General features: G+C 38.2%; 11 protein-coding genes across 12 annotated transcripts in view; 3 read left to right on the forward strand and 8 right to left on the reverse strand.

The window, feature by feature from the left end:
* Positions 1-24,887: 24,887 nt before the first annotated feature.
* On the forward strand, positions 24,888-27,612 carry cfl1l (cofilin 1 (non-muscle), like). The gene is made up of 4 exons (XM_067421169.1): positions 24,888-25,102; positions 26,330-26,628; positions 27,025-27,101; positions 27,216-27,612. Exons 1-4 carry the CDS (start codon positions 25,100-25,102, stop codon positions 27,326-27,328), a joined length of 492 nt encoding a protein of 163 aa, XP_067277270.1. The 5' UTR covers positions 24,888-25,099; the 3' UTR covers positions 27,329-27,612.
* A 165-nt stretch (positions 27,613-27,777) lies between these two features.
* rrbp1a (ribosome binding protein 1a) lies at positions 27,778-50,044 on the reverse strand. 2 transcript variants are annotated; one of them, XM_067421140.1, is made up of 29 exons: positions 49,836-50,044; positions 46,346-48,133; positions 43,547-43,701; positions 43,315-43,437; positions 42,524-42,676; positions 42,041-42,159; positions 41,387-41,540; positions 39,763-39,901; positions 39,347-39,498; positions 38,775-38,809; positions 38,416-38,491; positions 38,258-38,295; positions 38,078-38,159; positions 37,958-37,995; positions 37,783-37,858; positions 36,888-36,928; positions 36,683-36,770; positions 35,300-35,392; positions 34,486-34,578; positions 34,286-34,375; positions 34,115-34,207; positions 33,862-33,933; positions 32,866-32,961; positions 32,539-32,622; positions 32,322-32,402; positions 30,850-30,933; positions 30,678-30,773; positions 30,395-30,538; positions 27,778-28,272 (listed from the first exon to the last, which is right to left on the reverse strand). In XM_067421140.1, exons 2-29 carry the CDS (start codon positions 48,114-48,116, stop codon positions 28,234-28,236), a joined length of 4,305 nt encoding a protein of 1,434 aa, XP_067277241.1. In that variant the 5' UTR covers positions 48,117-48,133; positions 49,836-50,044; the 3' UTR covers positions 27,778-28,233. The 2 variants fall into 2 exon arrangements, with proteins under 2 accessions (XP_067277241.1, XP_067277242.1); XM_067421141.1 differs by lacking the exon at positions 32,322-32,402.
* A 5,142-nt stretch (positions 50,045-55,186) lies between these two features.
* snx5 (sorting nexin 5) lies at positions 55,187-66,591 on the reverse strand. Its single transcript, XM_067421685.1, has 13 exons — positions 66,422-66,591; positions 65,565-65,669; positions 65,241-65,351; positions 64,928-65,049; positions 64,705-64,828; positions 64,165-64,260; positions 63,946-64,051; positions 63,761-63,836; positions 63,328-63,367; positions 63,140-63,226; positions 61,088-61,247; positions 59,070-59,155; positions 55,187-56,465 (listed from the first exon to the last, which is right to left on the reverse strand). Exons 1-13 carry the CDS (start codon positions 66,455-66,457, stop codon positions 56,415-56,417), a joined length of 1,200 nt encoding a protein of 399 aa, XP_067277786.1. The 5' UTR covers positions 66,458-66,591; the 3' UTR covers positions 55,187-56,414.
* Positions 66,592-66,877: 286 nt separating this feature from the next.
* Positions 66,878-69,516, forward strand: mgme1 (mitochondrial genome maintenance exonuclease 1). Its single transcript, XM_067421025.1, has 4 exons — positions 66,878-67,562; positions 67,636-67,858; positions 68,079-68,211; positions 69,219-69,516. Exons 1-4 carry the CDS (start codon positions 67,040-67,042, stop codon positions 69,348-69,350), a joined length of 1,011 nt encoding a protein of 336 aa, XP_067277126.1. The 5' UTR covers positions 66,878-67,039; the 3' UTR covers positions 69,351-69,516.
* A 422-nt stretch (positions 69,517-69,938) lies between these two features.
* Positions 69,939-73,073, reverse strand: si:dkey-76k16.6 (uncharacterized protein LOC566817 homolog). Its single transcript, XM_067421026.1, has 5 exons — positions 72,941-73,073; positions 71,600-71,716; positions 71,404-71,512; positions 71,177-71,303; positions 69,939-70,781 (listed from the first exon to the last, which is right to left on the reverse strand). Exons 1-5 carry the CDS (start codon positions 73,013-73,015, stop codon positions 70,385-70,387), a joined length of 825 nt encoding a protein of 274 aa, XP_067277127.1. The 5' UTR covers positions 73,016-73,073; the 3' UTR covers positions 69,939-70,384.
* A 1,578-nt stretch (positions 73,074-74,651) lies between these two features.
* On the reverse strand, positions 74,652-76,506 carry si:dkey-76k16.5 (uncharacterized protein LOC566887 homolog). The gene is made up of 5 exons (XM_067421395.1): positions 76,157-76,506; positions 75,944-76,051; positions 75,730-75,850; positions 75,529-75,658; positions 74,652-75,389 (listed from the first exon to the last, which is right to left on the reverse strand). The coding sequence occupies exons 1-5, from the start codon at positions 76,229-76,231 to the stop codon at positions 74,990-74,992; spliced, it is 834 nt and encodes a 277-aa protein (XP_067277496.1). The 5' UTR covers positions 76,232-76,506; the 3' UTR covers positions 74,652-74,989.
* A 15,079-nt stretch (positions 76,507-91,585) lies between these two features.
* Positions 91,586-93,218, reverse strand: LOC137045222 (cystatin-like). Its single transcript, XM_067421775.1, has 3 exons — positions 93,009-93,218; positions 91,957-92,058; positions 91,586-91,873 (listed from the first exon to the last, which is right to left on the reverse strand). Exons 1-3 carry the CDS (start codon positions 93,216-93,218, stop codon positions 91,796-91,798), a joined length of 390 nt encoding a protein of 129 aa, XP_067277876.1. The 3' UTR covers positions 91,586-91,795.
* A 13,013-nt stretch (positions 93,219-106,231) lies between these two features.
* Positions 106,232-107,609, reverse strand: LOC137045236 (cystatin-like). The gene is made up of 3 exons (XM_067421790.1): positions 107,299-107,609; positions 106,393-106,494; positions 106,232-106,309 (listed from the first exon to the last, which is right to left on the reverse strand). Exons 1-3 carry the CDS (start codon positions 107,506-107,508, stop codon positions 106,232-106,234), a joined length of 390 nt encoding a protein of 129 aa, XP_067277891.1. The 5' UTR covers positions 107,509-107,609.
* A 10,694-nt stretch (positions 107,610-118,303) lies between these two features.
* Positions 118,304-120,215, reverse strand: LOC137045080 (cystatin-like). The gene is made up of 3 exons (XM_067421548.1): positions 119,895-120,215; positions 118,705-118,806; positions 118,304-118,621 (listed from the first exon to the last, which is right to left on the reverse strand). Exons 1-3 carry the CDS (start codon positions 120,102-120,104, stop codon positions 118,544-118,546), a joined length of 390 nt encoding a protein of 129 aa, XP_067277649.1. The 5' UTR covers positions 120,105-120,215; the 3' UTR covers positions 118,304-118,543.
* Positions 120,216-137,626: 17,411 nt separating this feature from the next.
* On the reverse strand, positions 137,627-139,581 carry LOC137044711 (cystatin-like). Its single transcript, XM_067420961.1, has 3 exons — positions 139,286-139,581; positions 138,032-138,133; positions 137,627-137,938 (listed from the first exon to the last, which is right to left on the reverse strand). Exons 1-3 carry the CDS (start codon positions 139,481-139,483, stop codon positions 137,861-137,863), a joined length of 378 nt encoding a protein of 125 aa, XP_067277062.1. The 5' UTR covers positions 139,484-139,581; the 3' UTR covers positions 137,627-137,860.
* Positions 139,582-142,225: 2,644 nt separating this feature from the next.
* Positions 142,226-143,887, forward strand: part of ephx5 (epoxide hydrolase 5) — a 4,913-nt gene continuing 3,251 nt past the window's right edge. Inside the window, exons 1-3 of the mRNA XM_067421818.1 lie at positions 142,226-142,370; positions 143,496-143,706; positions 143,879-143,887. The exon at positions 143,879-143,887 is cut by the window's right edge and continues 172 nt beyond it. Coding sequence (XP_067277919.1) covers positions 142,327-142,370; positions 143,496-143,706; positions 143,879-143,887 — 264 coding nt within the window. The 5' untranslated portion in view covers positions 142,226-142,326. The remainder of the gene's footprint in view (positions 142,371-143,495; positions 143,707-143,878) is intronic.

Here is a 143,887-nt window from a genome sequence, read left to right on the forward strand (position 1 = left end):
AATTAGACCCCTGACACTTTAAGAGAGACAGACATCCTATACACCTGTTGTGTGGTCCCAGGGAGAAGTTGGCTTGGTTTATTTATTTTCCTCATGGACAGTAGAATGAGTGTTGCACATGTGTGTCTGTGTCCATACAGAAGTGATCTCTGTTTCTAACTGATTTCCGTGCCACACAGCTGTCTAAAGAGGGCTCTGAAATCTCAAGAATTTATTAGCAACTTCTAATGCTGATGCACATTGGGGACCTGCAGGGGATAATGTTTATCTGCTGTATTTTGTCACTTTTGTATTTGCTGCTGTCCAGGAAATTCAGTTCTTGACTGAATGTTCTTGAGTGTGTAAGGAGTTTTTTTCCCTTCTGTTCTTTTTAAATGTGCTGAGAGATAAAATATTAAAAGTGACTCCATGGAAAAATTGTCAGCAATAAGATATGATAACATATTTAGACCTTAATATAACATGGTGAACAGGTTTTGTTTGGTGTTAAACTACTCTTCTGAAGGTTTCATGTTCCTCAACATCATTGTTCACTCAGAACTCACAAGGAGTCTTTTGTCTCCAATAAAAGCTGAATGGTTTAGTCTGGCCTATATAGCAAAACCATAAGAGACAGTAGAACACAGAACTCTGTTTGTCGCAAAGTAACTGGGTGTGGATGCAAAATTCAGTCCAACATACCGGAGGAACAAAACCTCAGAGGTGGGACTGTGTCGCTTACAATAATGACCATTCTCCCAACAATGCATTAGTCCATGAGACTGCCACACTCTGTAATGATCACCTGTTATCAAGATAAGAGTATCATTTTAACATGCACTATTTTAGTGTTTTGTTTGCACTGCCAGTGAGCGATGGTGTTTGATATACGATTTACAGTATTTTTCACATGCATTAATACATTATTGGATGCACAGAAAATATAATTCTCGCAAAATCTCATTTTAAAATACAATATTTTCCAATTTGAATACATTATACACATACATCTAATACAAACCCGATTTCAAAAAAAGTTGGGACACTTTACAAATTGTGAATAAAAACAGAATGCAATGATTAGGATGTTTCAAATTTCAATATGTTATTTAGAATACAACATAGATGACATATTAACTGTTTAAACTGAGAAAAATTATAATTTTAAGGGAAAAATAACTTCCCTTAAGACATCTCAAAAAATGGACAAGGCCATGTTTGACCACTGTGTGGCATCCCCTCTTCTTTTTTTTATAACAGTCTGTAGTTGTCTGGGGACCGAGGAGAAGTTGCTCATGTTTAGGAATAGGAATGGTGTCCCATTCTTGTCTAATATAGGCTTCTAGTTGCTCAACTATCTTTGGTCTTCTTTGTCGCATCTTCTTCTTTATGATGCGCCACATGTTTTCTATGGGTGAAAGATCTGGACTGCAGGCTGGCCATTGCAGTACCCGGATCTTTCTTCTACACAGCCATGATGTTGTAATTGACGCAGTATTACAGGTGATTACGGGTTACCCAAAGATTACAGGTGTTACATGTGCATGTAGTTGAACTGGTTATTTCTGTCCTAATGCTTTGTCTGCCCTCTAGTTGGTGGAAATGTTATTTCTGGTGCTCTGTTTCTCCCCGATTATGGTTCTGATTCTGTGCCTTCTTTGTCCCCCACTTTGTAGATTACGTGTTCAAAAATAAAACCACTATTGCAAGCCTTTTGTGTTGTCCCTCTTTTATGTTGCGGTGGTGGCCGTAACAACGGTCATCCAGTATGGTTTTCCGGCCTTGACCCTTACGCACAGAGATTGTTCCAGATTCTCTGAATCGTTGGATGATATTATGCACTGTATGATGATATGTTTAAACTCTTTGCAATTTTTCTCTGAGAAACTCCTTTCTGATATTGCTCCACTATTTTTGTCACAGCATTGAGGGAATTGATAATTCTCTGTCCATCTTGACTTCTGAGAGACACTACCACTCTGAGAGGCTCTTTTTATGCCCAATCATGTTGCCAATTGACCTAATAAGTTGCAAATTGGTCCTCCAGCTGTTCCTTTATATGTACATTTAACTTTTCCGGCCTCTTATTGCTACCTGTCCCAACTTTTTTGGAATGTGTAGCTCTCATAAAATCCAAAATGAGCCAGTATTTGGCATGACATTTTATATGTTATCTATATTGTGAATAAAATATAAGTTTATGAGATTTGTAAATTATTGCATTCCTTTTTATTTACAATTTGTACACTGTCCCAAATTTTTTGGATTTGGGTTTGTACACCAAATACAATGTTTTCTTTTCTTTTTGTCTGTTTTTGCTTTGCATTTTCAATATGTTTTACGATTTTGTGCAAATCATTTTATTCATTTATAAAACTTTACAAATAGCCCTCAAAAACCCATACCATACCAAACTATGGTATGCCTATGGCACATCTGCGTGATGTAATGATGCCTTGCTGTGTTGATTTCCCTATGCATTCAACTGGAGAAAAACATTTTTTAAAAGACCATCAGATGCCGGAAGGTAAGTTATATTATTATGCCATCCCTGGAAGATTGACAGAACCGGAACCGGAGGAAAGAGATACAGAAATGACAGAAATGTGGTCATAAAAAAGTGTCAGGTTCTTTTATTAAGATCTATGACACACAGCTCAGCACTCAGATCTCTGAAGCTGTACAGGATGCATGTAAAGATCCCAGTGCTTTGCCCTCATCCTTTCTGTGTGCATCAATGTGTGTGTTTATATCCTGGGGGCTTGTTACCACATCAAGGTTCAGGAACAATGGACCTAGAGCGGATATCCTCCATATGGACAGGTGTGGTGAGAAAAACCACATACCCTCTTTTTCTCTCTTCCTCTTTCAGTCTTACTCTCCATCTTTTCCTTTTGTATCTCTTTATTTCTCAGAACATCATATCTCGCCTACAATCCTTTATCACTCATCTCCAACCAACAGTTCTGTACTTCCTTTAGCTAAAGCGGCCACTATCTATAATTAGGCTCAATGCATTTCATTATTCTATTTGTTCAATAATCTACTTGTATAAGACTAAGGGAGGGGTAAGATAGAGCCGATGGACAAATGAGGTTTTGATTGTGAATTCAGACAGGTGGGATGTAAACTGATATTTCTGTGCCCTCAACTGCTCTTAGCAGTTTCTTATCAGTTGCTGTTTTGTGGGGGAGAGAAGTGTGTGTGAGCACATTTGCATGAAATAAAGGAGAATGTGTTTGGCTTACTCAGTAGTCTTAGGGCAATAAAAAGTTAAATCTGATGCAACTATCTTTTGGGAATATTCAGGGACAATTTCAATCTGAAAAATAAATATATATTTCAGGGTAAGTTTTAATACAATAGTTCCAGTCATTAGGTTTTGTTAGGTTGCATAATTAGACCAGTATGGGCAACAAGTGACCGTCTTAATAGGTCAGTGACGTCATTAATTTAACTGATTCGTTCAAAAACATTGATCCATTCTGGTGCTAAATAAGACTGTCATCATGAGTGATTCATTTAATCTATTCCGATTGGTTCAACCATATTGATTCATTCTGGAAAGAAACATTATTTAAATCTGCATCACAATGATTTGATTTAAAGCTTTGTGAACTGCTTTCATTGGCAAGGAAGTTTAAAACTCAAAAAAAAAAAGCTGACTGGTGAACTCCAATGGTATTATACTCATGGAGTTTCTTTCCCCGTCGCAAAAGCTTTTTTTTCAAGAGCATCGACAAGAAAGTATGTTTGAAGAGAAACAAGAAAAGAACAAGAGAACAGTGGAATTACTTGGGGTTCATTGGTGGCACCAGCGTCCCTTCATGTTGTTTTCCATGACACTTTTAATCAGCTCTCTACTCTCGTTTTATGAAGTCATAAATCATTATCTGACTGCAGTGAAATCATTTTGCTGCCTCTCTGCTTTGTAACCATAGCAGCTGGTCAATAAACTGCAACTCAAACACACAGTGTGTGTGTGTGTGTGTGTGTATTCTTCATGGTAATTTGAGATTCACTCATTCACAGCTTTAAAAGTGAGACTGTTTTGTTTTTTCCTTTGTACAACCTAAAATCAATTGCAAGCAGCATTAATAATTGGATTTAGTGGCATAAAAGTTACTCACGCACACATTTTTGTGTAATCTTCATCTTCAAAACTGACATTGTTTAACAACAACAGTGCCATTTCATTTAGGGATTTTCAGCCACAAGACTGACTTCATATAACCACAACACCCAAAGAATTTGTATGCACTGCCATTTTCAGAATAATACCCTAACATAATACGGTTAGTGTAACACTGTAGAGGGGAGATGTTTCCAAAGCCATCTGAAGCAGAAATGTTCATGGCACATGGGGCTGGATATTTGTCATCATCTTTAATTGTTGCACATGTTGGAAATGAGCTAGGAGGGGCAAAAACAGTTGTGTTGAAATAACCTTTAACCTCTTCTCCCCTGCACTAGCTCGGGTTATGGAGTTCATGGTAGCAGGTCTGTCCATAGACTTACACACACACACATACACACACACACACACACACCCGCGAGCACACACGAATGCACAGAGCTGAGGTGGATTTTGCTGGCAGATTAACTCACACATAGGAACTTCTTGATTGGGAAAATGTGTTGGTCACATACAGTAGGACCCAATGGAGCCTGTTGTGTAAGCTCACAAGAGACCCCTGAACTAACAGGGTTCAAAGAAAACATCTCTTTCTGTACCAGATGAGTAACCGCCCCCTTCTCAGCAGCCAATCAGACTTCGACTATCTCTTTTATACTAACGATCCAAACGCTTCTACACAGAGCCTTTTGAGCAATCGCCACGCTTGCTTCATCAGCACGCTGTGTGTAATTCCATTTTAACAGTCACTTCGGCACAGACCTAAAGAGCAACGGTTCCGTAACATAAAGACATTTTAAATTAGCATTGCAAAACTGCATAACCACACACTTACATAAGTGCACAACTAGAGAACAATTACAGAGCTGAAACTTTGGCATGATGCAGAGCAAAGTATTGCTCGATGCAAGAACAGTTTACAACAGGTTTCTCTGAAATACGTTTTTTTGTCCTTTTACACAAATCATTTTCTGATTAAAAGTAGGACACAATGAGGTGCTTATGAATGTGATTTCACAAAGTAGAACATGTAGAACATCCTTGTTGATCCCGGTTACAATCCAAGTTCTCCAAGTTTTACAGTTAATTTCAATTTTAGCCTTTCAACAAGGGTTAGGGGCTTCTACACCATTCTTATTCACATGAAAATCATATGATTTTACGGATAAGTTTGGAAGGTTTTAGATTTAGGAGAAAGGGGTTTGAGTTAGGTCTATGTTTTTTTTAACAGGAATGTCATTCCAGCATCCACAAAAGATGTTGAGCAAGGAGCATATGTTACTGCTAACACCAGTCTTACTTACATTCACTTCTTCTGATGTTTGAAGAAAAATGCTCTCCTCTTTATTCTAGAAATGAATTTCTTTAATAGATTGAGGGATTCTGAAAGGGGGTTATGTGACATACCCAGGTATGTTTAAAGGGTGCATAACATACATGGCATTATCCATCATGGCATTATCCCTGGATAACTTTTGATCCACTATAGGTTCTTGTTGTTTACATTATATGCACTTACATTTTTGCCAACAAAACACAGACTTTTCATGCAGTTTCGTACAGGGACGGGAATGACATTGCCATGTATATACTTTCCATTTTAAATGTCTGTGGAGGAGCTATGATGTCATATGTGGCACCATTGGAAAGCTTAGTCTCTACTTTCTGGAGATATAACTTTGGCATTTGTTTTACACAAAGTAATGTATTTACACTAAATTACTCTGGTGCCATTTCCGCCTGGATTTGACCCACCCAAATTGAAAAGCCTCCCATACACACATACAGTGGTCTAGGTTCAAAATGTTGGTGTCATTTTACAGAAAACCCTTTAAAGTTACTGCTAAAAGTGATAAACATGTAAGTATATGTTGTGTAAGCTTTTATAACCCCCCCCAAAAAAATTAGGCACTTTTTTTTTTTTTTAATATAAATTAATTTTTGAAAGTGTGTAACTCAGGCCCTGTGTGCTCTAGGACCCTGCAGACAGTTTAGGCTGCTTCCAGCATGTATAATTAATTCAATAACACTGGGATATTGCATTTATATCACTGTATATGGTGGTGGTGGTGGTGGGGGGGGGGTGTTAGCAGGGGAGGGGAGAGGGGGGGACAACCATTTGAATAAATCTTGCATTCAAAATGACACAGACAAACTTCTTTTTTTCCACTATTTTCTGTAATTTAGTGGAAACAGCCCAAACTGTCTGCAGGTTCAGCACACAGGACCTGAGTTACAGACTTTCAAAAAATCAAAAAGCGCCTACTTTTTTGAGGGTTATTACAGCTTAGACAACATATACTTACATGTTTATCACTTTTAGCTGTTTATGTAACTTCAAAGGGTTTCCTGTAAAATGACACCAAAATTTGAACCTAGACCACTGTATGTGTGTATTGGAAGCTTTTCAATTTGGGTGGGCCAAATCCAGGCGGAAATCCCAAAAAATGGCCCTGGGTTAAAGGGTACACATAAGTAGGTAACAACAACTTCAGGTTACAAAAAAATTAATAAAAAATAAAAAAAAAAATTTATTTCATCCTTCTTTATAGTAAAGTATACTTCCCTTTTTCATATTTTGTTATGTTATATCCTTATTCCAAAATAGATTAAATTCACTTTGGCCTAAATTGCCAGCGTCATGTCTGGAGGAAACCAGACACCACTCGTCACCTGGCCAATACCATCCCTACAGTGAAGCATGGTGGTGGCAGCAATGTTTTTCTGTTTTTCAGTGGCAGGAACTGGGAGAATAGTCAGGATCGAGGGAAAGGTGAATGCAGCAATGTCCAGAGACATCCTTGATGAAAACCTGCTCCAGAGTGCTCTGGACCTCAGACTGTAGAGAAAGTTCCTCTTCCAACAGGACAATAAACCTAGGCTGTGAATACTTATGTACATGTTTTTTATTTATTTTTTATTTTTACCCCTTTTCTTTTATAAATTTGCAAAGATTTTCAAACAAACTTCTTTCACATTGTCATTATGTGGTATTGATTTTATCATTGAGCAAAAAAAATAAATAAATAATGAATTGAATCCATTTTGGAATAAGGATGTAACATAACAAAATTTGGAAAAAGTGAAGCGCTGTGAATACTTTACGGATGTACTGTAGAGGGTATATTTAAAGGTGCCCTAGAATGATTTGAAACAATATGTTAAATTGTTCTCTGATATCTACATATGTATGTGGGTATGTGGCTTATTTAAGGGCAAAAATTGTCCAGATACAGTTTTACAGATTCATTTACAACCCTTTAAATTGTCCTAAGGATGTAATGCTCTGTTTTTGCCTTATTTGGAAGAGTCATGAATATTAATGTGATTGGCTTATTTCAAGCGCTTACAGCTCACTGCAGTTTAGTTGTTCAGCTGTTCAGCCCGTGAGTCCTGACCGTCCTGACAGAACACAGACCGACTGAATGACACTTTAAGCAAAACATCTCAAATGGAGATTGATAAAATGCAGCCTACTTGTTTATTGGTGTTTTCAGATCATCCGTGCGAGAGATCGTGCTTGCGGTTTCAGTCATTTAAATCCCCCAAACTACTATCCGGTGTTTTACCTAAACAAGTCCATTCTGGCAACCATATGCACACACGCTCACTCTCTCTTGCGCGCGGATGATCTGAAAACACCAATAAACAAGTAAGTTGTATTTTATCAATCTCCATTTGAGATGTTCTGCTTAAAGTGTCATCCAGTCTACATTTTAGACTTGTCTTTTCTCCAGGCTATTCACACAAAAATGCGTATAAATAGTACGAGTGTGCAATGTCGTGGAATGTATACGCCAAAACTCATATTGGCGTGTCTATGGCACGCTGTTTTTCGCGTGCATATGACACGCATTTTATGGCGTATTATACATACGAACCCCCCACCCCACCACCCTAAACCTACCCAAGCGCGTGTCATATACGCCATAAAGTGCGTATCATATGCACACGAAAAACAGCATATCATATGCACGCCAAAATGAGTTTTGGTGTATACATTCCACGACATTGCACACTCGTACTATTTATATGCATTTATGTGTGATCGGGTTGCTTTTTTCGTCAATGATATTGCATGTTTTATATAACATTAGTCACATGTAGGCTACGCAGTGACTGTGATGTACTCTGAAAGCATGCAAAAACATCATAGGCCTACTTCAGTTCTCAAAAATATAAATCTATAACTTTTTTTACAAAATGAATAGCCTTGTCAAATGACTATCATTTTAACTTATTGGAAAAGGTGACGTTTGCTAGAAGGATCGAGTGAACGATCTAAGCAAAGTATCTACGGTTGTATTTTGTAATACAAAATAATATTACCCTTTGTCATTATACACACTATTTAGTTTTTTATGGTATTTGGTGTTTCCTATGGTTACTGCACTAGCATTTTGCGTTATGTGGTCTCTCTAAGAAACTTTCAATTTGGTCAGAAATTGTTTAAACAGTCAATAAGTGGATAAATCGCTACTTTGCTTGCAGGAATATAGTTGCCCCTTTCTTCCGTTTAAGACGCTAAGCAAAGCTTGCTTGAAATGGGCTGAACAAACAAACAGTTTTGAAATTAATTGTTGTGGTATCTGATTATAACAAACCTCAACCATGACTGTTGACATATAAAAAGTCCTCACGTCCCCTGCAAAGCTTAAACATGACATATGTGTCATGAGAGTGACGCTGCAGTCCTGATGATTCCGCCTGACAATGCACATGTTTGGACAGATGCAAATGTTGGGGGCGTGCATATAAATGATCCCCAACGCTTGCGTCATGGTTGGGTTTATGTTGAAAAGCACTTATTTTTCCTTGGTGTTTTTGAGTCACAAGATTTACGTAAGAAGTAGGAAGCAATGGTGTTTGAGACTCACAGTATGTGAGTTCAATGTACTGAACTCTTATTGTTTCACTATGGCAAGGTTAATTCAGTTTTTCATTCTAGGGCACCTTTAATTCTCATCTCACACATCATTGATCTGCATTTGTGTGGGTTTTTTTCAACAGGATGTTTTGCTACAATGTATTTCTATAGCAATGTCGAAGCAATCATTAAACATAAAAAGTAAACTTTTGCAGCCATGTTATCTTTCCAAGCACAGATTGTTTAGTTTAATCAGTTTTTATTTTAGCACTAAAGAAACAATATGGTTTTTATCCACTGTGACTAAAGACTATAAAAAGAAAATAATGAAAAATAATTGCATAACCAACAAATAGGTGGTGATATCCACTAAGTATGCAAATAGCCATTAAACAAAAGAAGAAAGAAGAAGAAGTATGGTGTTCTTTTACTTAGCATCTGTTTCCTTGGTGACTCGTCGATTTGTCGCTCTGTTGAGAATGTCTTGCGTATTAACCATGAACATACTCTGGGTTGGCCAAACTTACTCCCGGAGTAATTTTTTGGAAACAGCATTCCTCAAGTAAGTAAGGTTTGGGTTAATTAACCAAGAGTTCAGGTTATGTCTGATGCAACACGATCACATGGCACTGATCCCAGATCAGTCATTAATGAACACTGTTACTCATTGTTTGTGGTGGTACTGTTGAATCCATATGGTAAAGCCAGTGCTGCTGACATCATGACTGATAAACTGAATCCATTCTCTACTAATTCTTTGGGCAGGCAGTGCAGAGGAAGGGGAGGAAACCTTTCCTGGTATGACGTCATAACAGAAAGATCAGCTCGTCTGAGCTCACATTTTCTTGCAAAAATGACAGACAGACAGCTAGAACTCGGTTTACACCGATCAACATTTCTAGCCACTTGGGGACAATATTCAGGCTAGGGGAACTCATATTAATGTTGAAAAACCTCATAAAATAAAAAAATAATTTGTGTATCAATAGTACGAGTGTGCAATCTCGTGGAATGTAGCCTACATGGCAAAATGAGGTTTGCCACGCATTTGCTACACAGTTTTTCGCGTACATATGATACGCACTTTATGGCCTGCATATGACATGCTCTTGGGTAGGTTGGGGGTGGTGGGGTGGGTGGTTCGTATAATACACCATAAAGTGCGTATCATATGCATGTGAAAAACCATGTACCATATGCACGTGGCCAAAACTCATTTCGGCGTATTCATTCCACAAGATTGCAGACTCTTACTATTTATACGCATTTTCGTGAGATCGGACTCGTCTGATGATAATCTTGTTTTCTGGAAAACCATGCTGGAATCCTCTGTACAACAGTGATGCACAAATAGCACGGTTTATCACACTTGTCTCTTATTTCTATCTTTCCACCTCTTTTTTATTTAATTTTGCATTTATTTTTTCATTCAGTGGCGGACCTAATACCAGTTTTATTGGTCTCTTGGGACTTTACACTGCTTCAATCATTCACTCTTTCACAAAATAGAAAATAGTTAATAATGTAGGGGCGGGACGCTTCAGATTCTAGAAATTGGACAGAAAATCTGATGAGAAGCTGTGTGAAGTGTGAAATGATGTAATCAAAATTGTTTATCCGTATTAGCAGGGAGAAACTGTTCATTTTGTGTGTGTGTGAATATTTAAATATTTTAAATGCAAATTTTGTCATTGTTTTGGAGCACACCAGCTTATACAAAAGATAACATTGAGGCTTACACATTCAAACTAAAAGCCAAAAAACTAAAGGCTATTTAGATATGCTACACTGCCCTCTTCTGACTATGTGTCATAATTTTCCTTTACCTTAGAGTTGGGTCTCCAACTGACCGTTACACGTTTTATACAGTTTAATTATGCTGACTCAAATATAGTTTTAATTTGACTTTAGCTTTGTGCTTTGTTAAATGTTTATTTTTTTTATTTTTTTTATGTTTGTTGGTCTTATTTGAAAACAACGGAACATTCCATTTCAGCAACTGAGACAATACAATAAAATAAATGTATATATCTGTTTGGAGTATTGATTATTGTTAATTATATTATATATATATATATATAATATATATATATATATATAATATATATATATATATATAATATATATATATAATATATATATATAATATATATATATAATATATATATATATATATATATATATAATATATATATAATATATATATATATATTAGTTTTCCCCACAATCCAAAGATATGGAGCATAGATAGGTGACTTGGCCACACCAAATTGTTTTTGTGTAATGAATAGTCTAGTTGTTGAGGTAAACCACTTTATTAATGAAGTTTTTATGGCTGTGAAGTAGCCCCATCTAGTGAAAAAATGTTATTATTGATTATTGTTATTTTTTGTGACTCTTTTCATCGCTGTCTGTATCCCCTGAAAAGTTTCCCAAAGAAAATGTTGGTATCAGATCTCAATAGAAACATGGAACATATCAGAAACAGCTGTCATAGTCATTTATATTTTCAAGTAGTGAAAGTCTCAGTGAAGTAATCATATCAGCAATGCTGTTTCTCTCATCAAATAAGATAAATGGCGCTATACTGTTACTAAATGTAACAGTTAATTTGCACCTTTACAGTAAGAGTGTAGAAGATATGTCTATCAGGACTGCACATGCACACACATTCCTCCATCAGCAGAGAACCTGTCCCATCATGCTCAACTGGACCTACGGAGTTTCAGACTTAAAAACAATGCAGAGAATTATAGGTGTGCCGTCAATACCTAGAAACTTACAGAGCAAACATGTTTACAAATTAAATACAGGCAATAATTAATGAGTGACAAAATTAATGAATGTACACTTTGCCAATATGCAACAACAGATAAATAAGGCAAGAAAAAGGACGTTTTTCTTGCCTTATTTAAGAAAAAAAAAGTGTTATATACTTTTGTTGATCAAGTGGCTCCTGAGTGTGCATTGAGATTGAGTGCTCCTCCAGGACCAAACCGGATGTTGATGTTGACATGTGTTTTGGCCTGAAGCTCCACCCTCCACCGCAGGCGACTCCGCTCTACAGTCATTTGAAAGTGATTGCAGTACCAGTTTCTGCCACAATCTTACATAAGCTACCTTTAAAGCTGGTGGCAGCCTAAGTGCAAGTCCACAAGATAGCTCCACAGTGTCTGTTAGTGGCAACAGGGTATATTACAATATCATAGTTCTAGTAATAGGGGCTCACTGTAACGTAGTTACACAGACCCCACATGCGCGACTGTCTTATCAGATTTGTCTTATTTTAAATAAACACAAAAAACTGATGAAAAATAAAATTAAGTAAAAAAAACTTATTTAAAAAAAAGTAATATCTTCCAAATAATTTGTTTTATTTTTTCTTTAAAGTGTTGATTTGGCAACTAGTAAATAATAGATTAATAATAATAGATTTAATTTATAATGCACTTTTCAATCCAAAGAATCTCAAAGTGCAATAATGGAAAAGGGAAAAAATAAAAAAAATGAATAAAAAGTAACAATATAGAATAAAACAAACAATCAACACATAAAAGCCTTTAAGAAACAGAAAAGTTTTCAGTTCTGCTTTAAACTGGTCCAGGCTCTGTACTGCTCTCAGCTCACTGGGAAGGCGGTTCCAAAGCCGATGTGCAGCCGAGCAGAAAGCTTGATCTTCCATGGTACGAAGCCTGGTGGTGGGGACTTGGAAGAAGCAGGTGGCCTGATGATCTGAGGGTGCAGGTGAAGGATTTCAGACTAATGAGTTCCTGTAGATGTGGTGGTGCGTGTCCAGGGATGCATTTATGTGTGAGCAGGGGGATTTTGTAGTCAGTTCGAGATGAAACAGGGAGACAGTGCAATGAGCGTAGGATGGGAGTTATGTGATCATATTTACAGACTCTCATAAGGACTCTGGCAGGGCTGTTCTGGATGTATTGAAGCATCTGGATATTTCCACCAGAAATCCCACTGAGTCTGTTGTAGTAGTCCAGCCTGGTGGAGACAAAGGAATGGACAAGTATCTCTGCATCTGGAAAGGTTAGAAGGGGATGGTGTTTGGAGATGTTTCGAAGGTGGTGGAAGGAGGTTTTGCAGATGTGTTTAATGTGGTCTTTGAAGGTCAGCTGAGGGTCAAACTGAACCCCAAGATAGTGACTGAGGAGGAAAAAGTGATGACCTGGCCACCACAGATGAGCTGAGATAAGGGAGAGGATTGGATCTGATGAGGGGTGCCAACCAGCAGTGCCTCAGTTTTACTGGAGTTCAGCTGGAGGAAGTTAGTTCCCATCCATGCCTTAATCTCCTCAAAACATGTGGTGAGACGTGACATAGCTGTGGAGGGGCTCGGGGCAGTTTTAATATAAAGTTGCGTGTCATCAACATAACAATAAAAAGATAGTCCATGTCTGCTGATGACAGGACTGAGGGGAAGCATGTAGAGGATGAATAAGATAAGGGCCAAGAACTGACCCCTGCAAACACCACATGTAACAGGGAGCAGCCTGGACTCACTTTCACCCAATATAACACGCTCAGGAATCGGGACCACCGGAACACGATCCGCCAGTACTGGGACCACCGGCATACGATCCGCCGGCACTGGGACCACCGGCACAGTGACCACTGGAACTGGGACCACAAGAACAGGCACGGAGGGAGCCTTCCTTTTCCTCCTCCTCTTAGAGACCACCGGAGCTTGGGCCACTGGAACTGGGACCCCCGGAATACAATCCACCGGACCACGGTCCACCGGAACAGGAACCACCGGAGCTATCCAGCCCCTGGTCCTGAAGGATTTGACAAGAAAAACACCTCTGCCTTCTCGGTCTCATTGAGGTACAGGTGATGCACCGCAATAAGGAATTGGCAGGCGAACTCTCTTACACCCGCCCCCTGTTGGCGGATGTATTTAGAGTTCACCTGCCGCATCACCTGTACTTGCCTGGTTAGCTCCATAGTCCAAAGAGCAAACAACCAACAAAAAACAAACAAAACAATCCTCTTGCTGAATCCTCTATGGTTGGATCCTTCTGTCACGTCACAGACAAGGGAAAATGGTGCGAGGACTCATGTGCAGGAGAATGATAATTTATTTACAAAAACAAAACAAACTCAAAACAACAACCCACGCGGGGGAAAAACACATAATAGAATAATAGAATAATAAAAATACAAACTAAAACAAACCTACAGAATCACGGTTAGGATGGCAGACATACACAAGGATCCAACACAGACTGACAAACACAAGGAGCTTATAAAGGGAAGAAATCAAGAGGGAACAGGTGGGAGAAATCAAACACTAATCAGATAACAAGGGGGGAGGGATCAGACAATTACATGAGCACATGCTCAGAATGACAAAACCCACATGTGCACACAAGACAGGACAGGCATGTGACAGTCATGTTGTCACATTTCACTTCCATTCTTTTGGGGTAAATCAAGAAAAAAGTATACACTGTATTAATGAAACAAAACCACATAATTGTATTAGACGTGTGCAATTAATGAAGGAAAAAAATAAATACTCTAAACCCCAAGTGGATTTACACAAACTGAGACAGTCAAAAACCGTTAGGTGTTGCCCCGTTCTCCCCTAGTATAAGTGTAGGTATACGTGGACAATAGTTGGGGAATAAAGGAGGAACTATCAGGGAAATTAACTAATTATTTATACTGTAAGTATTTTTAACTAGGGGTAAATCCAAGTTGTTACATTAACTGAATCTGCAGGCTGTAAATTTAAGTGGTGCTTGTTTCCCTCTTGTTTTATGTAGCCGTAACAGGGTAAATCTGGAAAATTGAGACTACTGCAAATATATGAGTTTCTCTGGGTTTACTATTTATAGGTATGTGTTTGGGTAAAATTAACATTTTTGTTTTATTCTATAAACTACTGTCAACATTGTTTCCAAATTCCAAATAAAAATATAGTCATTTAGAGCATTTATTTGCTGAAAGAAACAACTGGTCAAAATAACAAAAAATATGCAATGTTGTCAGACCTCGAATAATGGAAAGAAAATAAGTTCATATTCATTTTTAACAACACAATACTAATGTTTTAACTTAGGACAAGTTCAGAAATCAATATTTGGTGGAATAAACCTGATTTTGAATCACAGCTTTTTATGCATCTTGGCATGCTCTCCACTAGTCTTTCACATTGATGTTGGGTGACTTTATGCCACATGGTGCAAAAATTCACACAGCTCAGATTTGTTTGATGGCTTTTGACCATCCATCTTCCTCTTGATCACATTCCAGAGGTTTTCAATGAGGTTCAGGTTTGGAGATTGGGCTTGTCATGACAGAGTCTTGATCTGGTGGTCCTCCATCCAGACCTTGATTGACCTGGCTGTGTGGCATGGAGCATTGTCCTGCTGGGGAAAAAAACAGTTCTCTGAGTTGGGGAACATTGTCAGAGCAGAAGGAAGCAAGTTTTCTTCCAGGACAACCTTGTACGTGGTTTGATTCATGCACCCTTCACAAAAACAAATCTGTCCAATTCCAGCCTTGCTGAAGCACCCCCAGATCATCACCGATCCTCCACCAAATTTCTTAGTGGGTTGGAGACACTGTGGCTTGTATCTCTCTCCAGGTCTCCGTCTAACCATTAGACGACCAGGTGTTGGACAAAGCTGAAAATTGGACTCATCAGAGAAGATTACCTTACTCCTTATGGTCTCTTGCAAACCTCAGCCTGGCTCTTCTTTGCTTCTCATTGATGAAGGGCTTTTTTCAAGCTTTGCATGACTCCATTCCTGCCCCTAGGAGCCTGTTTGGAACCGTCCTCGCCGTGCACTTCACCCCAGCTGCCTTTTGCCATTCTTTTTGTAGGGCACTTGATGTCATCTTACGGTTGTTGAGTGACATTCGAATGAGTTGGCGTTCATTCCTGGTCAGTGGAGAGTCGTTTTCGCCCTCTGCTGGTCTGTAGCTTTGTTGTCCCCAATGTTTGCTCCTTGACCTTGTTCTTGTGAACCGTCGTCTTTAAAATTTTAAGGGTGAAGCAACACAATGCTCACTGTACACTCTCAGAAATATATGTACAGTGCTGTCACTGGGGCGGTACCACAAGGTAAAAAAGTGAAAAGGTACATCTTTGTACCTTACTAACCTCTAAATGGTACATACTAGTACCTTAAAATGTATCAATACTTAAAGAGTGCGTATTAGTACCTTAAAAGTACATTGTAGTGCCTTTAGAGGTACATATTAGTACCTTTTCGGTTTTGTACCTTAGGGTCCCGCCCCAGTGACAGAAATTTACCTTTTTTTTGACAGTGTATCCCTAAATCCAGAATTGAACCGTTCCTTTAATCACTCTAAACTTTTTTGGCATGATCAATAGTTACGGGCTGTACATTAAAGTGTCTATAGCTATTATTAAAAGAAAATATAGTACACCAAGAAATGTCCTCACCATTTACTCGTCTTTTACCCTCATAACATCCAAAATGTATACAACATTCTTTCTTCAGATGAACACAGAAAAATAATCTCTGCTAATGAATACTCATTTAGGTTCCTAAAAGATGAAGTATCAAACAGCACATACAGCAATAACTACAGTAATCCATTCAACCGTAATGGATGAATACCTTTCTTATGAAGTGAAACAATACATTTTTGTAAGAAAAATACCTATATATATATATATATATATATATATATATATATATATATATATATATATATATATATATATATATATATATATATATATATATAATTTTTTTTTGTAACTGTAACATTTTCTAAATGTAACTGTAGGCTACTATATCGCTTACAATCACCAGTCATCTGCATGTGCATGTGAGGGTTAAATTCACACTTGACATAACTTGAAGCGTAACGTGAGTCTGCCGAGAAACTCTGGTCATGTGGACGTCAGATGCTGTCGGTTTTTATTTAATTTAATTTTTAAAATAAATGTTCACAACAGCATACAAACAATAACATAATGTATGATAATAGAAATGGAAAACAAACAAGACAGGAAGACAGAGGCATCAGATCTCATGTGAGTTGCAGATGAAACTTAGTATTAAGTATTTGAAATGAAAATGTATTTTTAGAAAAGTTCTTTTTCAAAAAAAATGTTTCTGAGTGATACCAGATTGTGTACGTTTTTTTATTGTATTTACCCTGTTACTATGTAAATGATGAGGGGGTAACAAACATCGCTTTAATTTAAAGCCTGTAGATTTTACCCTTTAACTACATGGAATTAGCCTGACAAGCCAGACCCACATCAAGATGTTTGGTCTGGAAACTCACCATAGACAGGGCTCAATCCGAGGGGCGGGATAAACGGTTGTCTTTAAAACTCCCTCTGCATGCGATAGGATAGCGCTACACCAACCAGAGCAACGAAGGTGGAGCAGAGCTCGCTGTCTGATTAAACATTCGCCGTATCCGGTCGGCTAAACTACGAAAACATTTATTTTACAATATAAATAATTTGTTAATTTCCCTGAACATTACCCCTTACATGGGTACATGTTGTTCCCTTATACCTACACATATATATTATAACACTATACTTACCAAACATTACACTGTGAATTTGTTTTACCGCAGTACATCCCGGGCTGTAATCTAAAGTGATACCATTGAATTTGTTCGGAAATCGGGCCTGATCACGTGATTTCAGACTCGATCCCAATCGGACGTTACCTTCCGATTAGGGCTCGGATATATATGTATATTCTCATTATTTTTTTAACACATCAATAGTTATGTGGTGGCACAGAGTTAGACCCTTTTAACTCCACACAGAAACAGCAACGCGTTCGGCATATTGTTGTTTATATTAAGCCTGCAGCACCAGCAGCACCCCTCTCAGAAACTGAAGCCTCCGTGCCTCGATTGCCCCCCAGGTGGCCGATCCCAGTATATCCCCTCTGTGTTTTCCCCTCTGTGTTTTCTAATTCAAATATAATTTCAAATATTTTCCCCCCAAAGTTAGTTTATGTCATTGTAGGCAGTTATCATTACGATGATTTCAAGTGTTTGTTTTTAAAATAAGTTTAGTTTTAGTTAGTTATCTTAAGGGGGTCGCACACCGGACGCGGAGCTCGGCGGCGTGCCGTGCAGCGTCTCAGGTATCGCACACCGGACGCGCACATTTTAAAAGGCTACGTTTATTATACATTTCCCCAAAATATGTTTAGACTTTATTCAAGCTGTTGAACTCAGACAAATGTGTCTGAGTTCAACAGAAACAAATGTGTCTTGTAGCAAAGGTTGAAATCAGTATACCTTAACGATAATATACTTTTAATATAAAGCCTTGAAATGGCGCTCTGTGGCGCGGCAGGATTTAGAACAACTTCCTGAGTTGCCGCGGACAGGCGCCGAATGCCGCCACCGGTGTGCGTACACTCATTGAAAACAATGTGTTCGAATTTTAAAGACGTGGCACGCCGCCAAGCTCCGTGTCCGGTGTGCGACCCCCTTGATGCTATAAAAACGGGGGGTGTGACGTCATGATTGACAGCTGAGATTGACGTATTCTCTGAGTGAAGTTGTAACTGAGGCACTAACGGACTTTTATCGAGATTTTTGGGAGCAGATTCTTTAATTTAATTTAATTTAATTTAATTTAATTTAATTTAATTTAATTTAATTTAATTTAATTTAATTTAATTTAATTTCCATAACTGTTTGTTTCACACTAACATAATTAATTGTTCTGCATCTGTGAGAGTATGGGCGGGCTTTTGATATCGCAGATGTACTTCCTGCTCTCTACTGACCAACTCCAGTCCCTGACTTTTTTATATTTACTGTTGCACTAAAATCCAAAAGTGAAGAATTTATGTTATTTATTACTTGATTGTTCAAGCTACCTCACAGAAGTGCTCTATTTGTTAACAGAGTTGTTGAATGTGAATTAAATAAAAATCTCAAAATCAAATGACTCAGACTCGAAGGCAAAAAAACCTGATTGGGACATCCCTACTTCCTGCACCCCCAATGGCTTCCTTAACTGCCAGGTCCACCCATGCTCCACGGCCCAGGTCTGTCCATGCTCCCAGGCCTGTCTCTGCCTTGGCATGGTCCATGTCTTGTCCCCCTACACGGACCTGGCCCGTCATACCTTCCCCAAGACTGCCCTCCAAGACTTTTGTTTGTTTTGTGATGTTTTGTTGGGTGTCAGGAGCCGCACTTAGAGTGGGGGATCTGTAATGTCTAGTGTTTTGGTTGTTTCATGTTCATGTCTCATGTTCTTATTTTGTTATGTTCAATGTCATGTTTCCTGTTGTAATCTGATTCCATGGTGCCCTCATATGATCATGTCATGTTCTTCCCTAGTCTCTTCCCTAGTTTCATGTTGCCATTGGTTGATTTAGTCAGGTGGGTTCTAGTTCAGTTCTGTCATTGGTTCATTGTTTGATTGTTCAGGTGTTCCTTGTTAGTCATCAGTCTCTGTGTATTTAGTGTGTCAAACAAAGTGTCTTTAGCCCCATTCGCACAGGACTAGTATTATCTAGGGACCTCTGGTGATTTGTAGTAATTGCAGAGAATGTCGGGGATCTTAATCCCGTGCGAATCGGCCATGTCTGTACATTTGTAAAGTAAAAATTCCCCTGCAAATTACCTACCATATTTCGCTGAACACCGAGGTCCTGTGAAAATAGTAGTTGCGTGCAAATCGTCCTTTCTGTGATTTGGCCAGGATTAGGCGGATCGTCTATAATTTTTGCAAGCTTTTTTTCTTCCTGTGAGTAGTGATGGCCAAATGAGGCTTCCTGAACCACTGAGGCTTTCCAGCCCATTGGTTCACCAAAAGGTTCATTTACCTGAAGCCTCATGAAACAGTGTGCTCCCTAGTGACACCTGCTGTCCAAAGCAATGCATCGCACACAAATCTATTCATCCTGAACAACCAAACTGTCATAGTGTGGGCACACCCTTTTTCTATTGCCTGTGTATTAATAAAGTATTTTACTCTGCTTGTATTAACCTATGTACACACAACTCACACAAACACACAACTTTGTGTTCAACTATTCAGTAGATCTTTAGGCTAGTGATGATAGTGAATGCCCAGAATGATTGTAAATAAATTATTGTGAGTGTTGCGCTGATTGGGAGTGCAATAGTGCAAAGCTAATGGGACTGGAATTCTGGAACAGCAAATGGGAAAAGCTTTCCCTAATACAGTCTAGTCTTATATTAATATTATTATTAATAATAATAGCAATAATATATATAATAATAACACTACTACTAATATAGGCTATATATATATATATATATATATATATATATATATATATATATATATATATATATATATATATAAAATTACGTAGTATAGGTATTACACCTAGATATAGGCTAATTTACTCTATTAATCTACTGAACTATTTATAATTTACTCTAATAATCTACTAAACTAAGTTGTAATATAATATATAATACAAGCTATGATATATAATGATATCGCTACTACATACAACCAACACCTCAACACCAATGCAAATGCCTACTGCAAACCCCACAAGAGGCGCGAGGTTTCGAACCACTTTTATCCGAAAGCGATACTCCGAATGAAGCAATGACGTATTCAAAAGAAAACGAGGCCTCGTTTGTCATCGTCACGTGATTTTCACGGAAACGACACAAGCCTCGAATCGGGGCTTCATCTGGAACGCCCCTTTTTGCTCGACACAAGCTCCGGAGTCTCGCTTCAGATGTCCCATCACTACCTGTGAGCATATCTTTATGTTTCACGAAAAATAAAGTCTGCATTCATAATGCGCACCGTTATGAATTCCCGTGCAGCCGCGCCCACACGGATTATGCTTTCACTTTAGAATGAGTATTAATTTGGGAGTAATCTGATATTAACATCAATACTGTTCTTAATGAAAAACAGAACAGAACAGTACAGTACAATGACAAGCTTGTTTAAATAGGCGCTTTTACATTTAGTTTTGAAACTGAATCTTCCGCTGTATATTGTCAGCTTCTCACTCGTGATAAATGAAATCTGACTCCTGCCGCTGGTCTGAGCTCAGTTCATGGCGTCTGTTCGCTAACTGAACAAAATTATGTTTATTTATTAGACTACTCTAAAATAATAAAAACAATATCGATGCCTGTTTATGATTTCATAGAGCTATATAACGAAGTCTTGACATTATATCCGGGAGAAGTCAGTAAATTTGAGTAAAATCACAGGCTTGCTTATCCCGTGCGAATGCGCCACGCAAAACTCAGATGTGGGGGAGTCATTTCTAAATCACAGAGGTCCCTAGATAATACTAATCCCGTGCGAATAGTGCTTTTGTCTGTTATGAACGTGTTTATGTTAGTTTCAAGTTTCAAGTCAAGTCAGATCTTTTGTTTACTTTGTATATTTTCACGTTTAGATGAAATTAAACTGCACATGGGTTTTTAAAGCTTGCCTCCAGTGGATCAATGTTACACATGGATTATAATAAAACATAAAATCCAAACCAAAGCCAAACATTAGAAAACAGCGGAGTGCTATTTTCTTACAAGGCAATATTATTTCACCATTGTTCTCAGTAAATATATTTCTACAAATGTTATTGACATGGACTTTTTCACCAGATTTTGGTAACAACTCAAGGAATCCATACATGCAAGTAAATCAAACCATAGATGTTACAAAATTATGGTATGTGTAATAATGTTTAATGATACATGTAAAAAGTATTGAACACATTTACTGAAATGTATTTAATACTTTATACAAAGGCCTTTGTTGGTAAAGACAGCTTCAGAATGCCTGCTCTATGGAAAAATGAGTTTGTGTGTTGTGGAGGTGTGATTTTGGACTATTGTTCCAAACAATAATCTTGAATTTTCCGTGGGCCTCTTCTGTGAACTCTGATCTTTAGTTCATTCCATACATTTTCAATTGGATTCGTGTGATTGGCTGGGCCATTCTATATAACAGCTTTATTTTCTTTCTCTGAAACCAATTGAGAGTTTCCTTTGTTGTGTGGTTGTGGATCATTGTCTTGCTGAAAGGTCCACCCTTATTTCATCATCTCGATTTTTATCAAGAATGTCAGTACCGTATGCTGAAAAACAGCCTCACACCATGAGGTTTCCACCTCCAAACTTCACTGTTGGTACAGTGTTTATGGAGTGATGTACAGTGGCATTTCTCATCCAGGAATGTATTATGGCATACAAAGAATTCAATTTTGGTCTCATCTGACCAGACTATATTCTCCCAGTTGTAACAGTGGTGGTGGCTGCCCTTAAATTAAATAAATTATTTTTTTCAAATTCGGGCATCAGACAGTTTTTTTAAACTGACCCCAGATAGCAAAAACAAACAAAACAAAAAAGCAAAACAAAAAACACTGATTACAAAACAAGCTTTGATTTCAATGGAATTTATTTCTGCGTCCATAAACATAATCAAAAGGGGTACTTATTGATAAAAAAAAATATATATATATATATATATATATATATATATATATATATATATATATATATATATATATATATATAAATAAAAGTGTATATAGATCTTAACGTAACAGTTAAAAAAAAAAAATCAGTTCACATCATTAACACTAAAGACGCAATTCCTGCTGCCAAGTCATACTCAACTGAGCGTCTTACACTGGCAGATTTGTGTCCACATACACACCAAAACAAAAAAGAGGAAGAGAAAAAAAAAACATTGAATACACATTTCTTGGGTGAAATACAAAACATGCAATCTTTGAGATGAAAAAATTCACAGGCTTGTCCAAATGCAGTGCAGAAAACTTTGAACGAGCTTCAACATGCATTTTGTTCAGCAATGGAGTCTTGCGTGGCGAGTGAGCATACAGGCCATGGCAGTTGAGTGAATTACGTATTGTTTTCTTTGATACAAACCTGCTAATTCCTGGTCCTTCTGAAGCCGTCCACAGGTGATCCTTGGCTCTTGGACAACTCTTCTGATTTTTACTCCTCTGTTAGAAATCTTGCGAGGGGCAACTGGTCATGGCCAATTTATGGTGAAATTACGTTCTTTCCACTTAGACTATGGTGCCAACAATGCTCACTGGAAAATTCAGAAGTTTTGAAATCCTTCTGTAACCATGTGCCATCAGTAGGTTTTGCAACAATACAGTTGCGAAGGTCCTGAAAGCGCTCTCATCATGAGATGTTTCTTGTGTGACTTCTTGGTAATGAGACACCTTTTTAAAGGCCATCAGATGGGACTGAACCAGCTGATATTAATTTGCATTGACAAAGGGCAGGATTGCATTCTAATTACTGACTGCCTTGGCTTTCCATGCCTTTTTACACCTTTCTTCATGTGTTTAATACCCTGTGTCATTTAACATTATTAAACATAATTTATGGACATATGGTTTGTCTCACTCAGCATCCCCTCCTACCTTCTTTGCATGAATGGGTTGTTACCAACATGAAAATTGCATTTCAAAAACACCTTTAGAAATATATTTACTGAGAAAAATGGTGACGTATTAAATACATACTGTACCCGCTCTATATAACTTTAACTTTTTTAAGGAATAGCTACCAATTTTCTCAGCAAGAAAAATATAAATTTAAAAATAGGCTAAAGGTACACTCTAAAAAATTCTGAGTAAAAAACAACCCAATGTTGGGTCAAATATGGACTAACCCAGCAGTTGGGTTGTTTTAACCCAGCAATTGGGTTGTTTTAAGCAAAGATTTAACCCAACTGTGGGATTAAAACAACCAAATTGCTGGGTTAAAACCACCCAATTGCTGGGTTAGTCCATATTTGACTCAACATTGGGTTAAAACAACCCAGCATTTTCCAGATGCCATTTCAGAGAGGCTAGCAATAGCAAGCTAGCTTTGAAAGCATTAGATCCCACCCTGCCTTCAGTGTGTCTTCAAAGCCCAAAACACATGAATGCACACAGCAGAGTCTGCAAAGCATCACAAGACGAGAGACGGCTTAAATTAGCCTACCCCATATCTCTAAAGCACATATTATAAAAATAACGAACGTAAACAACTTACAGAGCTCTTTCTTTTACCACCTGACTGCTGCAGATTCATTTCGGCATTGATATTGTTGACATAGAAACGCATAAATCCGTGTCTAACGTGATCAGCTCTGGGTAGGACATCACAGGTTACTTTTTTAGTGGTTGTGTATTAATTACCTATTCAAAATTTTAATATTTCGCTGAAAAAAAGGAAACAATTTTCAAAAAGGGTTTCAAAACTTTGTGTCAGGCAGAAAATGTTGTTTTTGGTCTTTTGACTATTGATGGTCAAATCGGTTTGCTATGTTTTAAAATGAACACTAGATGTGTTTACTATCAGCAAATTGATCAGAAGTGTCATAACTAACGTTCATACTACATGCCCTTTTAAAGCATTTCATTCATTTTTAAAACCTTTTAAAATAAATTAAATTTGTTGACTGTATTTGACCTAATTTGTCTATAACAAAATTGAATTTTTTGCCAGCAAATTAATTTTCAGAATGCATATTTTAAATCTTACAGGTCATTAAATGTTCAATTTAAAGTGTTCTTTGAGGTAAAAAAAAAAAAGAAAAGAAAAAAAAGAATACTCCATATTGTTAAAAAACATCACTTCATTAAAAAAACATCATTATAAACATAAAATAATTGCTGGTCTAATATCATCATGATTGTTTATCCTATAGGTGTCATACATTTTACACCTGGATCCTCCCATCCATCCATGCAAATACAAATGTAATATGTGTGCCCCTCTCACCAAATAAGGATTTTTGTCAGGCTTTCTGTTAAGATTCTGTCTTCCTTATAAGGGCGTTTTCTTCAGTCTCCACCTCCAAACTGCGTCTGAATCACCTGAAACTCTTTCATGTGCCCTACACACTTATCTCTTTTCTCTGACTTTCTTATCACGAGTACGAAATATAAATAATTGGGCGACAACACGACACAATCATCCCGTATTTAAAGGTGTTTGCATTTGCGGACAACAGGTGGAAAGTCGGGTCATTCGGGACTGTTCAGTTCTGAAGTGGGCGTGTTCACATCCGCGCGCTTCTGAGTCGCTTCTGTACTGTTCAGAGCAACTACGCACTTCTCTCTTCCGTCTCAGAACAAGCGGCAGGCATGGTAAGTCTTCAGACTTGGGCAGTTTTCTTTCAGTGTGCGTTTTGCATGCCGTCAAACCAGTTGGTAAAAACTTGCTCTTGTTAATGCAATGCAATTATTTGCATTAAAACCGTAGGCTGCGTGTGCTACAGTGTGATATAGCCTGCTAAACTCAATCCATAACTATTTGAAACTGCATTATGCTAATTCCTGCTTGTGATGTTTTTAATGGTCTTTTATTGATTAAAGAACGACATGGAATATTTATTTATTAAAAAACTTCTAAATCTGATTGAACTGTGAATGAATAGGGTGGTTTATGCACTTTTAGTTATTAATAGCAATAATAATAATAAATAAATAAATACATTGGCAGGTTGGTGAAACTGGGTGGAAAAGTACTTTTTAGTGACTATATTGTGAATTTTTCACTTATTTATTGTAATGTTTAAAAATTTTGGGCCACACCTTACATCAAAGTTTCCGTATGTCGTAAGGTCTGATTAATGGTTATGAATTACTTGCAAGACCTTCTGAATGCAGTATTATTTTGTGATTACCATTTCAGATGTTATTACTAGTGTTTTCAACAAGGTGTCCTTGGATGTCCACCAAGTTACCCCAGGGGGCATGTGGACAAAATATAGCATATAACTTAAGGTTCCATGACATTTAAAACTATATCCTGACTTTCTAACTAATCATGTGATTAGTATGTAATGTAGTAGCCTAACGGTAGTAAAATAACGTAAATTAATATATTTTTTTATAGTTATACTAGTGGTTCCTGGGTGAACTGAAAGTCTGACTGGTTCTACTATGGTGAAAAACTCATACTATTGTTGCATGTAAAATTATAAACATAGTCACTGTAATGGAAAGCAAAATATAATTCAGATACATTCCTGAGTTTACTTAACTCGCAGCATCTTGAGGTGTAACCCGGCCTCTTGTTTCAACTTGTTTGTAAAGGAATGGAATGTGAAGACGCAAACTGGTTCAGATTTCCATCTCGTACCTTAAACTAAAGCATATATAACGATTGGCAATACCTATCAAATGTAGAAAAAAATGTGGTAGCCTTGTGCCTAATCTGATATAGATAATTGTATGAGGTTTATACAATGGTCTGCTTTGTTTCACTTGTGACTTCCTCAAAGTCATCTGGAAGAAAATGCAATCCTACTTAGTCACAATTGTAGTTATCACTTATGCATGTTTTATCATTCTTTCCCTTATGTCATCCAGGCCTCAGGTGTAGCCATCAGTGATGAGGTGATACACTACTATGATTCAATCAGGGTGCGCCTCCAGGGTACCTCAGAGCAAGAGAGGTTAAAATTTGTGCTCATGCGTGTTAGTGCAGATCAAAAGAGCATTATAGTGGACCAAGAAAACTGCCTGAGGGTCAAAGATGTGGAGAACACAGGGGACATCTTCAAGACGATCATCAGCAAGCTTCCTTCCAATGAGTGCCGCTACGCCCTGTACGACTGCAGCTATATGAACAGGGAGAGTGTGAAGGAGGACCTGGTCTTCATCATTTCGTACGAGGCCCTTTTAACTCACCAATCTACTTTTGCAGGCTTGTGTTCTGTGTGGCTGTGCTAAGAATATTAGTGATATTAGTAAGAATAGTGAATAATGCCTTTTCGATGAGCTACTCTTACAAAGAGTGGACATATTTGGGCTGTAGCTTTGATATCCTAATTAAAATGGCAGGGTTTCAAAAATATATATAAATATATAAAATGTGGGGCCCATGCAGGACATGGTGCAACAGTCAATGATTTCCATATTGCACACATTTTTATAGAAAAAATATTTAAAAAGCAACTTAGTGGAACACAATGCATTTTGTGTGAAGCAGCCATTAAGACAGCACTTTTTCCTAACACTTTTTTTTTTCCTCTCTTGAAATGTCACCATCTGTTTATCTTTAGTGCCCCTGAGGACGCCCCCATGAGGAATAAAATGCTCTATGCAAGTTCAAAGAGTGCTCTCAAAGCCAAAATGCCAGGTTGGTTATCGTCCTTTTAATGTTATAATGAAGATTTCAATTTTTTTAAAGTGTTTTTCACAATACACATGGTTCCAAATCATATTCATTTTTGATACTTTTTTCCCCCCACAGGTTTGAAGTTTGAGTGGCAAATTAATGACCACACAGACAGAGATATATCAAGCCTTGTGGAGAAACTTGGTGGGCGGAGTGTAGTAAAATCTCTGGAGGGAAAAAGTGTGTAAAATTACACCAATAAGACTACTGACCAAACTTGGAGGTGTTTTTAAGTAATAATTAACCACTAAACTCTGTATTTCATTGGAACCAGTATTCATATGTAATTTGACCAAATGATAAAACCCCATTATTATATCCATAAACATTAATGATCATTATTCAGCAAATACCAACATGACAAACCATCAAATACAGTAGTGACAGCCAAAATCTCATGCAAAAAACTACAGTTGGGCTGTTACCTAAAGCAACATGTACTTGAAAAATAAAATCATGTAATTTTGAAAAACATCGTCTCTCATTTTTCCAAAAAAATGTGTCAACTAATTATTTTACAAAAGATACCAAATACTTTAACGCAGTTACTGCCATTGGGGATTATAATTTTTTTTCCCAAAGTATATTTTTAATTCAAAAGCCAGGCCAGATGCACCCATGCAAAAATAAATAGCCATTTTTTGAAACACTGAAAGCCATGTTGCTGTTTATTATTTATTATCAAACTTACACAGTGGTGCTGAAGCCAGCTACAGAGAGGGCATTCCAAATGCTGTACCCATGTACCATACAATTATGCATTCTTATTCACTTACAAGTAATTAATTGCACTAGTTGATGTACGAATAACGTACATACAGTTTCCCTTTTAACACTGACATCAGGAGGAGAGATGCGAGAACACTAATAATAAGGCAGTTGAGGAATAATTTCTGACATAGTCAGAAGGTTTAAGATGGAATGTAAAGTGAAAGTTCAAGCACACCTCCAAAATAAAGTTTAGATTTCTCTAAAAGTCTCCATACAATTTACTCCCAAGACTTGAAATTACAAAAAAGGGAAGAAAATCAAAAATTTGGAATGCTTCATTTTGGTCGTCTTAAGGCAATTTTTGGCACAACATTTTTCCACCTCAAACGGAAGTGCCTTGCTTCAGCTCTCCATCACCCTCCTGGAAATCAAAGCACATAAACAACATTAATATGCATCTGTGCCAGTGGCGGCTACTGGTCTGTCAGAGAGGGGAAGCTCATTTTCGGCCAATTGTCTTATTTATTTAAAAGTAAATTCTGCCCTACGTTCCTTTTCAAGAAAATGGTCTTTTACCCTGTGAATGAATGAACGATCTAAAAAAATATTAAACTCTGTAAAACTGAAACGAGGAATGTGGTGTATAATTGTGTGAAATGTATGATGAAAATCAAGCAATTTCGCCAAGCAAATATCAAAGAAATAGGTTGCAGCAGTTTTTATTTCGACTGAACTTGAGAAATCCGCAATGGGACTGAGAGCGAATAGCTTCAGTGATTCCTTATAGTACAGAATCGCTGTCAGTCAAAAGGAGATGCAGACCCTCCAATCATCACGCAGAAGCTCAGAGTCCGGGCCAGCCCACTCCCCATTCACTCCCAGAGACGCTGAGCGTCCGTGGGCGGGACATAATCGCAGCGTTTATCCAATGACCGTCTAGTTTCGAAGCGCTGAAAAAAAACGTTCAAAGCAGCCCCATAGACAGTAAAAGAAAGTCAATGGACGCTGGGCTTCAATAGGGAAATGCACTGTGACGCTGCGGGAATGTATGAGAAGGAAATCGAGTCAGCCGACCTGCTATATGTAACTGATTCTGAACAAACTCGTCTTTGAGATGAACGTTTTGATGAATGTTAATATAATAGTACATATTTGACCATTAATTTTGTGACATTATAAGGGAAGCCGAGCTTCCCTTGCAGTCTTAAAGAAATCGCCACTGATCTGTGCTACTGTACAACAGGGACGTGCAGAGTTCTTCAGGGGCTCAAATTTAAAAAAGGGGCAATAAGTAAATAAAATATATATATATCTCTGTGTGTGTATAAAGTTTGGTTACCATTTTGTTTTCGCAAGAAGTCTCTTTTGCTCTTATGCTCATCAAGCCTGCATTTATTTAATCAAAAATATAGAAAAAAGTTGTAGCCTGATATTGTGAAATATTACTATATGATTTTCTTTTTAACTTTTTATTAATTAAAAAATCTCGAAAAGAGTATCACAGCAGGAGGTTATAAAAAAATAAGCAGCACAACTGTTTCCAACATTGACATTAAATCAATTTCAGAATGTATATATATAGAATATTATATATATATATATATATATATATATATATATATATATATATATATATATATATATATATATATATATATAGGGAGTTTTGGGCTTCTTACCCAGATTTTGTGCTGCATGTAACCGCATTAACCTGCTTTCTGTAGGCTTATTGAAGTGTGCATGTGATGGGTCACAAAAACAAACGCAAAAAACAGAGAGCGAGCTAGCGTTTTGCATGAAATAAGGACATATATCACAAACTCAGACTCTTTTAACACCCAGAAAATTGTAAATATGTGTTCTCATCTCATACAGCAAAAGTACAAGAGGTTCAGTCAAAACGCTGCATCTGGAACTGCATGTGAGAATAATATGAGCCTAAAAATTTCCCACTGACACGTCGTAAGCCACAGCATATTGATATGCATCGGTACTCTTGAAAGCTTTCAAGTGATCCTCACTGTATGGGAAGGGGTTATGCACAAGATATATTATATTTAATAACGGACAAAATAAAACTGGGGGTAACATAAGGATCGGAGCCTAAAATAGACATTTTCTCCAGGTATTTCTGTCTCTCTCTTTCAAATGGGCAGTATGGGTGGCCACTGGGTGAGATCGGTTGTAAATATGGCAGCGTTCTTTTTGGTAGTGACGTAGGTGGCATCTATGAATATGGGCCGATCGAGAGCCGTTTCCGAACAGACTGTGGAAAATCAGCCAGTAAAACGCACGCAATCCATAGCAACACCAACTGACATGAAAAAAATAAACATTTCCTGACTTTTGAGCTGTTCTGTACACATTGTCATGTAATTACAAGTCAACTTTATTTTGTTTTATTCACCACAAATAAATTATCATTGATATTTGTCTGAGAGGGGCACTTTTGATTTTTTTGAAAAAGGATAGGGGCTTGAGCACCCAAAGCTCCCCCACTGCACGTGCCTGCTGTACAATCTTATTATGTGTGATGTTTTTACCTTGTCTTGGAATTGATCCTGCAAGGTTCTGACTTTCTCTCTCTCTTTGGCAAGTTGGTCCTGACTGTTTCTCAGCAACTGCTGAAGTTTGGTGGCTGCCTGGCCCAAATCTTTGGTCATCTTTCGCTCCTTCTCTAGACACTCCTGAAACACCAAGTCACAAGGATTATTTTCATGTCAGCATTAAAGGCCACATTCAAAATGTAAAGTTTCATCCTTTGAGAGTGATTTCACACACAACGTCAAAAGGAACAAAAACATAATACTTGTTATCATTTAGTACCTTCAGCTGAACAACATCACCCATGGCTGCAGTGTCTTCAGCTTCCTTCATCTGTTCTAGATGGCTCTGAAGCTGTCTTTTAATGGCCTCGTGAGCCTAAAAAGGATTAAATAAGGAGTTGAATGAAAAACAGGCTTTTAAAAATCAAGAAAAAACAAGGTCACTGCTGTACCTGCTCCACTTCTGCAGAGAGCTGCTGGTTAAGAGCGTGTTCACCCTGCAGTTTTTCCAATGTCTGTTCCAGCTGAGCCTGGACCTGACCAAGCCAACAAAACAGTACCACGTCAGCTAACCAATGAGAGCTACTGCAAAACCTTTCCATGCCATCCAACACAAGAGCTGCGTTAGTGCATACTGCATTAAAACATTTGATTGAAAACAAGCATAAAATACTCAGAAAGATGTGAGTTTCAAATACAAAAGACAAATATTAGTAGTTAAAAGGGTGAGAGTGAGAGAAAACCCAAGGGAGGAGACATTCAGAGGTGAAAACAGACGCCTTGGTTAACAGAAGCTGCTGAAACAAAATGCTGAAATATGAACGGTTAGAATTATGAGTAAAACGCCTCCTCATTGGCAGCGCTGGATAGGACAAAGGTGTTTATGGGACATAATTATAGCCTCTAGTATAGGGGAAAATTATACTCAAAAACCAAAAATAATATATGGTAAAGTAATTGAAACATATGTCTGAAAAATGTGGTCATATTTAACACTGACTTTTTGTAAATAAAAATAATAACATGTGGCCATTGATACAAACTGTCTCAAAACGTAGTCAGCGTCAATTTTTTGGAAGACATTTTGAGACCGCCATAGTAGAGCTGCACGATTCTGGATAAATTGAGATTGCGATTCTCCCAACAAAAACAAAATAAGAGGTTCTGACAATGTTCATTGCCTCAGTACGTTTAAAAAGTACATTAATTTAAACTAAAGCGTGAACTAATTTATTTGAATGAAGGAGACATCTCATTTATAAAGGATTGTTCCATTCTTAGATTAATCAGCATTTGTGAATACCTAAAACTCTTTAGTCTTGAATGAATGATTTGATGACACACTTTGTTAAATAGTCTCGTTGCCACCTCCTGGCATAATAAGCAATGACTTGTGATGTATTAATACATTTGTGCGTTAACGCCAAACACTTTCAAAAAGGTGATTTGCGCTTTGATTTCTAGATATCAATGTCCATACCAAATCTATAAACTTATCCCAGTACACAGTTGTCCCCTGCCATTCAAATGTTTGTAACGAATAAATAACGAAATGTGTGCTTAAGATTGTGAAGCTGAATTTTGAAGTGCGTACTTTAAAAGGGTAACAAAAGTCTTTGGTCTAAAGCCTGTTTCAAGGCATATTTTTTTTGCTGCCCATATCTAGGAATGAGAGCGTTCACAACGGAAGCATGGCGGACGGCTGGCTCATTCATTAACATGGGCAGCGAAAAAATACGCTCTGCTCACGGTCTGCTGACAAGTGCGAAATGAAACAGCCATGGTAAAAGACATAGCGGATATAGTGGGTGTTTGAATAGAGATCTTTTAACGATAAATCGTGCAGCTTTAAGCCATAGTACTGAACAGTCCATCTAATGCTGCCAAGTGAGGTGCAGGGTGCCTTTCTGCGTCGCACCCTAACCTGAAACTCCTCCGCCTCAGGCTGCCCATTCTCCGCCACTCCCTGAGCTCGCTTTGTCACGTCACTCAGTTGCTGCCTGACCTGGAAAAGGAAGCTGTCACTCAACAAACCAACAGCTTTTTTCTTTGCAAAGCCTCGTTTTTTTTGGCACAGGATTGAGAGTAAACAAAGAATAATGGGTGTAAGCCATTAGCAAATGTTTGGATTACAAACCAACCTGTGAAAGTTCCTCCCTCTGTGTCTGTGCCTCAATCTTGGCCACACTCAACTGTCTTTCAGATTCTGCTAAAACCTGCTTCAACTGAAAACAAACAACCTGTTTAATGGCAGAGCAGAACCAGCCACAAGGAGGTCATATACGTTACGCATCAGAAACTCAAGACCTATTCACAATGTCGATCAACTCATTCACACAGACAAATTCTTATTTTTAACAAACTGTATAATGGAATGAATGACTAAGACTTTTGTATGTCATATGACTAAGCTTTTGTATCTCATATTGTGTTTTAGTGAATAGGCATTGGCAGGAGTGTGCACTCACATGCGTCATCTCTTCAGATTGACTCTGGTTGTCAGTTGAAGCTGACTGCAGCTGTTTCTCCAACTGGGCTTCGAGCAATGCAACTTTCTCCTCCAGCTGCACTCAGAGAAACAACATGGAAAGATAAGGATACAGATTCAATTAGAAATTGAGCACTGTTATAAATGTAATTCTTTATATCCAATTGGTTCAAACTACTGAAGTAATCTTGTTTCTTGCAGGGTTTTAAAATCAAATGTATCTGTACAAATAAAATGCTGTAGGTCCATACAGAACAAACCAATACATCTCAAAATAAATGCAGTATCTCTCTAACATGTAATCCTATAAGGAAATACTGCTTTTCAAAATAGGGTAACTGCAATTTTAAAATCCTCACAATTCGTTTTTTTTTTGTATCGATATTGGTTTGTGTGCAACTATATTAATACATACAAATTAGTGATTAAAATTTGCTCATACAATAATGAGTTTAATGAAAGACAAACTAAATTTGTGCTAAATTTATGTTCCATGTGTTAAATTATGTTGAATTAAATGACAGATTTAGTTTGTGTGCAACCAAACGTATTTTTAAATGTTTATTCAGTTTACAGCTCATTCAAACAGATAAGTGATATAAAAGATACACTCACAACCATCCAAAACGTATTACAATAAAAACACCAGAATGTAAACATTGTCAATTCATGAACAGTAATTGCTTTGTATAAATGTGTGGTATTCACCAACTGTGAACTGAAGCCACAAGCCTGTAGAATACTTGAAGATTATAATCAAGTTTCAAATTTAATAGGCTGTATCGTGCCTGTATTTCCATCCCCAAATGGAAGATCTCTTAAAATGATTACGATTGCTGTTCACCATTTAAGATAATAAAGACTTTATATGACCTCATATTTTAACAATACGTGTCAGTTAGTGGAATCCTAATATTTAATACAACAATACTTTACAGGGATGCACTGACATGAACATTTTGGACTGTATCTATACCTGTTGGGTGCTCTGGTTTACCGCTCTCAAGCTCTCTGTTGTCTCTTCTAATTCCTGCACCTTTTTGAGTGCCTATGAAAACACAACATGACCGATTTAAACTTGGTGGTAGAATGATGCTATAAATTCCCCTGAGAAGTTATCCATAAACACAGCTTGTCCATGAAAAACAAGACATTTTATATAAATCAAAGAAAACTCTTTCTCTTGGTTTGCAGAATTGTGCGCATGTTAATAGTGTATATAGACCCACCATCTTCAGTTTGTCCTCGGACTCCATTATCTGGGTCCTCCACACACTCTCCTCCTCCTCTACACTCTTCTGAAGTGTTTTCAGCATCCCCTCCTATAGAATAAGATGAAACAAATACGGCTCAATGTCATTCCCATTCAGCTGAAACAAATTTTTACTTTATAATCTCACCGTCTCAGCCAGTACACTCCGGTACTGTTCACACTCAGACTGTAGTGTGCATTGACTCTCCTGTGCTGCCTGTAGTTTACCCATTAACCCCTATAAAAGAATAAAAACAGCATTGTAATAACTACACATTTGTTACATGTCCACTAGGGGGTGACAAAGAGCCACTTATAGTTCAAGGCCAAAAACAGCAGCATGCTCACCTCCAATTCTGTGCTTTGCTGGGATTCTTGGCTCTGTTGCTCCTGATTTAGCCCCGCTTGTGCTTTTACAGCAAAGTCCTGCAGCCATTTGGTCTGAAGGAAAAGAGAGACTCGGGATTAGATATAATTTAAAGGTGTGACTAGAGGAAGATATGTACATCCATTTATTAATAAAGTGACTCCGCTTAAATGTTTTTTTACATGATCAAGAACACAACCATTTGGGGTAACTAAGATTTTTTGTTAGAAAGAAATGAATTCTTTAAATCAGCAGCAATTTATTAAATTGATTAAATTTAATTGACAGTAAAGACATTTACAACATTACAAAAGACTTCTAATAACAATAAATGCTGTTCTTTTCGACTTTCTATTCATCAAATAATCCTGAAACAAAAATGTATCATGGTTTATATATTAACCAGCAAAGCTGTTTTTAACATTGACAACAAATGTTTCTTGAGCTGCAAATCAGCATATTAGAATGATTTCTGAAGGATCATGTGACACTGAAGACTGGAGTAATGATTCTGTCATCACAGGAATAAACTATATTTTAAACTACATTAAAATAGAAAACAAAATTTCAAATCATAATAAATATTTAACATATGATAACATAAGTGCAGCCTTGGTAAGCATGAAACTTCTTTCAAAAACATTAAAACTGATTTTCAACCCCAAACTTTTTTTGTGTACATAGAGTGGGACTTATGTTTCATATATTTGCATTTCAGAAACAACTCAACATTACTAGTTGATCCAAAAACAAAACTGAGAAATGAAACCACAAGAAAACAGAAATTCTAGACACCTGTGCTGAATCTATGTTGAGGTGTGGGAAAAGAGATTGAAGAACTTCTTTGGTCTCAGCCTGGAAAGATTTCAGCATACCCTCCAAACTCTCCTGTAATGACATTATATGCTCAGTGACAACTGAACGCAATATTTACATCAATCTCTTAAACTTGACATATCTTCTGTCTTAAGCTCGGTTCACACTGTATGATTTTGGCCATGATTTGGTCGTAAGAGACCAATTTTAAAAAGATTTCTCTGATCCTAGGCTAAAATTCATGCTCACCAACAGAAAATTAAAGTCCCACTGAAATCAAAATTGAAGTTTTTTAGATTTTAGTATGACTATGTTAGCCATAAAGTTAATAATAAGCTGGTGAGATCCAAAACAATGACACAATTTGCATTTAGGAGAAATAACCATTCAAAACTTACCGTCTCACTTCCATTAAAACAAATTACAGATTTTGATGACATCATCGCAGACTTCACCTTCTCATTAAATCTGTCCAATCAAAATGCTCTCTAGAATCTAATGCCCACCCCCTACACTGCTGAAGCTGCAGCTGAAATCGGTCAGTTCACACATTTACTAATTTCTGCTTGGTGAAAGGCACATAGCAAACTATATATGCGATATGAAACGATTCAGTGTAAATAAATATGCTTTCAGTTGAGGTGAATTAAGTCTGTTTTCACATTCTCACGCACCACAGCAACATCTAAATTAAAACTACAGACACGAGCGCAGTGCGGATCATGTGCGCGAATTTTGCACTGAATGCTGCATTTCAAAGCGATATGGAGGAGATTATGATGATAAACAGTTAGAGGAAACTGGCTTTACCAAGCAGAAAGGCTCTAGTCAAACTGTATATTAACAAAACACTATTGGCGGTTTCAAAAAAGGGGAGGAGCTGCTAACAGCTGGAGACATTTCAGGGGAAATTACGTCAACACATTGAATAATGTGGCGCGTTCCAAAGCACTTCAGTGGGCCTTTAATGACCATTACCGATCAAATTAGATCTCATGGGTCCTGCACACTGCAATTTTTTTAAATACACAACTAAAAACTGACTAAACCAAAATTAACAAAAATAGTGAGAGAACATGAAAAAGTATTTGAGGTTTCTTTGAAACTAAAAAATAATAACACTTCCTTGATTTTCAATACCAGTAGTATGGGTCACATTAACCCACAGAAAGACCTATATATCTATGTTACTTTTTGTCAACACTCCTAAAATGGAAATGCAAGAGCACTGCAACAATCTGCTTTATACAGCAAGGCCATATACCCAGCTGACATGATGAGATGTGTGCCTACGCATATTTTTATGAATCACTGTGTACATGCAAGATAATGACACGTCCACACAAAGCCTCGGCTACTTACGTAACTCTCGCCTTGTGACTGATTTAGTTCCTTAAGCTGCTGCACTTCCTGTTGTAGTGATGTCACTAGGCTCTCTTTTTCAGATACACTGAAAAGCATTAGCATAAAATAAAATAAAAACACTCAATATGTGGAGAAAGACACTTATCAAAGAATCATCTTAATGTGGGTGGCAGACAGGAACCTTCAGTAGTTCTGAATGTACCTTTGATGTAGTGACTCCAGTTTGGCTGTGCTGTCTGCCAGCTGTAAATGAAGAGCGTGTTTATAGAAATGTTCCAAAACACTTTTTTAAAGGGGACCTAGTATGCCCTTTTCAAACTCTTAATATAGCGTTGGGGTTTACTAGAATAGATTTTTATGCTAGAATGTTCAAAAAACACCTTATTTGTTTTAATATTGTACATTGTTGCGTCACCTCACTTCCTAGTCTGTCTGTAACGCTCTGGCTGCCTCCAAAAACACATTTTCTTGAGTAAGTTCTTACTTAAAGAATGTCATAGATAGTATGAATGTAATCTGTGGACACACTACATTCACTATGTGGACTATCTACTAGCATCAGTTGCATCCCTTCACCACCATTCACAAATCCTTCTCCCATGGCCTCATGGGACGGTGAAGTCTTTCATATGCACACTTCAGAATCTGGCCCAAAGTAGCAGTTCATCTGGGTACTTAGACTACTCTTTTGAGTACTGTAAATTCAGATATGCTTCTTTTGTCACATACTGTTTTTTGTCATCTATATAGTAGGGAAGTACACAATTTGGGATGTAGCCTCCATTTAGTTCAAGTCTCTATGAAGCTCCTCCTTCCGAAAACACAATGTGCTCTGATTAGTCCAGTATGTTGTAATTGGTCAACGGCTTCGAGAATGTTTCGGACATGTTTCATGGAGTTCAGAAACAGTGCTTACCGATATAACGAATAACTCTGACTTAACAGACATTTTTCTTGTTTAAACAAACATTACACGCTAAAGAAAGTATAATAGGAATAGGAAGTATAATAGTAAAAAAACATAATAGGACCCCTTTAAACTAACAAATTATACACTTTAGCTTTAAAAGTCAAACAAACAAACTGCAGGGTCTCACTTTAGTGTTGTACTGTTCTTTGCACTGCCTCATCTCTTCTTCAAACGAAATCACCTGAGACTCCTTTTCTTTCAAACTATAGGGACAGAAAAGAGAACACATGGCATGAAATCTTAACAGAATGTGAAAGAAAAACATGAATTTGAAGCTGTAACCTGGCTGTTTAAACAAATACCTGTTTTGTAGCCTTTCCAGCATTTCTGTGTTTTCAAGCTATAAATAATTAAAAGAAAATGGCATAAATGGCTAAGTCTAATAAGTTGAATTGTTTGAAGTTTGCATTTGATAAACTTACCGTGTTGAGGTCTGAAGTTCTCTCTTTAACCTGCTGGAGTTCCCCCTGAAGAGTTGCTATTTGCTCATCCTTTTCTTTTATGCTTAAATTCAAATGAGATAAAATAAATAGATTCAAATCAACTAAGCACTACTGAACTGTAGTAGTGAGTACTAGCAGCAGAAAACATCCCCAATGTACCTGTGCTGCAATTGCTGCATTTCTGTTGTGTTATCCACCTGAAGATGTACATGCAATAGGTTCAAATAGGATAGTACAATAAATAAAATAAAAATTATATAGGTTACACATTACAAGTCAAATTACTATTTACTAATAAATTACTAATGAAACGGCACCTGATTGGTGATGGTGTTTTTCAGTTGGGTCAGCTCTTCTTCAAGAGTTAAAACTGTACTTTCTTTCTCCTTCAAGCTAGAGATAAATAGTTCATGTGAATTCATGGTCAACAAGGTGCAACGTTGATTCAAATTTATTAATGTACTAAAATTGTGAAGTTTGATAATTACAAGAAAATGTCAATGAAAAAGAACTAAATCTATTGTCATCTGAAAACACGTTTTATTTTTTTGTATTTCAAGTAAATTTTCCAATCTCAAGTTACACCAAGTAACCCTGTTAAAGGATATTAAATATTTGTATTGTAACAAGACAAAACATTGATAAAAAAAGCACACACAGAGATGGTAAATCGTACCTGCTCTTTGCTTGCTCCAGTTCAGCCATCAAAGCCTGTAATGATGGTAAATGCAAATTCTTATGAAACTACTGCTCCTCAATATATATTATCATATATATGCATCTCACTTGATTTAGATAACAGGTTTCCAAACTAGGTCCTGGAGGGCAACTTTCCTGCAGATTTTAGCTCCAATGTGCCTTGGTTTCTAGTATGACTAGTAAGGCCTTGATTAGCTGTTCATATGCGGTTGACTGGGGTTGAAGCTAAACTTTGCAGAACGGTGGCCCTCCAGAGGAAGGATTGAACAACATTGCTTCAGATAAAAGCCTCTGCTAAATGAATAAATGTAAATTAAAATGTATAGACTGATATTTGACTGGTTAATAGGGATGCCAAAACTAGCGAGTTAACATGCAAACAACAACAGTTAACAAATTAACCCATTTATTCAATTTGACATCTACAAATCATTTGATGAAATTTTTATATAAGGTGAATTTAAATGATTGATACACACATAACCTAATACATCACTATTATACAGTGACACAGATAAATGTATTGGGACATGAAAAGTGGAGCGTCACCTCTGAATTGTGGTTTTGTTCTTTATCCTGGCTCGCCTCCAGTTGCTGCTCTCTCTCTGCCTGTATCTGTTTCAGCTGGCTTTGCAGACTCTCCAACTGTCTGGTCCGCTCTTTTAATTCCGCCTCCACACTGGCCACATGAGCTTGAGTCTCTGAAACAGTGCAGTTAGGAAGAGAACACATTTCTTATTAAATCATCATATAGCTGATGTTTTTGTCCAAAGCAACCTGAGGTTAAGTGTTTTCTTTAAGGCTGCATTGGTCATACTGCAATTATCACACCTTGCAGGATTTGAAGCCCACATAGAACCATTATCTTGCTTTTCCAGTTATACAGAAACATATTTTAAGCAATCTGGATCCATCTTGTGGTTCTACAATGTGCTTCCTTGCTTATGAACGAAGTGGTTGCTGACCTGCTCGAGCAGTGGTGTCTTTCTGAGCTTGCTCAAATTGTGTCTGAAGGCTGTTTCTGCTGCTCTGGGTCTGTCTGAGCTCCTCACTCACTTCCTCCAGACGCTTCTGCAGGGCCTGTTCGCTGCTTACCCAGTTTGCCTGCAGGAAACAAACAACGAGAAAACAGAAAACAAGTCAAGTTTGATCGCATAATTCTGCTGAGTCTTAATGAACGAAGCATTCTGTAATGCACAAGTAGTTTGATCATGCTTATGCATTACAGAATTAAGTTTAACCAACTATATTTGTTTAAATCACACTTGCTGGATCCACTAACATTTTATTACAATTAAATTACATTTTGTAACACACACAAAAAAAACTATCAAAACCAAGTGACATCTGGGTCATTCGTTGTCAACTAAAAAAAACGAGGTCCGCAGGTAAAAAACATTTTCTCCTAATGAAAGATAAACACACATGAAGAAAGTCAAAATATTGAATGTCATGGTCAATATCTCTGGGATTGAACAATATCAGGTTTTAAATTAAGATACCAAAGAAAAGTTTGTTAAGAAACAGAATCTAAAAGAATATTCGACCTTCAATACTTCTAGTTACAGGCATGAAAAACTTTTACTATCACTTTTGGCAAAGATTGCTACAAACAACAGATTGTGCTATTAGACATATCAATCTCTATGTAAAAAATACAAAGATTATGCTACCATCTATCTAAAGTCATTTTTACCCCCCTGTAGTTTGGCTCTAAAATCTCAAGTGAAAATTGTAATTTGACTTCCCTCTATAAAACAGTATTAATATAGTAACGTGTGGATTGGGGCCAATTACTTTTTGTACATTAAATTAATTTTAGGTCCTGATGTTTACTTAAAATAATTTCTAACAAGGGACTATGCAAACGTAACATAAGCACAATGACTCACTCACTCTCCAGACGTTAACCATGTCTCTCCCATGCCAGTAAACTGTCTAGATGCTCAAAATGAGTTCAGGAAAAACTTCAACAAAAGGCTGCTTTTAATCCAGGAGCCTTTGATTTGTAGCAGTGGATTAGCAAAGAAATGCTGTTTGTTCTCAAACCCAAAGCCATTTTATCTGTGCTTCCAGTATGAATAATCAGATACTTCTGTCTGAAACGGTACTGCTTAGGCAGGCTCACATTCCAGATCGCTCAAAGAAGTGCTTCCCTGTAGCTTGGGCCATGTTCCAACCCACGAAGCACTGCTGAGCAATCAAACTGGCAATCAAATGTTCTGCCAGCATGTGAACAATCCCATTAGTAGAGGCACCAGCACTGGGGGGGGGTCAAAGTCTGAGCTGAGCTTTACCAGCAAGCCTAATCATGCTTCTTTAATACACGCACACAGATTGCAAGAAACTAAGCATGCCTACCTGCGGATGTGCAAGGCTGAACAGCAAGTGGTAGCAGAATGCTCTAATGAGGCTAGGGATCATGCTGGGAGAGGTTTTATAAGAATTAGAGTGCCATTTTGAACTCCTTCATAAGTGGCACTGCTTGGGCACTTGTTTTCAGCTTATTGTTTAAAACGAACTACAATTCAGCAAACTAAACAGGAATGATTGGTGCACAGAATGGTTTAAGAAAGATGGGCTTCTGACCTGCAGCTGGGTCAACTGTTTCTCAGCAGTGGCAGCTTTAGATTCCAGATTTTTTCTGAGCTGTTCTTCAGTCTGCAAGACTTCATTCTTCTCCACCAGTTCCTTATTCAGCCGAATGCAGTCCTGATGCAGTTTGGCTAATTCAGCATTTTGTCTGTTGGGCCCCAAAACATTTTGAAGGGGAGAGGGAGAGGGGGAGAAATCACCATTCTGAAGTGTAGTATTAAAGTCCAAATGACTTGAAAAAAACATTTAAAAAAAAGAAACAATAATAATACTAACAAGACTATTTTTTTTTTAATATTCATCAGTTTGAAATTCTGTTAAAACCATTAAAAAAAAAAGTTTGCCCAATACAGCATTTTGTCTAGACCAATAAAGAAAAAATTAAATTTAAATAGATGCAGAATGTCAATATATTTGATAAATTATGAAGAATAGTGCACACAAAGATCAGGTGAGCACAAGTTTAAAATAAAAAGAACTCAGTAGGCAACCACGGCTGCCCTGTCTTTTGCATTGTCAGTGTCATTGGTCAAAAGTTTTAAACAACAAGGTGTGGTCTCTGACATTGAGCAATGTTTTGTCACTATTGTGAAAATGATAAATTAAGCAAGACATTTTGGGGTTTGGCAGGAGCTGAAAGGTTCATACTTGCTCTCCGTCTGACTGGTGGCTTGGTTAAGTGCATCTCTGAGGATGGAGTTCTCTTGCTGTAGACGGGCCAGCTGAGCATTAGGGCCTTTCTCCAACTGGTCCTGGAGAGCCAAGATCTGAGAATCAACAGAAAAGGCTTAGGAAGGTCACGTAAATATTAGGGCTGCCAAAGCTCACTAATGTGATTAATTAAAAGCATCTAATCCTGTTAAAGTTAATACATTTACCTAATTTGACATTACAACTAATACTAATGAAAAAAACCACCATCGCTGGTACAGTCTACTGCAAATAATTAAATATATACATTTCATTAGTCAAGTATGCTAGTTTCATTAGCATACTTAAGCCAGGTCATTGAGGTTATTTACCCAAATTACCATTCAATTTCTTTTTATTTTCTGCCCTACTAAATGTATTTATTTGTGCCTTTTTGCTGCCATGCAGGTGTACAGTAGAGAACCTGTGCTGAATTCTCACTTTGGCATTAAGCTGCTGAATCTCAGCGAGGTGATCTTGATAACTGGCCTGCATGCGTGCTTGCAGGGCAATAATGTCCTGCTCTCGCTTGCTCAGCTGAGAGCTCAGCCTGGTCTCTACAGATGCCACCTTTGACTTCTCCACAGACAGCTCCTAGTCACAAACACAAACCAAACACTAGTCATGATCTGCCATGAAAATAGGCCATCAGTTCTTGTTCAAGTGCTTTGTAGTGATTAAACATTTTATCTGCTAAACAAATTGTTTTTTCAAAATTTGGGATTGTCATGATATTGATACATACATAAATGTCTCTCATCAAGTACGTTTACATTTATCAAAAGAAATAATTTCATAATATTACAAAAGTAAATTTCACAATTTCCTGAAAAGGATCCTAAAAAGACATCATGTTTTCCATAAATATATTAAGTATTACAATTGTTTCCAATATAAATTGAAACTTTCATGAGCACCAAATCAGCATATTAGAAGAATTGTGTGACACTAAAGGCTGCAGTAACTCTGCTCAAATGCTGCATTAGCATCACTGAAATAAGTTACATTTTAAAATAGATAATAGAAAATTGTTGTAAATATTTCACAATATTTTTCACAAATATATTTCACCGTTTTTACTGTATTTTTGATCACATAAATTCAGCCTTAGTGAGCAAAAGAAACTAAAAAAACATTACAACATCTTACCGACCTGCATTTCAGTACTTATAATACTTGATGTGTATGGTATGCAGTTTTTTTTTTTAACAATAATTTGTCTCAGGCCTCACTTTAGTCAAATCCCTCAGTCGGCTTTTAGCAGCTGCTGAATCCCCCTGCTCAGCTGCCAGCTGCTTGTCTCGTTCCTCCAGCTGTTTCTTCAGCACAACTACCGGATCACCCTTCTGTGTGGCCTATAAACATGCACAAAACACCATTTAAACAAACTTCCTGCTTAAGTTTTAATAAAGAGATGTGTATAAGGATACTCATTAAAATATAATCTCTAGGAAATTGGCTTACTTTATGCCATGTATCTTGAATAATCCCTGTCTTATCAGATAGAATCTCAATGAGTTTCTGGGCCTCTTCTTCACTGAACACCATACTCTTCACCGTGGAAAGCAGAGCCTTATAGGGCAGGTAAAGCGGACTGTCTGCGGGGTCTGCAGCCACCGCTAGAGAGAAAGATAAAAACAGATCGATCATTAAGGTTATGTGCAAGTTACAGTGGATGGAGAGAAATTCTATCCACTGAGAAAATACATTTGCCCCCTTCTGGAGTGCCAGTATGGGGTTCTGACACCAAATCAGAAAGCTAAGAAGAGCTTTGCAGCACAGTGTCTACTAAAGTCTGTGTTTATGAGTGAATTCTCCAATCCATTTATTACACTCCTAAACACCCACAGTAGGAGCAGCAGCCAATTCAGTTTAGCACAGTAATAAAAACAAAACCGAAAACCCCAAACAAGTGCAGCTTAAAGGGAATGACGTGTACAAAACAGTATACTGGACTCGTACAGTGGTGTGTGCATGTGCTAACATGTTCTTTATTGACTCGCTGTGTTATTTAGACAGTGGCAGCATGGCAGTGTGGCACCAGGGTGAGATGGCACCCAGGACTTGCGATAAACTCCTATTGTCCAGTCACTAAAGGCCTTTGTGTGCTCCCCTAATGGAGGAGCTGAGGCAAAAGTATTGTTTTAACAAGGGCCAAGAGGGCTGAGCTTCGTAGAGAGGAGTGGAATTCTGGGTGCATTTGGAAACCTACCTGTGCGCTGCTGCAAAATGCTCTACATTTTCCCATGGTCAAAGCAGTACAATACCTCATCAAGTGATTGAAAATATTTCAAGGATTAAAAGGATATTTTAAGGATTGTATGTGTGAAGGTAGGTGGTCAAAAGAGTTTCAGACAGAATGTTTGACAGAAACATTTTAGTTTCAATAATATAATCTTACAGTATTTAATTTTTTTTTTAATGTTTTTATTTTATAGTTCTTTTTTATTTTATTGTAGTTATTTTGTTCATGTTTATTATTTTTTTCCTATTTGTTCATTTAGTTTATTTTTTTTTAATTATATATTTTAGTAGTTTAACCAGGTAAAACAAGTTTGAAATGTTTTGCAATTCAGTAAAATACGTTTACGTATTTTATAAATATTTAAATTATTTTACTTTTATTTCAATTCAACAAAAAGCCAAACTTATGCAAACAGCATGAGAATCAAGGACATGTCCAGAATATGAAACAGGACATATTCAAATTAAACTCAAGACATCATGAACCTAAAAGCCTGTGAAATAGCACACACGTGCATGAAATCCAGCATATGAGCAGAAGAATGCAGCTCACTTCCTCCATTCCCCTGCGAGTAGCAATTCAGACATAAACCCACTCTGAGCTTTCTGTAACCAATCAGAGCCAACATCAGCAAATAAGGACTAACGCTATTCCAACACCCCACCCACAAAGGAAATAGAGCACATCAGTGCTATTTGTCAGAAGAGACAATCCAGACGGTACTCTGACTTAAATGAATGACATCAGGAAGTAACACGCATATAAACTTCTGGGTCAGCCACTTCACATACACCATATATTCAGGTTTTCCAGGTTCAACTCAGATGTAGATATCATCTGTGTGGTCTAGCCAAAAGAGTTTTATCTCTGTGTTTAAGGGTCTGGCAAACCAATCAGAAGTATCCTGTTATTGCATACAGAAGCCAAACTTCCTTTAAGACATACCTGGGTCCTACACAATCATTTGGACTGGGTTTTTTTTTTCATTTTCCGGGTCTAAAATTAACATCCACTACACTTCACAAAAATGACACTACATCATTAACTGATAAAGAGAATGAGGATCCTGATGCAAACATAAAATTAAAATAGATATTTATTAAATAAAGATATTAAAAACAATAAAAATTATAATTTAAAAAGAATGTTAACCTATATGGTCCATATTCAAGTGGCTTCAGTCATGTACACACTCACGCTCTAAGGATCTCCTATTCTTGGCTCATTTTGTGTCAGACTTGTGAATTCAGAAAATTGTTAAGTGCTGCAATCAGACCAGTCCAAGTGATGAATGAATTTTTCAGTGCGGATCGATTTAACAGGTTATATGAAAAGAACCAGCTTGTTTACGAATTGGACACTGCTCTCTCATCTCAGTGACAATTTCTTCAATACAAAATAACAAGGACAATGTTTTTATCCAATGCAGTGGGATATTAGGCTTTGGAATGTAGTGAAGTAAAAAAGTTATACTATTAAATATGTTGTTCTACTATTAAAAAGTGTTACTTTCTTTCCAAATGTGCATAGAATATTGTGTATATTACAGAAAATTTGGAGTAAGCGAAAAAGTGTACATTTACTTCATCTGTTTAGTTACATTTCGCTTAAATTTTATCATAGATGGAGATATTTTCCTACATTTATAAATGATCTTCACTTTAATAAAAGTATTAATTGATAAAAAAATATCTTTCTCTAGGATACCCCATAATGCTATTTTCCTTGAGTGTCTGATGCACACTCTTTGCTTATGAGCCAGTACCTCAAAAATACACAATCTAATTATGACCTTGTGTAATTGACCATCAATATGTTTTTACCAATTAAAAAGACTAAAAATTGATCATTCATTAGCATCCCTAATGCTAATTAAGTGAAATGTCTTTAAAAAAATGAGTTTCAACAAGAACCAGGAGGGGGCAGGCTCCTCTACTTCCATCAGGTCTGCCTAGTAATTATATGACCACTTAACATGTTTTTTTGTTTGTTTGTTTTTAATGGAGATAACAGCATACCTGGCTCTGCCTTCTTCTTGGATCCTGCTTTCTTCTTCGGTGGAGCATCCTTTTTGTCCTCTTCTGCACTGGCTGGCAAACCAGTCACTGGGGCAGCTTTTGGAGTGCCCACTGGAGGCACTGCCATAACAGGAACCTTTTTGGTAATCACCTCCAATGGAGCCACTGATTTGGGCTGAACCTCAGCAGAAGCAGACTCAGCTTTGACTTTCTTCTTCCTCTTATCTTTAGGAGATGGGGCAGGTGGGGCATCTACAGGAGTAGGATAGGATACAGCTAGTGTAGCAGGACTGGGTCTTTGCTCGGGTTGAATGGATTTCTGGGCTAGGGCAGATGTAGCGGTATTCTGGGCAGGTAGAGAGGATTTCTGGGCCAGAGCATTTGGAACAGCCTTTTGGGCTTGGGTAGATTTTTGTGTGGGGACAGCTTTCTGGGCTGGAGCATTTGAAACAGACTTCTGTACAGGAGCAGCTGGAACTGACATTTGGGCAGGGGCAGGTGAAACAGATTTTTGGGTAGGTGGTGAAGAGGATTTCTTGGCAGGAGCTTGGGAGGGTTTCTGGGCAGGAGGAGCTTGGGATGGTTTCTGGGCAGGAGGAGCTTGGGATGGTTTCTGGGCAGGAGGAGCTTGGGGGGGTTTCTGGGCAGGAGGAGCTGCTTGGGAGGGTTTCTGGGCAGGAGGAGCTGCTTGGGAGGGTTTCTGGGCAGGAGGAGCTGCTTGGGAGGGTTTCTGGGCAGGAGGAGCTGCTTGGGAGGGTTTCTGGGCAGGAGGAGCTGCTTGGGAGGATTTCTGGGCAGGAGGAGCAGCTTGGGAGGATTTCTGGGCAGGAGGAGCAGCTTGGGAGGATTTCTGGGCAGGAGGAGCAGCTTGGGAGGATTTCTGGGCAGGAGGAGCAGCTTGGGAGGATTTCTGGGCAGGAGGAGCAGCTTGGGAGGATTTCTGGGCAGGAGGAGCAGCTTGGGAGGATTTCTGGGCAGGAGATGCAGCTTGGGAGGATTTCTGGGCAGGAGGAGCAGCTTGGGAGGATTTCTGGGCAGGAGGAGCTGCTTGGGAGGATTTCTGGGCAGGAGGAGCTGCTTGGGAGGATTTCTGGGCAGGAGGAGCTGCTTGGGAGGATTTCTGGGCAGGAGGAGCTGCTTGGGAGGATTTCTGGGCAGGAGGAGCTGCTTGGGAGGATTTCTGGGCAGGAGGAGCTGCTTGGGAGGATTTCTGGGCAGAAGGAGCTGCTTGGGAGGATTTCTGGGCAGAAGGAGCTGCTTGGGAGGATTTCTGGGCAGGAGGAGCTGCTTGGGAGGATTTCTGGGCAGGAGGAGCTGGAGCAGACTTCTGGGTAGGTGAAGCAGATTTCTGGCCCAAGGCAGGTGGAGCTGACTTCTGGGCCGGTGCAGGTGGAGTGGACTTTTGAGAATGGGACGTTTGGCGAGCTTGAGCTAGGGAATCTTGTTCCAGGGTTGGAGGAATTAGAGGACTGGTCTCAGCTGGTACTTCTGTAACTTCAGGGGTGGCCTCTGACTCCAGGAGCTTCCCATTGGGCTTATCATCCTTTTTCTTACCACGAATTTTCTTCTCAGCGGTCTTGTCCTTTTTCTTCTTGTCTGATCGTTGACTGGATTGGGTCCTCCCTTGCTCCCGCCGCTGCTTGGCTATAGCTTCTTCATACGAGGTCTCCTTCATGGAAAGCGTTGAGACAAGAGCAATCCCAATAGCTGAGAAAACCATGAAGCCACCAAACACCACTATTCCAAGGGTCTGAGGATCATAGATGTCCATGGCTGCTAGTGTACTTTCTAAAATAAAATAAAAACACAGGGGGAAGGGGGGTGAGTTTTGTGGCATTTTTATATAAATTACATTGTTTCAATTAAAGTCCCACTTAAAGGCTTTAACACAGGAGTGGCACCTTAAGTGTTAATGTTCGAGTAAGGTGATGCCATCTTACCCCAGGATTTCCTTTATCCTTAAAATAGGATTTATTCCAGGATTATTATCTTTATCAAACATTTTTCACTTAACTATTTAAGCATTTGTTCTAGAGACATAAAAGCTGGCTTTTGAATGTTGGCCTAAAGAGAAGAAAGAATGTTTTAAACTTTACATGACATTATAGACATTGCCAGTTCCAGAAGCATCCAGATTATTAATTTGGAAAGGAGGTCCATTCAACCAAAAAACACATTTCTAGAAGATTCAAGCATGTTACCCTTAACTTCCATTATAAAATTTGACGAAAAAAAGCATAATCTATACCAGTGGTTCTCAAACCTGTCCTGGAGGACCACCAGCCCTGCACATTTTGTATGTCTCCCTCATCCAACACACCTGATTCAACTCTTGAGCTCATTAGTGGAGACTGCAAGACCTGAAATGGGTGTCAGATATAGGGAGACATACAGATATAGTGAGATGGTACTCCAGGACAGGTTTAAGAACCACAGACCTATACCAATGGGTCTCAAACCGGTCCTTGAGTAGGCCAGCCCTGCACATTTTGTATGCCTCCCTATATTTCACACACCCCTTTCAGGTCTTGCAGTCTCTACTAATGAGCTCATGAGGTGAATCAGGTGTGATAGATGCGGAAGACATACAAAATGTGCACGGCTATTTGTACTCCAGGATGTTTGAGAACCACTGATCTATACAATATGCAAACACTGCGCTTGGTAGAAGACTGAGTTATGCAACAGAGTTTTCCATTCCAACATGTACTGCTTTCTGCCAAAGCAAATTTCTATACTCTGCTGCTTCCATGGGATTCTTGCCATACCAACCTCACACTTCAAAAGTGCACCAAAGCACAAATGCATAGCTTAAAAAAAAAAAAAAAAAAAAAAAAAAAAAACATATTTCAGAAGAAAGAACAATATTTCAAGCCTTCAGGGGAAAATACATACAATAAAGAGGTTTAGTGGCCATCTGTAACTGAATGATACATTCCTAGGGAAATTGGCACACAAACTGCTCTATTTCGCAAGTTATATGCTAATAAATATTAGTTGAAACATTTTTTGTTTGTACTCCATTCGCTTGGAGGTATCTGTTGAATGAATATACGCTACAATAAGAAATCAAGGGTGAGAGTTTCTAAACTCAAAAGGTTGTACTTTACTCCCTCAAAACGTGAACGAGCATCCAAAATTATGTTTAAACAACTATCGGATCCTTACTACAGACATTAAAGCAGTTATAGGAGCTGAACTGTGTTGTTTAATGGACCGCTTTCTATTCTAGCTCACAAAGGAAAAGCTGATATTAACTGTCTGCGTCTGCCTACAACGGAGCATCACCCAAATCAAAATGTGAAGCCACTTATTATAGTCATGCCATTCGCTTCGTAACTGCAATACGATATATTTAACCCATCTGAGTTATAAGCTAGTTAAATAGGAGAGTAGATAAATGGGAGAGATCAAAGTTTACGTCTAATTGCTACTGAAAATCTTTTAAGCTTTTAATGAATAACGCCATAACAAAAGCTTTAAATCTCACCTTCTCTCGCGGCAGATTTCCGTTGGATGAATAACTTCAGGAAGAGTTTAAACAGAAGTGATAATCTCGAATGTAACTGCCTTACCGGGCAGGCAAAAAAACAAACAAAACAAAAAACAAAAAAATCTTATTCCCAGTTTGAAGAGTCAGTCGATGTCTGTGTGGAGTCGTGGCACTTTCTCGCGCTGGCATTACGCCGGTCAATGGCCCACATTCCGTCCATCTAGGAGACAGCTGATTGGCTAGAGTAGAGTCAGTCAAACAGTCGCTAACCAATAGAATTTTGTTACCATTAAAGAAGGCTGATCTTTTTCACTTGAATGGGAGTTGTAGTTTTTTTGACTCATTTTTTAACAAGGCTTTCAAAAATTACCGTCAGACTTCATGCGACTACCAATTACCAATTAAATTTGGAAACCTTTTACATTATCAGTCTGGTTTCTTGTCTGTATGCATTTTAACCATTCCGTTTATTCGTTTATGAATTAATGAATTAATTAGTTTATTTATAGCCTAGATAGGCTAGATATTTTACATACAAACATAGGCATACAATAATTCATTATTTGCAGATAAAATATTTAATATTAATGTATTTTCTTCAAAATACAGCTTTTGTTTCTCCCATGAAAATAACATTTAAAGGATTAACATTAAAAGTAAACTTTTCTTAAAGAAAATAAGAAATAATAGGCCTACATTGCTGAATATTGATATATAAGGACTTTTTTTTGGGTATGTGGGCACTTTTTGACTAATGAGTTACTTGCAGGATCTTGTTATAGGCTAGGCTATATAAGATGGGCAAATGTTGTAAAATTAGGTGTGAATTATTGCTAAAAGTTAATGTCCTTACAGATCAATATGATCAGTCTTTATTTGCCTTAAGCTTATCATGATAGTCAGTTATGGAGCTGTTTATTGAACGGAGACTATAAAAAATCGTAATTTACTTTTGAAAGGTTATTCTTTGGTGCGTGTTTGTGTCGTGTTTGTGGTGTCACATTCATTTGTTAAGCAGCAGGTGTGGTTTGGTTTCCATCTGCAAAAATATGGCATATTAAATTAGTACAAATCTTTAAATATATTATTGTATATGAAACATGATATTATTTAATTAAAATTAAGAAATTCTGTACAATTCACAGCAGAATAAAAATAACAGAATCATGCATCTAACTAAAGTTTAAGGAGTGGGTGCGTGGAAGCACACATTCCACATTAATTTCTTTATTGTGTGGTGGAATGGTGTAACACTACTCAACATCAAAGTAGGGCGTTGAAAAAACAAAATGTACCATAGAGCGGATATACCAAGTCCAAACCTTTGTGCCTATCCTAAAAAAATACCTCTCAAGTAATTTCCGACATGTAAATGAAATGTCTTGTTTTTCTTTGCAGCATACTACAACAGTCAATAGGTGACAATAGCATTCCATTATTCAAACTTGATTTCCTTCTTTATAGTTGCATAATCCTCTGAGACTGTTGCCCCTACATAATTACAGATCATACACACCTGCAAAATTTATACTGCGAGATATAAAAGGTAAAATATCCTTGATAATAGCATCAACTTGTTCATAATTACCCTAATATTTAATATAAATGCTTCATAACCGTCTTGAGTTTTACAACAGGCCTCATATGTAGCCTATGTAAATGTGAGAAATATCTGGCATGAAACTTTGACACATATTTATCGGTCAGCCATTCAAGGTCAAGTCAACGTGGTCTGTTTGCTTAGTGAGTGAGAGAGTAGCTGCAGTAGCACATGGTCTAGAGAAGTATATGTCAAAGGAGTATTTTTAGTTATTACTTGTTTGATATTGCCTAACCCTAACCTGTGAATACCAAAGAATATAGTAACATTAAATGTTACCATTGTTTTATATTCAGAAAAAAATTAAGAAATGTTTGCACAAACAGTTTGCGATTTTAAAGTCTTGTGCCTTGTTCTCTAAAGCACAGATGGAGCCCAGAACATTATATAACATATAAATGACTGCATGGCAGTGTCTCAGCTGTTACTGCAGTGTTTGATGTCTGTTCAGAGTAAACAAAACTGCTTCTCTATAATTTTATCAAGAGAAGCGGGCAAACTGGTCTGCTTATTGAAGGTATATAGAAAAGTCATATACAACAATAAATCAAGAAAAGTTGGAACCTTTTGTAAAATTCAACAGAATTATCTGTAATTTGTTAACTCTTTCACATTTTTTTACTGAACAACTTAATTGTATTTTGTGAATATAAACAGATTTTGATGGCTGCACCACTCCAGAAAAATTTGAGACAGGGGCATGTTTACCAATGTCACATCACCTTTCCTTTGTATGCCAATTAACTTGGGAATTGAAGATACTAATTGTTGCAGTTTTGGTGGATTTTTTACCTAATCTCGCTTGATACAAGACAGCTGCTAAACAGTCCATGGGCGTCATTGTCTGATTATCCATGATTGGCAACATTGCAGGCAGACCAGTCAAGCATGCACTCTTGTGTTGAGCAGGGGTTCTCAACCCTGGTCATAGAGGGCCACTGTCCTGCAGAGTTTAGCTCCAACCTTGAGCTAAGCCTGTAGCGTTCTAGTAATGCTGAAGAGCTTAATTAGCTGGTTCATGTGTGTTTCATTAGGGTTGAAGAGCTAAACACTGCAGGACGTGGCCCTCAAGGTTCAGGGTTGAGAACCCCTGGTGTACAGTGTCTACAAAACCACTCTGTTGTAGCGCATGCTGGCATTTTCTTGCTTCTCAGGGAAGATATCGATGCCATTAAATGTCTCTGTGCAATCCCGATGTGCACCTCCATGTCAATGCACCCTAAATATACAGCTCCATGCCTCCACACACAATTCACCCATGCTATTTGCTGATGCAACCTCATATCATGACAGACGCACCTGTCGCTGATGAAAGTCTTTGAGACTGAGAACTCAATGTCCATTATTCCTTAAAACAATCTGACCGCAACATACATTTCCACTGTGTTATGGATCATCTGAGATGTGCAGGCCCAGAGGACTCAGCACCAGCTTTATAGCTTTCTCATTGCTTAACAGAGATTCAAGTTGCATTTCTTGATGCAGCGGCAGACTGTGTTAAGTGACAATGGCTTTCCAAAGTCATCCCGAGCCCATCCATGTGGTTGGCTGAGTAGCGTAATGGTTTTTCAAGCAGTCCCATCTGAGGGCTCAAAGGTCACACACATTCAACAGAGGTTTCCTGCTTTGATCATACTGAGATTTCTCTGGTCTTTTCACTATATTATGTATGGTTGATGGTGAAATACCTAAATTCTTTGCAATCTTGCATTGAGAAATGAGAATTTTTTAACCCATGTCAACACCTTAAAAGTAGTCAAATTCCACCAGAATTTTTTTTTGTGGGAAAAATTCAGTCTCTCTCTCTCTCTCTCTCTCTCTCTCTCTCTCTCTCTCTCTCTCTCTCTCTCTCTCTCTCTCTCTCTCTCTCTCTCTCTCTCTCTCTCTCTCTCTCCTCTCCCTCTCCTCTGAGGTAGGGGAACCTATTTTTCTCTTTCTGTCTCCTATTTTGTACAGGACCAGTCATTTTGACATAGGCCGAGACACTCTGACCTAGAATTCTGAGGTGATTAGATAATATAAGGACAATATTGAAATTATGTAGAAAAGTAGGTCTTTAAGATGATTTTTAGATTGTGGTTAAGAGGAAACTAGGACAGAAGTAGCCTATATAAAGATTTAATGGCATCGTAAGTGCACAATGAAAGTCTAGTATGACTGGAAAGTGGGTGGAATTGTATTGGATGACCCACTTAACGTCTTATATTTCTGTTTCAGCTGCTCAGCTTTGCATTGTATATGTAAGGGAGAATGTAAATTCAGTCTGTGCACTTCCCTTCAGGGTCCTGATCATCCTGTGGGGGTTTGCTTTGTTATTATGTTTGACAGACTGACATTATTCCACTTTTTATATAATCAAATGAATAATTAAATGGACATTTAATTTCTGAAATTGTTTTATTATATATTGAATGCTGAATGACACGCAATAGCACATCAGTTTAGGGAGATAATATTTATATATGCATATTATTTTAAGAGTCAAACATAACATATATAAAATGTCAGATTTAATAATAGGAGTAGGGGGAAGTACGCAAAGTTTGGTCTTTAATTTTTCCACAAAAAAAGACCATTAAAAACTGCATTGAGTGCTACTAGGTTGTTCCTCATTGAATTTCACATCTGATCTAATAGTCACTGGATAGCCTCCAGATACACAGCAGATGAGGAACTCTACACTTATGTAGGCTACAACAATTCAAAGGCAAAACCACAAAATTTCCACCTCAACTGCTGACATCAACCATATCTATTGTGTGGTTTGGAGGAGCTGGCCCACATCCTGACTGAAATGACAACATTGTCCAACTTATTTGAGAATCAATGATCTTCCCCCATCACTGATTTAACAAATTAAGTTTACTTTTTGGCAGAGCATGGCATGGTGGTCTGCAACGAAATTCTTGCACCAGAACATGGACGGTTGGCCAGTCATGATGAGTCACAGCACAGGCTGTACATTACGTCACTATACCACCATGATCAGCATAATGGAAAAATAGATCCTGCAAAGGCTGCTACTACAAACTGAAGAAGTCAAAATGTGGAATGTCCCTCCCCTATAATTATTTAATATTAATGAGCTGCACCATCAACATTTAGCAAAGTCACAGCATGTAGCTGAAAATACTTTCATCATGAGACAAATATTAAAAAAAAAACATATGGAGAAGTAACCACTTCCTCTTCTTATCGACAGAAAAATATGAATCAGTGGATAATGTTGAGCCCACAGTCCAAAACTGGACAACAACTCCAGCCTTAAATACAAGAAACAAGGGAGACACTGGGGAAAAACTTAAATCAGTGTGCTTTTGGCGAAAGGGAATGCAGAAGTCAATGCGGTAAATGTGTCTGGTAACCCCATTCATTGATCTGCAGATGTGGGTGGAATGTATATATATAATAAAGCTTCCTCCAAAGCCATCGGTAAGGAGCTATTGCTTCTTTTTAGCTGCAAGAGTGTGTCCTAACTTTTCTATCTCGGCTATGATGTCTGATATTTTTAGCATTCATTGAAATACATTAGCAAAACAATGCTAAATTAAAGCAATAATAACTGATGTTTAGAAGGGCCAAATGTCATTCAGTGAACAATGAGAATAAAATATGAGAATATGTAAGGTTTGTAACCATATAGCATTAAGGTAAATCTTAATATTGAATTTTAGACCACTCAAAATCTCAGGCTATATAAAATCTCACATTTACATAATCATAAAAAAGGATGAATGGAAAGACAAAATGGGAAAGCAGGGCATATTTATTTTCATTATTGCAAGCTTTCATACAAATGATGATACTTCATATGAAAGCGTTTTTTTCATCTACACAATCATTTATAAAATGTGTCTTCTTTTACAAAAATCTCCAAAATTAGAACAGCACAGTTACATATTTTTGTGGCTTTTACATAAAACCAAACTTTACACATATATTGGTCCACTGAATTGAAATGTAGCAAATCTTAAACTGTTAGTAACAACAAGAGAAAACGTTTAGTCAAGTAAAAAAATACATTTGAATAAGGAATGCTGATTTATATTTCACAGAGAAATAGTGTGGATACAAACTAAATTAACACATTTAAACTTAAATCAGAGGCATTTTTTCACATATGACTATAGGATCTGACTTCCGTCATCAGAAAAAGATGAGCTCAGGGAAAACAGGCAGATTAAGGAAAACGTATATGGAAGCACAATCTTATTCATGGCTGCATAACCTTTACCATAAAAACTCTGGAATCCATAAACTATTAGTAGTAACAAAAAAATTCAGGTTGTGAGATTCACCCACACACACACACCAAATGGGGACATCGAGTCAGTTTGCAATTTTACAGCCGGCCCTTTACATTTAATATAAAACTACCTACATGCAAAAAAAGTGCAATTTGACAAAATTGGAATGTAAATGAAAGTCATCATTACATTGGTGCATTGTATATTAATCTATGGCAAATTGGGTTGTGTCTTTAGATGAATCTCAATTGAATAGAAAATGTTGTAAAGATATCCAAAGAATTTCATGTCATATAACACTTCTGAGGTTTATACTGCTGTGTTTGTCATCACACGTCAAGTTATGTAATAGTTTATGATTAGTATGCATGATCTTTACAGTGTGACAGCAAAAAATCTGATTAATCACATTTAAAGGTACAAAATTGCAGTCAAAAACAAAACAAGAAAATCACGTCATGCACTTTTGTTTCTTTTGTCAGTTTGGTGGTTTGTAGCTGTCTGCATAATCTGAGCTGAGCAAGATTCGGGCAGTAAAAATGGGCATGAGAGAAAAGAAATAGATGAAGTGTAAACATGGTAGAGACATTGCTGGTGGTGGCTCTTTTTTACATTTTAGAGTGGTACTGAACCACATTAAGGACATTTGAAGTAGGTGCATCCAGGTTCCCCTCTAGTGGGTTGGTAATGCAAGGAGCTCAAGACGGTCCAGTGACCTCATTGAGTGGGTCAGTTGCTTTTGAGCATCTCAATGCTGCCTTGCAGAAGGGACACACTATTCTGTAGTAAGTGTGTACAAAAAAAAAGAACACGTCAGAGAAAAAGAGGGAGAGAAAACAGATGGAAGAAAGTCATGTTGGGCCACGCTAAACCATGCTAAAAATCAAGGTTCTCTTATTGGTTAACAGATCCCCATGACTTTCCTAGATGACCATGATTACTATATTTTAAGGATAATATTTTTTTAAATTATAAACATTTCCTAGTTGTTGAAATATTTTATAGCTGATCATATCTAGATAGATGTACACTACCATTGAAATGTTTGGGGTCAGTAAGGTTTTAACTTTTTGGAGAAGAAGTCTCATGCTCAACAAGGCTGCATTTATTTGATCAAAAATAAAATAAAAAGTCCAGTAAAATATATTACTACAATTTGAAATAACTTATATCTTAATATATTTTAAAATATAATTTATCTCTGTGAAAGCAAAGCTGATTTTTTGTCACATGATCCTTTAGAAATCATTCTAATTAAGCTGATTTGTTGTACATAAAACATTTCTTATTATTAATAATATTAATTTATGTTGAAAACATCTATTCTGTTTAATATCTTTATGAAAACCGTGATACTTTTTGTTTTAACTACAATACCTGCAAACTGACAAATGGTGAAAAAGGTCACATTTCCAAATTAAATAATTTTAGCAATATTGTCACCCAGTAGGAAATGTTTGTGTTTTTAGCATGTAAACTAAACATTTTGGTGTACTCTGACAAGAAAATAAAGGTAGGCCTAAAAATTTACATTTGCTTCAAGTAAAAAAACATTTACCCAATAGCACTAGGCATCGTCACAAATTTCACAATTTGATTTGATATTGATTAACTTCAGGACTATCAGGTAGAGTACATAGCACATTGTATGTACTGTACAATGTAGCAATGGGGGGATTTTTGGTGGTATAAATATATTGATTCTGAAGCAATATTCTCAGTGTTCTACCAGCTTTTACATAGGCCTACTTAAATTTGCATATTTGTAATTTATTTTTTTAAAGGCCATATTTTTTAAATCTTATTAAATGTATGCATCAACTTTCATGTTAAATTCTTACATTTAATTAATAAATTCAGTTATAAGACACATATAGTGGTGTTACAATTACAATCAAATTCAATTATTTAAACTGCAAAAATACAACTGCAATAGTGTTATGAGATTTATGTTTGAAATGTTTGAATATACAAATAAAACAATGCAATGATACTTTTAAACAAACCGCCAATAGGTGGCAGCAAGTGATTGTCTCAATGAGAGAGTCATTGAGTCGTTCATTCAAAACGCTAAATTATTCAGTACAAAACACCGCGCTGAGTGTTGCTTTCCTTTGGAAGTATTTTTGTCGTTGAAATCATTGGTGAAATAGGACAAAAAAAGTAGTTTGAATCTAAAATGTAAGTAACTTAATATTAATTAGGCTACACAATTCATTGTACACAATTCCTGATTGCAATGTATTTGCAATTGTGATCATGTTCAGCAAAAAAGCTCCCTTAGTCAACTTGCGTTATCATAAATTATAAATTAAATAAACAAAAAAACTCAGTTTTAACCCGGTATGTTTCTTCTGTGAGTTTATATTGCTGGTCATTTGTTTTGATTTCTCCACGTATGTCTCACAAAGAGCTTCAACGTGACTTTCTCTGAATACAATCAGAGATGTACTCAATTATCAGTCGCTGTTTACATTGAAAGTAATACAATTTTTTTACAAAATCTGATTCATTCTCGCGTTTCTGGTTATTTTAATTTTTTATTTGTCCGGTCGGGAAAGTAAATCCCTCTATCATTTGTCCCAGACAAAATGTCGAGCCCTTATAGACAGCCCTGTGCTCATTCATGATTTCTCTCGTGCTGTAAAGCGGAGGTGATTGGTTCATGTCGTGCGTGCTGCGCTGCCGTTTGCTTGAACTGAGGGCTACAGTGATCTGTGAATGTCACGTCCATAGACTGTTAAAAATAGGGCACGCCACATTAGAGCACAAAAAAAGATTGTGGCAGCTCGAGAGATGTAAATACAGTCTATAGGAAAATAGCACATTTTCAATTATTATTGTGAAGTTAACAATGCGTTCAACTTTACCCCCATGGAAGGAAACTCATCGGATCTACACAATTCACATAAATATTAGACGAAAAGCGACTAGTTTGCAGGTATTAAGTATTTAATTAATAGAAAGATCACAAAGAACAGCATTTATTTGAAATAGAACATGTTTGTAACATTATACATTAGTGTTATTTGGGTCAGTAAAACTTTTGAAAGGTAGTGTATAATTAATATAAAAATGTAAATGTAGAAATATAGACATTACCAGACCTGGTAATCATAACTTTAAAATGATCTTATTTACGAAATGGTCTCTCATGACCAATTCATACGCATTTGTACGAGGTGACTAATTCGTATTACCTCACTCATATAAATTCGAACAATTTGTCTAAACTGCTGAGGTTAAGTCAGCTCGTACAAAATTGTACGAATTAGCCAGCATGTAAAATATGTATGAATTGCTGTGACTGGGTTGGATTTACCAGGTTTTCCATGATGGTAGTAACACCTACCACCTGGACACAAGTCACTTTATCATCCTCACCTTGGCATGTTTTATTTCCAGCTCAGTCATCTCGATCAAGTTCTTACGAAAGGCTACTACACGCCTTGCCTTGAAGCTGGTGAGCTCTACAAACACATGAAATCAATGTTAGTAAGTAATAAGTCAGGAAGTTCACCTAAAATTGAACCTCTTTTATGATACACTCCTGAACAAAATCTTAAGACCAGGGGATTCATTGCAAAGTTTACACATTTCGCATTTGTGTATCATAACCGGGTAGTAAGTGCTGATTCAAAACGCCAAAAAAAAAGAAACAGGAGCAAGAGACAAAAAATAGAGAGTAGGAAATTTATTGAAAACTGCATTTAAACTCAAACAGGCCGTTCAACAGCTGATCAAAAGTTTAAGACCATAGCCATAAAAAGGTCAAATCTGCACAAAAATATGGCTTTCATGTCATTGCCATCAGGAGATCTTGACAGTATGACTGCTTGAAGGTCAAAGACAAAAAGGCTCTCTCTTTGAACGTGGCAGGATTGTTGAGCTGCACAAGCAAGGCCTTTCGTAACACACCATCGCTGCTGAGGTTGGACGCAGTAAGACAGTCATTTTACATTTCTTAAAAAATCCTGAGAGTTATGGGACAAAAAAGTCAAGTGGTAGACCCAAAAAAATTTCACCTGCACTGAGCCGCAGGATCCGACGGGTTGTCCGTGAAGACACAGGTCGATCCTCAACCCAAATTAAGGCCCTTACTGATGCTGACAGCAGCCCAATAACCGTCATAAAATAAACCGTCAATAACCGTCATAAATAAGACGTCATCTGCTAGAGAAGGGCTTCAAGAACAAAAAACGTCTTCAAAGGCCACGTCTCCTCCCACGACACAAACCTGCCAGTTTAGAATTTGCAAGGGAGCACCAAACATGGGACATTGAAAAGTGGAAGAAAGTTTTATTCTCTGACGAGAAAAAATTTAACCTGGACGGTCCTGATGGCTTCCAACGTTACTGGCATGACAAGGAGATCCCACCTGAGATGTTTTCTATGCGGCACAGTGGAGGAGGCTCCATCATGATCTGGGGTGCTTTTTCCTTCAATGGGATTGCTTCAGGTTGGAGCAAATGGAGCTTCAGGTTGTGCAGGGGCGTCAAACGGCGACTGGCTATGTGGATCTGTTGCAGCGGGCATCCCTCTTGACCGAGGGCCCCTGTCTGTGCGGTAATGACTGGGTCTTTCAACAGGACAACGCTGCAATTCACAAAGCCCGCCTGACGAAGGACTTCATCCAGGAGAATAACGTTGCTCTTTTGGACCATCCTGCGTGTTCCCCTGATCTAAATCCCATTGAGAACATTTGGGGATGGATGGCAAGGGAAGTTTACAAAAATGGACGTCAGTTCCAGACCGTGAATGCCCTTCGTGAAGCCATCTTCACCACATGGAGCAACGTTCCCACCGGCCTCCTGGAAACAGTCGCATCAAGCATGCCGAAACAAGTTTTTGAATTGATCAACAAGAACGGTGGGGCTACTCACTACTGAGTCCTTTTTTGACACGTTTAGTACTGTTGTGCGTTTATTTTTGGGCTATGGTCTTAAACTTTTGATCAGCTGATGAACGGCCTGTTTGAGTTTAAATGCAGTTGTCAATAAATTGCCTACTCTCTATTTTTTTGTCTCTTGCTCCTGTTTCTTCTTTTGGCATTTTGAAGCAGCACTTACAACGTGGTTATGATCCACTAGTGCGAAATGTGTAAAACTTGCAATGAATCCCCTGGTCTTAAGATTTTGTTCAGGAGTGTATTTTTAGATAATTTCTAATTTATCAACAATATTCTTTCGAATTTCTCTGCAAATAACCGGCTTACCAGGCACAATGGCAATAGAACATAGACTTCCTTTCTTGGAGAAATCAAACCTACATTCTATTGGCTACCAGCCCAGATCTATAAACACTAATATAACTCTTTATATATTATAAACTCAGACCATCAGAGTAATTCATTAAGCTTATAAAACAGGTAAATAAAAATATGTTTTGATTGAACAACACACCTTTCCTGCCAGACTCGGAGAGCTTCTCAAACTTTTGCAGACACTGCTTCTGGTTCTCCTCAGCTTGTGCGATGTCCTTACCCTTCATACGAGCCTTGTCAAGAGCTTTATTGGTATTCTCGTAATCGGCAAGAGCCCGTGCACGTCTATACAAAAGGTCCTAAAGAAAGAAATGTAATTAATTGTAAAATATATATATATAATCAGGATAAATGTATTTAGTTAGTGAACAATGACCCACGGTGGTCAGCCAAATGCGAGTACTCTTTACTAGGGGTGTGATAAGACATTTGGGCTGCATTTACACTGGCACAAAAAAAAATGTTTTTACATTTTTCATGTCACATCTGTCACAGATCAGAATTTATTTCCAGGTGTAAACATAAAAATGTAAAAAATCTGCATGAAATACGTTTTTTTCGCAACAGATCACTGAGTGCGTTTACATGTACGTTCTTAAGCTGATTATGCCTAATAAGCCAACAATGAACATGGTCATGTAAACGCAGTAACCCGTTTTCTTTTATCAGAGTAAGGTCATAAACGATGTAAGCACAAACCGGTCAGGACAGGTCGTTTTTTGCCTCTTACCACGATTTCACGCTGCATGTAAACGCACTAACCTGCTTTCTGTCGGCTTATTGAAATGCACGTGCAATAGGTGACAAAAATGCAAACTTAGAGCAAATTTAAACGCATCCAGACAGAGCGAGCGAGCTTTTTGCATGAAATAAGGACATATATCACAAACGCAGACTCTTTTAAGACCCAGAAAATTGTAAAGATGTGTTCTCATCTCATGCAGCAGTAGAAGAGGTTCAGTCAAAACGTTGCATCTGTGACTGCATTAGGATAAAATGAGCCGTAAATCTCCCACTGACATGGTGCACGCTTTATTTAACATCAAAACTGACATAACATTTGGAATATTCCCAGTCAGATACGGACATTATTATTTTTTACATGACTACAAGGAAATAACCCAGTTTATTAATAAAGTCATGTAAACACACTTTACTTGCGTTGTAAGTTTAATGGTTTGCATGTAAACGCGGAAAACTGGTGATTTCAATAAGCTGATATTTGTGAGTTATTAGTTTACTGGTGTGCATGTAAACGTGCTCACTTACAAATGTGGTTTTAAATCAGATACATATCCAATATCTGGACATCCGACATACATCTAAACATGAATATCCGATTCCCGTTCCAAAGCACCACAAGGTGAGGGTGACACGTTTGCCCATGAAGATAGCTTTTTAATGTTGCATTATGAAGCAGACATGCATGTATGCACTCGCTCACAGGTTTTTTGAGGTGTACACTTTATAAGGAAAGAAACTGTGTGCGCACACAAACATTCAGGAGCTGGTTTTCAACCTCTGCCCTGTGAGTTTTTAAATAAAAAAGCTTCCCTAATAAAAGCTACATTATATTTCTTAAGTAATGATGTGATAACTTTGCTGTAATTGAACCAACAAGCATCACTATTAGGCTACTCAGCCAAGTGTGCTCTCTCTCTCTCTCTCTCTCGGTAATTCGTTCAAAAAATGTATTATTAAAGATTTTTTTTTCAGTAACATATCCAAAATCCACTAGGCCAGTATTATGTATTTTGTTCAGTTGAGGTCTTACAATATCCCAAATGTTTCCAACTATTTGTAAAATCTGAAAAAATAGCTTTTTTAAACAAAGAACTGGGACGTCTGAGGGAGTCACCTGTCAATTCCGTCATATCTGCATTACCCTCAGTTTCCCGGTTTTATTCTGCAGAAGCGCTTTACTCAAAAGGATTTGTCTGTGCATGTTTTTTTTACTCTCATGTTATCATTCATGTGCATTATACGACTGACAGACTGCAACGGTTGGTTAAAAATCTTCATTTGTATTCTAGTGAAGAAACAAAATCAGCTATATCTTGGATGCCCTGGGGGTAAGCAGATAAACATCGCATTTTCATTTTTGGGTGAACTATCCCTTTAATACTTGATTTAATTATACAATCTATATAATATTCAGCTGATGTAACAGAAAACAGAGGGAAGGTTTCACCTTAGCAGCCTGGATGTCCCTTGTGTAGTATCTCAACAATTCTGTCAGCTTGAGCTCTTGATCTGATGCCACTCGGTCCTCAACTTTCTGCAAAACACAAACATGCCATAGCATGTAACTTATGATCTTATGAACATGGCAACAGTCGACTGGTAAGTTGGTAAAATAAACCCAACAGAGATACTCACTCGAAGCTTTTCAAACACATCAGCACATTTTTCTAAGTGTCTGGAAGCAGAACAAATACTTAGTAAAAATTTAAAATCTTCAAGCATCAACACATGTTTTGTGGAATGTAGCTGCTGTTGTAAATTCTGCCGATTTAAATGTTTAAATGTAAATAATGTTAAAATAACATGTTTTCATTTTCTGCTATGGGGCTAGTAAAAATGTTGGCCTATATATATATATATATATATATATATATATATATATATATATATATATATATATATATATATATATATATATATATATATATATATAGAAAGCAACTACCAGCTTTATTAGTTTCACTTGCATATCAATTAATTATGCTATGCGGCTTAATGTAACAGACATGTATTACTGTTCTTTGATAATGCTGTTTTTACAGAAATCAAGATGAAATACATTTCTAACTTTTTAAAGGCAGAGTTGTTGTCTGCAGCAGTGCTGTTTAGAGCCCCAGAAATGTGGTTATAATCATCAGCAACATCTAAAAAAAGAACAAGACAGACAGTTTTGTGAATATGAATATCTCAAAGCATAAACAAATAACCAAAATGTTTTCAGCCTGATGATTCATTTGGATGAAATAGTCTTACTTTTGTGTGAACGGGTCATTTTCTCAGCCTTAGCAGTGGCATCTTTGATTTTAACGGAATAATCCAACAGAAAAGTCTTTTCCTGTTCAAAAAACTCATCAACCTCCTGCAAAAAGAAAAGAATAAACAAACTGGCATATAATGACAAGAGGAAGAGTACTTCTGCCTGTTGTGCTAATAATAAAAACACACCCACAGGGAGTTGATTGGCACACTGACCTTGACCCCTGAGATGAGAACCTCATCAGCAGTCTTTACCATGTTCTTAAAGAACCCACCAAACATTTCCTTGGCATTTTTCCTCCTTACGGTGAGCTAAACAACAAATGAACAGAGGATCATAAAGTCAAGCACAATATGAACCAATCAGAAGGTAGAACCATAGTGCACACTCTTTATCGCCACTGGCTGAGATCCAAGATCACGTGTCTGTTATCAGTATAACCGACACTTATCAGTGCAATACAAGACTTGCAGGTTATGACTGAGACTTTTTCTATATATGAATAAGCAAAAACAATTGTCCAGTCAGAAAGTTGTGCTGAACTAAGCAGGAAGTGTCCCTCCTCCCCCCCTCCCCCTCCCCCTCCCCCTCCCCTTTATCTTCTGCACTCATCCTTCAACCTCTCTCCATTTGTGTGTAAACTGCCAACATTGCAGCTTCGCAGGAAATGAGCAATGGCAACAGTCCCGCTCACTGTCCCTCTGTTTCCTGGTCTGGGAAGAACAGGACTGGCCAAGAGAAAGCAGAAGACTTACATCCTGGTCGTATTCCAAGAATATCTGGAAGTTTCTGTCCTTGCTGAAGGCTGGGTGGGAGGAGAGTCGCTGAAGAAAAACTTCATGAACCTGCACGGTCTTCTTAAAAACAGCGAGATATTCCCTGAAACGATACACTGATTTAATATACACATTTAAATCTCAGTAATTACACAACATATAAGCAAAAGGGGGGGGAAATGTAATGCTTATTTTGACTTACGCCTCAAGTTCCTGCTTCATTTTGGCATATTCTTCCTTTGACATACTCGATTCTCCCTCTCCCAATTTATGCATCTTCTCCCGGGGACCCTCGAAGTCAGGTTTTGGTGGGGCGGGCGGGATCTAATGAATATCAAGAAGGGAGGAAGGAGGAAAGTACACTGTAAAAGCAAGCCAATTCAATTGGCAATTCCAACCATGTACAATGCAAACTGATTGTCAGTAGAGAAACGCTGTGGTTTGCGTGTTGCATTCTGTTGCTGGTGATGAGCTCTCAAAAATATAGACAATATGAATATGGGGTTTAAACTTACAATGAGGCCAGCATAATCCTCAGTCTCCACAATTGTGTCATGGAGCCAGATGAAATCTTCATGCTGTCGTGGCACAGAAAATTCTGGCTTCTGAAAGGAACTAAGTGTGGTCTGAGAGGAAGTGAAGAGCAAACTGACAGTATGAGTCAATGAGAAACTGCAGAAACTACATCAAATGTATTTGACAAAACAATAAGTGACAGACAGTCAAAGAACTCATATAGACTATGGTAAGTTAAACTAAATAATATATAACGTGTGCAAAGCTACTCGACTCAAGCACTGATTTATTCGAATGTCTGTAAGTCTGATCTGTTGGCTCACCTTGGTGTGGACGGTAAATTTGACTTTGTCACGTTCACAGAGGGCATCAGGGATATCAATGAGGAGAGATGCATCGTGGTTCAAGTCAACTGATACAGAACGCAACTATATAAAACAAGATTTATTAAAAAAATTATCTTATGAGAAATCCAGAAGAGAGCTTCAAATAAAGACTGATAGAACTGTAGCTATGTCTTGTCTCCTGGAGCATGGATTATGGGGGAAAATTGCATATATATATATATATATATATATATAAATATATATTTTACTCTACTGTCTATGCTAATGAAACCATGCTAGTAAAGAACATACTTTATTCAGTCACCCATCCAAAAAAAATAATAAAAAAAACAAAAAAACATACTGTCGTTTACTACATAAACAGTAGTAAACCTCCATAGAGTTCGTCAAATGCAGTCAGAGAAACTTCCTCAAATTATTTCTACAGAAAAGAGACTATAGATATAGAATTACAATATACATCATTCAACCATTTGTTTTTTCCTATTGACCTATATATATATATATATATATATATATATATATATATATATATATATATATATATATATATATGCAAATATACGCAATATTAGCTACGCTTTAGCTAATATCTCTACATTTAATTTACACTGTCAGCTAAAATAATCATTAGTGATTGATAGATAGTGACACGAAGACGGTTTTAAACCCTTTTTACTGTTATTACTGGGGAATACAGCTAATAAGCTTGCTAACTCACTATAAAGTACAAAGTAGAGCTGGGCGGCTATTATTAAGCAACCGACCAAGACGAGTGCTTAAAACAATCTGCAAACTTTGACTCTATAATAGAGAGATATGGCAACACTTACCTTCTCCTTATCACTGTCCTCTGATACAGATGTCATGTTCAGAAGATATTTCACTTATTTTATCGTGTCTAAGTTGCACATTAAACTGTACTTTTAACTTTCCAACTGCAGCTCGCGCTCCTCACTTTCCTCTCTCGCCTGTCACTGTGGACATCCGGCTCGAATTTTTTCTAGCAACAAGTCAAAATAAAAGTCTTTAAAATATTGACATATCACGAAAAGAGAGAGAGAGAAAAAAACATATTACATACTCAATTTACAGAATAATAAACAAATTTAATAACTTGTGAGAAACAGCTGTAGAGGATGTGTTATGCGTTTGTTGTCAATTAAATACAAAAACCTATTTCTAGTCCTAAAAGTTGCATAGTGGGAAATGCTGTTTTATGGGAACGTGTGCAATGTACTTTCGATGAAGTTCAAACTACAATACCCATAATTCCCCAATAGATCCAGTTCAAACTGCGCTCCATTTGAAAAACGAATGTAGCAACCGTAGCAACATCGTGATCTCTAACTTTTTAGTTAGTTTATTAATTTTAGTCTATCTATCCATTTTCCAAAGCAGGCGAAAGTAGACACACACATTCCAATAGAAACAGGATAAGAACATTGCGTATGGCGCTTACAATGCAGGCATTGACGCTATTGATACAATGCAAGTGTGCGAGATCAATGGGCTTTTCCTCTGGTCAGTTCTCGCGTGTGAACAACCTTTCAACCAGCTGTCAATGGCGAGCACGCAAAAAGGTCAGTCAGTACAGCACAGTGGACACAGAGCGCTACTCATCTCTGGTGCGCGCAGTATTGTCCTCAAAAAACAGCTCCCAGACTCCTGCGAGCATCGAGGATGAGGACTGTCAGCTGTACGGACCTGTAATAAGATCCAGACCGCCTTCACAACAGCCCAAAGCACCTAAAAACCTGCATCCACTGTTAAATAAAGCCAAAGGTCAGTCGGAGTATGTGCCGGGACCTTTGGCTCGTATAACATTACAGAGGGACTCTAATACATCTCTGCCCAGTGTGACCCGAATCCTTCAGAAGACCATGCCACCTGACCAAGCCTTTTACCTGGAGAGGTGGAAGAGAAGGATGATTGCAGAACTCGGAGAAGAAGGGTTTAAGGAATACAGCTTGAGTAATAATATGTATTTATTTTCTTTAATTGAATATTAAAATAACTACACCTCTTAACAGATATTGTGTTTTAGACATTTTCAGACAAGGGCAGCTTTTCCATGCTGCCATTGAGGACAAGTTCACCCAGGAAACCCCTTCTGTAGAGGACCCTGAGCAACCATTGGAGGTGTCCGGATATATAGAGAGTGCATCTCGTGTGCTGAATGATATTACAGGAGTTAGAGCCATTGAGAGTGCTGTGCATCATTCTTCATTACAGTACCTGGGCATTGTAGATTGCGTTGCCCAATACAGGTGAGAGTTATTCATGTGAATCAAAAAGTCATTTATAAATTCATAATCAGATTCAACTTGTACTTTTTAATGTATATGAATTCTGTATTATTTTAGAATCCTACATAGAATCTTAGTGCTTTCTTGAACATTGACATTGTTATTCATTCCTTTTTTTATACTTTGGTCATGGTCATGTTGAATCATCGCCTAAAACTAAAGCTCATCTGCTCTCATACAGAGGTTCATTGTGTGTCATTGACTGGAAGACTTCAGAAAAGCCTAAGCCCTTGCTTCGCCATACTTATGACAATCCATTGCAAGTAGCTGCATACATTGGAGCCTTGAACAGTGATAACAACTACAGCTACCAGGTAAACATTACTATTACCCCATTTACACCTATACCATGAAGCCAGTTTAGGTGGTTAAATGGGTATGCTTCAGTTTAGTTTGCACCAACTCAGGGTTTTAGGCACCATGATAGTGGCTGGGCTTTAAGCAGAGTTCATAGCCACAGTAACTTACCCCACAGCTAATCTACTCTGAGGTAGATTTCAAACCCAAATTGAACTGATCAGCTGTGAGCAAAAATGACACGTCTGATGCTCATGCAATAAAGTCGCTCCCCCTGTTTCTACTCCAAATTAAAGATCACTACCATAGTCTGTAAAAAGATGGACGTAGTGTCCGTGATGTCACCCATAGGATTCTGAAGAGCAGTTCTAAATTTTAGTCTGAAGTATAGTCGAGCTGGCTGTTGACATCTTGGCAGCTCATCACTCCCGGATATCAGAAAATGGGCAAAGAGGCGGGACGTGGGCGGAGCTGAGGTGAAGTGATGACTAACAGACAGCAGACAAACGGCTATCCACCTGTCACTCAAAGTGGCATGCCCACTTTCAAACTATAAGAAGAGTATTAGAGACTGACTACGTTAACCATCAGTCCAAAAAGTCGATAGATTGGTCGCTAGTCATTAAAAACAAACAAAAAAGTCACTAAAGAGGTCTGACAAGTCGGTAAATGGAATAGACAACAGTTATTTTGAATTGTAATATTTCACAAAATCAAATAAATAAAGATGTGATGAGCATAATAGACTTTTTGCAGCATTTTGTTTTTTAAAACTTACCCTAAACCTTTGAACTGTAGTGTATGTAATAGTCATAAACTTGTTCCCCTTAACAATTATTAAAAAGTGGTCACATGTAAACCCTGTGTCTTGTCTGGCCACTTGTGACCAGATCATCTGAAATTGATATTATTGCCAGGTTTGAGGATTTGAGGAGATTAAACAGGGACTAAAGGCATTTACTCTTTAAATGGCTTGTTTTAAGTTTTCCATTGAAGTGATCCATCATGTTCTGTTTGTACACAGGTAGAAAACGGGTTAATTGTGGTGGCCTACAAAGACGGATCACCCGCACATGCCCACCTCCTGAACTTGCAGCAGATTATGCCCTTCTGGGAGAAATGGCTACTTCGACTAGAAGAGTATGCAGAAAAATAAAAGGGTTTTAACAAATTAAGCTGATGCTACACCATGTGTAGTCTTACTGAAAATGTTCGTTTTACATTTGATACAAAGAATAAATAGTTGTTGTTTTTGTACACATTGTACACATTTTATTAATAGAATGGTTTCCTTATTTAAATAGAAATAAAATTTAAAACAATTGGTTGTTGATGTGACCTTGTGGTATTTTTTAAAGCTGTATGTATGCACATTAAAGCCCAAAATGAAACTGATGTCATTAATGACACCCTAATGTTGTTCCACACCGGTAAGACCTCCGTTCATCTTCAGAACACAGTTTAAGATATTTTATATTTAGTCTGAGAGTGTATGCAAGTGTATACACACTACTGTCCATGTCCAGAAAGGGAATAAAAACATCAAAGTAGTCCATATGTGACATCAGTTAGTTAATTAGAATCTCCTGAAGCATCGAAAAATATGAAAAAATGACTTTATTCAGCATTGTCTTCTGTTCCGCGATTGTTTTCAAACCTCAAATAAAGATTCAAACGGTCATGAATCAGCGTATTGATTCATGATTAGGATCACCAATGTCACGTGATTTCAGCAGTTTGGCAGTTTGACATGCGATCCAAATCATGAATCCATAAGCTGATTCATGACCTTTTTAATCTTTATTTGAAGTTTGAAAACAAACGCAGAACAGAAGACAATGCTGAATAAAGTTGTAGTTTTTGCTATTTTTGGACCAAAAAGTATTTTCAATGCTTGAAGAGATTCTAATTAACTAACTGATACTTTGATGATGTTTTATTCCCTTTCTGGACATGGACAGTATACACTTGGATACGCTCTTGGACTAAATATAAAATATCTTAAACAGTGTTCAGAAGATGAACAGAGGTCTTACAGGTGTGGAACAACATTAGGGTGAGTCATTAATGACATCAATTTCACTTTTGGGTGAACTAACCCTTTTAAATCAATCAGAAAACTTTTACATAATACATATCATCTCAGACACAACCTAAACAATTCTGATTGGTTGTTCTCTTGTGGCCCAATTAAAAATCATTAAATACAAACCAGGCTGCCCTGTAATCCGTTTCCTCTTTGAAACCCATGCTTGTGAAGAGCCTGTAGGATAACTGGTTCCCCTCCTCTATAAAACAGTACACTGGATAGCCTTGAGAGTGCAGTCTCTTTGACATAACGGTGACCAATGCTTTTGCATAGCCTTTTCCTCTGTGTTCTGGAACCGTGTACAACATTCCCAGAGCACAGGAGGGATAAGTTAATATCCATGCTACTGGTTGATCATCTGCATCCAGGACACAACATGAAGGAAAGTTTAAAATCATATTCTTAATCATTCGTTTGCTGTGTTCACAGCCAAACTTCCAGCTACTGTTGACAAGTGCAAGATGGGACTCATTAAGAGAAGACAGCTTCAGTGATAAACTGCAGGAAAAAGAAAACATTTTAGTTTAACCTGATATCCTTCACTTAGGAGTCACAATTGCAATCCTTAAGAAAATAAGTAACGTTTTTACAAAATGATTGTAGTATATTTTCTGTAATATGTTCATGGTACTAGATAACATAACATCTAAATTACACACAATTCATTTATATTTAAAATAATATAAATATTAGGAAAAAGCTTGAAGTTTCAAGTAGTTTTTGAGATACAATGACGCTGACAACAACCAAAGATCCATTAAAAGGTTACACGATTCAGTTACAATTCTTGTACTCAGTGACATATTACTGCAACATAGCTTGACTTAAACTATGAACTGCCATAAAATTGTATGTCTGAAGTGTGGCGTTAATGATTACAGATGATATTTCACCTGTCAGCTTGTGACTGTTTTGATAGCTCTTGAAGAACCAACATGTGGCACTCTGCTGCTTTCTTCACAGGTACACCTCTGTTTATTGCCACGACTTCCAGCATCTTCTCGTGATGAAGCTCAGCGGCTTAAGACAAAGTAAATGGAATTTTATTTTTTAAATGGAAAAAGTCCTTCAAAATTTATACTAATGTTAAAAAAAAACTAACAAAAAGAGATGCAAGTACCTAAGCAAATGTACATGTTCCAGTCAATAACATCTGTCTGTGCCAGCAGTTCTCTGAGGTAGACGTCTTTTTTTGAAAACACGGTCAAATCTTTAAAAAGGTCTCCTGTCTATAGAAAAAAATGGAAATAATTATATAGATATCCTAAACTATTGTGAAATCTACAATCAGTTATATTTCGGAGTATTCCTGATACCTCACGAAATTCTGGTTTAATGAGTAAAACTCTGAAGTCTGGCCAGAGGTCAACAAACACACTAACAGGATCAGCTCTCTGTCCAGTTCTGTTGAGTTGGAAAATACATCCATATACCTGTATATGCAGGACAAAGTAAAATATAAATACACACATTTTGGTTTTGCTTAAGTGTTTTTTCTTGAATTGCTAATGCGATCTTTTACAACACAGACTGAGCAAAATTAAGCATTGGTTGACCTAAATTGGTTGTCTAATGGTGTACTTAACTGTAATTTCACAGCTGATTGGTTGATTGTAAACCATTATAAACCTTTCTAAAAGTCATCTGACATTATGAAGATGAATTTGTTCTGTAAGCTCTTGTGATATTTTATTACCATTTTCCAAACTATATAAATAAACGAATAAACAGTGACAATGAGAGAAAATGTTCAATCAGTATTTAGGAGTTATGATTGATGAGATGTTATCCTGGAAAGATCATATTGACTCTCTCTGTAAAAGAACCAAGCAGAGAATTTATTTTCTTCGTCGTCTTAGGTCATTTGGAGTAAGAAAACAGATTCTTCTGCTGTTCTTTAGGTCCGTTATAATGAGTATACTGCAATACTGCAACTCTATCTGGTATAGGAGTCTGTCAGTTAAGTCAAAAACAAAGTTGTTTAATCAGATAAAAATCTGTTCAAAAATTGTAGGTCAGCCCCTTGAGAAGCTTTATGATTCAGCTTATTATAAAAACTTGTTAAGGCTGGCTAATAATATGGTTTCTGACCCTAAGCATGTCCTACATAATGAATTTGAATTGTTACCATCAAATCGGAGGTATAGAGTCCCAAGATTTAACAAAGTGAGGCTGAAACACTCTTTTGTGTATCAGGCTACCTTAGAGTTGAATAAATCACTTAGGTAAAAATTCACAGTATGGAGAAGGTGGATTAAGTGTATGTCGATGTTTAATGTATGTGTGTTGCTGTAAACATAGATACTGTTGTGCAAGAAAAATTTCAGACTTGTCTGACAATAAAGTATATATCATCATCATATCATATCAGGTGTATCAATGAATGTAGGTCTCTCTCTCTCTCTCTCTCTCTCTCTCTCTCTCTCTCTCTCTCTCTCTCTCTCTCTATATATATATATATATATATATATATATATATATATATATATAACACCAATGCGTCACAAATAAAGACTTTTACTTCAATTAATTTTAGTCATTTTTAGTTTTAAGTTTGGTAGCAAACTTATGCTGATGACATGAAGGTGATCTATTTTATTTACTACTACTTTAGTAGTTTTATTAGCTAGAATGACTTTATTAACTCAATTTCAAACCTGCAACGACTGTGGAAAGTAGTTTTTAAGGTCTACTTCCAGGGTCTTCAGGTCCTCTGTAGTCAGCAGACGCATAGTGAGGAGTCACGTGCTTCGCTCGCGCCAGCGTGTCACAGACCCAGTTCCAGGGTTGCCAAGTGCACTGTTTTCCCGCGGAAATGGGATATTTATAACTGTTTCCGCGGGTTGTCCGTAGCCCCCACCCCCCAACACACACACACACACACACACACACACACACACACACACACAAAGGTTTGACATAATGCATACTACATTATATTTGCCTGAAATATAAATGATAGTTTCATTATATTTTACCAATGATAAAACTGTTATATGTTATGTTTTTTTGAAGTAGGGCCATTGCATGGTACATATGAGCTGCACTGTAAAAAAACAACAACATTCAGGTCTCCAATTGAAATTGTTCTAGTGACTGGTCAAATAAAAAAATGCGTAGGCCAAATTGAATCTCTGAATGATATTGTATCAAATCACAGATATTCAGTTTGGCCAACTGAAAAATGTAGATCTGACCAGTCACTAGAAAAATTTCAATTAGAGAGGCCTGACATTTTTAACAGTGTGCTTTTATTATCACTACCATTTCATTTTACATAACATTGACTGTAAATATGTATTTCAGCAGGTATGGGAATGACATCATTTGTATTTTGGGATGTGGTCTTTTGGCTAGCTATTTTTGACTGGTCATTGGGCTAATGTTTTAACACAGAGCTGGCAACTCTGCCCACTAGGTAGGCAGGAAGGGGTTGTGGTTTATAGTTTAGTACAAGTTAATGTTGAGAGTTCACAAGTGCTCATGCAATGCATAAAATCTACAGCGCCCCCAGGCCGGTACCGTCATTTATGTCCTTTGTAAGCAATATCACATTAGAACAGTTCTATGAAATAATTATAGCCTATGGTTCAAATTCATGTGATTTAGTTGCACATGAGAAAAGTTTATGTGCATGTCTAAAAATAAACTTCATGCTTATTGGTAAATTGTCAGTGCTGAACCATGTGTATTTTTCACTAATTAGCTATTAAACAAATAATAAAATAAAATGGATTTCACCTAAATTAGATGTGGGGTACAGTGTGTGTTCACTAACAGTGATTTGAGCTTTGTATCCAGGAAATATTATTTCACTGGTACCATTTGGGGAAAAAAACGTTAGAGTAATCTGAAGGAGCTTTAGCACTTTACAAATAAAATTAAAAAGAAAAAAAAATCCTTGACAAAATTATGTATCAATATGAAATGCACCGAAATGTATTTATGTTAATTATTTTTTTATTAAAAATATAAATGCTCTGGCATTCTCCAATGACTCAACTTAACACTTGACATGAGGCAAGTATTGTCATTGCACTGCATAATCCTCGATTCTGATCTTCAAACATAAGTTTGGTGGTTTGACCTTCAATCATAAAACATTTTTAGTGAAAGTTCTAGAAAACAATGTCATCATCAACAAGTATTTTAAAATAATTTTACAAGTGTATAAAATAGATATATTTGTATGTGACTGCACCTTCATGTAATCAGCATGCGAGGGGGACGGAAAGTTAATGTGTTTGATTAAAGACTACAAGCAGAACGTTTTTATAATAAACACTTCCATTAAAGGGATAGTTCACTTTAAAATGAAAATTCTGTCATCCTTTACTCGCCCTCAAGTTGTTTCAAACCTGTATAAATTTCATTCTTCAGCTGAACACAAGGGAAGATATTTTAAAGAATGTCAGTAACCTAACTGGAGCCATTGACTTCCATAGTAGGAAAAAAAAATACTACGGAAGTCAATGGTTTCAGTTAACTGTTTGGTTTCTTCAAAATATATTTATTCAAAATATATTCCCTTGTGTTCAGCTGAAGAAAGAAATTCATACAGGTTTGAAACAACTTGAGGGTGAGTAAAGGATGACAGAATTTTCATTTTTAAGTGAACTATCCCTTTAAAAATAGAAGAGTATTGTCAATTTTGATTTGATTGACTTTCAATGAGGGTTGTTGGGGAGAAATGGTAGGTATTCACTTTAACATATGAATTCATACCAGGCAGCCCTATAAGCGGAGTCCTCTGTAAATCCAAGGCTATTAAAAAGTTTGTAGGAAAGTTGATTGGATTCTTCAATGAAACAGTAAATAGGATAGCCTTGAGAATGGAGCTTCTTTGCCATTGTAGTGACCAGGGCTTTAGCATATCCCTTCCCACGATGCTCTGGTAGAGTGTACAACATTCCTATGGCACAGTAATCATACAACAGTACCCAGGACACCGGCTGGTTGTTCTCATCTGTAATGCAGCATGTGGGGAAATGGCTGATGAGATTCAGTATGTTCCTGTAACCTTTGTCATCCCCACCAAATTTCCAAGTCTTGTTAACTATATCTGCATGTGACTCATTGAGGTCAGTCACTCTGGTCTCAAGGTCACTTAGGAAGGAAGCAAAAAAAAAAGGGAAATTAAAAGCATTATCAAGCTTGCTTTTTAAATGCATCGTAATGAAACACAAATAAATATTTATAAGCTCATGACAGATCCTTTTCTTTTTTTAATAGAGGTTTATCTTACCTGCTAATGAGCTCAGGTAAATGACAGGGTTCAGATAACATCATAAGGTGCACTAAAGTGAACCCTTTCATATTGACACCCCGAGAAGCAGCAATTTCCTTCAGCATTGGTGAATGACGTAGATCACATCCTAGCATTAATGAAATTAAGTTGCAATAATAATTTTATATAATATAATCTATATAGGGGGGAAAGATATACCTCCTAGTAAAAAGTATGTGCTCCAGTCAATTGCATTTTCCACAGTCAGCATTCTTTTCAGGACTTCTTCATCTGTACTGTAAAGAGTCACCTTCTTCATAAAGTCCTTTGCTCGATTATTCTAATAATTTCAGACAAACATTAATGTTATTGACACAAAAGTGTTTTATTTGGAGAACGTTTTGTATAGTCAATATAAACAACGCAATCTCACATTTGGATCTGGTCGAACAATGATAGTGGTAAAAGCTGGCCACGTATCCACCACTACTTCCAAAGTGTGTGGTTTCCGTCTGTTTATAGCAAACACAAATCCATAAACCTAAAAAAGCAGACACATTTAGGTTAAAAATGTACTCTTGACGAGAGTAAAAGAATTTACGTTTTGCTGTGACATAAAATAAACATAGTAGGCTAGCCTACTTACCTTTATGGATTTGGGCAGATGCGCATATAAAGTAGTCTCAGCTATTTTTAACTCATCTGAATTTAAAATTTTCATGTTTTATAGTAAATTCACTCTCTCAATTATTTGAAACAGATTTTTGTCAGAGGTGGCAAATATGTCTTATCTGAACAAAATCAAACACAGTCTTAAAAGACGGAAGCTTGGAGAAACGTGTAGGCTAATATTTAACCTAGTTTAACCGTTTTCTCGGGACAATCCTGGTTTTTTGATGTCCTTTACCCGACTAGAGCGTTTCCGGAAATATCCAGGTTCGACAACATACAGCCAGCAAAAAGCAAATCCCGACGAACTGCTGTTTTTTCAGAGCATTCAGAGCAATGTAGGCTAGTGCTTATTTATTTTCACCAACAGAGGGGGTAGCAAGGCAAGATCTGCAGAGCACTGATCAGTTGTCAAAAGAGATACAATTATCGGTTTCAAGCAAGAATCTAATCGAGAATGTCAAAGTAGGCTAATAGCTACTGTTTATGTAGGCCTAAACAGAAAATAACTTTTGAAAAGTTAGAACTATTGTTGTCACATTTTGAGTTTGTTTGTGTTCTTGGATTTTGTTTTAAGTCATTATTTTATTATTGTTTCAATGTTTTTTTAGTGAATTTTGCTATATTCATATTGTAATATTATATGGATACTGATAACAAATAATAATAAAAAAAAAAACGATCTGATCTCAAGTGAGATCAATGATATTTTGACCACTTAACAATGTCCCATTTCCATTCATATGTTTGTCTTTATTGCCATAACAACATCTATGGCCATTTTCATGGTGTCACAGTTATGTTTAGTTTTGAGTTTGTTTTCTGTCAATTCTGTTTTCCTCCGAACTGTGCTTCGGTTTGCTCTCTGACTGTGCACCACGATCAGCTGTGTTGTCTTTGACCATCTCCATGTCGAGGAGATTTCAGCCAGAGCTCTTCCCTCCCTCGACTTGTTGTAGGACTTCATCCAGGCTGGACTGGAAATGTGTGAGGTCGAGCACTGATGTTGGACGAGTAGGCTTGGCTCGCAGTCTCCGCTCTAATATTTCCCAAAGGTGTTCGATCAGGTTTAGGTCAGGATTGAGGTCGGTGCAGGCCAGTCAAGTTCTTCCACACCAAACCATGTCTTTATGGACCTTGCTTTGTGTGAACTGATGCACAGTCATGTTGGGGGGAAAAACTGCTCCCACGATGTTGGGAGCATGAAATTGTCCAAAATGCCTTGATATGCTGAAGCATAAAGAATTCCTTTCACTGGGACCCATTTGGCCTATGCAGCTCAGTCTCTGTTTGTGGACAAGCCCACTTCTAAATTAATTAATGAGATTTTAATAAAATTCTTATGGAAAAATAAGTCTCATTATATGAGAAAATCAGTCATACTAAACTCTTATAATAATAGTATGTTTAGTAAACTGTGACAAAGCATCACTTTAAGAGAAGTCACAATATAGAAATGAATTACACAGTTTTTCCATTGACTAAACTTTGTCCACAAATTAAACACATTCACTCATAGTCATCTGCAATTTATAGCTTGTACTTATTACATTAATTATTCAAAACATATTTTATTAGATTTGCGCACACCACATGGCCTCCATCATTAGCATAAAATGGGGGGTGATCCAAGTCATACTACATACTAAACTCTTATAATAATGGTTGTCTGAACTTTATTGATTTTGACACCCTCAACAATACTTTTAAAAAGAATTGGCTGAATCAGTACCTAACCAAACTGTCACAAATCAAAATTGCCCATAATCCTTTGCCCTGACTCATCAGCCATCATTGTTTACACCTGTTTGCCATTAGCCTCATCACCTTAGTCTATGGCCATGACCACACTAATACGTTTTCATTTGAAAACGTATATTTTTCTCTCCGTTTTGGCCTTCCTTCCACACTGAGACAGCGTTTTAAGTCAATGAAAGCGTATCGTTTTGAAAACGCTCTCCAGAGCGGATAAATTTGAAAACGCCCTCTTCGCATAGTAATGTGGACTGTGAAAATGGAGGCTTTTTAATACGATGACACATTTTTAGCCATGTGATGCAGTCATATGACCAATTCAGCCAAGATAGTGAACGACATTGTACAGCAGTTGTTTTGTATGCTTTCTGTTTTGACAGCCTTGTTAAATATTAATGTCAGTTTGTACAAACTGTTAAAAAACTCAGTGCTTTTTCTCAACATTGTCGCAAAATGAGTATATAAACGAGTAGCGGAAATGACGCAAGTCGAAGCGTCTTGGATTTGCTAATGCGCAGTACGGGATGTAAGCGTTTTCAGACATGTAGATGAACACTTTTTGGAGAACGATTGAAAATGATAGTGTGGACGCGGAGCGTTTTGAGATGAAAACTCTGTTTTTAAATTTATCCGGATTAGTGTAGGCGTAGCCTGTATAAACCTTGTTCACTCTGCTATTCACTGCGAAGTCTTGTAAGGTGTAACACTACAATTCTGAGTGGTCTCCCATGGTTAGTGTCTCTTAGTTTTGGATCACCTGCCTGTTTCTGGACTACTTTCTTGTCTACGGTCCCTGCCTTGTTGTGTTTGTCTGTTCGGACTGCCTGCATGTATTTTGACCTTGCCTGTACTCTAGCCTTCGATTGTGGACTGTTGTCTTAAATAAAATTGCATTTGGATTCCCAATCTGTTGACTCATCGTTACACAAACCGTCTTCTATTCGGAATGTTTTCCCTCAACTTGCTTTTTCACGACTTGGTGGAATTCATCCAACTTTCATCACCAGGTTCTCTTAGCTTGGGCTTTAATTTATAAACATAACTTTTCACCAAAGAGATATTTTATCTGGAACAATAAGAACATTTTATTCGAGAATAAATCGCTAATTTATTATAATTGGTTCAGTAATGGTTTATTTTTGGTGGAGCAGTTGTTTAATAAGCAAGGTCAGATAATCAGAATTTCTTTCCGAATACCAAATACCACTAACCCCAAAAGAATTTGCCCCAGTAATGGGAGCTATTCCCTCTGGGTTATGTATGCTTTTTTTAAAACTGTAATTACACCACCTCAGTATCTACTGCATCCCTTTCCAAACCTTGTAATACCCCTGTTAGTCGAAAGCTAAAAACTATAAAATAAGAACTCTATTTCTTAAAAATGTGATTTCTCTTCCACCAGTTTTTTCCTTTTGGAATAATTTGTTTGTTAACCTTAATTGAAAAAAAAACTGGTCTTTACAGCAGAAATTGTTTCTTACAAATAAAGTGAAAGAAATGTCCTTTAAGCTTATACACAGGTTCTATCCTGTTAAGAAATTTAAACAAAGATATAAATCTGACATTGAATTAACATGCTCTTTTGGTTTGAATTCTGATGAAACCATGGTTCACTTATTTTGGTCATGTCATTATACTCAGAAGCTCTGGAAGGATATTACTGTATTGGTCAAGTGTAACATTTTTGCCAGGCTTCTCAATATATATAAGGAATGTTATATTTGGGTATTTTGAATCAGACCTCACAAACGAAAATATCTGTTTTGCTATTAATTTAATCTTTTTCCTGAGCAAATTTTACATTCACAATTTACAAACTGTAAGCCTGTCTTCTCTGTCTTAAAGGAAATGGAAAATTATTTAAATGTGATTTCAGTATCTACTAATAAGAAAGCTATAAGGACTGTTAGGATTTGCACTGCCTTTGGTCTCTTCATGTGAAATTTTTTCTTCTCTTCCTTTACCGTTTTTATTTATCATTTCTATGGCTGTCTCATTTATTGTCGATGTTGTGTGTTGTATACCTTCTTTTTTGTTTCTGTTATCAGCAATAAATAAAATTTAAAAAATTAGCATAAAATGCATCATAGCGCGCATGACAGACAAACTTGAAGCCAACTTTTACACTAACACAGAACATATTTAACACTTTAATTTATGTAATTAACATTCATTATAACTCTGTGATGGCAAGAACATACCTTTTTTGGAATTAATAATTACAGGGGGAAATAAAAAAGATTAAAACTTAGGACACAGAGCTGCTGCTTCAAACATCAGAGTAGGCTATTGTTTGAGCACCGCAGGCAAACCATAGGAGGCAAACACACATACAAGGGAAAAGCAATCAATCATCCAAACACTTACTGCTAAATACACTTGAGAAATACAGTCCCTTATTTTATCACTTACTACATTTCACATATTTATTTACTATTATTAATCAATTTTTTGTAACTACCACATTGGCACGAGGTCGTGCCTTTTTAGGATTGAGCGTAATGTCAGTTATGTTTAGTTTTGAGTTTGTTTCTTTTCATTTCCTTCCTGCATCTAATCATTATTACTCGTTTTATTAATCATGCTGTTCAACTGTTGCCTAACAACTTTCCTTTGTTTTTTCCCTTCTCTCCTTGTTTTGTTAGTGAGCTGTCTGGTCTCGCCAATGTATACATTTACCTACCTTCATCTGTGTTTGCCTTGTAGATTATATATTATAGACTCATTCTTCATTGTGTGTATACACAACCCAATTGTGACACATGTCAAGATCAATGTATTTTAAAAGAAACTTACAGTAAGGGAAACCAGCTGACAATTCACATCATAAACATTATACAAAATTGTTAATTTCAATATTTGATACATTTAAGATTTATTCCTGGCTAAACGTTTTTGAAGGTAATATATTAAAAGATTTGCCTTATAGCTGAGAACTAACTAAGCTGTGCCGAAAAATAAAATATGCCGCTATACAGTTTACATCACTATATGGTGTAATTAGTATCAATTATTTTATTAGTATACATTTCTGTACACCACTGACTTGTCACGCAAACTCCATGGGGATTATTGAAACATGATCAAATATATACTTAATATTCTTCCTCATTTTTATAAGGGAAAGAAAAACAAAACACTATAAAGCTGATCAAACTGGCAGTTTTGGCAAAAGAATAGTTTCAACCCTTGTATCAAAATTATTGTATCAATGCAGTAATTCTGAAAAGGTTTATTTCATATTCAGAGAAAAATGTGTGAGAGCAAAATTGAAGGATTTATTAAACTGTAAACATTCCATTGAAATAATATACAAATATATCAGTTCTGGGACATGCACTCCTTGGATTATTGTTTTCTTTATGTATACATACACAAATAATGCACAGTGTTCTCAAGCCTCCAAATCAGCATGACTCCCAAAAGCCATTTAACCAAAAACGAATCTCAATTAATCATGTTTTAATAAGTAAAAGACGACCACATATCAGAAAATGCAGTTTATTAAATTCTTCAGTACAACGGAGTATAATCAGATTACAAAATTATTATTGTCTTGGTAAAGGCACTCATATTATGATTTGTTGTTGACATTAAAAAAACTTCTATACTTCACCATAATTAGCAATAACAAGTACATTTTATTGCTGCATGATTGCATTAGTAACATGAACTACATGCAGATGTGTTCAATAACTTCAATAGAGTTTAACCATGACTGGGTCCAGACTGTTATTTCACACTGAGTGACCTAAAAGAAAAGAAAAGTCAATCTCTTTTAATATTGAGAAAAACCAGTAAGTGCAATACTGTAAAATAGACCTTGTGTCTTACCTTTGCGGGGGTCAGCTGAAACACAGAGTCTCTCCACCCTTTCTGCATTTGGTTATTGGACACATTTACAGTAAAGATGTACTTCAGTACGTAAATGATAAAATCAATTCTGTTGTGAACAATTGCCAAGTGGTTTGTCCATGTTGTTTTGAGAATGTAATTTCTGTTTCAAGAAATGAGCCAAACCAATGGAGAAAAACAAATTGCCATGTGCACCAGGAAAGACCAATTACAACCTAAAGAAGTGTGCCAGTCATTCATTAATGTTAATGATAAGCATTTCAATAAAAATAGCATTTATATTTCTGTATAAAATAGCATCTATATTTTTATGTTAGTAAGTGTTTAAAAGTTCTCTGTGCATAATGAGCTGGTGAGTTTATGGTGAGATGAAAAACATTTCTTCAAAAGCAAAATGAATTACCTACTATCACTGTAAAGCTGCTTTGAAGCAATCTGTGTTGTAAAAAGCTCTGTATAAATGAACTTGACTTGACGTGTTGCTGACTGGTTGTTATGAGCCGCTTTGTGCCAGAAAGGCTGGGCCACTTTTTTGCCCCAGTCCGCTCCTAACTGGAGGTATCACAACACACGCCGACATATTCCGCGGCTCGGTGTCAGGTCAGTGTGTCGCGATAACGTCAGTGACACATGCCACTATGCACTATCCACTGGCACATGCCGATGAAGACTGGACGTCCCACCAGATGTGCCAATATGCATAGTGACGTGTCATTGGCTTCTGTGCGTCAGATGCCATGTCACTTAATGTTAATACCGCCTCTCCTTAAGTTGTCCAGTCTCGCCAATGTATACATTTACCTACCTTCACCTGTGTTTGCCTTGTAGATGATATATTATAGACTCATTCTTGATCGTGTGTGTATATACAGCCCAATTGTGACATATGTCAAGATCAATGTATTTTAAAAGAAACAAAGAGTAATAACTTAAAGTAATAATGAAAAACAACAGAAAATTCGCATCATAGGCCTAAACATTATACAAAACTCTTAATTTCAATATCTGATACACTTAAAATACATTCTTGGTTAAATGTTTTTGAAGGTAATATATTAAAGAGATAATTCACTTTGAAATTTAATTTTGATATGTTTTAGCTTACCTCATGGGCATCCGAGATGTAGGAGTATTTGTTTCCCCAGTAGTTTCAATTTTGATCATTTTAGGTCAAACCGTTCTTGTCTGTGCCTCACATAATGCAGGTCTATGGTCACCACCTCAAAGAACATACACAGAGAAGTCCAAATTAAACAATCCCCCATCGTAAGTGCACACTGATGGCCTAAGACACGAAACGAGCAGTTTGTGTGAGAAAACGAACAGTATTTATATCGTTTTTACCTCTTGTACACCACTACGTCCGACTGATCCAAGCATGCGTGTTTCCTGTACTCATTCAAAATCATTTACATGCATTATAGCTGCATATTTATACTCGAAAACGCCTTTACACGCTGTCACAGCGCTTTATGCCCAAGGGAACGTCTGCCAATTCCACCATGCAGTTGAAACATAATTTGTATGAATTAAAATTACTTTTAACATTTAAAAACAGACATGTTAAAATTCCACAGCTTTGTTATATTCTAAAAAAGACTAATGCACAACATTGGAATTTGAACATTTAAACAATTAGGTGAGTAGGATCTCGGCTGTGTATAGCCTAGGCTACCTCCTCTCGCACTGATTAGATGCGTATACCATTTGAGCGTATAGCCCTCACAAACTGTAATTTTCGCTTGAATTCTGCAAACTCACGAGATGAAGTTCGAAGAATTCAAGAGAAAACTTGTAACTAAGAACTTTTACTGCCATTTAGGAGAACTCTTAGTGGTAAGATAAAATGTGAATATGGCCCCTGATCAAACTCTCAGACAGTTTTGGCAAAAGAATAGTTTCAATCCTTGTATCAAAATTTGTGTGTATTTGTATATTACAATGCAGTAATTCTGAAAAGGTTTATTTCATATTTAGAGACAATTTGTAAGTGCAAGATTGAGGGATTTATAAAACTGTAAACATTTGATTTAAATAATATACAAATATATCAGTCCTGGGCCCAGTGGCGTAGCACCAAATTTTGGGCCCTGGGTACAAACCATCTTGCTGGGCCCCCGTACCATGTATGTGTATGTATAGAAAACGGACTTCCCTGCCTCGGGCCCTGGTTACTCAGTACCCTTTATCCCCCCAGTCCCACGCCCCTGCCTGGGCCCGTATTCATAAAGATTCTGAGAGTCCTCTCAGAAAACTCCTAACTTAGCTTAAAAACTTTTACGTAGGAGTCTTCGCTTAAGAGCTATTCGGGACCGATCTGAGAGCAACTCTGAGCAAGGAAAAGACAAAAACCTTTATCTTAATGAAGAGGCGGGTTGTACAAAAAGGGGAAAAATAAGTACTTTTAAGAATAGGGTCTATTCTAAGCCTTCACTTTGAAATAACAAGTGCAATTTTACCGTTCTCTCTCACTCATACACACACACACACACACACACACACACACATTATATATATATATATATATATATATATATATATATATATATATATATATATATATATATATATATATATATATATACATAAATCATTTTATTATTTACCATGTGGTTAATTTAATATAAGGTATTTGACTGGCTTAGAATTATAAACATTGTTCCACTCTTTCTATTAACATAAACGTCCTCGTCTTCTGACGGTGCAATAATTCGGATGTGGGTTCCTTCGATTACTCCGACAACACCAGGGAAGCCTGCTATATTCATTAATGCAGCTTTTTGGGCCTGCAAGGTGGGAATGTCCAGTGGAAATGAAATGAACTGACACACAATATGAGGTTCTGAAAGAGCTGTAATTTTCTGTGTGATCACTCTGCTTACAGAAGGTTGTGACAGACCCAAATCATTACTGCTGCACTGTTGCATTTTCAGAGTTGCTAAATATCGTAATGTAGCGATTACTTTCATTTCTGGCGCTATGGCATTCCTGCGCTGTGTCGGAGATGTTAGCGTGTCTCTAATAAGATCCGTCACAAACATGATCCCTGCACAATTTAATCTATAGCGTCTTATTAACTCACTGTCATCCATTGTCTGCAACATATCTCTTCTCCCTCTTTGTCTTTCTGCCATTTTCTCCGCTGCTAAAGAAACTCTTAACCCTCTTAAAATTCCTCGTCCGTGCTCCTAAAAAATTTCACTTTAAGACCTCTTTTAAGGGTTAAGATGCTTTCTGAATTACTTTTTTATTTACTAGGATTTTTAAGTAAATTTTAAGAGTAAACGCCCACATTTCTAAGATTTCTTAGAATTTTGTCACTAGGAGCTACTCTTTGCATTAAAGGAATACTTCAGCGATTAGCAAATGGCTTTGTATCAGTAGAAACCCTGGAGTATATTCAAATGATTGTGCTTTCCCCCCTCATGTCCCCCTGAGACAAGAGATTTATGCATTTTATTTCTGGAAAAATACCTCAAATGACGCAAATTGACGATATTTGTATAGGAGGAATGTTTGGCCAAAGGCTAAAGACTACAGCCAGCAGAGGGAGCCATTTCCTCATGTTTTACACCCGCGCATGGGGGATGGGAGATCACACTCACAGCACTCAGCTGCAGCCTCAGGCATTCATTGAAACTGAACTATGCTGAGACAGAGAGCAATGTAAGTGTTTTAACTTCTCAAATTAATTTCTATGAAAGTTAAGCTTCCAAAGGCATGAACTGAAAACGTGCCAGACTTAACAGGCGTTGTGAATGTATGCGTGATTACCTCAGCTCTCATCACGAGCTCATCAGCTCATGATGTTAAATGTAATTTGACTCCTTCAGTTAGTGCTGGCATGTTAATACCGCTGACATTTGGACACTCACGCGGTGACTCATTATATTGAACAGACAGGTTCAGTATTTGTCTGTTCTCAAACTCAGTCACAGTAGTGGTGGCTTAGGGAATAGAGTGCCGAAGTTAGCGGCGCATGGGTTCCCTCCATAGATATCTATGGTTCCCTCGATCAAAAGCCTATGCATTTTCCCCATAGACTTTTGGAAAATCGCAAAAAATAAGATCTGTGTTCAACAAAGAGTTTTGACCCTTAAACGTTTTGTCTATCAAGATAATCTTTACAAGTTAATCCAAAATTTGATTATCTGAAGCCTAAATAAAGCCGTCAGATATAAAATGCTAACGGTAGGCTATAAACAGAATACAGCACACCATGGTCGCGGATCTACGTCATCATCAAGCTCTCAAACTTTATTTAACAAACACGTTCACTCATTATGATCTGCCGTGATCTGCACTGTGAGCACATCCACTTTTTCATGAGAAATATTGCTCAATCGTTTTTTCCAAAAATGTTATAATCTAATTGTGTTTATGCGTGCCTGTCTGATAATTTTTTTTAAATCTTTTGTTACTGTTTAATGTATTAGTTTATTATTTTGTTAGTTTATTTAAACCTTAATATTATTATCTTTGTGATTAAGATTAAGCTATTATGCCTGATCATTGTGCCCCAAATAGACTTTAAAGATTATCTTTCACTGTATTATGTTTGACTGTATGTTTGCCTACCATTTCTAATTCGCCAGAAAAAAAACATCTCAGAAGCACTACGACGTAAGTTAAGCTATAGCCGTATCAATTTCCAATCTTTTGTCCTTTTTCTTAGACGATAGATCGAGGAGAGAACCACTATAAATCTGGACATGTAGAACAGTGCAGCATATATTCAACGACTTGTGGTTGCATCTCGGGATAAAACAAAACACTACAGTCGAACTACAGTCTCTCCACAGAAATAAAGATCGTTTACCTTAATATCACAGATTTCTGTGAACAACAATTATATTTGGAAACACTTGGGAGACAAACCAACTGTCTCCATATAGACTTTCTTTTGCGGGAAACGGCCTCCTTGTAGCCTAGAAATCTAGATGCTAGCGGCAGCAAATCTAATCTGCCCGCGAGTGTCGTCTAGCAACTCTCAATACCCTTCTGAGCTCTAATCCCCTAACTCTTGCCGGGCCAATCACATTGTGTATAGAGTCGGTGGGCGGGGCCATAATGACGAAGGCTGAGTTGCGTTTGCGTGCTTCTAGTAAACACAGAAACTGGCAAACGGCGGTCTTTCGAATCAGCTTTGACCGCGACTCTAGAAGACTTGGAGTAAAGCTTTCCTCTGAGAGAAGAACAAAGAACGGCACTGAAGTCATTCTTAAAAAAGGAAGATGTGTTCGGAGTTTTGCTGACCGGATACTGCGAATGTTTAATCTATCAACAAGCTCTGTTTCACCTTCGTTGCTCTGGTTGGTGTAGCGCTATCCTATCACGTGCAGAGGGAGTTTGAAAGACAGCCATTTATCCCGCCCCTCGGATTGAGCCCTGTCTATGGTGAGTTTCCAGACCAAACATCTTGATGTGGGTCTGGCTTGTCAGGCTAGCCTCCTTGTCATATCTGACTTATAACAAAAAATCTAACAATCTCTAAAAGCTGATATGTGACAAGGTGCACAGAAAACAAGCTAAAAAAAAAACAGAAACAAAAAAAAACAGAAGTGTTTATTTTAAGATTGATAAGATTGATAACACCTGTATCTTGTTCCAGTAATGGGCGTGGGGAGAGGATAAAACGCCTGTGGAATCGGAAGCAGGGGAGAGAGCGAGGGACTGCTGACGCTCCACCCTGACCTGAGGATACGTTGACCCGGAAGCGGAAGAAAAGACCGGAACCCGGAAGTGACTGAGAAAGAATACACACGCTGAAAGTGTGCCGTTTGATTTGAGTTTATTGTTCAATAAAAGCGTCAGCAGTCAAGCCGACCCCTTGTCCTCTTCCTTCCCGACCACGAACATTATTACACTGGTGCCGAAACCCGGAAAGGAAGCAGGACAGTCGTTATGTGCGGATGCCGCTTGGGGAAAGAAGGCTAGGATAGGGACGGCGCGAGTGCAGCTTGGGGAGACTGAGACGGGACCACTGGAGACGGCTCCAGAGGAACCGAGCGGGATCGAGAGACTGATTTCTCGGACCGCGACGACTTTCCTCTGGAGCAGTCCCAGGATGAGACCCTCAAACATGCCTTCCAACAGGTCCGCTCTATCGACGGCCAGTCTCTCCAACCCGCCTTGCCCGTCACCTATCCCTATTTTGCCATAATTAAAGACCGGTTGTATCGAGTGACCCAAGACACTCAGACAAAGGAAGATACAACCCAGTTATTAGTTCCTAAGAGCCACCGGGAAATGCTTTTCCGGAAGGCTCACTCCAATCCGATGGCGGGCCACTTGGGACAGGCGGCCACATTAAATCGCCTCATGACCCGATTCTTTTGGCCAGGCATTCATGACAACGTGCGTAGGTGGTGCGCGTCTTGTCCAGAATGTCAGTCGGTAAACCCACTGGCCGCTCCAAAAGCGCCATTGCGCCCCCTCCCATTAATGCAGGTCCCCTTCGAAAGAATTGGGATGGACCTCATCGGGCCATTAGAGCGATCCGCACGCGGAAATCGTTGTGCGTTAGTCATCGTGGATTACGCAACACGATATCCAGAAGCAGTGGCCCTCCGCAACATTTCGGCGAAAAGTGTTGCGGACGCACTGTTTCAACTTATCTCCCGGGTGGGGGTTCCGAAAGAAATCCTCACTGACCAAGGCATGGCGTTTATGTCACGTACATTACGCGAACTGTACAGGTTACTGGGCATTAAATCCATTCGAACAAGCGTCTATCACCCACAAACGGATGGCTTGGTCAAATGGTTTAATCGCACGCTTAAAACCATGATCCGTAAGTTCGTACAGGAAGACGCCAAAAATTGGGACAAGTGGTTAGAACCCCTGTTATTCGCCGTGCGGGAGGTCCCGCAAGCCTCCACGGGGTTTTCCCCCTTCGAGCTTCTCTTCTGGATGTCCTGCGAGAAACTTGGGAGGAGGGACCTTCTTTGGCGAAAAATGAAATTCAATATGTGCTGGACTTGCGAACAAAACTCCACACACTGGGGCGGCTATCCAGGGAGAATTTGTTGCAAGCCCAGGACTGCCAGAGCCGGTCATATAACAGGGGAGCTAAACTACGCAAATTCACACCGGGAGAGAAAGTGCTTGTATTACTCCCCACGTCGAGCTCAAAATTAATGTCTAAGTGGCAGGGGCCGTTTGAGGTCGCATGTTAAGTCGGGGATCTCGATTATGAAGTGATACGGTCCGATAGGAACGGGGCTCGTCAAATTTATCACCTCAATCTCCTTAAAAAATGGAATGAGGTCGAATCAGTGTTGTTGGCAACGGTGATCGGGGGGGAGGATGATCTCGGGCCAGAGGCGAGCATCAAGGCACAATCAGTCACGCTGGCCCCTGGTGGAGATCACCTCTCACCGTCCCAACTCACTGATTTATCAAAGTTACAGGCTGAGTTTGCCGACGTGTTCTCGCCCCTACTGGGTCGTACTAACTTGATTCAGCACCATATTGAGACCGAGCCGGGCATGGTAGTTCGCAGCCGGCCGTATCGATTACCTGAACACAAGAAAAAGGTGGTTCAGGAAGAATTAGGGGCGATGCTCGACATGGGGGTAATAGAGGAGTCCAACAGTGACTGGGCGAGCCCGATAGTTTTGGTTCCTAAAACCGACGGCTCGGTCCGGTTCTGAGTGGACTATCGCAAGGTGAATGCTGTGTCGAAATTCGACACGTATCCAATGCCGCGGGTTGACGAGTTGCTTGATCGGCTGGGCACGGCTCACTTTTATTCGGCATTGGAATTAACAAAGGGCTATTGGAAGAACCCTTTGTCTCCATTGTCCAAAGAAAAGACAGCTTTCACCACGCTGTTTGGATTGCACCAATTTGTCACACTTCCATTCGGTTTGTTCGGGGCTCCCGCGACCTTTCAGCGTCTCATGGACAGGATTTTGTGTCCCCATACCGCATATGCTGCTGCCTACCTGGATGATATCGTGATCTACAGTAACGATTGGCAGCGGCATATGCAGCATGTCAGGGCGGTCCTGAGATCGCTGAGGGGAGCGGGGCTTACGGCCAATCCGAAGAAGTGTGCAATTGGGTGGGTGGAAGTAAGGTATCTGGGCTTCCACTTGGGCCATGGGCAGGTGCGTCCCCAAATTGATAAGACTGCCGCGATTGCGACCTGTCCGCGACTCAAGACCAAAAAGGAGGTAAGACAGTTCTTGGGGCTGGCGGGATATTATAGGCGGTTTATACCCAATTATTCGGACCTCACCAGCCCTCTGACTGACCTTACTAGAAAGGGGCTACCAGATACGGTCCAATGGACGGAGCCGTGCCAGCAGGCCTTCACCCGAGTTAAGGCTGCTCTGTGTGGCGGGCCGCTATTACACTCCCCTGACTTTTCTCTCCCTTTTCTGTTGCAGACTGACGCGTCGGACAGGGGGCTGGGCGTAGTCCTGGCCCAGGAGGTGGAGGGGGGAGAGCGGCCGGTGCTGTACATTAGCCGTAAGCTCCCCAAGAGAGAGGCTAAGTACAGCACCATTGAAAAAGAATGCCTTGCCATCAGGTGGGCCGTTCTCACCCTCCGCTACTACCTCCTGGGGCGGGAGTTCACCCTCTGTTCGGACCACGCTCCTCTCCAATGGCTCCACCTCATGAAGGATACCAACGCGCGGATCACCCGTTGGTATCTAGCTCTTCAGCCTTTTAAGTTCAAGGTGGTCCACAGGCCGGGTGCTCAGATGGCTGTGGCCGACTTCCTCTCCAGAAATGGGGGGTGGGGAGGGGGGGTTGGTTGCAGGCTGGGAAGTCGGGCGGTGGGGGTATGTGGCAAGGGGGGCGTGGTTCAGCGAGGTCTGCAGCGGGAGAGAGCCTCGGGACGAGTGGTAAGTGAGTGGGTTGGACGCAGATTGATAACACCTGTATCTTGTTCCAGTAATGGGCGTGGGGAGAGGATAAAACGCCTGTGGAATCGGAAGCAGGGGAGAGAGAGAGAGGGACTGCTGACGCTCCACCCTGACCTGAGGATACGTTGACCCGGAAGCGGAAGGAAAGACCGGAACCCGGAAGTGACTGAGAAAGAATACACACGCTGAAAGTGTGCCGTTTGCTTTGAGTTTATTGTCAAAAAAAGCGTCAGCAGTCAAGCCCCCTTGTCCTCTTCCTTCCCGAACACGAACATTATTACAGCTCGTTTTTGGGGGTCGACAGCTTTTAAGAACTTAGTTATGTGTTTTTTAGCTTGTTTGCTGCACATCTTGTCACATATCAGCTTTTAGACATTGTTCTGTTTTTTTGTAATAAGTCTGAAATGACAAGGAGGTGTGCTCACGCAATACAAAGTCAATGGAGAGCGTTGGATTGTTTCCGTAGTGTGGGCGGGGCCTAAATGTGAAGTATTCTGGGAATTATTGTCTTTCATCCCCATGAGACAAAAATACATTTTCTGTCTTTTCTCAGTCTAGAAAGCACCAAATTCAAAAATAATTTCACATTTCTACTACATTAATGACCCAGTTTAAAGACAGATTCATCTGCCCAGCGCTGAAGTACCCCTTTAAGATTCTTTATGAATTCGGGCTCTGTCACTTGCACTCTTATAACTCTTTTTATCATATAAATATTATGGTTGGATTATTGTTTTCTTTATGTATACATACACAAATAATGCACAGTGTTCTCAAGCCTCCAAATCAGTATGACTCCCAAAAGGCATTTAATCAAAAACGAATCTCATTCAATCATGTTTTAATAAGTAAAAGACGACCACATATCAGAAAATGCAGTTTATTATTGAGAAATTATTTCAAATTGTAGACTTTTTCAGAGCAACTGAGTATAAATGACATTACATAATTATTATTGTGTTAGTAAAGCTTTCATTCCATGATTTGTTGTTGACATTAAAGGTTATCATGACAAATAAAATGTATATTTTATTAATAGTAAAAACTTTTACTTCACCATAATTAGCAATAACAAGTACATTTTATTGCTGCATGTTAAAAGCCCCAGATTGCATTAGTAACATGAACTACATGCAGATGTGTTCAATAACTTCAATAGAGTTCAACCATGACTGGGTCCAGACTGTTATTTTGCACCGAATGACCTAAAAGAAAAGAAAAGTCAATCTCTTTTAATATTGAGAAATACCAGTAAGTGCAAAACTGTAAAATAGACCTTGTGTCTTACCTTTGCGGGGGCCAGTTGAATGGTACACAGAGTCTCTCCACCCTTTTTGCATTTGGTTTTGGCCACATTCACAGTGAAGATGTACTTCATGCCCGCGACAACCTACAACAACCAGAAACATGTTCAGTCATAGTGGAGTCAATCCTGATGTAGTGTGTCGCAAAGTCAACCTACATTAAAAATAGAACCTTCTAAAATATATTTCTTACCATAAACATTCATGATATGAACACAGAGGACATTTAAAGCAATAACAAGTATTTTATGGTCATTTTTCTGTCAATATTAAAAAATATTGGTCATACTTCAAGTACTTCAATACAGTTCAAAACACCACGTCTAAAAATCTTTTAATGTCTTGCCTTTAAAAATGTCTCTCATGTGGCCTATAATATAAATAGTTTGACCATAATTCTGTTGTTCTCTTTGTATATTGCTTTGAACTGGAAGTGGAACTGGAACTGAACTGAAAAATTGCCTTGAAAAATTTCAAGGGTGTTTTTTGTTTGTTTTATTTTTTTAACATATATATATATATATATATATATATATATATATATATATATATATATATATATATATATATATATATATATATATATATATATTCATTATTATCATATTCCTTGATTATTTCTAGTATATTTACCTATATATAAAAATATTCACACATCTATTTGTTATACAATTATTTGTATGCAGTTCATTTGTGACACCCTTGTATGTCAATTAAATCAGATTTGATGACAGTCTTATAACATCTCTGTTGATCCTGGAATAACATTCCAATCTCGCAATCAGATTTGACTGAGTTTACAGTTAATCTCAAATTTACGTTTACAACCAGGGTTAGATGCTCCTTCGCCATTCTTATCCACCTATCTTTATCTCTGATTATCTCTGAATTTAGGGATAACTTGATGTTTGGGGTTAGGGGTAGGGACAGAAATGTTGTTCCAGGACCAACAAAACATGTTGACACAATAAGGACGTGACAGCATTCAAGGAAAAAAGAACGTTGAGATGGCAAAAATAACCTTTAAACTACTTACCTGTTTTTGAACCTTGATGACTTTGGAAACCCGATACACATTTTCATCATTGCTTTGACTGTTGTACTGTGCCATTGCAAACTCTAACGCACTCCGAGCATCTTTGTCCATGCCTCCGTCAACAATACCTCCAACCAGACCACCAACCGGCCCAGCGCTCGCTGCGGCCAAAATCGCCGCCAGAAACGGAACAATCATCGTAAGATACATGTTCAAGTTGTATTAATTGACTCGGACTGTCTTGATTCTCCTTTTGGTCACTAAGTCAAAAGTGGATGGAACCATAATGCTGTCAGAGATTTTATAAACAAACGTCACTCCCTAAAACGCTGCGAATTGGGGCGGGGCCTGGCGCATCCACCAATCGCAGTTGTAAGGAGGGACAACGTGTTTGAAAGAAAAAACAAACAAACAAAAAAATCTCTTTAATGTACTTTTTAGTCTGTTATTTAACAGAACAATCCAAAGAAAGGATTTTTAGAAATCTTGGCCAACTGAAAAGTGTGAACATGAAAAGTATTTTTCAAATTCAACAATATTGACAAGTATCTTATTCCATTAACTGTTCACCATTAAATAGGGATGTGGAATTAGGCCTACAACTTAAACTGAAAAAGATACTAGTCGCTAGGCTACTGGATTAGCCGATTTAGTTTTAATGAAAAAATGTAACATTAAATAACTACTAGTTAGTTTTAAGAAATAAATATTCACACATCCATTTGTTATAGAATTATTTGTATGCAGTTCATTTGTCACACCTTTGTGACTAAAGAGGCTTATGTCATCAATTCAGTCACCATGAACCTGAGTATAACATGTTCCAGGATCAACATTGTTGACATCCTGGAACATAAACATCCTGGAAAAAAATGACAATCTCCCAATGTCAAGTTTACTTTTACAACCAGGGTAAGATGCTCCTATGACATTCTTATCCACCTATATTTTATTATTTTTGAATTTAGGGATAACTTAATGTTTGTTGTAATAATATATTATACCTCTATCTGGGACTCAGCTAATTTTGTCTTCAGTTTCCATGGAGGCCCCACATGGGTTAGCCTAGATGGGTTGATGATGGGTCTCTTGATGGGCTCATACCAGGCCCATATGTGTAACCCAGGTAGCACCCTTTTGGGGGCTACATGGGTCTGCCTATTTAGGTTGATGATGGGATCCAGATAGGTGTTGTGTTAGGCTCTTATGGGCCACTATCATGGGCGTCGGAACCATTGTGTTTAGGTGGGACAAGACCCACCCACTTTTTAAGAACAATGATATTGGACCCACTCACTTTTATCGTCTCTAATTCAGCACGTCTGTTTACCTTGACTACCCCTTAACCGAGAAACTTATTCAGAAACGTATTATTAAACACATGTTAAACACTTTATTTCCCCTTTTCTAATATTTTCTCTTTTTTTTATTGAAAATAATACCTTTTCGATCTGATATGTGATGGGGAAAGGGAGTAGAGCGAGTGTGGCAAAAGGCGGATTTGAACCTATGCTTGATTTGCGTCAAAACTTGATGCCATGCGTCTTACCCCTACTATAGCCACAACAAATAATTCAGTGATTTCTGTAATTTTGTCTGGCCCAATCAATCGTTTAGTAAACGGCACTTTTTCTGTCTGGACACGGAGCATAAAAAACATGCAACTTGTTCATTATCATTATCTGTGAAACTGTTGATTTCTATGGCAGTTAAATGATTATAGTCTTTTTATTAGACTATTGGTATTGACTGGTTTGAGGTCTTTTTTGGTATAGGCAAGGGATATGGCCTAAAACGCACCATAATGCAGGAAATCACATCTAGGAAATCATTTTTTTTTTTTTTATGGGGGAGAACATATATATATACATACATGTATTTGGAATTTGAGGAAAATTGAGGAAAATTTTACATGGAGGAAAACCTCTTTCCTCCTCTATTTCTCCTTTCTTCTTCCCTTTTCTGGTTTTTGCTACTATACAAACGGTATACAAATCTTGGTATTTAGGGCACTTTTTGTGTTTCGTTGCCTCTCCTTGACGGATTTGCTTCCTGTTCTCCTGAGTTGTAAGTAGCTTTGGATAAAAGCATCTGCTAAATGCATAAATGTAAATGTAAACATACATACATACACACGTAAAAGCAAGCTCTGGAAAAAAACTAAGAGACCACTGCAAAATTGTCAGTTTCTCTGGGTTTACTATTTATAGGTATGTGTTTGGGTAAAATTAACATTTTTGTTTTATTCTATAAACTACTGTCAACATTTTTCCCAAATTCCAAATAAAGATACTGTCATTTAGAGCATTTATTTGCTGAAAGCAACAACTGGTCAAAATAACAAAAAGAGATGCAGTGTTGTCAGACCTCAAATTATGGAAAGAAAATAAGTTCATATTCATTTTTAACAACACAATACTAATGTTTTAACTTAGGACAAGTTCAGAAATCAATATTTGGTGGAATAAACCTGATTTTGAATCACAGCCTCTTATACATCTTGACATGCTCTCCACTAGTCTTTCACATTGATGTTGGGTGACTTTATGCCACTCCTGGTGCAAAAATTCACACAGCTTGGATTTGTTTGATGGCTTTGGACCATCCATCTTCCTCTTGATCACATTGGTTTTCAATGAGGTTCAGGTCTGGATATTGGGCTTGTCATGACAGGGTCTTGATCTGGTGGTCCTCCATCCACACCTTGATTGACCTGGCTGTGTGGCATGGAGCATAGTCCTGGAAAAAAAACAGTTCTCTGAGTTGGGGAACATTGTCAGAGCAGAAGGAAGCAAGTTTTCTTCCAGGACAACCTTGCACATGGTTTGATTCATGCATCCTTCACAAAGACAAATCTGTCCGATTCCAGCCTTGCTGAAGCACCCCCAGATCATCACCGATCCTCCACCAAATTTAACAGTGGGTTGGAGACACTGTGGCTTGTAAGGCTCTCCTTAGACGACCAGGTGTTGGACAAAGCTGAAAATTGGACTCATCAGAGAAGATGACCTTACTCCAGTCCTCTAGAGTCTAATCCTTATGGTCTCTTGCAAACCTCAGACTGGCTCTTCTTTGCTTCCTCATTGACAAAGGGCTTTTTTCTAGCTTTGCATGACTTCAGCCCTGCCCCTAGGAGCCTGTTTGGAACCGTCCTCGCCGTGCACTTCACCCCAGCTGCCTTTTGCCATTCTTTTTGTAGGTCACTTGATGTCATCCTACGGTTGTTGAGTGACATTCCAATGAGATGGCGGTGATTCCTGGTCAGTGGAGAGTCATTTTCGCCCTCTGCTGGTCTGTAGCTTTGTTGTCCCCAATGTCTGCTGCTTGACCTTGTTCTTATGTAATGTTCTAGAAATTTTAAGGATGGAAACAACCCAACACTCACTGTATCCCTCTGCCAGTAAAGCCAGAATTGAACCCTTCTTTTCCTCACTCTTTCAACTTTTTTTTGGCATGGTCAATAGTTATTTTTTGATTCCAATTACTTTTGAGGTACTACTAGCACTTTTTTTGCCATTCAGCTGGTCCTACTGCAAGAGGATAGTGATGACCACAGAAGTGTTTTTTTTATTTTATAAATACTTTTCCTTATTAAATAAGATTTGGCTCAGGTGATCACCTAATCAGCACCTCATTCAGTAGAATGAGGTATGCCTGTGTTGGAATTCAATAGACATTGGAATGGAATGGCTTCAATACTTGTAGAGGTGTATTTTTTCCCCAGAGCTGATGTATGTGTGTGTATATATATATATATATATATATATACCTTATTTTTTACAGTAAACCTCTAAATACAAACATTACATGTAATCCTACACTAAAATGTTAAAGCTATTCATTGAACCAAGACCACTAGTTCATGCTTTACTTTATTAAGCAAGGTTTATTTGGAATATGACTATTATTACATACACAAAAGTATCAAAAAAGTTAGAGTGAAGCTCCTGCACTGCAGAAATGGAGAGGAGGAGCGCTGAAGTTAATCCCTGCTCTCTATTCAATATTCCGTTTTACTTGGAAATACGTCACAGCACTGAAGAAAACTCACTTGCTACTTCTGGTTGTTCTGTACTTCACCGGGACTTTACAGTTCTCTCACTCATATCTTTTGCATTGTTATTTGTTATTTGCATTGTTGCATTGTAGCATTGTTATTTTATAGTGAGATTTTGTTTCACATCCTTATCATTGCTGTAACCCTTCTAGCCACAAGTCTTCTCCTTCGGTTTTAGTGTATTTCTGTGGCAGAATTACAGCGCCACACACTGGCCTGGCATGCATACTACATCGTTTTGAGACAGTTTCAGCAGTTTCGTGTGTACGCAGATATTTCTTGAGACGAGGGGAAAAAATTGGATAGGGAACGCCCTTGGCTTCGTCTTGATGTGGCCTATATCATTACTTCAGGTTGAATGATTCTGATTGTCTAAGAAATATAAACAGAAAAAAATGTCCCTGAACTAAGCGACTGAAATGCATGTTTGAGCTGTTTTAAAGCAACTTGCACTGAAATATCTTAAACTATGTGAGTGCCATTGTTTTATTTCAAGATTTTTTTTCTTTCTTTTCTTCAAAGGCACATTTATAAAAGTTTCTTAAATGTTCTAATTTAACTAAAGTCTAATCTTGGCACTGTATGTGAAACCAGGCCTAAAACTAGTAAAGTAAATCTCATAAACTTGAAGAAATCATTTAATATGTAGAAGGATAAATATTGATTAATAACTTGATTATAAATCACTCAAAAGATAGATTGAAGCGGCTGTGGATTTCTGAATCGGAGCCTTTCGTTGCACCATCTGACTCTTGCTCCGGCTCCTCACACGTCATCAATACTCTGGTCTCTCCTTCTTTCATCTTTCCTGTTCTCCTGTACTCTGCTGCCTCCTCTCTTATTTGGATGTTAGCACAAGGTCGTGCCTTTCTAGGATTGAGCGTATAATGTCAGTTATGTTCAATTTTGAGTTTTTTTTCTGTCATTTGTTTTCCATCCTGGCTGAGATCGTTACGATAGTAGGATTACTCATTTGATTAGTCATGGTGTTGCTAACAAGTTCCCTTTGTTTGTTCCCTTGAAAAGAAAAGTCAATCTCTTTTAATATTGAGAAATAAGTGTAATACTGTAAATTAGACCTTGTGTTTTACCTTTGCGGGGGTCATCTGAAACACAGCTGAGTCAGCTGAGTCCCTCTACCCTTTCTGCATTTGGTTATTGGACACATTGAGAATGTATTTTCTGTTTCAAGAAATGAGCCAAACCAATGGAGAAAAACAAATTGCCATGTGCACCAGGAAAGACCAATTACAACCTAAAAAAAGTGTGCCAGTCATTCATTAATGTTAATGATAAGCATTTCAATAAAAATAGCATTTATATTTCTGTATAAATAGCATCTATATTTTTATGTTAGTAAGTGTTTAAAAGTTCTCTGTGCATAATGAGCTGGTGAGTTTATGGTGAGATGAAAAACATTTCTTCAAAAGCAAAATGAATTACCTACTATCACTGTAAAGCTGCTTTGAAGCAATCTGTGTTGTAAAAAGCTCTGTATAAATGAAGGTACCCTGACTTGACGTGTTGCTGACTGGTTGTTTTGGGCCGCTTTGTGCCAGAAAGGCCGGGCCACTTTTTTGCCCCAGTCCGCTCCTAACTGGAGGTATCACAACACACGCCGACATATTCCGCGGCTCGGTGTCAGGTCAGTGTGTCGCGATAACGTCAGTGACACATGCCACTATGCACTATCCACTGGCACATGCCGATGAAGACCGGACGTCCCACCAGATGTGCCAATATGCATAGTGACGTGTCATTGGCTTCTGTGCTTCAGATGCCATGTCACTTAATGTTAATACCGCCTCTCCTTAAGTTGTCCAGTCTCGCCAATGTATACATTTACCTACCTTCACCTGTGTTTGCCTTGTAGATGATATATTATAGACTCATTCTTGATCGTGTGTGTATATACAACCCAACTGTGACATATGTCAAGAAGATCAATGTATTTTAAAAGAAACAAAGAGTAATAACTTAAAGTAATAATGAAAAACAACCGAAAATTCGCATCATAGGCCTAAACATTATACAAAACTCTTAATTTCAATATTTGATACACTTAAAATACATTCTTGGTTAAATGTTTTTGAAGGTAATATATTAAAGAGATAATTCACTTTGAAATTTAATTTTGATATGTTTTAGCTTACCTCATGGGCATCCGAGATGTAGGAGTATTTGTTTCCCCAGTAGTTTCAATTTTGATCATTTTAGATCAAACAGTTCTTGTCTGTGCCTCACATAATGCAGGTCTATGGTCACCACCTCAAAGAGCATACACAGAGAAGTCCAAATTAAACAATCCCCTATCGTAAGTGCACACTGATGGCCTAAGACACAAAACGAGCAGTTTGTGTGAGAAAACGAACAGTATTTATATCGTTTTTACCTCTTGTACACCACTACGTCCGACTGATCCAAGCATGCGTGTTTCCTGTACTCATTCAAAATCATTTACATGCATTATAGCTGCATATTTATACTCGAAAACGCCTTTACACGCTGTCACAGCGCTTTATGCCCAAGGGAACGTCTGCCAATTCCACCATGCAGTTGAAACATAATTTGTATGAATTAAAATTACTTTTAACATTTAAAAACAGACATGTTAAAATTCCACAGCTTTGTTATATTCTAAAAAAGACTAATGCACAACATTGGAATTTGAACATTTAAACAATTACATATCTCTGGGTATAACCGTAGGTGAGTGGGATCTCGGCTGTGTATAGCCTAGGCTACCTCCTCTCGCACTGATTAGATGCGTATACCATTTGAGCGTATAGTCCTCACAAACTGTAATTTTCGCTTGAATTCTGCAAACTCACGAGATGAAGTTCGAAGAATTCAAGAGAAAACTTGTAACTAAGAACTTTTACTGCCATTTAGGAGAACTCTTAGTGGTAAGATAAAATGTGAATATGGCCCCTGATCAAACTCTGACAGTTTTGGCAAAAGAATAGTTTCAATCCTTGTATCAAAATTTGTGTGTATTTGTATATTACAATGCAGTAATTCTGAAAAGGTTTATTTCATATTTAGAGAAAATTTGTAAGTGCAAGATTGAGGGATTTATAAAACTGTAAACATTCGATTTAAATAATATACAAATATATCAGTCCTGGGCCCGTATTCATAAAGATTCTGAAAGTCCTCTCACACTTAGCTTAAAAACTTTTACGTAGGAGTCTTCGCTTAAGAGCTATTCGGGACCGATCTGAGAGCAACTCTGAGCAAGGAAAAGACAAAAACCTTTATCTTAATGAAGAGGCGGGTTGTACAAAAAGGGGAAAAATAAGTACTTTTAAGAATAGGGTCTATTCTAAGCCTTCACTTTGAAATAACAAGTGCAATTTTACCGTTCTCTCTCACTCATACACACACACACACACACACACACACACACACACACACACACACATTATATATATATATATATATATATATATATATATATATATATATATATATATTTACATAAATCATGTTATTATTTACCATGTGGTTCATTTAATATAAGGTATTTGACTGGCTTAGAATTATAAACATTGTTCCACTCTTTCTATTAACATAAACGTCCTCGTCTTCTGACGGTGCAATAATTCGGATGTGGGTTCCTTCGATTACTCCGACAACACCAGGGAAGCCTGCTATATTCATTAATGCAGCTTTTTGGGCCTGCAAGGTGGGAATGTCCAGTGGAAATGAAATGAACTGACACACAATATGAGGTTCTGAAAGAGCTGTAATTTTCTGTGTGATCACTCTGCTTACAGAAGGTTGTGACAGACCCAAATCATTACTGCTGCACTGTTGCATTTTCAGAGTTGCTAAATATCGCAATGTAGCGATTACTTTCATTTCTGGCGCTATGGCATTCCTGCGCTGTGTCGGAGATGTTAGCGTGTCTCTAATAAGATCCGTCACAAACATGATCCCTGCACAATCTAATCTATAGCTTCTTATTAACTCACTGTCATCCATTGTCTGCAACATATTTCTTCTCCCTCTTTGTCTTTCTGCCATTTTCTCCGCTGCTAAAGAAACTCTTAACCCTCTTAAAATTCCTCGTCCGTGCTCCTAACAAATTTGACTTTAAGACCTCTTTTAAGGGTTAAGATGCTTTCTGAATTACTTTTTTATTTACTAGGATTTTTAAGTAAATTTTAAGAGTAAACGCCCACATTTCTAAGATTTCTTAAAATTTTGTCACTAGGAGCTACTCTTTGCATTAAAGGAATACTTCAGCGATTAGCAAATGGCTTTGTATCAGTAGAAACCCTGGAGTATATTCAAATGATTGTGCTTTCCCCCCTCATGTCCCCCTGAGACAAGAGATTTATGCATTTTATTTCTGGAAAAATACCTCAAATGACGCAAATTGACGATATTTGTATAGGAGGAATGTTTGGCCAAAGGCTAAAGACTACAGCCAGCAGAGGGAGCCATTTCCTCATGTTTTACACCCGCGCATGGGGGATGGGAATTCACACTCACAGCACTCAGCTGCAGCCTCAGGCATTCATTGAAACTGAACTATGCTGAGACAGAGAGCAATGTAAGTGTTTTAACTTCTCAAATTAATTTCTATGAAAGTTAAGCTTCCAAAGGCATGAACTGAAAACGTGCCAGACTTAACAGGCGTTGTGAATGTATGCGTGATTACCTCAGCTCTCATCACGAGCTCATCAGCTCATGATGTTAAATGTAATTTGACTCCTTCAGTTAGTGCTGGCATGTTAATACCGCTGACATTTGGACACTCACGCGGTGACTCATTATATTGAACAGACAGGTTCAGTATTTGTCTGTTCTCAAACTCAGTCACAGTAGTGGTGGCTTAGGGAATAGAGTGCCGAAGTTAGCGGCGCATGGGTTCCCTCCATAGATATCTATGGTTCCCTCGATCAAAAGCCTATGCATTTTCCCCATAGACTTTTGGAAAATCGCAAAAAATAAGATCTGTGTTCAACAAAGAGTTTTGACCCTTAAACGTTTTGTCTATCAAGATAATCTTTACAAGTTAATCCAAAATTTGATTATCTGAAGCCTAAATAAAGCCGTCAGATATAAAATGCTAACGGTAGGCTATAAACAGAATACAGCACACCATGGTCGCGGATCTACATCATCATCAAGCTCTCAAACTTTATTTAACAAACACGTTCACTCATTATGATCTGCCGTGATCTGCACTGTGAGCACATCCACTTTTTCATGAGAAATATTGCTCAATTGTTTTTTCCAAAAATGTTATAATCTAATTGTGTTTATGCGTGCCTGTCTGATAATTTTTTTTTAAATCTTTTGTTACTGTTTAATGTATTAGTTTATTATTTTGTTAGTTTATTTAAACCTTAATATTATTATCTTTGTGATTAAGATTAAGCTATTATGCCTGATCATTGTGCCCCAAATAGACTTTAAAGATTATCTTTCACTGTATTATGTTTGACTGTATGTTTGCCTACCATTTCTAATTCGCCAGAAAAAAAACATCTCAGAAGCACTACGACGTAAGTTAAGCTATAGCCGTATCAATTTCCAATCTTTTGTCCTTTTTCTTAGACGATAGATCGAGGAGAGAACCACTATAAATCTGGACATGTAGAACAGTGCAGCATATATTCAACGACTTGTGGTTGCATCTCGGGATAAAACAAAACACTACAGTCGAACTACAGTCTCTCCACAGAAATAAAGATCGTTTACCTTAATATCACAGATTTCTGTGAACAACAATTATATTTGGAAACACTTGGGAGACAAACCAACTGTCTCCATATAGACTTTCTATTGCGGGAAACGGCCTCCTTGTAGCCTAGAAATCTAGATGCTAGCGGCAGCAAATCTAATCTGCCCGCGAGTGTCGTCTAGCAACTCTCAATACCCTTCTGAGCTCTAATCCCCTAACTCTTGCCGGGCCAATCACATCGTGTATAGAGTCGGTGGGCGGGGCCATAATGACGAAGGCTGAGTTGCGTTTGCGTGCTTCTAGTAAACACAGAAACTGGCAAACGGCGGTCTTTCGAATCAGCTTTGACCGCGACTCTAGAAGACTTGGAGTAAAGCTTTCCTCTGAGAGAAGAACAAAGAACGGCACTGAAGTCATTCTTAAAAAAGGAAGATGTGTTCGGAGTTTTGCTGACCGGATACTGCGAATGTTTAATCTATCAACAAGCTCTGTTTCACCTTCGTTGCTCTGGTTGGTGGTAGCGCTATCCTATCGCGTGCAGAGGGAGTTTGAAAGACAGCCGTTTATCCCGCCCCTCGGATTGAGCCCTGTCTATGGTGAGTTTCCAGACCAAACATCTTGATGTGGGTCTGGCTTGTCAGGCTAGCCTCCTTGTCATTTCTGACTTATAACAAAAAATCTAACAATCTCTAAAAGCTGATATGTGACAAGGTGCACAGAAAACAAGCTAAAAAAAACCAGAAACAAAAAAAAAACAGAAGTGTTTATTTTAAGATTGATAAGATTGATAACACCTGTATCTTGTTCCAGTAATGGGCGTGGGGAGAGGATAAAACGCCTGTGGAATCGGAAGCAGGGGAGAGAGAGAGGGACTGCTGACGCTCCACCCTGACCTGAGGATACGTTGACCCGGAAGCGGAAGAAAAGACCGGAACCCGGAAGTGACTGAGAAAGAATACACACGCTGAAAGTGTGCCGTTTGATTTGAGTTTATTGTTCAATAAAAGCGTCAGCAGTCAAGCCGACCCCTTGTCCTCTTCCTTCCCGACCACGAACATTATTACACTGGTGCCGAAACCCGGAAAGGAAGCAGGGCAGTCGTTATGTGCGGATGCCGCTTGGGGAAAGAAGGCTAGGATAGGGACGGCGCGAGTGCAGCTTGGGGAGACTGAGACGGGACCACTGGAGACGGCTCCAGAGGAACCGAGCGGGATCGAGAGACCGCGACGACTTTCCTCTGGAGCACTCCCAGGATGAGACCCTCAAACATGCCTTCCAACAGGTCCGCTCTATCGACGGCCAGTCTCTCCAACCCGCCTTGCCCGTCACCTATCCCTATTTTGCCATAATTAAAGACCACCTTTCAGCGTCTCATGGACAGGATTTTGTGTCCCCATACCGCATATGCTGCTGCCTACCTGGATGATATCGTGATCTACAGTAACGATTGGCAGCGGCATATGCAGCATGTCAGGGCGGTCCTGAGATCGCTGAGGGGAGCGGGGCTTACGGCCAATCCGAAGAAGTGTGCAATTGGGTGGGTGGAAGTAAGGTATCTGGGCTTCCACTTGGGCCATGGGCAGGTGCGTCCCCAAATTGATAAGACTGCCGCGATTGCGACCTGTCCGCGACTCAAGACCAAAAAGGAGGTAAGACAGTTCTTGGGGCTGGCGGGATATTATAGGCGGTTTATACCCAATTATTCGGACCTCACCAGCCCTCTGACTGACCTTACTAGAAAGGGGCTACCAGATACGGTCCAATGGACGGAGCCGTGCCAGCAGGCCTTCACCCGAGTTAAGGCTGCTCTGTGTGGCGGGCCGCTATTACACTCCCCTGACTTTTCTCTCCCTTTTCTGTTGCAGACTGACGCGTCGGACAGGGGGCTGGGCGTAGTCCTGGCCCAGGAGGTGGAGGGGGGAGAGCGGCCGGTTCTGTACATTAGCCGTAAGCTCTCCAAGAGAGAGGCTAAGTACAGCACCATTGAAAAAGAATGCCTTGCCATCAGGTGGGCCGTTCTCACCCTCCGCTACTACCTCCTGTGGCGGGAGTTCACCCTCTGTTCGGACCACGCTCCTCTCCAATGGCTCCACCACATGAAGGATACCAACGCACGGATCACCCGTTGGTATCTAGCTCTTCAGCCTTTTAAGTTCAAGGTGGTCCACAGGCCGGGTGCTCAGATGGCTGTGGCCGACTTCCTCTCCAGAAATGGGGGGGGGGGGTTGGTTGCAGGTCGGGGAGTCGGGTGGTGGGGGTATGTGGCAAGGGGGGCGTGGTTCAGCGAGGTCTGCAGCGGGAGAGAGCCTCGGGACGAGTGGTAAGTGAGTGGGTTGGACGCAGATTGATAACACCTGTATCTTGTTCCAGTAATGGGCGTGGGGAGAGGATAAAACGCCTGTGGAATCGGAAGCAGGGGAGAGAGAGAGAGGGACTGCTGACGCTCCACCCTGACCTGAGGATACGTTGACCCGGAAGCGGAAGGAAAGACCGGAACCCTGAAGTGACTGAGAAAGAATACACACGCTGAAAGTGTGCCGTTTGCTTTGAGTTTATTGTCAAAAAAAGCGTCAGCAGTCAAGCCCCCTTGTCCTCTTCCTTCCCGACCACGAACATTATTACAGCTCGTTTTTGGGGGTCGACAGCTTTTAAGAACTTAGTTATGCGTTTTTTAGCTTGTTTGCTGCACATCTTGTCACATATCAGCTTTTAGACATTGTTCTGTTTTTTTGTAATAAGTCTGAAATGACAAGGAGGTGTGCTCACGCAATACAAAGTCAATGGAGAGCGTTGGATTGTTTCCGTGGTGTGGGCGGGGCCTAAATGTGAAGTATTCTGGGAATTATTGTCTTTCATCCCCATGAGACAAAAATACATTTTCTGTCTTTTCTCAGTCTAGAAAGCACCAAATTCAAAAATAATTTCACATTTCTACTACATTAATGACCCAGTTTAAAGACAGATTCATCTGCCCAGCGCTGAAGTACCTCTTTAAGATTCTTTATGAATTTGGGCTCTGTCACTTGCACTCTTATAACTCTTTTTATCATATAAATATTATGGTTGGATTATTGTTTTCTTTATGTATACATACACAAATAATGCACAGTGTTCTCAAGCCTCCAAATCAGTATGACTCCCAAAAGGCATTTAATCAAAAACGAATCTCATTCAATCATGTTTTAATAAGTAAAAGACGACCACATATCAGAAAATGCAGTTTATTATTGAGAAATTATTTCAAATTGTAGACTTTTTCAGAGCAACTGAGTATAAATGACATTACATAATTATTATTGTGTTAGTAAAGCTTTCATTCCATGATTTGTTGTTGACATTAAAGGTTATCATGACAAATAAAATGTATATTTTATCAATAGTAAAAACTTTTACTTCACCATAATTAGCAATAACAAGTACATTTTATTGCTGCCTGTTAAAAGCCCCAGATTGCCTTAGTAACATGAACTACATGCAGATGTGTTCAATAACTTCAATAGAGTTTAACCATGACTGGGTCCAGACTGTTATTTTGCACCGAATGACCTAAAAGAAAAGAAAAGTCAATCTCTTTTAATATTGAGAAATACCAGTAAGTGCAATACTGTAAAATAGACCTTGTGTCTTACCTTTGCGGGGGCCAGCTGAATGGTACACAGAGTCTCTCCACCCTTTTTGCATTTGGTTTTGGCCACATTCACAGTGAAGATGTACTTCATGCCCGCGACAACCTACAACAACCAGAAACATGTTCAGTCATAGTGGAGTCAATCCTGATGTAGTGTGTCGCAAAGTCAACCTACATTAAAAACAGAACCTTCTAAAATATATTTCTTACCATAAACATTCATGATATGAACACAGAGGACATTTAAAGCAATAACAAGTATTTTATGGTCATTTTTCTGTCAATATTAAAAAAATATTGGTCATACTTCAAGTACTTCAATACAGTTCAAAACATCACGTCTAAAAATCTTTTAATGTCTTACCTTTAAAAATGTCTCTTATGTGGCCTATAATATAAATAGTTTGACCATAATTCTGTTGAATATATATATATATATTCATTATTATCATATTCCTTGATTATTTCTAGTATATTTACCTATATATAAAAATATTCACACATCTATTTGTTATACAATTATTTGTATGCAGTTCATTTGTGACACCTTTGTATGTCAATTAAATCAGATTTGATGACAGTCTTATAACATCTCTGTTGATCCTGGAATAACATTCCAATCTCGCAATCAGATTTGACTGAGTTTACAGTTAATCTCAAATTTACGTTTACAACCAGGTTTAGATGCTCCTTCGCCATTCTTATCCACCTATCTTTATCTCTGATTATCTCTGAATTTAGGGATAACTTGATGTTTGGGGTTAGGGGTAGGGACATGGTTAGGAAAACATTTTCTGACAGAAATGTTGTTCCAGGACCAACAAAACATGTTGACACAATAAGGACGTGACAGCATTCAAGGAAAAAAGAACGTTGAGATGGCAAAAATAACGTTTAAACAACTTACCTGTTTTTGAACCTTGATGACTTTGGAAACCCGATACACATTTGCATCATTGCTTTGACTGTTGTACTGTGCCATTGCAAACTCTAACGCACTCCGAGCATCTTTGTCCATGCCTGCATCAACAATACCTCCAACCAGACCACCAACCGGCCCAGCGCTCGCTGCGGCCAAAATCACCGCCAGAAACGGAACAATCATCGTAAGATACATGTTCAAGTTGTATTAATTGACTCGGACTGTCTTGATTCTCCTTTTGGTCACTAAGTCAAAAGTGGATGGAACCATAATGCTGTCAGAGATTTTATAAACAAACGTCACTCCCTAAAACGCTGCGAATTGGGGCGGGGCCTGGCGCATCCACCAATCGCAGTTGTAAGGAGGGACAACGTGTTTGAAAGAAAAAACAAACAAACAAAAAAATCTCTTTAATGCACTTTTTAGTCTGTTATTTAACAGAACAATCCAAAGAAAGGATTTTTAGAAATCTTGGCCAACTGAAAAGTATGAACATGAAAAGTATTTTTCAAATTCAACAATATTGACAAGTATCTTATTCCATTAACTGTTCACCATTAAATAGGGATGTGGAATTAGGCCTACAACTTAAACTGAAAAAGATACTAGTCGCTAGGCTACTGGATTAGCCGACTTAGTTTTAATGAAAAAATGTAACATTAAATAACTACTAGTTAGTTTTAAGAAATAAATATTCACACATCCATTTGTTATAGAATTATTTGTATGCAGTTCATTTGTCACACCTTTGTGACTAAAGAGGCTTATGTCATCAATTCAGTCACCATGAACCTTAGTATAACATGTTCCAGGATCAACATTGTTGACATCCTGGAACATAAACATCCTGGAAAAAAATGACAATCTCCCAATGTCAAGTTTACGTTTACAACCAGGGTTAGATGCTCCTATGCCATTCTTATCCACCTATCTTTGATTATCTTTGAATTTAGGGATAACTTAATGTTTGTTGTAATAATATATTATACCTCTATCTGGGACACAGCTAATTTTGTCTTCAGTTTCCATGGAGGCCCCACATGGGTTAGCCTAGATGGGTTGATGATGGGTCTCTTGATGGGCTCATACCAGGCCCATATGTGTAACCCAGGTAGCACCCTTTTGGGGGCTACATGGGTCTGCCTATTTAGGTTGGTGATGGGATCCAGATAGGTGTTGTGTTAGGCTCTTATGGGCCACTATCATGGGCGTCGGAACCATTGTGTGTAGGTGGGACAAGACCCACCCACTTTTTAAGAACAATGATATCGGACCCACTCACTTTTATCGTCTCTAATTCAGCACGTCTGTTTACCTTGACTACCCCTTTAGGGCACTTTTTGTGTTTCGTTGCCTCTCCTTGACGGATTTGCTTCCTGTTCTCCTGAGTTGTAAGTAGCTTTGGATAAAAGCGTCTGCTAAATGCATAAATGTAAATGTAAACATACATACATACACACGTAAAAGCAAGCTCTGGAAAAAAACTAAGAGACCACTGCAAAATTGTCAGTTTCTCTGGGTTTACTATTTATAGGTATGTGTTTGGGTAAAATTAACATTTTTGTTTCATTCTATAAACTACTGTCAACATTTTTCCCAAATTCCAAATAAAGATACTGTCATTTAGAGCATTTATTTGCTGAAAGCAACAACTGGTCAAAATAACAAAAAGAGATGCAGTGTTGTCAGACCTCAAATAATGGAAAGAAAATAAGTTCATATTCATTTTTAACAACACAATACTAATGTTTTAACTTAGGACAAGTTCAGAAATCAATATTTGGTGGAATAAACCTGATTTTGATTCACAGCTTTTTATGCATCTTGGCATGCTCTCCACTAGTCTTTCACATTGATGTTGGGTGACTTTATGCCACTCCTGGTGCAAAAATTCACACAGCTTGGATTAGTTTGACCATCCATCTTCCTCTTGATCACATTCCAGAGGTTTTCAATGAGGTTCAGGTTTGGAGATTGGGCTTGTCATGACAGGGTCTTGATCTGGTGGTCCTCCATCCACACCTTGATTGACCTGGCTGTGTGGCATGGAGCATAGTCCTGGGGAAAAAAAACAGTTCTCTGAGTTGGGGAACATTGTCAGAGCAGAAGGAAGCAAGTTTTCTTCCAGGACAACCTTGCACATGGTTTGATTCATGCATCCTTCACAAAGACAAATCTGTCCGATTCCAGCCTTGCTGAAGCACCTCCAGATATCACCGATCCTCCACCAAATTTCTTAGTGGGTTGGAGACACTGTGGCTTGTAAGCCACTCCTCAGACGACCAGGTGTTGGACAAAGCTGAAAATTGGACTCATCAGAGAAGATGACCTTACTCCAGTCCTCTAGAGTCTAATCCTTATGGTCTCTTGCAAACCTCAGACTGGCTCTTCTTTGCTTCCTCATTGACGAAGGGCTTTTTTCTAGCTTTGCATGACTTCAGCCCTGCCCCTAGGAGCCTGTTTGGAACCATCCTCGCCGTGCACTTCACCCCAGCTGCCTTTTGCCATTCTTTTTGTAGGTCACTTGATGTCATCCTACGGTTGTTGAGTGACATTCCAATGAGATGGCGGTGATTCCTGGTCAGTGGAGAGTCATTTTCGCCCTCTGCTGGTCTGTAGCTTTGTTGTCCCCAATGTCTGCTGCTTGACCTTGTTCTTATGTAATGTTCTAGAAATTTTAAGGATGGAAACAACCCAACGCTTACTGTATCCCTCTGCCAGTAAAGCCAGAATTGAACCCTTCTTTTACTCACTCTTTCAACTTTTTTTGGCATGGTCTAGTTATTTTTTGATTCCAATTACTTTTGGCGTACTAATGTTTTTGCCATTTAGCTGGTCCTACTGCAAGAGGATAGTGATGACCACAGAAGTGTTTTTTTTATAAATACTTTTCCTTATTAAATAAGATTTGGCTCAGGTGATCACCTAATCAGCACCTCATTCAGTAGAATGAGGTATGCCTGTGTTGGAATTCAATAGACATTGGAATGGAATGGCTTCCATACTTGTAGAGGTGTATTTTTTTCCCAGAGCTGATGTATGTGTGTGTATATATATATATACCTTATTTTTTACAGTAAACCTCTAAATACAAACATTACATGTAATCCTACACTAAAATGTTAAAGCTATTCATTGAACCAAGACCACTAGTTCATGCTTTACTTTATTAAGCAAGGTTTATTTGGAATATGACTATTATTACATACACAACTTTATAATACAAAAGTATCAAAAAAAGTTAGAGTGAAGCTCCTGCACTGCAAAAAAAAAAAGATATGTTCAATAGTTATGACAACATATGTTTTTACATTGTTTTAACTCATCAAAATAAGGTAAGAAATGTTAAACTTGTTTTTATTAGTTCTACAAGATGTACAGTCTTGTTCAAAATAATAGCAGTACAATGTGACTAACCAGAATAATCAAGGTTTTTCGTATATTTTTTTATTGCTACGTGGCAAACAAGTTACCAGTAGGTTCAGTAGATTCTCAGAAAACAAATGAGACCCAGCATTCATGATATGCACGCTCTTAAGGCTGTGCAATTGGGCAATTAGTTGAATTAGTTGAAAGGGGTGTGTTCAGAAAAATAGCAGTGTGGCATTCAATCACTGAGGTCATCAATTTTGTGAAGAAACAGATGTGAATCAGGTGGCCCCTATTTAAGGATGAAGCCAACACTTGTTGAACATGCATTTGAAAGCTGAGGAAAATGGGTTGTTCAAGACATTGTTCAGAAGAACAGCGTATTTTGATTAAAAAGTTGATTAGAGAGGGGAAAACCTATAAAGAGGTGCAAAAAATGATAGGCTGTTCAGCTAAAATGATCTCCAGTGCCTTAAAATGGAGAGCAAAACCAGAGAGACGTGGAAGAAAATGGAAGACAACCATCAAAATGGATAGAAGAATAACCAGAATGGCAAAGGCTCAGCCAATGATCACCTCCAGGATGATCAAAGACAGTCTGGAGTTACCTGTAAGTACTGTGACAGTTAGAAGACGTCTGTGTGAAGCTAATCTATTTTCAAGAATCCCCCGCAAAGTCCCTCTGTTAAAAAAAAGGCATGTGCAGAAGAGGTTACAATTTGCCAAAGAACACATCAACTGGCCTAAAGAGAAATGGAGGAACATTTTGTGGACTGATGAGAGTAAAATTGTTCTTTTTGGGTCCAAGGGCCACAGGCAGTTTGTGAGACGACCCCCAAACTCTGAATTCAAGCCACAGTACACAGTGAAGACAGTGAAGCATGGAGGTGCAAGCATCATGATATGGGCATGTTTCTCCTACTATGGTGTTGGGGCTATTTATCGCATACCAGGGATCATGGATCAGTTTGCATATGTTAAAATACTTGAAGAGGTCATGTTGCCCTATGCTGAAGAGGACATGCCCTTGAAACGGTTGTTTCAACAAGACAATGACCCAAAACACACTAGTAAACGGGCAAAGTCTTGGTTCCAAACCAACAAAATTAATGTTATGGAGTGGCCAGCCCAATCTCCAGACCTTAATCCAATTGAGAACTTGTGGGGTGATATCAAAAATGCTGTTTCTGAAGCAAAACCAAGAAATGTGAATGAATTGTGGAATGTTGTTAAAGAATCATGGAGTGGAATAACAGCTGAGAGGTGCCACAAGTTGGTTGACTCCATGCCACACAGATGTCAAGCAGGTTTAAAAAACTGTGGTCATACAACTAAATATTAGTTTAGTGATTCACAGGATTGCTAAATCCCAGAAAAAAAAATGTTTGTACAAAATAGTTTTGAGTTTGTACAGTCAAAGGTAGACACTGCTATTTTTTTGAACACACCCCTTTCAACTAATTGCCCAATTGCACAGCCTTAAGAGCGTGCATATCATGAATGCTGGGTCTTGTTTGTTTTCTGACAATCTACTGAACCTACTGGTAACTTGTTTGCCACGTAGCAATAAAAAATATACTAAAAACCTTGATTATTCTGGTTAGTCACATTGTACTGCTATTATTTTTAACAAGACTGTAACTATTTTTTAAGTCAGTTTAACATAATTTAAGTTGAAATAACTTAAACATCCAAGACCATTGTACTGCAAAAGTTCAAAATGTGCCTTTTTTTACAGTGTGACAAACCTAATTTGACAAATCTTGTATTGTTTATATGCATATCTGTACACTCTAAGATAATATATTTCACAAACAAAACAGTGCAGCTCCTCTATCATCTGAAAGTGGGATTCTGAAATCCACTTTCGCTTCAATATACCTGCAGGTGCTGGTCATATAATTAAAATATCATCAAAAAGTTGATTTATTTCACTAATTCTATTCAAAAAGTGAAACTTGTACATTATAGTAATTCATTACACACAGACTGATATATTTCAAATGTTTATTTCTTTTTCTTTTGATGATTATAACTGACAACTAAGGAAAATCCCAAATTCAGCATCTAAGAAAATTTTAATATTACTTAAGACCAATCCAAAGAAAGGATTTTTAGAAATCTTGGCCAACTGAAAATATGAACATGAAAAGTATGGGCATGTAGCACTCAATATTTAGATGGGGCTCCTTTTCCCTGAATTAATGCAGCAATGCGGCATGGCATGGAGTCGATCAGTCTGCGATTAGTGTTCACTATCGCTCAGGTGTTATAAGAGCCCAGGTTGCTCTGATAGTGGCCTTCATGCTCTTCTGCATTGTTGAGTCTGGCATATCACATCTTCCTCTTCACAATACCCAGTAGATTTTCTATGGGGTTAAGGTCAGGCGATTTTGCTGGCCAATTAAGAACAGGGATACCATGGTCCTTAAACCAGGTATACTGTTGCTTTGGCACTGTGTGCAGGTGCCAAGTCCTGTTGGAAAATAAAATCTGCATCTCTATAAAGTTGGTCAGCAGCAGCAAGCAACAAGTGCTCTAAAACTTCCTGGTATACGGCTACATTGACCTTGGACCTCAGAAAACACAGTGGATCAACACCAGCAGATGACATGGCACACCAAACCATCACTGACTGTGGAAACTTTACACTAGACCTCAAGCAATGTGGATTGTGTGCCTCTCCTCTCTTCCTCCAGACACTGGGACCCTTATTTCCAAAGGAAAATGAAAAATGTACTTTCATCAGAGAACATAACTTTAGACCACTCAGCTTTTTTGTCTTGAAACACAAGATATGTTGTAAAATACATGGTTATGGTTTCAAACCTATCTTAGAGCACCACCTGCCCTGTACATATCTGTCTCCCTATATCTGACACACCCATTCCAGGTTTTGCAGTCTCTGCTAATGAGCTCATGAGTTGAGTCAGGTGGGATAGGTGAGGGAGACAAAATGTTTACATTATTAAGTGAAGATCCTGGTGTAACCTACTAGTAAGAACTCCAAAGTATTACCAAATCCTTCAGAAGGCATTACAAATTGTTTGGAACAGTATTCTAAAGTGTTTCAAATAATGGGTATCTTTTGTGAATTTGTTATTTGAGTTAGTACTAAATAAAAAAGAGAAAAAAGCACAGGTAGCCGAGTGAGATGACTAAAGCTCCACAGATCTCATTGCTCAGAGGAAACTAGTTTTTCTGTAACAAAATACACATTTATTAGAGATTTAAAAATTTTGATGTCAATGATGTCAGTTTGACGGCTTAGGTTTTAAAATGTAACCACTCCCCTCTAACCGTTAATCTGCTATGAGCGAGAGATGGAGAGGAGGAGCGCTGAAGTTAATCCCTGCTCTCTATTCAATATTCCGTTTTACTTGGAAATACGTCACAGCACTGAAGAAAACTCACTTGCTACTTCTGGTTGTTCTGTACTTCACCGGGACTTTAAAGTTCTCTCACTTATAGCTTTTGCATTGTTATTTGTTATTTGCATTGTTGCATTGTAGCATTGTTATTTTATTGTGAGATTTTGTTTCACATCCTTATCATTGCTGTAACCCTTCTAGCCACAAGTCTTCTCCTTCGGTTTTAGTGTATTTCTGTGGCAGAATTACAGCGCCACACACTGGCCTGACATGCATACTACATCGTTTTGAGACAATTTCAGCAGTTTCGTGTGTACGCAGATATTTCTTGAGACAAGAAAAATTGGATAGGGAACGCCCTTGGCTTCGTCTTGATGTGGCCTATATCATTACTTCAGGTTGAATGATTCTGATTGTCTAAGAAATATAAACTGAAAAAATGTCTTTGAACTAAGCGACTGAAATGCATGTTTGAGCTGTTTTAAAGCAACTTGCACTGAAATATCTTAAACTATGTGAGTGCCATTGTTTTATTTCAAGATTTTTTTTCTTTCTTTTCTTCAAAGGCACATTTATAAAAGTTTCTTAAATGTTCTAATTTAACTAAAGTCTAATCTTGGCACTGTATGTGAAACCAGGCCTAAAACTAGTAAAGTAAATCTCATAAACTTGAAGAAATCATTTAATATGTAGAAGGATAAATATTGATTAATAACTTGATTATAAATCACTCAAAAGATAGATTGAAGCGGCTGTGGATTTCTGAATCGGAGCCTTTCGTTGCACCATCTGACTCTTACTCCGGCTCCTCACACGTCATCAATACTCTGGTCTCTCCTTCTTTCATCTTTCCTGTTCTCCTGTACTCTGCTGCCTCCTCTCTTATTTGGATGTTAGCACAAGGTCGTGCCTTTCTAGGATTGAACGTATAATTAGGGTTGCCACCTTCAATACAGAAAAATAAGGGACGCCTGCCGGTGGCCACACCCCTCGGGGCCACGATGACCACAGTCCCGATGGTGTGCCAGTGCAGTGGTCGTATATCATAACTTAAAACCTAATTTGTATATATATATATATATATATGACATTATAATAGGATATCTGCTATTGAAATCAGTGTAAACAGATGCACTCAGTATAATACACAGCTATGACAATGAAAAACAAACTCAGCTGCTGTAACCTAGAGGGGAGTAGGATAAGAAATTGCAAATTAACTCGAGTAATTTTATAGTGTTGTGAACAAAGATTTTGACTAAAATATTTGTCATTGTTTGCAGTAACACCATCCAAACAGTGAAACCACACCTAAATAACTGAAAATGATATAATATCTACAATCATTTCTTATTTTAATAAAACACTACACAACATTTTTATTTTTGGTAAGTTAAGTAAATATATTTATGTATTATTCCGTTTTTATAGTCTATTGTTAATTCTATAGTATTGGATGATGCAATTATAATTTGTTAAGCATAACAAATAGTTGTTTATTTTATTCCTAAAAGGTCCTATTTTGATTTTATATATATATATATATATATATATATATATATATATATATATATATATATATATATATATATAATCTCTTATTAAAGTAATGCTTGTGTCTGACTATAGCCTACAACTTAACCTTAATAAACAAATCATACCATAACATCATTAATGCAGCCTACATTATTAACATTATATCTTAATAGGCAGCATTTATGAAATCTAACGTTATCAATCAAAAAATTGAGGTGATAAAAAAAAAAAAAAACATAACACTGTCTGCCTCAGGAGATGCTTGAGGTATGAAGAACTGTGCGACAGTGCTTTGATTTCGGTGAGCTCTTGCATTTAGTGAATGTTGCTCTCCCGTTGCATGCTGTCTCACATCTGACAGGCCAGCGTGCATGCGCCACTGAAAACACTCGCCGACAAATAATTATTGTGCAATTGGCTTGGTATTCATTGCCGCGGACACTTTCCAGCCAAATATTTATTTCTTCCCACTCTCGTCTGTACCTCTGCATCCGCTTGCGTTTCTGCTCTGAAACTTTTACAGCTGGACGCGGAGGTATTTGGACCTGCCTCCGCCATCGTTTCAAATGGATTCTGCCCATATAGAAAATAACCTATACCTCTTCTGGCTCTGATTGGCCGTGATTCACGACCCGTGAACCTGAAACAAACCAATCAAACAAACCAACGACGGCAGCGACCCAATTAGGGGCAGAATAGTACGTGTCTTCACACAATGCGGGTGGACCTATGTAAAATACGGGACAAATCGCGTCCCGTATTGCTTTGATACGGGACGCGTCATTTTTCCTGAAAATACGGGACGATTCCGTATTTCAAGGGACGGGTGGCAACCCTACGTATAATGTCAGTTATGTTCAATTTTGAGTTTGTTTTCTGTCATTTGTTTTCCTTCCTGGCTGAGAACGTTACGATAGTAGGATTACTCATTTGATTAGTCATGCTGTTGCTAACAAGTTCCTTTGTTTGTTCCCTTGTTTCATTAGTAAATTGCAATTGTGTTGTTGTAATTTACCTACCTTCATCTGTGTTTGCCTTGTAGATAATATATTATAGACTCATTCTTTGTCAATTAGTTACTTTCAGAGAAAAGAAAAGTCAATCTCTTTTAATATTGAGAAATAAGTGTAATACTGTAAATTAGACCTTGTGTTTTACCTTTGCGGGGGTCATCTGAAACACAGCTGAGTCAGCTGAGTCCCTCCACCCTTTCTGCATTTGGTTATTGGACACATTGAGAATGTATTTTCTGTTTCAAGAAATGAGCCAAACCAATGGAGAAAAACAAATTGCCATGTGCACCAGGAAAGACCAATTACAACCTAAAGAAGTGTGCCAGTCATTCATTAATGTTAATGATAAGCAGTTCAATAAAAATAGCATTTATATTTCTGTATAAATAGCATCTATATTTTTATGTTAGTAAGTGTTTAAAAGTTCTCTGTGCATAATGAGCTGGTGAGTTTATGGTGAGATGAAAAACATTTCTTCAAAAGCAAAATGAATTACCTACTATCACTGTAAAGCTGCTTTGAAGCAATCTGTGTTGTAAAAAGCTCTGTATAAATGAAGGTACCCTGACTTGACGTGTTGCTGACTGGTTGTTATGGGCCACTTTTTTGCCCCAGTCCGCTCCTAACTGGAGGTATCACAACACACACCGACATATTCCGTGGCTCGGTGTCAGGTCAGTGTGTCGTGATAATGTCAGTGACACATATGTGCATATGCCACTATGCACTGTCCACTGGCACATGCCGATGAAGACCGGACGTCCCACCAGATGTGCCAATATGCATAGTGACGTGTCATTGGCTTCTGTGCATCAGATGCCATGTCACTTAATGTTAATACCGCCTCTCCTTAAGTTGTCCAGTCTCGCCAATGTATACATTTACCTTCACTGTGTTTGCCTTGTCAATTATATTATAGACTCATTCTTCTTCGTGTGTGCGTGTCCTATGTCAAGATCAATGTATTTTAAAAGAAACAAATAACTTAAAGTAATAATGAAAACCAACTGACAAATCGCATCATAAACATTATACAAAATTCTTATTTTCAATAGTTGATACATTTAAGATATATTCTTGGTCAAACGTATTTGGAGGTACGGTAATATATTAATAGATTTGCCTCATATCTGATTACTAACTGAGCTGTGCTAAAAATAAAATAATATTATGCTGCTATACACTTTACATCACATGGTGTAATTAGTATCAATTATTTTATTAGTATACATTTCTGTACACCACTGGCTTTTCATGTAAACGCCATGAGGATTGTTGAAACATGAATAAATATCCTTATCATCCTTCCTCATTTTTATTAGGGGAAAGAAACACTATAAAGCTGATCAAACTCGCAGTTTTGGCCAAATAATAGTTTCAACACTTGTATCAAAATTCTTGTATCAATGCAGTAATTCTGAAAAGGTTTATTTCATATTCAGAGAAAAACGTGTAAGTGCAAGATTAAGGGATTTATAAAACTGTAAACATTCCATTGAAATAATATACAAATAGGCCTAAATCAGTTCTGGTACTTGCACTCCTATTACTCTTTTTGTCACATAAATATTATGGTTGGATTATTGTTTTCTTTATGTATACATACACAAATAATGCACAATGTTCTTAAGCCTCCCAAAAGGCATTTAATCAAAAACGAATCTCATTCAATCATGTTTTAATAAGTAAAAGACGACCACATATCAGAAAATGCAGTTTATTATTGAGAAATTCTTTCAAATTGTAGACTTTTTCAGAGCAACTGAGTATAAATGACATTACATAATTATTATTGTGTTAGTAAAGCTTTCATTCCATGATTTGTTGTTGACATTAAAGGTTATCATGACAAATAAAATGTATATTTTATCAATAGTAAAAACTTTTACTTCACCATAATTAGCAATAACAAGTACATTTTATTGCTGCATGTTAAAAGCCCTACATGCAGGTGTTTTCAAGAACTTCAATAGAGTTTAACCATGACTGGGTCCAGACTGTTATTTTGCACCGAAAGACCTAAAAGAAAAGAAAAGTCAATCTCTTTTAATATTGAGAAATACCAGTAAGTGCAATACTGTAAAATAGACCTTGTGTCTTACCTTTGCGGGGGCCAGCTGAATGGTACACAGAGTCTCTCCACCCTTTTTGCATTTGGTTCTGGCCACATTCACAGTGAAGATGTACTTCATGCCCGAGACAACCTACAACAACCAGAAACATGTTCAGTCATTGTGGAGTCAATCCTGATGTAGTGTGTCGCAAAATCAACCTACATTAAAAACAGAACCTTCTAAAAGATATTTCTTACCATAAACACAGAGGACATTTAAAGCAATAAAAAGTATTTTATGGTCATTTTTCTGTCAATATTAAAAAAATATTGGTCATACTTCAAGTACTTCAATACAGTTCAAAAGATCACGTCGAAAAATCTTTTAATGTCTTACCTTTAAAAATGTCTCTTATGTGGCCTATAATATAAATAGTTTGACCATAATTCTGTTGTTCTCTTTGTAAATTGCTTTGAACTGCAAAAATTTCAATTTCACAAAAGTTTTTTGTTTGTTTTATTTTTAAACATATCATATTTTTCATTATTATCATATACCTTGAATATTTCTAGTATATTTTCCAACTTCTCTAGTCAATAATAATCATAAGTACTTCCTCAGACCTGTGTTCATTTCTTTGCTACAAATTTAACATTACTGACAAGTAGTAAGCCTACCTTATTCCATGACTAACTGGTTGCCATTAAATTCTAGGCATTTGGAATTACAACTTAAACTCAAAAAGATACTAGTCGCTATTAGCTTTTTTTTTTTTTTTTTTTTTTTTCAAACATAAAATAACTACTAGATCGTTTTTTAAGAAATATTCACACATCTAATTGTTATACAATTATTTGTATGCAGTTCATTTGTCACACCTTTGTGACTAAAGAGGAGTATGTCAATTAAATCAGATTTGATGACAGTCTTATAACATCTCTGTTGATCCTGGAATAACATTCCAATCTCGCAATCAGATTTGACTGAGTTTACAGTTAATCTCAAATTTACGTTTACAACCAGGGTTAGATGCTCCTTCGCCATTCTTATCCACCTATCTTTATCCCTGATTATCTCTGAATTTAGGGATAACTTGATGTTTGGGGTTAGGGGGTAGGGACTTGGTACATTTTCTGACAGAAATGTTGTTCCAGGATCAACAAAATATGTTGACACAATAAGGACGTGACAGCAAAAAAGTATGTTGAGATGACAAAAATAACTTTTAAACAACTTACTTGTTTTTGAACCTTGATGACTTTGGAAACCCGATACACATTTGCATCATTGCTTTGACTGTTGTACTGTGCCATTGCAAACTCTAACGCACTCCGAGCATCTTTGTCCATGCCTCCGTCAACAATACCTCCAACCGGACCACCAACCGGCCCAGCGCTCGCTGCGGCCAAAATCACCGCCAGAAACGGAACAATCATCGTAAGATACATGTTCAAGTTGTATTAATTGACTCGGACTGTCTTGATTCTCCTTTTGGTCACTAAGTCAAAAGTGGATGGAACCATAATGCTGTCAGAGATTTTATAAACAAACGTCACTCCCTAAAACGCTGCGAATTGGGGCGGGGCCTGGCGCATCCACCAATCGCAGTTGTAAGGAGGGACAACGGGTTTGAAAAAAATAAATAAAAAAACAATTTTTAATTTACCTTTTAGTCTGTTATTTTCCACTTAAAAACATTGGAATTACTTACTTTCTGTTTATAAGTATTGTATTTAATTAATTAATTTTTGTTTGTTTTCTCTTCTATTGGTTATTTTATAAACAGGTGTTTTGATCCACTTTTGCCAAGCGATGTTGCTGTGGGCATTTTCCCATTGAGAATGGGCAACACATTTCTTTTTGGATATCCAGACAGAAATTTGTTGCCCATTCTCAATGGGAAAAAGGCCACAGCAACATCTTTCAGCAACATTGCCCTGCAAAATGACTCATAAAGTTGCCTTGTGTATTGTTAACCCCGGTTAACATTATCATCAACTTTAGGAATATTATGCAGAGTCATTCATATTTTAACACACTAAGTAAACAGTAAACTCATCCAAACCTCACAGACTCTGAAATAATTATTACAGTAAGTCTGTGGCCTGGGATTTTCTTAACCACAGTTCCCTTTTGAGAGAGGTTCCTTGTATTGCATATGGGAAAAACTCCCTTTCTCAAGAATAGGAAGCAAAACTTTATTAATAAAGGTATCCATGTAAAGCACAGTGCAGCTGCACGGCAATACCCCAGCGCGAGGAGCACTCTGATTGGCCGGGCTACGGCAACTGCAGGAACCTATGGTGAGGCGGCTGAGAGGAACGAACCAATGAAAAAACAGGAAATCCGCTGAAAAAGGTACTTATATTTGCATACTGGAGGCTTTATAAGAACCTGATTCACCATAGGTGTCAGATTTTATCTCCTTCAGCGAAACCATCGCTGACCTCTGGTAGAAACACTGCCGTCAAACAAGCACCAGCGGAAACCTGCAGCTGAGGACGTCGGATTCCCCCGGTCTCCGCCTTCTCTGCCGTTCCAGCTATCCCATCCGGCGCTGTATCCTTTTATTCTTTCTAAAAGAGCGCGAGGCGTTGATACAAATGCCTCGCACGTCCTTCAGCTCATGCAGAGCTCCTCTCCTTGGCGGCGACCGTCACGTCATCTGTGTGACATGCCTTGGACGGGACCACGCGCAGCTCGCGCTTTCCAGGGGCGGCTGCCCCGAGTGCGATGTAATGAGGCTGCAGACCCTTCAGGCTCGCCTCGCAACCTTCGACCAGGTCCCTCCTCCTGCCACTGGGCCACGCTGCAAGAAACGTCGCGACCAGAGGCTACCAGAGTGACCGAGCGACTGCACGCCGGATGATTCCCCGCGTGCCTCGCCCTCGACAGTCACCTTCACTCAGGAAGAACAGCGCCCCTCCTTAGCAGCGGCCTGTTCAGTTTCCTTCGGTGGCCCGTCGCCAGAGGAAGACGAAGACAGCCTCTCTACAGCCGCTTCTGGTAGCGAGTGGTCAGTTTCTGTCTCTGAGCCCCCCGCTTCGACGCAGACCGCCACGAGCTCCAAAACCAGCGCAGACGCGGAACTTATCCGCGTGCTCTCTAAGGCCGTGGAAGAACTTGGACTCAAGTGGTCCCAGCCCGAAGAGCCAGCGCGCAGCAGACAGGACGAGTGGTACCTTGAAAGCCGCCGCCTCTCTTCTCCTCAGAAGCCCGCGCCTTTCTTCCCTGAGATACACAACGAGCTTACCAAGTCTTGGAAGTCGCCCTACTCTGCTCGCACGAGACCCGCCTTTTCCCCAGCGCTCTCTACTGTTGACGGCGCCAAGGAAAAGGCTACGAGTTTTTCCCCCCCCCTCGAAGAGGCTGTCGCCACGCACCTCTGCCTGCCCTCCTCCAGAGGATGGCATGCCAGGGCGCAGCACCCTTCCAAGCCCTGCTGCACCACCTCTGCTCTCGCCGGCCGAGCATATGCCTCCGCTGGCCAGGCTTCCGCGGCTCTTCACACCATGGCTGTCCTTTGGGTGTTCCAGGCCAGACTTCTCTGCTCCCTGGTCGAGTCTGTCCCCGACTCCAAAGCTTTGAAGGACCTTCGCAGTGCGACGGACTTGGCCCTTCGTGCTACTAAGGCCACCGCACAAGCCATTGGGAAGAATATGGCTAACCTGACGGTCTTAGAGAGGCACCTTTGGCTGAACTTGACCGAGAGGAAGGATGCAGATAAAGCCTCCTTCCTGGACGCCCCCATCTCTACTACCGGTCTCTTCGGTCCGTCAGTCGTGGGTTTCGCGGAGCGTTTCACTGAAGTGCAAAAGGCTTCTCAGGCTATGAGGCACTTCCTACCCAAGCGCTCCAGCTCTTCTTCAGGCCGGTGGCGCCCTCAAGGTAGAGCTCCGCCCTCTCAACCCGCTAAGCCGGCTGCGCCATCTTCTCGGCCTTGCTCCACTTCTGGAACACGCCAACGCTCCCGCTCTACGAAACCGCAGCAGGCAGCCTGAATGCCAGGGACCTCGACCCAAGCTTGTGTTGAACCCGGAGCCTCCAAAGCCGTCCTAGCCACAAGGAGAAAGAGGAGATGGTCAGGTCTCGCCTCGGCCGGACCCCCATCTCTCCCTCCCGGTCTCCCAGTTCCCTGCACCCAGGTGACTGCCGACCTCAATTTCGCAGCCAATGAGCCCATTGTCAAACACACTCGCCTGCACACAAACGCCGTTATCACGGCGACCCAAATCAATCTCAAAAAGAGATTTTTCTCTGTAGTAAATGTGCCCACTTCTCAGTCTGCACTCCTACACTCATATACCCCTTTCGCCCATGCTATAAATGTCCCGGCGCCCACTCCACAGTGCACGTCGCCACACACAAGCATTACCCCCTCTATGTCACAAACACAGAATGGCAGCGCTACCGAGTTCCCTCTAGTAGGCGACCCTTATCCGCCCCAGCTCCAACCACTATTGTTTTGGGCTCAGGCCTGGCAGGCCATTCCCGGTGTATCAAATTGGGTTGTGAACATAATAAAAAGGGTTCCTCGCTACAGTTCGCTCGCAGGCTTTCGCGCTGTGGTCGAGACCTCTGTGAAGAGCAGCGTCGGTCACGTGCTTCGCACTGAGATTTCGAAACTGTTAGAGAAGGGAGCGGTGGAACCTGTTCCCCCATCTCTAAGCGAGTCAGGCTTCTACCGCCCGATACTTTCTCATTCCGAAGAAGGACGCAGAGCTCAGACCCATCCTAGATCTAAGGCATTTGAACAAAGCTCTGATGTCTCGCTCTTTCAAAATGCTGATGGTGAAATAGATCCTCGCGCACATTCGCCCCGGGGACTGGTTTTTCACGATAGATCTGAAAGACACGTACTTTCACGTTAAGATAGCCCCCCACCACAGGCCATTCTTGAGATTTGCCTTCGAGGGGCAGGCTTATTAGTACACAGTCCTGCCATTCGGGTTATCCCTGGCACCCCGCACGTTTACGAAATGTATGGACGCGGCATTAGCCCCGCTCAGGCTGAAAGGGATGCGTGTACTCAACTACCTCGATGACTGGCTGGTGATAGCCCAGTCTTGAGCACAACTACTAACACACAGATCCTGGCTCCTCAACCACTTAGACTGTTTGGGTCTCAGGATCAATATCGCCAAGAGCTCGCTGTCCCCCACCCAAAAGATATCTTTTCTGGGCACAGTTATGGACTTGAGATTCATGATTGCGCGGCTTACGGCACAGCGCACGCTATCTGTTCAGAACATGGCGGCTTCATTTAAAGCCAGGACTCGTGTCCCCCTGAAGCGTTTTCAGAGGATACTCGCCCTTATGGCCTCGGCATCGTCACTGCTCAGGCTGGGACTGTTACACATGCGTCCCCTCCAGTGTTGGCTACACGCCCGCGTCCCGCCTTATGCATGGAAATGGGGCCGTCTTCCCGTCAAAGTGAACCACAGCTGTATCAGAGCTCTGGCTCCTTGGACGGAGACAGGGTGGTATCGGTAGCGTATATCAATCGCCAGTGTGGCCTGAGATCACATTCTCTTCACCGCATGGCGAAGCATCTCCTTATATGGGCAGAGCACAACCTGAGCTCCCTAAGGGCGGCTCACGTGCCAGGTATTCTGAATCTGGGTCCGGATATGTTATCCAGGGGACCCATTTCCCCCAGGGGAATGGTCTCTTCACCCGCAAACGGTTCTTTTAATTTGGAACACCTTTGGCAGAGCGAAAGTAGATCTCTTCACCTCAGAAGACAATACTCACTGCCCAATATTTTTCTCCAAACGCAGGGACGCCCTGGCCCATGTCTGGCCCAGACTCCCTCTATATGCTTTCCCCCCGATTGCGATGCTGCCACAAACCATCAAGAAGATCAGGGAGACAGTATCCACGGTGCTTTTGATAGCCCCGCTCTGGAGGAACCGAACGTGGTTCTCCGATCTGATCCAGCTGTCAGACACAGCCCCATGGCCCATTCCGCTGAGGAGAGACCTCCTCATGCAGGCAAAGGGGAAGATCTGGCTTCCCAGTCCTGAGCTATTGGCCCTCCACGTATGGCCCATCAACTGGTATCGGGAAACCTCTCTGACAGAGTTATGAACATTATTGGACGCGGGTCGTTCCCCCTCCACGCTCAAAGTTTATGTCTCCGCCATAGCAGCTAACCACGCTCAGATCGCGGGGCATTCACTAGGGAAAAGTGAGCTCATTGTACGTTTTCTCAAAGGGGCTAGGAGATTGAACCCCCCTCGCCCTCACTCTGTCCCTATTTGGGACCTCGCTGTGGTTTTAGAGGCCATGAAGGGTCCCCCCTTCGAGCCACTCCAGACCGCGACCATAAAGCTCTTATCACTCAAAACCGTGTTTCTGCTGGCTCTGGCCTCGGTTAAGCGAGTGAGTGACTTACACACACTCTCAGTGAGTCCGTCCTGTCTTGAGTTCGGGCCCAACAACTCCAAGGTTGTTCTCAAACCAAGACATGGTTTTATACCCAAAGTGCTTTCTACCCCTTTTAGAGCACAGGTTTTTATACAGCTTCCATTACCCGCATCTCAGGGAGAACAGGACGCGAACCTACTCTGCCCTGTCAGAGCATTGAGGCCCTGTCCACACGAAGCCAGCGCTTTCCCAATCCGATCTTTTTTCTCCTCGTTTCAAGAAATATCTGCGTCCACACAAGATTACAAAAACGGACTAAAAACAATGTAGTTTGCATGCCAGGCCAGTGTGTGGCACTGTAATTCTGCCACAGAAATACACTAAAAACGGAGAAGAAGAGTTGTGGCTAGGCAGGGGTATAGCAGTGGTCAGAGATTAGGCAAAATCTCACAATAAAATAACAATAAATACATTTGCTACTTAACAGATGTGTTTTATTAATGCCCACACCTACCCCAACCCAAAACATACCCTTACAGGTATGCAGATACGTTAATTAAATGACGCGATATTGATGTGCGCATGCCCAGTGCCCGTAGTTGTATCCCTTACCTCTTTCACCGTGCTGGACGTAGTGTGATGACATCACCGTTTCAGAAATTATACGGATTCGCTGTACACACGAAGACGGAAGATGATCGTTTTCAGATTTATCCGGTTTGGGACCCGGTTTCGAAAAATATTGGATGCATGCTTCTAAAACGCCGAAACGCTGTGGACGAAACGCTGATACGGTACAAAATGTATACGTATACAGCTAAACGCGTCTCCGTGTGGACGGGGCCTGAGACTGTATCTGGAGCGCTCCGCCCCCTTCAGGCAGTCGGACCAGCTCTTCGTCTGCTTCGGCAGCCGCACTAAAGGTTGTGCTGTCACAAAGCAAAGACTCTCGCACTGGATAGTGGACACTATCTTGCTGGCATATAAGTCTAAAAACCTAACTTGCCCTATAGGCGTTAAAGCCCACTCAACTAGAGGCATGGCCTCATCTTGGGCTTGGTCATGTGGCATTTATTTGGAAGATATCTGTGCGGCGGCAGGCTTGGCCTCTCTGTCCACTTTTATCAGATTCTACAAACTGGAGGTCCCAGCTCTACGGTTCTTCATTCCCCCTTTATAAGCCGCCTGTGTCGGTCTCTCTAGTTTTTTTTTGACATGTGCTAAGGGAATACTGGGTCAGTCAGCACACACGGCGCTGGCGCTTTACGTTGTGTTCCTATGCGCAATACGAGGAACCTCTCTCGAAAGGGAACGAACTCGGTTACTTTCGTAACCTCGGTTCCCTGAGAGAGAATTAGGTTCCGTGCCGTGTTCATGCTTCTCAGGTATTACTTCAGTCGATCTTAAAACCTGACACCTATGGCGAATCAGGGTCTTATATAGCCTCCAGTATGCAAATATAAGCAACTTTTTCAGCGGTTTTTCTGGTACGCCCCCATTGGTTCGTTCCTCTCAGCTGCCTCACCATAGGTTCCTGCAGTTGCTGCGATCTGGCCAATCGCGCTGGGCTATTGCCGTGCAGCTGCACTGCGCTTTATATGGATACCTTTATTAATAAAGTTTTGCTCCATATTCTCGAGAAAAGGAGTTTTTCCCATACGCAATACTCGTTCCCTCTCTCTCTCAGGGAACCGAGGTTACGAAAGTAACTGAGTTCGTTTGTATGTTCTCAAAAAACAGTCAAAAAGAGTAAAAAGGAATTTATGGTAATTGTTTGGTCAATTTTCAACCAAATATTGGTCATACTTCAAGCCTACTCCTAAACACTTCAAAATGTCACATCTAAAAATCTTTTACTAACTTTAAAAATAATAATTTCCCTTATGTGGCCTATAATAAAATTAGTTTGAACATAATTATTTTGTTCTCTTTGTATATTGCTTTGCATACACCTGCCAAAATCTCAAGGGTCTTTTTTTGTTTGTTTTATTTTTTTAAACATTTCTTTCATTATTATCATATTCCTTCATTATTTCTATATTTTCCAACTTCTCTAGTAACTAATCTTTAGACACTTGGTACTACCTCATACCTGTGTTAGTTTCTTTGCTACACATTTAACAATATTGACAAGTATCTTATTCCATTAACTGTTCACCATTAAATAGGAATGTGGAATTACAACTTAAACTAAAAAAGACAGTCGCTACTTGATTAGCCGACTTAGTTTTAATGAAAAAATGTAACATTAAATAACTACTAGTTAGTTTTAAGAAATAAATATTCACACATCTATTTGTTATAGAATTATTTATATTCAGTTCATTTTTCACACCTTTGTGTCTAAAGAGGCTTATTTCATCAATTCGGTTACCATGAACCTGAGTAGTAGGCTATAACATGTTCCATTATTAAATGACAATCTCCCAATGTCAAGTTTACGTTTACAACCAGGGTTAGATGCTCCTACGCCATTCTTATCCACCTATCTTTGATTATCTTTGAATTTAGGGATAACTTAATGTTTGTTGTAATAATATATTATACCTCTATCTGGGACACAGCTAATTTTGTCTTCAGTTTCCATGGAGGCCCCACATGGGTTAGCCTAGATGGGTTGATGATGGGTCTCTTGATGGGCTCATACCAGGCCCATATGTGTAACCCAGGCAGCACCCTTTTGGGGGCTACATGGGTCTGCCTATTTAGGTTGATGATGGGACCCAGATAGGTGTTATTTAAGGCTCTTATGGGCCACTTTATATATATATATATATATATATATATATATATATATATATATATATATATATATATATATATATATATATATATATATATATATATATATATATATATATATATATATATATATATATATATATATATATATATATATATATATATATATATATATATATATATATATATATATATATATTGCTCTGGAAAAAATTAAGAGACCACTGCAAAATTGTCAGTTTCTCTGGGTTTACTATTTATAGGTATGTGTTTGGGTAAAATTAACATTTTTGTTTCATTCTATAAACTACTGTCAACATTTTTCTCAAATTCCAAATAAAGATACTGTCATTTAGAGCATTTATTTGCTGAAAGCAACAACTGGTCAAAATAACAAAAAGATATGCAGTGTTGTCAGACCTCGAATAATGGAAAGAAAATTAAGTTCATATTCATTTTTAACAACAAAATACTAATGTTTTAACTTAGGACAAGTTCAGAAATCAATATTTGGTGGAATAAACCTGATTTTTAATCACAGCTTCTTATGCATCTTGGCATGCTCTCCACTAGTCTTTCACATTGATGTTGGGTGACTTTATGCCACTCCTGGTGCAAAAATTCACACAGCTTGGATTTGTTTGATGGCTTTTGACCATCCATCTTCCTTTTGATCACATTGGTTTTCAATGAGGTTCAGGTCTGGAGATTGGGCTTGTCATGACAGAGTCTTGATCTGGTGGTCCTCCATCCACACCTTGATTGACCTGGCTGTGTGGCATGGAGCATTGTCCTGCTGGGGAAAAAACAGTTTTCTGAGTTGGGGAACATTGTCAGAGCAGAAGGAAGCAAGTTTTCTTCCAGGACAACCTTGTACGTGGTTTGATTCATGCATCCTTCACAAAAACAAATCTGTCCGATTCCAGCATTGCTGAAGCACCCCCAGATCATCACCGATCCTCCACCAAATTTCTTAGTGGGTTGGAGACACTGTGGCTTGTAAGCCTCTCCAGGCCTCCGTCTAACCATTAGACGACCAGGTGTTGGACAAAGCTGAAAATTGGACTCATCAGAGAAGATGACCTTACTCCTTATGGTCTCTTGCAAACCTCAGCCTGGCTCTTCTTTGCTTCTCATTGATGAAGGGCTTTTTTCTAGCTTTGCATGACTTCAGCCCTGCCCCTAGGAGCCTGTTTGGAACTGTCCTCGCCGTGCACTTCACCCCAGCTGCCTTTTGCCATTCTTTTTGTAGGTCACTTGATGTCATCCTACGGTTGTTGAGTGACATTCCAATGAGATGGCGGTGATTCCTGGTCAGTGGAGAGTCATTTTCGCCCTCTGCTGGTCTGTAGCTTTGTTGTCCCCAAAGTCTGCTGCTGGACCTTGTTCTTATGTAATGTTCTAGAAATTTTAAGAAACAACCCAACGCTTACTGTATCCCTCTGCCAGTAAAGCCAGAATTGAACCCTTCTTTTACTCACTCTTTCAACTTTTTTTTGGCATGGTCTAGTTATTTTTTGATTCCATTTACTTTTGGCGTACTACTGTTTTTGCCATTTAGCTGGTCCTACTGCAAGAGGATAGTGATGACCACAGAAGTGTTTTTTTTTAATAAATACTTTACCTTATTAAATAAGATTTGGCTCAGGTGATCACCTAATCAGCACGGTATGCCTGTGTTGGAATTCAATAGACATTGGAATGGAATGGCTTCCATACTTGTAGAGGTGTATTTTTTTTCCAGAGCTGATGTATATGTATATATATATATATATATATATATATATATATATATATATATATATATATATATATATATATATATATATATATATATATATATATATATATATATATATATATATATATGATATATATATATATGATATATAGATATATATCATCTTTTTTTTTTTTTTACAGTAAACCCCTAAATACAAACATTACATGTAATCCACTAAACTACACTAAAATGTTAAAGCTATTCAATGAACCGAGACCACTAGTTCAGTGTTTCCCAAACCTGTCCTGGAGGACCACCAGCCCTGCACATTTTGTATGTCTCCCTCATCAGACACAACCACTTCAGGTCTTGCCATCTCTTCTAATGAGCTGATGAGTTGGACCAGGTGTCTGATGAGGGAAACATGCAAAATGTGCGGGGCTGGTGGTCCTCCAGGACTAGTTTAGGCTTTACTTTATTAAGCAAGGTTTATTTGGAATATGACTATTATTACATACACAACTTTATAATACAAAAGTATCAAAAAAAGTTAAAGTGAAGCTCCTGACAAACCTAATTTGACAAATCTTGTATTGTTTATATGCATATCTGTACATTCTAAGATAATATATTTCACAAACAAAACAGTGCAGCTCCTCTATCATCTGAAAGTGGGATTCTGAAATCCGCTTCAATATACCTAGTTGCTGGTCATATAATTAAAATATCATCAAAAAGTTGATTTATTTCACTAATTCTATTCAAAAAGTGAAACTTGTACATTATAGTTATTCATTATACACAGACTGATATATTTCAAATGTTTATTTCTTTTTCTTTTGATGATTATAACTGACAACTAAGGAAAATCCCAAATTCAGCATCTAAGAAAATTTGAATATTACTTAAGACCAACCAGGATTTTTAGAAATCTTGGCCAACTGAAAATATGAACATGAAAAGTATGGGCATGTAGCACTCAATATTTAGATGGGGCTCCTTTTCCCTGAATTAATGCAGCAATTTGGCGTCAGTCTGTGATTAGTGTTCACTATCGCTCAGGTGTTATGAGAGACCAGGTTTCTCTGATAGTGGCCTTCATGCTCTTCTGCATTGTTGAGTCTGGCATATCACATCTTCCTCTTCACAATACCCAGTAGATTTTCTATGGGGTTAAGGTCAGGCGAGTTTGCTGGCCAATTAAGAACAGGGATACTGTTGCTTTGGCACTGTGTGTGCATCTCCATAAAGTTGGTCAGCAGCAGGAAGCATGAAGTGCTCTTTCCTGGTATATGGCTACATTGACCTTGGAACTCAGAAAACACAGTGGACCAACACCAGCAGATGACATGGCACACCAAACCATCACTGACTGTGGAAACTTTACACTTGACCTCGGATTGTGTGCCTCTCCTCTCTTCCTCCAGACACTGGGACCCTTATTTCCAAAGGAAAAGGAAAAATTTACTTTCACCAGAGAACATAACTTTAGACCACTCAGCTTTTTGTCTTCAGCCCACGCGATGCACTTCTGAAGATGTCTGTTGTTCAAGAGCAGTGGTGGAGGAAGTACTGAATCTCAGTACTTAAGTAAAAGTACAAATAACCAGAGCCATATTTACTTAAGTAAAAGTAGAAGTACTACAACAACAATCCTACTTAAGTAAAATTAAAAAAGTACTTGATTTTAAATGTACTTTGGGTATAAAACCATAGGCGTTTCTCAATGTCAAGGAAGGATCCTAGGAAGCCAGAATTCCAAGGATGCTATGTCATCGACACCCGACGAAGTACTGTTCCAATGTCGAGGATCCTCGGAATATCAACCAAGGACTGAGTCCTTCGGTCGACAAATATGCCATATACAGGAAAGGATGCATATGAGTATCCTTCGCGCTCTTCACATTCTCAAATCACCCACAATCCTATGCGCGCAGCTTTGCTATCTTCAGACCGGAGTCGGAGCGTGAACGGGGCAAATATGCTTGTATCGGGGTTCGTAGATGGGAAAGAAGGAGGCGGAAACCGGCGAACGTTCAACAACTTTATAATAAATAATAAACAAAACGAAATTAACACGGGTAGCCCCTCACGCAACGACTGCCCGCACACACAAAATAAAACATAAACAAACCATAGCATTAAGTCCAGGCCTGGTCCTCTCTCGTATTGCTGTGAGATGCATGGTTCTGATCTTGGAAATATTTTCGCTGCTGTAATAGAACAAAAGCAGTTTATATTGCATCTAAAATGTAAGTGACTAATTTTAATTGATTGTTTATGGAACTGTCATGAAATCAGTGTCACATTTTCAGTCGCGATGGTATTCAGGAAAACAGCACTTGTGGTCGTGTTGTGATGTTTTTTAACTGTATTATACGTTATAAAATATAAAAACCTTCACAGTTTAAATATTTACTGCAGTATGTTACTGAGTTTCTCTGTACGAGCGGCGTTGGTTTGTTTCCATTTCTCCTCGAGAGGCTCGAGATTGTCAACAGCGCAACCGTCAGTTCTTACATTAGCCTATTAACGGTATTATCCATTAATTATCCAAACAAACCTTAATCTCGAGCCCTGAAACTGATCAGAAAATTTAACAAAAATTTAACGAAACGTTATAGAAATATAGTGGAGTAGAAAGCAAAATATTTGCTGCAAAATGTAACGAAGTAAAAAGTATGCACTATTGATTCTACTTAAGTAAAGAACAGATACGTAAAAAATGTACTTAAGTAAAGTAACGAAGTATTTGTACTTCATTACATTCCACCACTGTTCAAGAGTGGCTTGACACAAGGAATGTGACAGCTGAAACCCATGTCTTCATTACGGCTGTGCATAGTGGTTCTTGAAGCACTGACTCCAGTTGCAGTCCACTCTTTGTAAATCTCCCCCACATTTTTGTGGTTATCCCTATTGCTTGAACACTATTGTCTACCACCTCTTTTCCTTCCCTCCGCCTCTCTATTAATGTTTTTGGACACAGAGCTCTGTGAATAGCCAGCCTCTTTTGCAATGACCTTTTGTGTCTTGCCCTCCTTGTGCAAGGTGTCAATGGTCCTTTTTTGAACAAATGTCAAGTTAGCAGTCTTCCCCATGATTGTGTAGCCTACAGATCGAGACCATTTAATAAGTTAAGTTAATTGGCTGATTGGAGTGTGGCACCAGGTGTCTTCAATATTGAACCTTTTCACAATATTCAAATTTTCTGAGATTCTGAATTTGGGATTTTCAGTTAAATCAGTTTCAGTTACTTTTCAGTTATTATCATCAAAATTAAAATAAATAAACATTTGAAATATATTAGTATGTGTGTAATGAATGAATATACAAGTTTCACTTTTTGAATGGAATTAGTGTTACAATTTTGGAGGCATCACACACCACTAAAATGCCAGGAGTGCAGAAACAGTGTTTGCTCACTTAGCCCAGCTTCCAGATATAAAATATGGATGTCTTATATAAAAATTTTATATTTCCTTTTAATGAAAGGAAGTCAAGATGAATATTGCCTGCACTATTGTCAGAACCTCTCCCTGAGAGAAAGCACATGCTATCAGCTTGTTTTGGGTTAGAACTGGAGCTTAATCAGCTCCAACCTTGTAGAGACTGCCTATCGGTGTATGTGCGTAATAATCTGTGTTACAGATTAGTGTTGAGGTGGTTTACAATGGACAGCCGAGATGGGTGGACTTGTTTATGGGAAAGCTGGTGCCAGCTCCAGATCTGGAAGGTCACTACGGGCCTAATTCCAGGGTGAAAGCGTCAACAAATGACACGTCTATAGAGTTGTACATCAGATTAACTGACAAAATGTGGAAATTTACCATGACTGTGCAGTTTCTCTGAGCCAATCAGAATCAGACACCTTGCAGTAATGACGTGGCTATCTTGAAAAATGGTATAACCACTGGGACAAATTGTATGTACGATAAGTGGGGCAACAAGACAGGGACAGAGAGGGAGTGTGGCCTATAAACTCCTTGTGAGACTTCAAACTGGCGTCTGCTGTTCAAACTGCAAACTATTCTTAAGTAAATTTCCTTTTTAATGAATTACACTCCTGACTATTGGTCTTTTTTAACTACTGGTATTGGGTCACATACTGTTAACCCCTAACACGTCGCTCACCCAACAGCCCTTTGAAAAAGACAGAAACAAATTAATAAACCATTGTATCACTTTTTTATTCCCCTTTTCACAGTTAAAGCCTTTTGGTGTCCCACATCAAGTTGATCTAGATTAAATGTTCAGCAGGGTCAGACAAAAACAGATTGCAAAGAAACGACACACGCTAACTGCAAAAGAATTAAGAATTAAGTGTGAAACCATCAGAAACCCTTTAATCTCCAGTGCCACCATTGTCCAGAACTGCAACTTACCCAGAGTCTCCAGAAGTGCACAGTGTCAGGATCTTAGAGACTTCAGTTAGCTAAAGAATCCTAAAAAAATGACCCACACCTAATAAGAAACACAAGCAGATATATTGTAAAATACATGGTTATGGTTTTAATCCTATCTTTGAGCACCACCTGCCCTGTACATATCTGTCTCCCTATATCTGACACACCCATTCCAGGTTTTGCAGTCTCTACTAATGAGCTCATGAGTTGAGTCAGGTGGGATAGGTGAGGGAGACAAAATGTGTTCATTATAACCTACTAGTAAGAACTCCAAAGTATTACCAAATCCTTCAGAAGGCATTACAAATTGTTTGGAACAGTATTCTAAAGTGTTTCAAATAATGGGTATCTTTTGTGCATTTGTTATTTGAGTTAGTACTAAATAAAAAAGAGAAAAAAGCACAGGCAGCCGAGTGAGATGACTAAAGCTCCACAGATCTCATTGCTCAGCGAAAACTAGTTTTTCTGTAACAAAATACACATTTATTAGAGATTTATTTCAAATTAAACATTTGCGAATGGAAAGATTTCACTCAATGTGCACACTTTTAGAATAAAAGCTAAAATGGTCACTAAAGCTGTTCTATGATCACAAAATAAACAGGAACAGACATGACTGAAAAGGCTTGTCTCATAATTACATTAGAAATATGAATAAGTCCTGCTTTCGTTTTGGGAGTTTGATGTGCACACCTTACACAAATTAAGAAATTTGTGGGATATATATAATATATGGTTACAAATAAGATAATAAGTATTTTACTATCACACAATTCAGGGTGTGGGGGTTGGTAATTGCTGAATAAAATCTTGTGAGATCATTCCTGCAAAAGTTTTGCTCTCAATTGTCTTTTTTTTTTCCGTATTCACAGGTTCGTGATACTTTTATATGGCAGAGAATTAGGTAACGTTTCAATTGTGTTTGCATTTTTAGATTTTGATTTGAAATTGAAGTCACATTATGTTAAAATGTCAAAATAACAATACAAATTATTTCAAGGGTGCCTATTTGTGTACTCTCTACCCATGTAATCAACATTTGGAATTGACTGTGTTTGCTCTTTTCTTTTTTCTTTTTGGTTCTTTTTTATTCTCCAACCCACATATAATGTACTTTCCATTAGTGAAGCAACTAGGTTCCACATAGGGAGCCCAGCTGGGTTTGCCCATGTAGGACTTAGTTGACCCAAGTAGGCCCCAGATAAGATGTCCATTTTGAGCCCATGCCCACTCTGTACCCTGTAGCCCACGTTAACCCATGTGGGCCCCGTGTGGGCTGGGAAGGAGTTTGTGGGCCACTCTACATTACATTTTCCATCACAATTATACCTTACATTTATGCCTTGTCCACACGGACACGTTTAGCTGTATAGGCCTACGTAACATTTTTGTATCGTATCAGTTTTTATTCACATGGATTCAGGGTTTTGGAATATTTTTTTAAACCAGGTCCCAGGGTGGATAAATCTGAAACCGATACCCTCATTTTTTCTTTTAATTTGACCCTATTTACTTATTTACTTTGTTATTACAGATCTTAGGGTGAACAATGGATCCGTGCAAGGTAATACAAAGAAAATTGTTTGTAATCTTTAATCAAAATCTGAAAAGTAAGTTCCTGCCCGGAAACGGGGTTCCTTCTCCGATGATGTCAGTTTGACGGCTTAGGTTTTAAAATGTAACCACTCCCCTCTAACCGTTAATCTGCTATGAGCGAGAGATGGAGAGGAGGAGCGCTGAAGTTAAACCCTGCTCTCTATTCAATATTCCGTTTTACTTGGAAATACGTCACAGCACTGAAGAAAACTCACTTGCTACTTCTGGTTGTTCTGTACTTCACCGGGACTTTAAAGTTCTCTCACTTATAGCTTTTGCATTGTTATTTGTTATTTGCATTACTGCATTGTTGCATTGTTATTTTATTGTGAGATTTTGTTTCACATCCTTATCATTGCTGTAACCCTTCTAACCACAAGTCTTCTCCTTCGGTTTTAGTGTATTTCTGTGGCAGAATTACAGCGCCACACACTGGCCTGGCATGTATACTACATCGTTTTGAGACAGTTTCAGCAGTTTCGTGTGTAAGCAGATATTTCTTGAGACGAGGGGAAAAATTTGGATAGGGAACGCCCTTGGCTTCGTCTTGATGTGGCCTATATCATTACTTCAGGTTGAATGATTCTGATTGTCTAAGAAATATAAACAGAAAAAAATGTCTTTGAACTAAGCGACTGAAATGCAGGTTTGAGCTGTTTTAAAGCAACTTGCACTGAAATATCTTAAACTATGTGAGTGCCATTGTTTTATTTCAAGATTTTTTTTCTTTCTTTTCTTCAAAGGCACATTTATAAAAGTTTCTTAAATGTTCTAATTTAACTAAAGTCTAATCTTGGCACTGTATGTGAAACCAGGCCTAAAACTAAGTAAATCTCATAAACTTGAAGAAATCATTTAATATGTAGAAGGATAAATATTGATTAATAACTTGATTATAAATCACTCAAAAGATAGATTGAAGCGGCTGTGGATTTCTGAATCGGAGCCTTTCGTTGCACCATCTGACTCTTGCTCCGGCTCCTCACACGTCATCAATACTCTGGTCTCTCCTTCTTTCATCTTTCCTGTTCTCCTGTACTCTGCTGCCTCCTCTCTTATTTGGATGTTAGCACAAGGTCGTGCCTTTCTAGGATTGAGCGTATAATGTCAGTTATGTTCAATTTTGAGTTTGTTTTCTGTCATTTGTTTTCCTTCCTGGCTGAGATCGTTAAGATACTAGGATTACTCCTTTGATTAGTCATGCTGTTGCTAACAAGTTCCCTTTGTTTGTTCCCTTGTTTCATTAGTAAATTGTCCGGTCTCGCCAATGTATGTGTTGTTGCAATTTTCCTACCTTCATCTGTGTTTGCCTTGAAGATAATATATTATAGACTCATTCTTTGTCATTTGTGCATGTACAACCTATTGTGACACATGGCAAGATCAACGTAATTTAAAAGAAGCAAAGAGTAATAACACACAGTAATGAAAAACAACTGACAATTTGCATCATTATAAAATTATTATACAAAATTCTTAATTTCAATATTTGATACATTCAAGATTTATTCTTGGTGAAACTTTTTTGAAGGTAATATATATTCATAGATTTGTCTCATAGCGGAGTACTAACTAAGCTGTGCTCCAATTAAAATAATATTAAACTGCTATGCACTTTACACCACTATGTTGTAATTTGTATCAATTATTTATTTATAATTTATTATTATATTAGTATACATTTCTGTACACCACTGGCTTTTCATATAGAAACGCCATAGAGATTATTGGAGCATGATAAAAATAAAATATCCTTATTATCCTTCCTCATTTTTTTTTTTTTAGAAAAAAAAAAAAAAAACACTATAAAGCTTGGCAAAAGATTAGTTTCAATCCTTGTATCAAAATTCTTGTATCAATGCAGTAATTCTAAAAAGGTTTATTTCATATTCAGAGAAAATGTGTGAATGCAAGATTGAGGTATTTATAAAAATGAAAACATTTAATTTAAATCACACAAATATACCAGTTCTGGTACTTGTACTCTTATAACTCCTATGGTTGGATTATTGTTTTCTTTATGTATACACAAAATTATATACAGCGTTCTCAATCCTATAAATCAGTATGACTCCCACAATGTATTCAAACAAACACATCTCACTCAATCATGTTTTAATAAAGGATGACCAAATATCAGAAAATGTGTTTTATTATTGAGGAATTCTTACAAATTGTAGACTTTTTCAGTGCAACTGGGCTGAGATTGCATAATTATTAGTGTTAGTAAAGCATTCTTGTATCATGATTTAACAAATAAAATGTGTATTTTATTAATAGTAAAGACTTCTACTTCACCAGAATTAGCAATAACAAGTACATTTTATTGCTGCATGTTAAAAGCCCCAGATTGCATTAGTAACATGAACTACATGCAGGTGTTTTCAAGAACTTTAATAGAGCTTAACCATGGCTGGCTCCAGACTGTTATTTTGCAGTCAGTGACCTAAAAGAAAAGAAAAGTCAATCTCTTTTAATATGGAAATTGAGAAATGCAAACAGGTAAATTCCATACTGTAAAATAGACCTCGTGTCTTACGTCTGCATTTAGCTCAATGGCACACACAGTCTCAACTCCACTCTTTCTGCAGCTGGTTCTGGCCACTTTCACAGTGAAGATGTACTTCATGCCCGAGACAACCTACAACAACCAGAAACATGTTCAGTCATTGTGGAGTCAATCCTGATGTAGTGTGTCGCAAAATCAACCTACATTAAAAACATAACCTTTTAAAATATATATTTTACCATAAACATACTGTGATATGAACACAGAAGACATTTAAAGCATTAAAAAGTATTTTTTTTGTCAATATTAAAACAATATTTTTCATACTTCAAGTACAGTTCAAAATGTCACATCTAAAAATCCTTTAATATCGTACTTTTAAAAATAATTATTTGCCTTATGTGGCCTATAATATAAATAGTTTGAACATAATTCTGTTATTCTCTTTGTATATTTCTTTGCATACACCTGCAAACATTTCAAGGGTGTTTTTTGTTTTTGTTTTATTTTTTAACATATTTTTTTCATAATTATTAATATATTCCTTCATTATTCAGAGTATTTTCCAACTTCTCTAGTAACTAATCATAAGATACTTAGTACTTCCTAATACCCGCCGTGTTAATTTCTTTGCTACAAATTTAACAATATTGAAAAGTACCTTATTCCATTACTAACTGTTCACCATTAAATTCTATAGGTATGTAGAAATTACAACTTAAATTGAAAAAGATAGGCTAATCCAGTAGCAACTAGTAGCCTACTTAGTTTTTATTTTTATTTTAAATTAACATTAAAGAACTACTAGTTCGATTTAAAAATAAATAAATATTCACACATCTATTTGTTATACAATTATTTGTATGAAGGTCATTTGTCACACCTTTGTGACTAAAGAGGCGTATGTCAATTAAATCAGATTTGATGACATGACAGTCTTATAACATCTCTGTTGATCCTGGAATAACATTCCAATCTCGCAATCAGATTTGACTGTGGTTACACCAGGGTTATGCTCCTCCTACGCAATTCTTATCCACCTATCTTTGATTAACTGAATTGGTTAAGAATAACTTAATGTTTGGGGTTAGTGGTAGGGACATGTTTAGGAATACGTTTTCGGATAGGAATGCTGTTGTTCCAGGATCAACAAAATACAATCAGGACGTGCCAGCATTAATACGGCGTTCAAGGAAAAAAGTACGTTTTATCACTGGCTGTGATTTGGCGACGGTCCGTGTGTATACGATCAACGATGAGAAAACAAACGTTTAAACTACTTACTTGTTTTTGAACCTTGATGACATCGGAAACCTGATGCACAAATGCATCATTGCTTTGCCTGTTGTACTGGGCCATTGCGAACTGTAACGCATTCTGAGCTCCTTCGTCCATTTCCGCATCAAAAGGAGCTCCAACCAGCCCAGCGCTCGCTGCGGCCAAAATCACCGCCAGAAACGGAACAATCATCTTAAGATACATATTCAAGTTGTATTAATTAACGCGGTCTGTCTTGATTCTTCTTTTGGTCTCCAAGTCGAAAGTGGATGGAACCAAAACGCAGTCAGAGATTATATAAACAAACGTCACTCCGTAAAACGCTGCGAATTGGGGCGGGGCCTGGCGCATCCACCAATCGCAGTTGTAGAGAAGGACAACGGGTTTGAAAGAAACAAGAACATTTCTCTCTTTTTAATTGACCTTTTTTGTCTGCTTCTTTATACCGAACTGCAATGATTTGGCATCGTTTTCCAGATGTTTTAATGTCACTCTTAAAAAAAATAATACTGGAATTACTTAATTTCTGTTTATAAGTAGTTTAGCCTATTTCATTTATTTATTTTTGTTTGTTTTCTCCTGTTGTGGTTATTTATTTATGTATTTGCTCCACATTCGTGAGGTGTTTGTCATAATGTTTTGATGCTTTGTTGGTTTTGGCTTATACATTTAACAAAACTTTATTGTAGGCTACTTTAATAAAGAAGATATACTTTTTAAAAAAGCCTTATTGAGTTGTCTCTACTATTCAAACTGGCCTGCCTGCTTCAGCCACTGTCAGTTGGGTTTGAATTTATGTTTCTAAAAGTAGGTACAAAGTAACACAAAATGACAGTCCCTGGTTTCCTCTATATAGCCTAAAACAAAATCCAGAACTGAACAAATAGCCTATACAATGTAAAAATAACCATATTTTCTCATTTAAATGACCCCTTAATTTGTCAATCATAGTGAAATACTCAAAGTGGTGCCAGTCGCTGTAACTCTTAGGAATTTGATACAAAGTCATTCATTTTAACTCACTGAGTAAACAGGCATAACTCATGCAAACCTCATGCAAAGTCACAGTGAGTCAAATGAAAGTCTGTGGCCTGGGATTTTTTAAACCACAGTTTTTATGTTCTAAAATAGCCTAAGTACTTTTTTAATGTAGCCTATTGTTTTTAAGTCACATTTGTTGAATTATTTGTATCAGCTCCTTATGATCACTAAATTTAATCAGTGCATTGTGTGAAATAGACTGCATGTTTCCTAATCACTGTTATTTGCAGAAAGTAGGCCAATGAAATTGGGAATGTGCCTGCAGTTTCCTTCCGCAGATTATCTGATTACTGTATTTTACAATAATCTGGAAACTAGGCAAACAATTTTTTGAAACAATGTGAATATTGTTGGAATAAACTCCTTAAGTTAAGGAACAATCATTAAGGATTTAACCAACTGGACTTATTAAGATTATTAAGATTTTAGATCATGTTTCCTAAATCTTTGCCATGGAGCTCCCATAGTGCAAACCCTATAGCTGCAACCTTATGATTGATGTAATAATATTATCACCTCACCCAACTTGATTTGAAAATGACAATAGCTAGTCACAGACTAATTTGTTGATTCATATACTGATATCCATGTGTATATTGCAAACTATACAGAACATTATACATCTTACTTAAGCAACTCGAATAATGAGCTGCAGCTCGATTTTTCCTTGAAATGAGAGGCTGCTGCTCCTTGAAGAGCTGGGTAGAACTAGATAGTCCAACCACACCATGGCCATATAATAACCCTATTGCTAAACATACAGCTCGTGAAAAAATTAAGAGACAACTTAACATTGGTTTCATAATGTTAACTGGTCTCTTAGCTGTATCTCCATGCTTTAACAAAAAGGTATAACAACAAAAACAACATACAACACACATACAGAGGATCACAGTATTCAGTTATTACATTCATAATAGCATAAAGGGAAACAACAGAAATAATAAAATAAATAAATAAACTATACAGGGGGGAACTTAAAAAAATTCCAAAAAGAAAAGGATTCAAAAATTATATCTGTTTCGCATTGATATTTCTTGCATTTTCCAGGGCCTCAATAATGCTTATTGATAAATAGCCTAATTGTTGTAAAATGGTTTATTATTTGTCAGTTTCTGTTTGTGTATATGGTAATTTCCATACATATTTATAAAGTTAATCACCAAATTTTGCTTCAAACTTTTATTTTTATATAACAAAAATACACTAGAGTTTAAACTTTTGTGAATTTAAATAGGCTGTTAGATATTCAATATCAATCCAAACCAATTGGGTAAATACACATTCAAAAAAATAAATGGTTTATGGAGTCTTCCTGCAGTGGTACAAAAGACATAGACTCCATGTCCTTAAAAAAAATCTTGATACACTACTTGTTTCACTGGATAAATCAAATGAATAACCTTATAGGCCTATGTAATTTCTTAAACTTTATTGGTGAGTCAGTATTTATGGGTAAACACTAGACATATTTCCATTCAATCTGATTATACATTGAGTTCCAAAAATGTTTGAATTTAGTTCAGACAATAATGTGGTTCTATATAAAATCTCCACTCATGGGGTCCAGAGAGGGTGAGCTGGACGTCATTTGGCTCTGCAGTGAGTCAGTGCCAAAGGCTTTAAACCCCGCCCCGCTGCCGATTCTAAAGATGTCATTGGCCATGTCAATAACAGTGCTGCATGCCTACACAACACTGAAACAAATACTAACCTTAAACATACTCGGCCTAAGCCATAAACTAAACCAGCGTTGGCACATCCTGATAGATAGTATAACATTACTTTTTGTCGCAAATGGATCCGTCGATGATTTTTGTGTCGTAACTTTTTTGACAGGTGAATGCTTGTTGATTTGGCCAATGAAATCGGACGAGGGGCGGGGCTTTCACAAGGAACCTTTTCCTTCGCGCCTTGAACCTCTGTACTGTGAACGTTACATAAGCGCTATTTGTCAAGTTCAACACAGATTCTTTGTCTGGAAAAGACACGGCAACATAACAACGATGGGTTTTGAGGACTCCATTATGCAAAAAGTAGAATTCATCAAGTGAGTAAAATATTAAGTTTATAAATGCTAGCGCAGTCTCATGCTTAAGGTGCTGTTTAACCATTCCCGTCGGTTTGCAAACTTGCCCAGTCATTTCACGCACTTCACCAGATTCCTGCAACTCCACCACATGCGTTTGTATAATCTGTTAAAATGTGTTTGCACGGCTGTTGAGTTGTGTTCATTCACTTAACTTTAATAGTTTTAAGTAATGTTCATGATATTTCCGTGACTTCGTAATTTCTTTATTTGCATATCATTCAATATAATGTGCGTTGCCTCTTGTCCCGAAGAGATTAATAGGCTACTCCTCATTGTAGACTCAAGACCAAAAACACTTAAGAAACACCTAAAATACCATTTTAGAGTAACAAACTCATCCTGACATCACCTTACAAAATGTGACAAAATCAACAGCAATGCAATGAAAACAAATGGTTAAACAATGCAACCATTACACCCCAGTGCATGGTGGGAATTGGATGGGGCTAAATACTTTTTTATTTATATTTTTTATTTTTTACAGTCTATGGATAAATCACATTGAAAGGGCCAGATTTTGGGCAGTCAGAGTTGACAGATTTCACCAAAAGTATATGATGGATACATATTTATTTCTATCTTCAGATTATGATTCCATCCAGTCTTATTACATCAAACAAGTTTGATATTTTGAGCCGATTTTAGAATACATGTTGTTTTACTTTGTCATGTGTCTCCCAGCAATAAGGTGGATGTTTCTGTGTAACTTTGTTTAGAAAACGATTTGAAAGTCTCTAGTGTATGGTGCACAATTTTTTCTGTAACCAAGTACAAAGTCAACAAGTGTATGATACTTATCCCTGGTTTCGCAGACAAGGCTTAAGCTAGACCCCTGTTGTTACTGAAAGCACCTTTCACTGACATTATCTTCTATTGTTTGGTCTGAAGGCATGTTTATAAAAGCTACTTAAATGTCCAAATTAAACTAAAGCCTAATCCGGGCTTAATCTAAGACCTTTTTGTGAAAACTAGCCCTAGTGTTTTAAAATCTCTTCAGATTGGTAAATAATGTAGTGTATTCCAGCTTTAAATCTTTGGTTAGTGTTTCAACATTATTTGTCATCTAACTTTCTTCACGTTTAGAGAGACCCTTGGCAACCTTGATCGGTCTAAACTGCAGCTGCTAGCACTCTCTTCTGCTGGAGTTGGAGCTCTTTTGTGCTACTTGGCATGGAAGCAAAGCCCCAAAACGATACCAATGGGAGATGGTTGGTGGGGAGCTGGGGAGAAGCCTTTAACTGAGGACAAAAGCATTCACAGATTTGTAGTGAAGACCACAGTGGACGAGATAGAGGTATGCAAAGCAGCATCTTTTGGGTGAATAATGGCATGGATCAACAGTTTCAGGATCAAATAATAGGTTTTTCACATAAAGATAATTATTTTCCACTTTCAAACGTGCTAAACATACACTCACTCAACCACTATATATTTATGTCATCATTAACCGCACTGCTTTTCCTCAGGATCTGCAC

The sequence above is a fragment of the Pseudorasbora parva genome, chromosome 17 (genome assembly GCF_024679245.1).
Source record: "Pseudorasbora parva isolate DD20220531a chromosome 17, ASM2467924v1, whole genome shotgun sequence".
NCBI lineage: Eukaryota > Metazoa > Chordata > Actinopteri > Cypriniformes > Gobionidae > Pseudorasbora > Pseudorasbora parva.

Bases quoted from the DNA above. Each gene is read 5' to 3' on its own strand.
- cfl1l (XM_067421169.1), top strand. The intron at 26,629-27,024 runs GTACGAGGCCCT...GTTTATCTTTAG, and splicing joins GACCTGGTCTTCATCATTTC to TGCCCCTGAGGACGCCCCCA. The intron at 27,102-27,215 runs GTTGGTTATCGT...TTCCCCCCACAG, and splicing joins TCTCAAAGCCAAAATGCCAG to GTTTGAAGTTTGAGTGGCAA.
- rrbp1a (XM_067421140.1), bottom strand. From the start codon at position 48,116: ATGGACATCTATGATCCTCAGACCCTTGGAATAGTGGTGTTTGGTGGC. The intron at 39,902-41,386 runs GTCAGAAGCCCA...TGTTTCCTGCAG, and splicing joins AACAGTTGACCCAGCTGCAG to GCAAACTGGGTAAGCAGCGA. The intron at 34,579-35,299 runs GTGTCTAGAATT...CTTTTCCTTCAG, and splicing joins TCAACATAGATTCAGCACAG to ACCAAATGGCTGCAGGACTT.
- snx5 (XM_067421685.1), bottom strand. From the start codon at position 66,457: ATGACATCTGTATCAGAGGACAGTGATAAGGAGAAG. The intron at 64,052-64,164 runs GTCAGTGTGCCA...TTCTTTTTGCAG, and splicing joins TTCTCATCTCAGGGGTCAAG to GAGGTTGATGAGTTTTTTGA. The intron at 63,837-63,945 runs GTAAGACTATTT...TTCTTTTTTTAG, and splicing joins AATGACCCGTTCACACAAAA to ATGTTGCTGATGATTATAAC.
- mgme1 (XM_067421025.1), top strand. From the start codon at position 67,040: ATGGCGCTTACAATGCAGGCATTGACGCTATTGATACAATGCAAGTGT. The intron at 67,563-67,635 runs GTAATAATATGT...ATTGTGTTTTAG, and splicing joins GTTTAAGGAATACAGCTTGA to ACATTTTCAGACAAGGGCAG. The intron at 68,212-69,218 runs GTAAACATTACT...GTTTGTACACAG, and splicing joins ATAACAACTACAGCTACCAG to GTAGAAAACGGGTTAATTGT.
- si:dkey-76k16.6 (XM_067421026.1), bottom strand. From the start codon at position 73,015: ATGCGTCTGCTGACTACAGAGGACCTGAAGACCCTGGAAGTAGACCTT. The intron at 71,717-72,940 runs GTTTGAAATTGA...CTGCATATACAG, and splicing joins ACTTTCCACAGTCGTTGCAG to GTATATGGATGTATTTTCCA. The intron at 70,782-71,176 runs GTGAAATATCAT...TTTTTCCTGCAG, and splicing joins AAACAGTCACAAGCTGACAG to TTTATCACTGAAGCTGTCTT.
- si:dkey-76k16.5 (XM_067421395.1), bottom strand. From the start codon at position 76,231: ATGAAAATTTTAAATTCAGATGAGTTAAAAATAGCTGAGACTACTTTA. The intron at 75,851-75,943 runs GTGAGATTGCGT...TGAAATTATTAG, and splicing joins TTGTTCGACCAGATCCAAAT to AATAATCGAGCAAAGGACTT. The intron at 75,659-75,729 runs GTATATCTTTCC...CATTAATGCTAG, and splicing joins CACATACTTTTTACTAGGAG to GATGTGATCTACGTCATTCA.
- LOC137045222 (XM_067421775.1), bottom strand. From the start codon at position 93,218: ATGTATCTTACGATGATTGTTCCGTTTCTGGCGGCGATTTTGGCCGCA. The intron at 92,059-93,008 runs GTAAGTAGTTTA...TGGTTGTTGTAG, and splicing joins TCATCAAGGTTCAAAAACAG to GTTGTCGCGGGCATGAAGTA. The intron at 91,874-91,956 runs GTAAGACACAAG...CTTTTCTTTTAG, and splicing joins TTCAACTGGCCCCCGCAAAG to GTCATTCGGTGCAAAATAAC.
- LOC137045236 (XM_067421790.1), bottom strand. From the start codon at position 107,508: ATGTATCTTACGATGATTGTTCCGTTTCTGGCGGTGATTTTGGCCGCA. The intron at 106,495-107,298 runs GTAAGTTGTTTA...TGGTTGTTGTAG, and splicing joins TCATCAAGGTTCAAAAACAG to GTTGTCGCGGGCATGAAGTA. The intron at 106,310-106,392 runs GTAAGACACAAG...CTTTTCTTTTAG, and splicing joins TTCAGCTGGCCCCCGCAAAG to GTCATTCGGTGCAAAATAAC.
- LOC137045080 (XM_067421548.1), bottom strand. From the start codon at position 120,104: ATGTATCTTACGATGATTGTTCCGTTTCTGGCGGTGATTTTGGCCGCA. The intron at 118,807-119,894 runs GTAAGTTGTTTA...TGGTTGTTGTAG, and splicing joins TCATCAAGGTTCAAAAACAA to GTTGTCTCGGGCATGAAGTA. The intron at 118,622-118,704 runs GTAAGACACAAG...CTTTTCTTTTAG, and splicing joins TTCAGCTGGCCCCCGCAAAG to GTCTTTCGGTGCAAAATAAC.
- LOC137044711 (XM_067420961.1), bottom strand. From the start codon at position 139,483: ATGTATCTTAAGATGATTGTTCCGTTTCTGGCGGTGATTTTGGCCGCA. The intron at 138,134-139,285 runs GTAAGTAGTTTA...TGGTTGTTGTAG, and splicing joins TCATCAAGGTTCAAAAACAA to GTTGTCTCGGGCATGAAGTA. The intron at 137,939-138,031 runs GTAAGACACGAG...CTTTTCTTTTAG, and splicing joins CCATTGAGCTAAATGCAGAC to GTCACTGACTGCAAAATAAC.